The 144,179-nt window shown below is 46.7% G+C and overlaps 2 protein-coding genes across 2 annotated transcripts; one reads left to right on the top strand and one right to left on the bottom strand.

Moving 5' to 3' along the window:
- Nucleotides 1-6,287: 6,287 nt before the first annotated feature.
- Nucleotides 6,288-8,326, top strand: TSPO (translocator protein). The gene is made up of 3 exons (XM_082252860.1): nt 6,288-6,496; nt 6,680-6,818; nt 8,091-8,326. The coding sequence occupies exons 1-3, from the start codon at nt 6,318-6,320 to the stop codon at nt 8,259-8,261; spliced, it is 489 nt and encodes a 162-aa protein (XP_082108986.1). The 5' UTR covers nt 6,288-6,317; the 3' UTR covers nt 8,262-8,326.
- Nucleotides 8,327-60,059: 51,733 nt separating this feature from the next.
- Nucleotides 60,060-134,442, bottom strand: TTLL12 (tubulin tyrosine ligase like 12). The gene is made up of 14 exons (XM_082254270.1): nt 134,272-134,442; nt 114,923-115,095; nt 101,822-102,020; nt 94,674-94,833; nt 86,647-86,780; nt 75,931-76,007; nt 70,155-70,271; nt 69,831-70,025; nt 69,394-69,505; nt 67,161-67,312; nt 62,673-62,754; nt 62,480-62,548; nt 61,898-62,036; nt 60,060-60,592 (listed from the first exon to the last, which is right to left on the bottom strand). The coding sequence occupies exons 1-14, from the start codon at nt 134,401-134,403 to the stop codon at nt 60,441-60,443; spliced, it is 1,893 nt and encodes a 630-aa protein (XP_082110396.1). The 5' UTR covers nt 134,404-134,442; the 3' UTR covers nt 60,060-60,440.
- Nucleotides 134,443-144,179: the final 9,737 nt, after the last annotated feature.

Here is a 144,179-nt window from a genome sequence, read left to right as displayed (position 1 = left end):
CTTTTGGATGTCACTACAAAACAAAATTTGGCTTGGTAAAACATGTAAGGAACAAATAAAATCTCAAATCTATTACAGAATTACAAACCAAATATTATCAAAGATCTAGAATAGAAAAAGATACAAACTATATAAAACAAATAATAGCAAAAAAATATAATCCTATGAAGAGACCGCACCTACTTCGTATTTATTTATTCTAATATAATAGATCTGTTTTTGTTTTTTTTTTACATTCTGGCTATGCTAATCAATTCGTGGTTTCCAACTTGACAACATGGAGCACACGGATCGTACACCCTGGATTTATCTCCATGAGAGCCAATAGAGGGTGAGCAGGTTTGGACATTTAACAAGGGAAACTGGAATTCGAGTTTACGTTTGACTCTGCAACTTACCAAGAACCCCCAACACACACTTTTTAACATATATTCAAAATATAAAGACAAGAGTAGGACATACGAGTCTTCTTCAGAAGAAACTCAAGCATGTGTTGGGGGAACAGGAATTCAATACTCCCAGGGAAGTTGAATGTTTTTTCAGGTCACAATTCCATTTTTTTTTTTTTTTTTTTACTCGACGACCGAGTTGCTTTAAGGGCCCCAACCAGCTAAAACATTTATAAGTTTTAGTTAATATGGAGGTTGGAACCTTTGACCCCTTTCACACTGTCACGCTGTCCGATCAGGTCTGCCTGTCCGTTATTCAGGCCTACCTGAACAGACCCTCCAGTCTGTTCTATGGAGCAGTTGATGTCACCCACCGCCATCCAATTCTGTCCGTAAAAAAAAAAAAAAATAGACTGATGGTGGTCCTATTTCCTACCCGTCCGGCAGATCCGATGGCAACACAGGCAGTCCGTTTTCCATCCGATTGCCCCATAGAGGTGAGCAAGACCTGTCATCTGTCTGCTCATCGGGGGTCAAAGGAGAGATCCCTTCTGCCAAGCGGATTCTGCTTAGCAGAGGATCCCATGTGAAAGGGCCTTTATCAGTTTTATTGCTGCTTTTAACCTGTTGCGGGCACTTTTCCTTTTAATTTCAGACTGCTATTTGGTGTCCCAAGCAGAAAGTAAAGGAGAAATTTTCCCCCCTCCCTTCCTGAATGGAGAGACAGAAAACAATACAAAATTACATTTCCCAGTAAATTGAGGGTGATTTAGAACTTCTGTCAGGGTTTTGTTGCTCTCATAGTGCCCCATAAAATACATATTGTTTTTACTTTCTGTCTAAATCAGGGGTCTTCAAACTATGGCCCTCCAGTTGTTGAGGAACTACAATTCCCATCATGACTAGTCATGTCTGTGAACGTCAGAGTTTTACAATGCCTCATGGGACATGTAGTTCCGCAACAGCTGGAGGGCCATAGTTTGAGGATCCCTGGTCTAAATGATTAGCATCGGACTGATCAGGAAGAAAAAAGAAATCCTATTTAAGGCAATAATATTTTGAATTTTCTCAACCGTGCAGAAACAACATTTAAATCCTGACTCAAGTCCCCAAACCTTCTTCTTCACACTATCAAAAACGAACCACAAAAGGTTTTCCTGGAGTTGGGCTAGAAAATGACTGTAGATTAAAGTAGAGATATGAGTGCCACATCAAACGTTTCACCCTGTTGGTTGGCAATACTTTTCCTGTGATACAGAGATAACGGGTTTGGGATTCTGAGACAGAACTACAAGACAGCAGAATCTAGTAAACGCCCAACATGCTACTGCCAAAGTAAGATAAATGCAGTTAGGAGTGTATTTTTGTGTTTACACCCAACTTTAATGAGACTTGAAGACTCGTATGTACTATTACCTCCACCCTATGTTATATAAGTTTAGAATGTTAATAGAAGAAGAGCAGGTTGTTTTATAAGGTCATTGTGTTACATCCAGAGACACCAGTCAGTTGGGTTGCTTGAAGTACTGTGAGTCAGACAAGATCAGGACTGCTGGGGAAATGTAGAAATACTACTTTCCTCTCGCCAGCATGTGCTGGGTGTTGCCACTAATACCACTTGTAGGGTTGAACATTGAGAAGAAGTTGGCTGTTAGTACTTTAGATGTGGAGTGTGTCTTTTCTACGTGGAGTGTGTCTTTTCTACAAGCTATACAATTCAGAAGCCAGATAAGAAGTAGATCATGGCTAATTTTTTATTTGTAGGAGACAGTAAATGTTCTTGTTTCATTCTTTCTTGACCATCACACCTACCTTATGGCTGAAGGTATGTGGACATTCCTTCTAATGATTGAGTTCAGGTGTTTCCAGTAAATAGTGTTTATTCTACAGTATACAAAGACATTTTAAACAGTTGTGTGCTTCCAACTTTGCTGTAACAGTTTTGAAGAAAGCCATTCTCTATTCCAACATGACTGTGCCAGCTCCATAAAGTCATGGTTTGATGAGATTGCTGCTGAGGAACTTGAGTGGCCCGAGCCATATCCCTGGCCTCAGTACCTTCTGGGGGATAAGTAAGAATGTTGATTGTGAGCCAAAATCAATATGTGACCTCACAAATAGGCTTAAATTTCCCCAGTCACACTTCAAAAGTCTGTGGAAACTCTTTTCAGAAGAGTAGCGGCAGGTATAGCTGCAAAGGGGGCCAGCTCTAGATTCATGATTATGGTTTTGGAATGGAATGTCCAACACATTCCCATAGGTGGGATAGTTGGGTGTCTATAAACCTATAATATAGAGTAAGTTGTGTATATATTGTCTTCCTTTCTGTGTAAAAGCGCTAAAACAAGTGGAAAAAAGTGTAAATATGAATATTTCAGTTTGGATTCAGCAAGGTCTATGTTTCCTCTGCAGGGAGCAGTGTCTTCTGAATCTAGAGACGGCCTCTTTATTTGGTCACACACCCTGTGTAATTTATATATGCATGTATTTAAAGCTCCAGGCACAAATGTATCTTTAAATACAACTCTTAGTTCAACTTGCTAGAATGCTTAAGGCTTTCCTCTGCTGCTTGCCCCAATTTTCAACAATCCTAAGTGAAAAGCAGCATTTCCAATCATATGGAGAGGTAACTTCTTGAATACATGGCCAGTCACCCCAGCCAGCTATGTATGTGCTGGTTGACCATATTCATCAATGCCACCTTATATAAAGTATAGAATTTTTTTTTTTTTTTTTTTCCGTGTTGACTTAACTACACTTACTCAGACAGGGTGAGTTTCTAGTCCCTCCTCTCCCTGCCCAGAACCATCCTACTTCCCTACTTCTGTCCCATTCTATTGCTCTGCACAGCTCAGAACTGCCAAACCTCTGTTAGTTCAATCCCCATTAGAGCTCAGTTCAAGAACGCTCACCTCCACTAGTCCAGTTCCTCTCTAGGGCTCTCTACAGAAGCATCCAGCCCCGATCTACTGCCCTGCACAGCTTGGAACTGCCCACCTCTGCTATTCTAGCTCCACTCTACTGCTCTGCACAGTTAAGAACTGCCCACCTCCACTAGTCCAGCTTCCCTCTACTTTTTTACACAGCTCAGAACTCCAAACCTCTGTTAGTTCAATCCCCATTAGAACTCCGTTCAAGAACGTTCACCTCCACTAGTCCAGTTCCCCTCTAGGGCTCTCTACAGAAGCATCCAGCCCCGATCTACTGCCCTGCACAGCGTGGAACTGCCCACCTCTGCTATTCCAGCTCCACTCTACTGCTCTGCACAGTTAAGGACTGCCCACCTCTACTAGTCCAGCTTCCCTCTACTTTTTTGCACAGCTCAGAACTCCAAACCTCTGTTGGTTCAATCCCCATTAGAGCTCAGTTCAAGAACGCTCACCTCCACTAGTCCAGTTCCTCTCTAGGGCTCCCTACAGAAGCATCCAGCCCCGATCTACTGCCCTGCACAGCGTGGAACTGCCCACCTCTGCTATTCCAGCTCCACTCTACTGCTCTGCACAGTTAAGAACTGCCCACCTCCACTAGTCCAGCTTCCCTCTACTTTTCTGCACAGCTCAACTCGCAACTGCCCACCTCCTCTAGTTCAACCCGCTACTGCTCATATTACCAGTTACCCATTTCCTGAATTCAAAAGGACCTTCTCTTCTGTGTAAACATTGTTTTTAGTCCAGCTGTGCTTTGCTCCACAGCTCAGTGTCTGCTGGCCTTGGACCACTCAAAATCTCAAATGTTTGCTTATTCCTGCTGAATTGGCTTAATAAGCCATAGTTTCCCTGCAAGCACCACCCAGCTAGGCAAGAGATAATCTAACCTTGTATAGCAAGCTTTAATTGCCTTAGTGGGGAGCATGTTGAGGACAGGGATAATATAGCAGGGAGGACATTGTATACAAAAGGTAAAGCATTCCTGCTTGAGAGAAATCGATAATTTGATCAACTTCTGTGGAAGAAGTATGTCTGTAAAACTTTTCTCCATCAGTGGCTGCAGCCACAGCAGCAGGTAAATTTCAACGTACAGCACATGTGCAGAGTATGAGCTAGACACAACTGTAAGAACCATATATTGCCCACCACTAGAGATGAACACGGGGACTATGCTCTGTCCATTTCCCAGTATCCTTAGCTCTGAAGCAACTGACAGCTGTGGGAACACTGAGTCCTTAGCAGGGTTGTCAAACTGCGGCCCTCCAGCTGTTGAAGAACTAGAAGTCCCAACATGCCTCTGCATTTGGGAAGTCATGCTTGTAACTATCAGCCTTGCAATGCTTCATAAGACTTGTAGCTTGGCAACAGCTAGAGGGCCACCAGTTTGACACCTGTGCCGAGATCTGCCCCTTTCTTCTCTGCACTGACACGCCCCAGGCTTCTGATTGGCCACTGGTGGCAGAGACTGGCAGAAATTAGGCTTTTACGTGCACACCCAACATCAGCAGGAAATTATGTAGAACACCCTGTGGATCCCTCCTCCTGGCTCTTGAGAACCGAAGATCTTTTGCAGTCCCTGTGATGATGTCCTAAATAAGGAGGAGGATTACACCGCACAGGGACAAGGCAATTAAAAATGTAATAATGAGAACAACTACATAGGAATAGAGGGAGATTTGAGGGCATGTTAGGTGCTGCCTGGAGTTTAGCTTTAAAGACTACACAAGCAAGCCTAGGCTATGGAATTTTACATGAAAACAAATGCAGGAGGTATGAGACTTGTGTAGTGTGGACATAAAGCACTGAACACCAGCTGCATCTTCAGCTGACCCACAATCTCTACCATTGGTTCAGCAAGCATTCAGGTTAAACAAAATGGATATCCTTATACATACAGTAAGTTCACAAGGAGTAATTTCCTACGGTGGAAGTTCAAGGAGAAGTGCAGCTTTATTTATTCTCAATATACACTATATTAAAAGTATTGGGGCACCTGTCTTTACATGCAGATGAACTTTAATGGCATCCCAGTCTTGTCAGTAGGGTTCAATATTGAGTTGGGCCACCCTTTGCAGCTATAACAGCTTCAACTCTTCTGGAAAGGCTGTCCACAAGGTTTAGGAGTGTGTCTATGGGGATGTTTGACCATTCTTCCAGAAGCGCATTTGTGAGGTCAGACACTGATGTTGGACAAGAAGGCCTGGCTCGCAGTCTCTGCTCTAATTCATCCCAAATATGTTCTATCAGGTTGAGGTGAGGACTCACTCATGTCTTTATGGACCTTGCTTCGTGCACTGGTCCGAATTATTTGGCGGAGGGGTGATTATGGTTTGGGGTTGTTTTTCAGGGGTTGGGCTTGGCCCCTTAGTCCACTTTTAAGGTGTTAGCATACCAAGACGTTTTGGAAAATGCCATGCTCCCAACTTTGTGGGAACAGTTTGTGGGTGGCCCCTTCCTGTTCCAACATGACTGCGCACCATTGTACTAAGCAAGGTCCGTAAAGACATGGATGAGTGAGCTTGGGGTGGAGGAACTAGACTGGCCTGCATAGAGTCCTGACCCAATAGAACACCTTTGGGATGAATTAGAGCACAGACTGCAAGCCAGGCCTTCTCGGCCACATCAGTGCCTGACCTCACAAATGCGCCTTCTGGAAGAATGGTCAAACATTCCCATAGACACACTCCTAAATCTTATGGACAGCCTTCCCAGAAGAGTTAAAGCTGTTCTAGCTGCAAATGGGTCGGCCAATTCAATATTGAACCCTACGGGCTAAGACTGTGATGCCATTAAAGTTCATGTGCGTGTAAAGGCAGTGTCCCAATACTTTTGGTAATATAGTGTGTATAATAGGATTCCAACTGCTATATAACGTTTGGGAAAACAAGCACCTGTCTGAGCTGATTATCTAATGTGCTGAGATGTGCCCAGCCAATATAATGTGAGTATTGACTTCTTTTGATATGTCTGTAACACTCTTGTCTCCCCTCCAGTTGTCACAATGCCTTCCTGGGTTCCTGCCGTTGGCCTCACACTCTTGCCCCATGTGGGCGGCATATTAGGAGGATTAATCACACGGAAGGAAGTCAAAACGTGGTACACGACGCTGGTGAAGCCATCATGGCGCCCCCCTAACTGGATGTTTGGACCTGTCTGGACTGCGTTATATACTTCCATGGGGTATGCAACAGAAGCAGTAGATTATTATTTTTTTTTTTTCCAGCCTATACATTTCCCTCCAGAGTCTTCATGTGCAGTGAATGTTTAAGTTGTTGCTTGGCGACCTGAGCCATACATGGTTACAGGGGTAACACAAACATGCCTGTGTGGAGTATTTGATTTTCTTTTTGTTCTTGTTTGTAGGTATGGTTCATATCTGATATATAAGGAGCTGGGTGGTTTCACCGAAGATGCCTTGGTTCCATTAGGACTCTATGCTGGGCAGTTGGCACTTAACTGGTCCTGGACACCCATCTTCTTTGGTGCCCACAAGCTTGGTTGGGTAGGTAGAACATAATGTCAACTAAAGCTAACCATTCAGGGTCAAATCTCCAGACAACAGCAGGTGGGGACTGGGGAGACTCCTGTCCTTCTGCAGCATCTTTCTACTTTCCAGATAGACAGTTCATGTTCCCTCCTTCTACTTCTTCAAAAGAGTTGTGTTGGATTAGATTTTGCCTAGCAAGCTGAAATTTTCTCTTTATGAAGACAAACTCTTTCATTGGTTGGAAGCTTTTGTTATTGCCCTTTAGTGTAGCTCTAAGGCCTCGTTCACAGTATACATGCATAAAAACAGATGGAAAAAACGGGCAGATTTGACTTGCATAGGCTTGTTTTTATGACATAGATCGCTGCAAGGATAAAAAGAACGCAGTTGTGTGTTTTTTTTTTTTTTTTTAATGTGCCCTGGTCACACTACAACACTGCTGTCACTTGAGTTGTTTTTTTTTTTTTTGCACAGAAATGTGTAACATAATTCTCTGCAAGACCACAAAAAAAAAAAACCAAAAAAACAATTGTTCTGTATGTACCCGGTTCACACCACAATGTTGATGTCATGTGAATTTTTTTTTTTTTTATGTGCAGAAAACTGCATTTACATTGCAGATTCCACATCTGCACATTATACCAGTGTTGTGATGTGAACAGGGCATATAGAGAACAATTTTCTTTGTGCCCTTTCATGAACAGGTGCTGAAAACCTCACGTTTCTGCAGATGGTGTGATCGACACCTAAATGGTCTGAGGACAGCAGGTGAGAAGACATTTGTCTGTCCTCAATTGTGCTGGGTCCCAGTGCCATGTGCCTTTCATCTCAGCCAGATAGAAATGGAGCAAGTAAGGTTAGTTCCTTCAGTAGATAAGAGAATACCAGCCTGCAGAAGTTTTCCAACAAGTGTGCTATGACCACTACCGAGAGGGTGGAGACAGTCAGTATCCAGGCAAATAGCATGTTCCTGGGACCAACATGGCAGCATACATGTGGTAGTATGCTGCTATGGAATGGCTTCAGGAAGGTGAAATTACAGTAAGCGTTTGATGCTATTTTCTGTTTTCTTGGTGCCAACATGGCAGCATACTACCACATGTATGCTACCATAGATTGGCGCCAGGTAAGGAAAATTGTGATTAGTATTTATAAAATTTTCCATTTTAAGACCAAAATGTCAGCAATGGCAGCCTCCATTTTTTTTCTCTTGACAGGTTTCAATGAAAGGGGGGCTTACTGGATAAAAGCACAGATAAATAATCACCTGTTTCCTTCCCCCTGCAGGGCCTTGTGGACTTAGCAGCCCTCACTGGCACAGTTGTGCTTACAACCATCTCTTGGTACCCAATTAACAGAACAGCTGCCTACCTGATGTTACCGTATATAGCCTGGCTGTCCCTGGCCACTTCCTTGAACTATGTCGTATGGCGGGACAACAAGGACAAGTCAGAATAGAAGGAACCCGCTGGAGTGAACTGCACTAGACCAATAAGAAAGACTTCTTTTTTACTGGCCACGTTACCATTTACATTAAAATGAAGGTCTCTTTGGAAGTCAAAAACCAGCACAATGTTAGAAAAGTGATTTGAATGTTTCAAACCAATAAATATTGCCTTATCTTTGTGTGTTCGACAACAATGGAATATTTGAAAAGTGCAGTGATCGTGTCTGATGTCAAATTGGTGATTGAGCTGGCTGTTTGTGGCCTTCAGGGCAGTCAGAGTTTAAGCCCAACTCGAGACAAATCTTTAGTTTCTCTTTCGTTCATAGACAGACACAGCTCCTGTCGTTCTTGACCATTGGGTTATACTGCCCCTACAGGAGTAGAACACTAGGCAGGAAAAAATTCTGGCTACACCCATGGGCAGTCCCAGGGGGTGTTCTCCCTCTCTTTGCCATAGTCACTCAGTTTTTTTTCTGCCTAGTCATGAGTAAGGACCTAGTTCCTTGCTGGGATCTTTGGTCCTGGCAAAATTTTTTAGATAGAAATTTTTTTCTGAGAGATCTATGAATGACTGCCGGACTGGGCGGCAGGCTGGATCTAGATTTAGATCCACCGCTGGCGATCGGCTGATCGATTGTACGAGGGGGGGGGGTTTACCTGATGGGGGCTCCTGCCAGGGCCCCTGTCCTGCCTGGATCTGTTCTGAGGCCTGGTCTCCCAATTCTGGGTCCCTGTAAGCCTCGTGGTGCTGCCATTTTGTTGTAGCCTGTGTGTTTCTATACACGGCGGCCATGTTTGTGTAGTCCTGCAGTCGTTTTCTTGTGGTTTTCCATTGCAAATAGTGGCGGCCATGACGGTGGAGCCCTGTGCTTGTAACAAAAATAAGTGACTACAGCAGAGAGGGGGAGTATACCCCCCTGGGACTGCCCATGGGTGTAACCAGAATTTTTCTTCTGCCTAGTGTCCTACTCCTGTAGGGGGCAGTATAACCCAATAGTCAAGAATGACAGGAGTTGTGTCTGTCAATGAACATCAGAGAAATGGATTTTACGGTAAGTCAAAAATCCCATTTTTGTTTTGGATAAAGAGGTTAGGAGTTAGAGCCTCTGTCAGGATTTTACTGCTGTTTGTATTACTGTTGGAGAGATCTCCCCTTCCTTCCTGTTAAGGCCCGTACACACGTACCGATCGTCGGCCGAAAAGCTTCGGCCGACGACCGATCTGCCGATTGTAGGCTTGTTAGTATGATGCCTCCGATAGCCTACAGCGCACATTCGGCCGAAAAGAATCTGTCATGCAAGCATTAAAATTTTTGTATGCTGACACCAGAGCGCCTGATTGTTCGCCAGTCAGTACAGAATTCGGCCGACAGACAGCAGATTTGCAAGACTGGGCATGCTCAGAAAAGGAAAAACACAGGGAAAGTTAACCATTACATGACATCACTTCTGCAGTCGGCTGTAGTCGGCGGACAAAATTCTTGTGCAGTCTTTTGCACTTTTCAACAGACACTGACAGCCCTGGACAAAAGACGGCCGATCGGTACGTGTGTACGGGGCTTTAGGGCAAGAAATAATGGGAAATCTGCCCAACAAGGACTCATTTAGGCCTTGTAAACACAGTCTTCAGCGTGTATAAAGGCAGTATGTGCAGCCGGAATTTATAGAGCATTTGCAGTGTTTTTGGCAACCTTTGTTTAAGCCTTTTAAAGGTCCTATCCGCTACAGTTTTGTTAGACACAGATTTTGCTGACTCTTACCTTAAAGTGGAGTTCCACCCATTTTTGGAACTTTAGATCTATGTAATCCCCTTTAAAATGGCTTTTACCAATGGAAACTTTTTTTTTTTTGCTAGTAAATACCTTAATTTCGGCTTTATTCCTCCTCTCCTCACTTCCTGGTCCGATTGGCGATGACGTCATTCGGCGATCCGCAGTGTCTGCTGGGATGTATTCTATTCCAGAAATCTCGCAGTAGCTGTATCTGTACTGAGCCGTGCCTGCCCCGCCTCCGCCCCGCCTCCGCCTCGCCTCCTCTAATTGAGTTGCATTGTATGAATGTATTAAGGCTGTTCTCTGCCCCGCCTCCGCCCCGCCTCCTCTCATTGAGTTGCATTGTATGAATGTATTAAGGCTGTTCTCTGCCCCGCCTCCTCTCATTGATTTGTAAGAGGAGGCGGGGCGGAGGTGGGGCAGAGAACGGCCTTAATACATTCATACAATGCAACTCAATGAGAGGAGGCGGGGCGGAGGCGGGGCAGGCACGGCTCAGTACAGATACAGCTACTCCGAGATTTCTGGAATTGAATACATCATCGCCGATCGGACCAGGAAGTGAGGAGAGGAGCAATAATGCCGAAATTAAGGTACTTACTAGCAAAAAAAAAAAAAAAGTTTCCATTGGTAAAAGCCGTTTTAAAGGGGATTACATACAGCTATGTATTCCAACCTATTAAAAATGGGTGGAACTCCGCTTTAACAAACTGCTAGCAGGCTTCAGTAAGTTTCAGCATGGTTAAAGCTTGATGAATACAAACTGAAGCCGGTATGAACAAGACTTTATGGTCAAGCACACATTCAAAAAATATTGACCACTTCCCACCTACCATTTCTATATTCATGTTCCTTGGTATGATGCGCCATACTGCCACTGCAGTAAGCCTGCAGTCAGAAAGCGACAGCGGGCATATTGTTACACCCAGCCCATATAGTGAATGGGCTGGGTGTAACAAAAGGTCTGCTGCCGGCTTCTGACTTAAGGCTTATTGCGGCCGAGTGCAGGGTATCCCAAGATGGGCATCTCGGTGTTCTGACGGAACGCCGCTTCGTTTACTGAACCTGACAGGTGATGGGTCGCCGATTCTGACAGAACACCTGGCAACCCGGCATTTGTCTTGCAAATCAGAACATATGGGATGCGCCCCTGCCACTGCCAGCGTGTTGGTGACTCCCTTCTCCTTGCCCACAGACCTCCAGGAGTGATGCCTCTTCGTTCCTGGGGGTATCGGATTAGGCATCTGAACATTTGCAGGAGTACAAATACTCGTGCAAATGCTTAGTAGTGGCGCTGATACAATATATACATATAGCAAACAAATGATCTGTATATTGACAAGAATACAATAATTTTTCCATAAATGGTCCTTAACTCACTTGAGACTAGGTACCAATTTACAATGCCATTTTAAAGAGGTTCCTGCAGGTCCTGGACAGTTTCTGTATTGGAACCATCTTCTGTCTGAGACAGCCTTGGTCCAACACTAAAGCCCCGTACACACGTACCGATCGTCGGCCGACCAATCGGCCGTCTTTTGTCTGAGGGCTGTCTTGCCTGTTGAAAACTGTAAAAGACTGCACACGAATTTTGTCGGCCAACAACAGCCGACTGCAGAAGTGATGTCATGTGATGGTTCACTTTCCTTGTCTTTTTTCTTTTCTGAGCATGCCCAGTCTTGCAAATCTGCTGTCTGTCGGCCAAATTCTGTACTGACTGGCGAACAATCGGCCGTTCTGGTGTCAGCATACAAAAATTTTAATGCTTGCGCGACAGATTCTGTTCGGCCGAAAGTGCGCTGTCGGAAGCATCATACTAACAAGCCGAAAATCGGCCGATCGTTCGGCGGCCGAATCTTTTCGGCCGACAATCTGCACGTGTGTACGGGCCTTTAGCCCAGCAGCTTAGTTGATCTTCTCCTAAACTTCCGATCTGCTATACAATGAAGCATCTGCATTGTGATTGCAAAGGAAATAATACAATGTCGCTAAAGCAAAGCTGAAGCTCGCTGTCCTTTGTCCCCCTGTAGCTATTAATAAAGCTGCATGGGGAAGAAGGGAGCGGATAGATCAGGTCCCCACCGGAAAAAGAATATATATAGATGATATAAAATATACATATATCGTGTGTGTATATAGACTACCTAAAAATGTAATTTGATGATATGAATGAATATTGCTGCATGATGACAGTGAAATGCTCATAAAAGCAGGCAGAATGTCATTCAAAATGAGTGACTGTAATTTGTGCCCCCGCCAATCTTATCCTAGCATGGTTTTAACGGTAGAAGGTTTTTTTTACCCTAATGCATTCTCTGCATTGAGGTAAAAAAAAAATGTCTTTGTGCAGCTTCTCCCACCCCTGCCCCCATTTTATACATACCTGAGCCCAATCTCTGCACTCTCTCCTCACTGTAGATTGAGGCAGCAGTAGGAGTCATTGGTTCATACTTCCGTCAATCACAGCTAGTCAATGGACACACAAAACATGGCTTGGGAGTGAGCATCTTTATATGGGGGCACTCAGAAGGCAGGAGAGCCAGGTGCACCAGCGAGGGACCCCAGAAGGGGAGGATTGGGGATACACAGATCGGGTAAGTATGAAGTTTAGTGTTAAAAAAAAATATATATATATATATATATATATACAGTGGGTACGGAAAGTATTCAGACCCCCTTAAATATTTCACTCTTTGTTATATTGCAGCCATTTGCTAAAATCATTTAAGTTCATTCTTCTTCCTCATGAATGTACACATAGCACCCCATACTGACAGAAAAACACAGAATTGTTGACATTGTTGCAGATTTATTAAAAAAGAAAAACTGAAATATCACATGGTCCTAAGTATTCAGACCCTTTGCTGTGACACTCATATATTTAACTCAGGTGCTTTCCATTTCTTCTGATCATCCTTGAGATGGTTCTACACCTTCATTTGAGACCAGCTGTGTTTGATTATACTGATTGGACTTGATTAGGAAAGCCACACACCTGTCTATATAAGACCTTCCAGATCACAATGCATGTCAGAGCAAATGAGAATCATGAGGTCAAAGGAACTGCCTGAAGAGCTCAGAGACAGAATTGTGGCAAGGCACAGATCTGGCCAAGGTTACAAAAAGATTTCTGCTGCACTTAAGGTTCCTAAGAGCACAGTGGCCTCCATAATCCTCAAATGGAAGACGTTTGGGACGACCAGAACCCTTCCTAGAGCTGGCCGTCTGGCCAAACTGAGCTATCGGGGGAGAAGAGCCTTGGTGAGAGAGGTAAAGAAGAACCCAAAGATCACTGTGGCTGAGCTCCAGAGATGCAGTCAGGAGATGGGAGAAAGTTGTAGAAAGTCAACCATCACTGCAGCCCTCCACCAGTCGGGGCTTTATGGCAGAGTGGCCCGACGGAAGCCTCTCCTCAGTGTAAGACACATGAAAGCCTGCATGGAGTTTGCTAAAAAACACCTGAAGGACTCCAAGATGGTGAGAAATAAGATTCTTTTTGGCCTTAATTCTAAGCGGTATGTGTGGAGAAAACCAGGCACTGCTCATCACCTGTCCAATACAGTCCCAACAGTGAAGCATGGTGGTGGCAGCATCATGCTGTGGGGGTGTTTTTCAGCTGCAGGGACAGGACGACTGGTTGCAATCGAGGGAAAGATGAATGCGGCCAAGTACAGGGATATCCTGGACAAAAACCTTCTCCAGAGTGCTCTGGACCTCAGACTGGGCCGAAGGTTTACCTTCCAACAAGACAATGACCCTAAGCACACAGCTAAAATAACGAAGGAGTGGCTTCACAACAACTCCGTGACTGTTCTTGAATGGCCCAGCCAGAGCCCTGACTTAAACCCAATTGAGCATCTCTGGAGAGACCTAAAAATGGCCGTCCACCAACGTTTACCATCCAACCTGACAGAACTGGAGAGGATCTGCAAGGAGGAATGGCAGAGGATCCCCAAATCCAGGTGTGAAAGACTTGTTGCATCTTTCCCAAAAAGACTCCTGGCTGTATTAGATCAAAAAGGGGCTTCTACTAAATACTGAGCAAAGGGTCTGAATACTTAGGACCATGTGATATTTCAGTTTTTCTTTTTTAATAAATCTGCAACAATGTCAACAATTCTGTGTTTTTCTGTCAGTATGGGGTGCTATGTGTACATTCATGAGGAAGAAGAATGAACTTAAATGATTTTAGCAAATGGCTGCAATATAACAAAGAGTGAAAAATTTAAGGGGGTCTGAATACTTTCCGTACCCACGGATCGATCCCCCGCTGAGCAGGAGGATGACAGCTGTTCTCCGCGCTGTTTGCGGAGACACAGCTGTCAGGTCCCCATGCATCTGTATGGGGAAATCGGATGGGAATTGACTGTCTGTCCGTTCTCATCCGATCCAATCCGCTGGACGGATGGAACATAGGGTTTCCATCCGTCCAGATTTGACGGATCGGATGTCAGCGGACATGTCTCCGCTGACATCCGATGACCCATAGAGATGCATTGGGTGACCATTCAGATCCGCCAAAAAAAACTGAGAGGCGGATCTGAACGGTCCACCTGTGTGAAAGGGGCCTAACTCTAAACTGATCAGCAGCAAAGGATTTGGAGAAATTTTAGTGCCATCGTTTTTCACTATATCACGGGTGCATGCAATTTTAAGACTTGACATATTTGATTTCTATTTACTTGACGCAACCTCATTTTATATAATTACCAAAAAATTGGGTATTGTGTGTGTTTGCACTAAAATCAATTTTATGATATATTGTTCTGAACAGGGCCACTGATAGGGGGGACCACCAGCCCTCTTGTAGGGGGCCCTAGCACACAGGGGAGGCCCACACAGAGAGGGGGATTAGTGATGGACAACAATTACAGAAATCTTCCTCCAGCGCCTGAATCTTATCTGTCCCTCTCCCTGCTATCAGCTTTTATCTGTCCCTCACTAATCCCCCTCCCTTGTGTGGGCCCCCATCCCAGCTCTTATCTCTGCTCAGGAGTTTATTTGTAAATTGTAACTTTGTTTCTCTCTCTCTGTCTCTCTGATCACTGAGGCTCGGTTCACACTTGTGCGATGCGGGAAGGCTGCGAATTCGCAGCCTGTTCCCGCATCGCATTCGCACATCTGGCAGTTCACACTGCCATATGCGATACGCAGAGGGTGTCAATTAAATGTTAACAACACCCCCAGTTTGATCGCATATCGCAGTGCGATCAGACAGTTCGCATAGAATCGGATCGCACAAGTGTGAACCACTGTGCGATCCGATCCTGATGCGGCTGAAAAAAAGGGTCATGTGGGTGTTTGGTGCGGATACAGTGCGAATTCAGCCATACAAAGTGTATGGCTGAGTTCGCATCCGCACATGAGATCACATGTAATGAAGGAGCAGTGCGCTCCGAATTACATGCGATCTCGCAAGCCGCAATAATGTGAACCGGCACTAAGCTCCAACTGCCCAGCCTGTATATTTTTCTCATCTCATCTTCTTTTTTATTTAACATAGTTTTTTTTTTTTTTTAGATTTAGCAGGAATTATGCGAGTTATGTTATATTTGTGTCTGATAATAGTGATTTTGTTGTCATTTTAGCTAAATATATCTTTAATATTTTCTTGAGGGGGCCCTGCCAGGTAGTCTGTACGGGGCGCCGCGATTTCTAACCGCAACCCTGGTTCTGAATATGAGTTTGATAAACAGTTGTACAAATATCATGCAACATGCAAAATTGCAACTACCGTCTTTTTATTCTACACGCCCTCTGCTTTCAGAAAATATATAAATGTTCTTAGAGTTTTAAGTAATTTTTTGCCCAAAATGCAGATCTTTGCTTGCGTACAAAAAATTGAATAATGCTGTAGAGCAAAACTGGTTCTTTATAACAATACATAAAGGTTTATTAAAAGATAATGAGAGGGCTTTGTAAAATGTACATCATTAGATAAATGTGCAAGTATCTACAGTATGTGCAAATAATGTTTTGTGTCTGTAGGGAGCTGGGAATCTGTTTTATAACCTTCCTCAGTGCTGTCAGTGGCACTCCCACATGTTATACAAGCCAAGACATGGGTGGAGCTGAGATCCATAGAACTGCACGTTGCAGTCACTCATTTATTTCTTGCCTGTTTTTTCTGTTATTAGGATTTTGCATAATGATTTGCTGTTTAGCCAACAATCATGATGATGTTGAAGGAAATCAATAAAATATAGCTAAATGCATGTTCTGTATAACAGACTAAAGCTGGATACACACTATACAACTTTTGTTGTTAGATTTCCTTTAAGCCCCATACACACGCAACAAATTTCCGCCGACCGGTCATCCGTCTTTTAACCAGAGTGGTGTCTGTTGGTTGGAATGTGCTCTAGACTGCACACAAATTTTCCCGCACGACAGAATTCTACTTCATAAGTGATGTCACGTGTTGGATTGCTTTCTTTGTGTTCTTTCATCTATGAGCATGCCTAGTCTTGCTCATAAGATTTTTCCCCATCGAAATCTGTACGAATGAGACAAAAATCGGACGCGTTTTGACGGTCGACAAAAATTATATAGCCTGCACACCAGGATTTTTTCGGCCGAAAGATCGGAGTCGGTTGTCGGAAGCACAAGCACCATACTAAAGGCCCGTACACACGTACCGATCGTCGGCATACAAACATCGGCGGACGAAAGATCTGCCGATTGTACGCGTGTTAGTATGGTGCCTCCGACAGCTGTCTGCGCACAATCCGCGGACAAAAGTCTTTCTTGCAAACATGAAAATTTTTGTCTGCGGACACCAGAACGGACAATTGTTCGCCTGTCAGTACAGAATTCGGCCGACAGACCGCAGATTTGCAAGACTGGGCATGCTCAGAAAATAAAAAACACAGGGAAAGTTAACCATTACATGACATCACTTCTGCAGTCAGCTGAAGTCTGCAGACAAAATTCTTGTGCTGTCCTTGTGCTGTCTTTGCACTTTTCAACAGACACCGACATCCCGGGGAGAAAAGACGAACATTTGTATGACGACGATCTGCGTGTGTGTACGGGGCTTAACAAGCCGAAAATCGGCAGATCGGTCGTCGGACGAAATTTCCCGGCCGAATTTCTACTCGTGTGTGTTTACCTTCAACTATGTAGCAGTGTTAATTTTGTCGACTAAAACGTTTTTGTCGACTAAATTAACACAATTTTAGTCGACTAAAATACGACTAAAACAAAAACAATTCAGATGACTAAAATACGACTAAAACTAAAACGGCATTTTAGTCAAAAGACTATAACTAAAACTAAATCGAAATTTGCTGCCAAAATTAACACTGGTGCATGCTCAAAGTTTAATACCATAAATAATAACATATTAGATTTTTCACTCCAGGACCAGCAGTAGTATATAATGAGTTTGGAAATTGTAGAGAAATGCTTAAATAATGCATTACAAATTACAATTGAACTACACCCATTCGATTATAGATGACTAAAATGAGTTTTAGTCGACTAAAATGTACTGGAGTTTTAGTCGACTAAATACGACTAAAACTAAAACACTTGCAGAAGACTAAAATGGGACTAAAACTAAAATGCCATTTTAGTCCGTAGACTAAGACTAAAACTAAATTGAAATTTGCTGCCAAAATTAACACTGCTATGTAGTGTAAGGGCCTGCCTGATTGCATACAAATTGAAAGTGTTTAGGTTTGACCTCATATATAGCTTTGGTAAATCTAACGGAAAAAGTCTAATGAAAATTGTATAGTGTGCATCCAGCTTAAGGGCCCATTGGAACCAGGTGAGGTGGCACTGCATTCACGGCTATTCCAGCCGTGTCCCACCACAGTCCCACCACAAGGCAAGGTAAAATGCCTTCTCTCCTATGTGCCTGTGTTCATCCCTTTGCAGGCTGTATTTTCTTCCAGCTCAGCGCAGTGCGAGACAATTTTCACACCACGCGGCAGCCAGAAGAACCTTTAGTGGAAGGCAAGTCAAAATCTAACAAAGTTTAAATTTGAAGCTGGCATTGTCATGGGACTGGAGCGGAGGGACTTCACAACAGGTATGTATACACGTCTTTTCCTTTCCAAGGTGTATAGATTAGGCTTACAAAAGGGGTGGGAGAAGATTTAAAAGAGAAGTATGGCATTTGTGTTTTTCTAGATTCATACTTCTCTAGGTGGATGCAGCATTGAACCGATGCTGTATCTGTCCCCCGCCGGCTCTAACACTGAAAACTGAGGGATCAAACGCTGCCGATTGCTCTGTTCTCACAGCTCCGTGAGCAGAGAGCCGGTGACTGACAGTCACTGGCTCTCTGCTCTGCCCTCCTCATGTGCTCACTGGAGCACTGGGCTGTGGAGGGATGCGAGCGGCTGGCTCAGAGACTGGGCCGGGTGCTGATCCAGGCACCTGAGTGGATCCCGACCATATGGTTGCGATCCCTCCTGAGCCTGGACTGGCTCTGTAATGTCAGCTGACAGCGGCTACTGAAAACGGGTCGCAAGAGTGCAGAACAAACTGCACTCCTGTGATCCCCAGGAGAAGTACAGATGAGCTTTGGCTGTACTTCTCCTGTAAGCTTACTTAAGCCCCGTACACACGTACCGATCGTCGGCCGAACGATCGGCTGTCTTTTGTCCAGGGCTGTCATGTCTGTTGAAAACTGCAAAAGACTGCACACAAATTTTGTCGGCCAACAACAGCCGACTGCAGAAGTGATGTCATGTGATGGTTAACTTTCCTTGTCTTTTTTCTTTTCTGAGCATGCCCAGTCTTGCAAATCTGCTCTCTGTCGGCCGAAATCTGTACTGACTGGCGAACAATCGGCCGTTCTGGTGTTGGCCAGCAAAAATTTTAATGCCTGCACGACAGATTCTGTTTGGCCGAAAATGCGCTGTCGGCTGTCGGAAGCATCATACTAACAAGCCTACAATCGGCCGATCGTTCGGCGGCCGAATATTTACGGCCGACAATCGGTACGTGTGTACGGGGCTTTAGGTTTTGATTTGCCTTCCACTTTAATGAAATGTCATTGTGTGAAATTTCAATAGTTAATTTACAAAAAAAAAAAGTTAATATGCAATGTGCCGCAATCAGCACATCAGCACTGCAGTTATCCAGCCAGGTTACAATGCAGCGGCTAGTGTAAATAGACCCTAAAGCAGTGGTTCTCAAATCCTGTCCTTCAGACCCACTAACAGGCCAGATTTTAAGTATTGCCTTGGGGAGATACAGACTAGAATACTGCAATTACTGAGCAGCAAATGATATCACCTGGGATGTATTTCAGTTATCTTGCAAACCTGGCCTGTTAGTGGGTTCTGGGGACAGTGGTTGAGAACCACTGCCATAAAGGTTTTTTTGCAGTTGCAGAAGAATCTCATTTGCCCTTTTATTACACTGTTAAATAACATGGTTCACGAGTGGTTATGCAAACTTTTGAGTTATGCAACATGTTCCATGCTGCCACCTACTGGTAATTTAGGAGACCTACACCATGTTTTTGCTTCTCTAAACCCTAACTAGATAAAGTTTAGTGTGCTATAACACTAAAGCCCCGTACACACGTACCGATGGTCGGCTTACAAATGTTCCTCTTTTCTCCCCGGGATGTCGGTGTCTGCTGAAAAGTGCAAAGACAGCACAAGGACAGCACAAGAATTTTGTCCGCCGACTGCAGAAGTGATGTCATGTAATGGTTAACTTTCCCTGTGTTTTCTATTTTCTGAGCATGCCCAGTCTTGCAAATCTGCGGTCTGTCGGCCGAATTGTGTACTGACAGGCGAACAATCGTCCGTTCTGGTGTCGGCATACAAATATTTTCATGTTTGCACGAAAGACTTTTGTCCGCGGATTGTGCGCAGACATCTGTCGGAGGCACCATACTAACACGCGTACAATCGGCAGATCCTTCGTCCACCGACGTTTGTATGCCGACGATCGGTACGTGTGTACGGGCCTTAAGTGTAATAAACACTGAAGAGAAAGTTGGAGTCATCATTGGTGTCTGTGGCCACAATAATTACCCCTAACATTGGTCTTTGTGACCGAAAAAAAAAGAAAGAAAAATCATTGGTGTCAGTGGCCTAAATATTAACTCCCAGCATTGGTGGCAGTGCAGCAATAATATCCTCCCGCCTGTATTAGTGTCAGTGAATGCAATAATATCCCCCACTATTGGTGTCAGCGACCGCAAACCCCCCCCCCCCAAAAAAAAAACAGTATTAGTGTCAGTGACCGATTACCTGACATTAGTTCCAGTTTACCCAGATGTCAACGGTGCCATTTTCAGACCACAAAAGCATTCAAAAACATTGATCTTGGTGTGATCAAATGCAGAGGAGGGATTTGGGGTCTTATAGACCCCAGATCTTTCCATAAAGAGTACATGTCACATGCTTATTGCTGTCATAAAGGATGTGACATTCCTTGTGACAGCAAAAGATGTCATTTTAAAAGTAACAGTAAAAAAATAAATGATTAAAACATTTTTTTTTAAAGTGCTCGCGTCCCTCCCCGTGCTCACGTGCAAAGGTGAATGCATGCGTGGGTCCCAAACGCATGCAAACAGTGATCGTCCTACACATGTATCACCACGGATGTCAGATCATTGGCAGTAATTCTAGTACCAGACCTCCTGTGTAAATCTAAAGTAGTTACCTGTAAAAGGCTTTTAAAGCGTCGCCTATGGATAGTAACATTTACGTCATTTGTCATTGTTGCACGGGTTTGTGCAATTTTAAAGCACAACATGTTTGGTATCTATTTACTAGCGTAACATCATCTTTTATATCTTACACAAAAAAATGGATTTTTGTAAGAACTTACCGTAAAATCCTTTTCTCTTAAGCTCATTGACAGACGTAGTCTTCTTGATTCTCAAGAGCTGGGTTATGTTGTCTCCGCAGGAGTAGGACTAGGCAGAATGACAAAACGTTCTGGCTCCACCCTAGGGGGCAGTCCCTGAGGGTATATCCTCCCTCTCTCTGCTACAGGGAATCAGTTCTGTTTAAAGCAGTACAGAGAATTTAACCCAACCCAACTCAATGATAGAGGGGCGGGTACTACGTCTGTCAATGAGCTTAAGAGAAAAGGATTTTACGGTAAGTTCTTACAAAAATCCATTTTTCTCTATCGCTCATTGACAGACGTAGTCTTCTTGATTCTCAAGAGCTGGGACATCCAGAAGCAGTGCCACAAATGAGGGGTGGGATTGACAAAATCAAATCCAATCTAGTAGGCCCAACCGGTGCCAAACTAGAAGTTTTAAAGGCTCATTATAAACAAAGAATGAGACTAAAAGAAAAAATTTTCCAACGGAAAAAAAACCCTCGAGGTAGACCACTGGTCTCCTCAAATTGCGGCCTGCAAAACCTTGCGGCCAAATGAGGCATCAGACGATGCCATTACATCAATTTTATAATGTTTAGAGAAGGTATGCACCGACGACCAGGTAGCCGCCCTGCACACCTGGACCACTGACGCCTGATGGCGAAAGGCCCATGACGCACTAAGTGCCCGAGTGGAGTGCGCCTTAACAGGGAACGGGGGCTCCCGACCCTTAATAGAATAAGCCTGCACTACCGTCTGTCTGATCCATCTGGAAATGGTCGCGGCAGATGCAGGCAACCCCTTTTTGGGTCCATCTGGGATCACAAAAAGTGAATCCGTCTTGCGAAACGAGTCTGTCGTTTTCAAGTATACCCTGATCGCCCGGACCACATCCAAGGAGTGCAAAGCAAATTCCCGAGGATGACTGGGCTTAGGACACAGGGAAGGTAATACAATTTCTTCATTCAGATGAAATTCTGAAACCACTTTTGGTAGGAAGGATGGATTCGGACGAAGAACCACCTTATCTCTATGAACCACCAGATATGGTGAACGACAAGATAATGCGGCCAGTTCTGACACCCTGCGTGCAGAAGTAATAGCCACCAAGAAGGCCACCTTCTGGGACAACGTGGGTAGAGGAATCTCCCTAATATCTTCAAAGGGAGGTTTCTGAAGAACCGACAACACTAAATTAAGATCCCAGGGGGGTAACGGCGCGTGCACTGGCGGAGCCAGATGTCGCACCCCCTGGATGAAATTCCGCACCAAGGAATGAGTAGCCAAAGGCTTCTGAAAGAAGATGGCTAATGCTGAGACCTGACCCTTGATAGTACTCAAGGCCAGTTTCTGCTCAACCCCTTGTTGCAGAAAAGCCAATATTCGACTAATCGAATAAGACCGAGGACGGAACCCCAAAGGTTCACACCATGCAATGTAGGACTTCCATGTGCGATGATAAATCTTTCTGGAAGTCGCTTTCCTTGCTTCAACTAGAGTAGGAATAACTGAAGCTGACAAACCTTTGTCCTTCAGCACCTGGGTCTCAATAGCCAGGCCGTTAAAGCCAGCGATCGTAAAGCAGGATGGAAGATCGGTCCCTGAGACAGTAGATCCTCTCTGAGAGGAAGTCTCCATGGGACATCCGCCACCAGTCTGACCATGTCGGCGTACCAAGCTCGACGAGGCCAGTCCGGAGCTACCAGGATTACTGGGATTCCTTCCTCCTCTACCCTGCGAAGAAGTCTTGGCAGTAACGCGAGAGGAGGGAAGGCATATATTAGCTGGTATTGCCCCCACGGGGCGATCAGTGCGTCTGCGGTTTCTGCTAGAGGATCGCGGGAGCGAGCCACGAATCTCTGAACTTTCCTGTTGAATCGTGATGCCAACAGATCCACATCCGGGGTGCCCCACCGTAGGCACAACTGGTGGAAAACGTCTGGATGGAGGGACCATTCCCCCTGATCCAGGGTCTGACGGCTGAGATAATCTGCCTGCCAATTCTCCACCCCCGGAATGAACACCGCAGAGATTGCTGGAACAAATCGTTCCGCCCAGCGAAGAATGCAAGCCACTTCTTTGGCCGCTCGGACACTCTTGGTGCCCCCCTGGTGATTGACATAAGCCACGGCCGTGGCATTGTCCGACTGGATCCGAACCGGGCTGCCCTGGAGCTGCTCGGTCCAGTGAATCAGACAAAGTCTGATCGCTCTCAGTTCCAATACATTTATCGGTAATCTGGATTCTTCCGGGGACCAAAGTCCCTGGGCAGATAATTGACCGAGAATTCCTCCCCATCCGGATAGACTGGCATCCGTGGTCACTATCGTCCAATATATTGGCAGAAATGACTTTCCCTGGCTGAGCATTGGAGACCGAAGCCACCAAACCAGAGACTCTCTGGTCTGTTTGCTCAATCGTATCTGATTGTCCAGGGATTCCGGATTCCGATTCCATCTGAGGAGAATCTCTTGCTGAAGAATTCGGGTATGGGACTGGGCAAATGGGACTGCTTCGAATGAAGCCACCATCAACCCCAGAACCCTCATGCAAGTCCGAAGGGAAGACCAGCTGTTGGACAGTAACAACTGGACTGCTGATTGAATCTTTCGAAGTTTCCCTACCGGAAGAAACACTCTTGTCCTGACTGTGTCTAGAATTAGACCCAGATATTCGAGCCTCTGGGTGGGAACCAGAAAAGACTTTTGCTGGTTCACCAGCCACCCGAATTCCTGTAAAGAAATCATAGTAATTTCTATGTTTTGTAGCAAGGTCTGAGGAGACTCTGCATGAAGCAGAAGATCGTCTAGGTAACCTAGAATCGATATACCTCTTTGGCGCAGAAGTGCCAACATTGGGGCCAACACCTTTGTGAAGACCCGCGGAGCCGTGGCGAGACCGAAAGGTAACGCCACAAACTGATAGTGGTTCTCCTCTACGGAAAAGCGTAGAAAACGCTGATGTCCTGCGAAAATGGGAACGTGAAGATAGGCGTCCTTGATGTCTATGGACGCTAGGACATCCCCTGGATGCAGGAAGGCTGCTACCGTGCGAATGGACTCCATTCTGAATCTTCTTATGTTGACGAAAGAATTGAGTGCTCTTAAGTCCAGAATTGGACGCACTTTGCCCTCTTTCCTGGGTATTGTAAACAGGTTTGAATAAAACCCTTGAAACCGTTCTGTCCAAGGAACGTGGACTACCACTCCTTGTTGTAGTAGATCTGTGACTGCTCTCCGCAGATCTTCTAGACGATCCGGAGATAGTCGGATATTGGAAGGGAAGAATCGCGCCGGTGGGAGAGATCGAAACTCGATCTTGTACCCTGACTTTATGACTTCGCAAACCCATTTGTCCGGGATTCTGGAAAGCCATGGATCCGGGAACCGGCGAAGACGTCCCCCCACCCCAGTTATGGGTGGGGGCGCACCTTCAGGCTTTGGATGGTTTATCTTCAGGTCTGGAGGGGGCGGGCTTTTGCTTGCCCGACCAACGACCCCTGACGCCTCCTGTAGGAACCTTGGAGGACTTAGTTTTTTCACCCGCTGGACGAAAAAACCTCTTGTGAGCAGAAAAAGAAGGCCCTCGTCTTTGACGAGTTCCTCTACCTTTAAAATTTTGCGGTAAAAAGGTGCTTTTTCCACCGGTGAGATCCTTAATGATCTCATCTAAGTTGGCTCCAAATAGACGTTCTCCTGAAAAGGGGATATTAGCCAATGCTTTATTGGAACCTTGGTCGGCTATCCAACCTTTTAGCCACAGTGTACGCCTGAGAACCACTGCTGAGACTGATGCTCGCGCCATTAATGGAGTGGCGTCTAACGCCGCATCACATACAAACTGTAACCCCTGTATCATTTGTTCCAACAAATCTGATACCGCCTGAGGGACCTCTTCTAAGTCCCGGCGTAACCACTTGGTCCATTCAGTTACAGCCTGCGAAACCAGACCAATAGCAATTATTGGCCTGAAAGCTGATCCAATCAAGGAAAACATGGTGCGAGACATAGCTTCTATCTTGCGATCCACTGGATCTTTAAAGGACGGAGCGTCTTCTAAAGGAATAACCGTGGCTTTATTCAATCTAGCAATTGGTGAATCCACCACAGGTGGTTCTGTCCATTTCTTAATAAGGGTTTCCTCAAACGGATAACGCCTGTCAATGCGTTTGGAAATATTAAAAGTGCGTTTTGGCAGACGCCATTCTTCATCGATTGGATTGCCAAAACATTTGGGCAATGGAAAAACCTTTGCCACTTTGATGCGCTTTTTAGTCCCAAAAGGGATCTCAGTTTCAGCTATTTCTGATGGAATACCCTGTAACCTTAAAGTCTCTTGAACAGATACAATGAGTGCGTTTACCAACGCTTCCTCTCGGGCTATGGCAGATGCCGAAACATCCTCCTCACTGTCTGAAGAGACAGGACCCGAGACACCAATACCAGATGAAGTACCTGCAACTGCAGAAATAGGCTCAGAGTCTGAATCCGAGGTTTCAGATAATAAGGGGTTAGGCGGGGGTCGCTTTCTTGCGCCCTGTCCCTGACAAGCCACTTCCACCCGGGACACAAAAGTTCCATAATGGCTGACAAAGATTCAATTGTCAATGGGGTGCTGGAGGATCCCGCAGACCCCTCGAGGGGATCCGGAGGAGATACATGAGTGGCAGGGTCCATGTTAATACAGGACACTTTTGCCAGCAATAAACAAAAAAACTTTTTTTTTTTTTTTTTTTTGTGTGTCTCCCCCTAGCGCAATAGCGCCCCTCAGAGTACCTGCTTCTCGATCCCAGAGAGAGAGAGAGGGACCCCCAAGGCTCACCAACCGATGCAGTGCAGTTTCCAACAAACTGCAGCCAGCGTCTGTCTTACACAGACTGGAAGGAGCTGTTTGCTTTTTCCCGGGCAGAAGGCGTGGCTCCGCCCCCTGTGTACGTCTTCCGGCGTTCCCAGCCCTCCACGAGGAAGCTGGGCTCACAAAACATGGCCGCCCCCATAGAAGAGACATAAGACTCCAAAAACATGGCGGCCGGCGTGACCTGAGGACATACATGCATTCGGTCTACGGCAAAATGGCGGCGGACCGCCGATATCGTTTTCCCAGCACATCCACCTGCACTCTGCTGAGAGGTGACATATGGATCTACAGAGATACACTGCACATAAGGTAGGATTATACCTCCTATGTTTGCTGTAATGTTACAGTCTGCTGGGTAGAGTGTTAGCTCTTGAACCAAGTCCACTTCCCACAAACACATGCTGTATTACAAGGGGGACTTGTAAGTGTCAGATATATACTGACCATATATGGAGGGGCCCATAATATATACTGCCTCATAAATGAGGAAAAAAGGGAACGTTTTACTCACCATACCGAACCGACAGGCACCCTCTCTTCATAATACCCTCTCCACCGAGGTGGGGGTTTGTGGACGCCTCGACTCTCTGGTCCTGGCGTCCAGGCGAGCTTTTAACTCGCAAAGTCAGTCCCTTTACTGGGACTCCGTCGCGGCCGACTCAGCGCACTGGTCTGCACGCGCTTTTAGGCAGAAACCGGGGTGACCACTGGATCTCACATCCAGCCCGTCGCCCGGCCCCGCATACTTACTTGAATATGTCGCGGCCGACCAAGCGCAATGCCTGGTCTGCACGCGCTCGTAGGCCGGCTGGGGTGACCACAAGTGTCGCCCAGTCCGGCATTTTTGCTTGAAGATCTCACAGGAAAAAAACACTGGAGAAAACTACCTAAAAAAAATGTCTTTTTCTTAAAGAAAAAAAGTCTTGCCAGGACCAAAAGATCCCAGCAAGGAACTTAGGTCCTTACTCCTGACTAGACAGAAAAAAACTGATTCCCTGTAGCAGAGAGAGGGAGGATATACCCTCAGGGACTGCCCCCTAGGGTGGAGCCAGAACGTTTTGTCATTCTGCCTAGTCCTACTCCTGCGGAGACAACATAACCCAGCTCTTGAGAATCAAGAAGACTACGTCTGTCAATGAGCGATAGAGAAATGGTTATGCATTGTGGTTTTGTTTTTTTGGATTACAATTTTAAAAAAGTGTATTTTTTAAATTGCGTTTGAAAAACCACTGCGCAAATACTGTGTGACATAAAAAACTGCAAAGCCCACCATTTTATTCTCTAGGGCATCTGCTTTAAACAATAAATATTGTTTAGGGGTTCTAAGAACGTTTCTTGCAAAAAATACAGATTTTTACATATGTAAGAAAAAAGAGGGGGTGTGATCTGGATCAACCATACTGAGTAGTGTGCCTCTATCCCATAAAGTATACATTATACAAACAGAAACAATTTTGCCCTTGGGACTTTAAAATGAGGCTACACACTCACACACATAGTACCATAAAATTCAAATGATTTAATTTGACAATGATAGAAATGGTAAATACATAGAATAAAAACATGTTTGGACTGATCAGTGGTGTCCATTACAACAACATAAACAATATTATAAATTATATGCAATAGCAGTGTGAACCTGCATTCAATGCTTATATGAAACATAAGTTGAACATGATAGATTGTAGTAGCCTTGTACTGTACTGACGCGTTTCGCGAAATGTGATTCGATTTTTCAAAGTAGGTTTCTGCCAAGTATCTACAAAGTAAAAATGTTGTCAATAAAGCCCCGTACACACGTACCGATGGTCGGCTTACAAATGTTCCTCTTTTCTCCCCGGGATGTCGGTGTCTGCTGAAAAGTGCAAAGACAGCACAAGGACAGCACAAGAATTTTGTCCGCCGACTGCAGAAGTGATGTCATGTAATGGTTAACTTTCCCTGTGTTTTCTATTTTCTGAGCATGCCCAGTCTTGCAAATCTGCGGTCTGTCGGCCGAATTGTGTACTGACAGGCGAACAATCGTCCGTTCTGGTGTCGGCATACAAATATTTTCATGTTTGCACGAAAGACTTTTGTCCGCGGATTGTGCGCAGACATCTGTCGGAGGCACCATACTAACACGCGTACAATCGGCAGATCCTTCGTCCACCGACGTTTGTATGCCGACGATCGGTACGTGTGTACGGGCCTTAATAAAGCTTATGTTTGTATGAAATGTTCAATGTAAAAAGGAGCAAGCAAACATCAAGGCTCCATACTCACTACATTAATCTCAACATGAAAGCGCCGGATACGCTGGTCCATAAGAACGTCTGACCCGGGAGCTGAGGGGGAGACCCCAGTGGGCGCGGGGACCACAAGGAAAGCAGGATGAGAGGTGCCATGATGTGTAACCGTATACCTGTATTAGGTTGGAGAGATCAACCCAAAGAACCAATCAACGATGTGTATGTGGGGGTAGTGTATATATATATATATAGAATCTATATATATATATTTGCATATAGTCTAAAAAATATATTAAAATGTATAATGAAAATAGTGATTGGGCATGGGTGATCCTAGTAGTCTAAAGGAGTGCACAAAAATTGGTATAGGTGGGAGCAACACTGGTGTCCACAGCCAAGATGTTGTTGATAAAAATAAGAGGGATTGGATAAAAACGAAAAAAAAAAAAAAAAAAAAAGGTAAAAAAGTAATAGGTAGATAACAGATAAAAAATAAAATGCAGAAAACATTTCAAAAATTAAAAAAGTGAAAAAGATTGGGAAAAGCGTTACCAGAAAGTGTGGATGGTGATGTCCTGCTTGTACCAAGGGATCCCCAGACCGGCATCCGGAGTTTCCCTCAACGCCATGTATGGCCATAGAAAAATGCGGGGAAGCCATAGTGTGAGAACACACTCGGTGTGACCGCCAGGTTTGTGAACAGCCGGCAGTCTCCTCGCTCGTATGGCTGGATGGACTAGTCCCTGCACTGGCGTGCAACGCCCGCAACATATGCGGAAGCTACACCCCAAGCGCGGGAAGACATGGCGCCAATGCACATCGGGACCCCGCCCCCCCAACACCACGTGGGTCAGCACGTCAGCGGGAGGGGCGGGGTCCGAGGTGCATTGCAGCTCCTGGAGACGGATGAACCAGCCATTCCAAGGCTTAGCCAAAGGCTATTGATGAAAAAGTGAAAACTGTATGTATTAGTATGAATGGGTGTTGTCAGCACTATTATATGACATATATAGGTACATTGTAATAATGGTGTGTATGATGGCGATACAGATCACTGGGGGGGGGCGCAGGTGTCTCCCACCTAAATATATTTGTAAGAAAAAAGAGGGGGTGTGATCTGGATCAACCATACTGAGTAGTGTGCCTCCATCCCATAAAGTATACATTATACAAACAGAAACAATTTTGCCCTGGGGACTTTAAAATGAGGCTACACACTCACACACATAGTACCATAAAATTCAAATGATTTAATTTGACAATGATAGAAATAGTAAATGCATAGAATAAAAACATGTTTGGACCGATCAGTGGTGTCCATTACAACAACATAAACAATATTATAAATTATATGCAATAGCAGTGTGAACCTGCATTCAATGCGTATATGAAACATAAGTTGAACATGATAGATTGTAGTAGCCTTGTACTGTACTGACGCGTTTCGCGAAATGTGATTCGCTTTTTCAAAGTAGGTTTCTGCCAAGTATCTACAAAGTAAAAATGTTGTCAATAATAAAGCTTATGTTTGTATGAAATGTTCAATGTAAAAAGGAGCAAACAAAAATAAAGGCTCCATACTCACTACATCAATCTCAACATGAAAGCGCCAGATACGCTGGTCCATGAGAACGTCAGATTTTTACATAGGTGCCGGAAAAAGGACTGTGGGTCAAGTGGATAACAGCCATTTTATGTAGACATGCAAGGGACCATAAATAAAGGGGGGGGGGGGGTTTGTATGTAGATAAGGTTGGGGGGAGTTTGGGGGGAGTTTGGGGGTTGACCCCCCTCCCCCCCCCAGAGCGTCAGTGTACATTTCAGAACTAGTAGTTGATTTAGTGGCGCTAGCCACTAAGAGTTATGATTTCTTTCTGTTGTTTGGCAGAGTGACAATGCCGGAGCAGGGCTGTGGAGTGGGCGCGAGCGGCTGGCTCAGGCTCTCAGCGGCTCGCTGAGAGACTGGGCCGGGTGCTGTTTCAGGCATTTTGGAAGATCCCGACCATATGGTCGCGATCCTTCCTGAGCCTGGACCGGCTCTGTAATGTCAGCTGACAGCGGCTGTGGAAAATGGGTCACAAGAGTGCAGAACGAACTGCACTCCTGTGATCCACATGTAGCACTGCCCCCGTAGAAACTGCTGGATAATGACTTTGCGGGCTCCCGGGTTACCAGCACACGGTTATGATTAAATAAAGTTCCTGAATCCCTCCCTGCTCCTGTTGGCTCCTGATAGAAGTAAACATTCTAGGGGTGTTGGTTTTTGTTGTTTATTTTGTAATTGGGATAGGAGAAGGAAATAGTGGGATACTCCAATTGAACTATTCACATAGTTGAGGACTTCTATCTTCAGAACTTCTTTGCTACTTAGGAACAGCCAGGATGTTAATCCACACTGCCACAAGTGTAGAAAAGTCTCTTGCCTTCTTTAACAAAGATACTTGATGGACGATCCCCTATCTTCAGGACACTGTCCCTAGCACCCTCTTCCTGCTGACACCTGTCCACTGACTATCCTATGAGCAGGGGTGGCCCCCTCAGGTCAGGCCCCTTGACACGAGTTCCTGTACTCACAATACTGCAGAAACAGGACCTCCAGTGTCTCCCCTCTCAGTCAGCTTCCCTGCACCTCTGGGTTCAGCTCCTCTCAACCATTCCTCGGGCCCTCAGTACAACCTTCTGAGACCCCATGGCACCTCTACAGAGGAGGAGGCAGCTGCCCCCTCCCTCTGGGGACTCTGCTCTCCCACGAAAGACCCAGAGCACATGTGCTCCTGGCTTTTATACAATATCCCAACATGCACTGAGGCGACCTGCCTTCTGCCAATCATCAGGACTGTATCAAATGCCTATGCACCCATTCGTCAGGTTTCCTCCCACTGTCCAACAGGCCTCCCTACTGGACCAGCGTGAAACACTTTCTAGACTGAATGAATTGCATACTGAGCACAACGAGCAGACCTCACTAACAGATACTGCTCTCTGGTAGGCAGAGAACAATATAGATTTACCTGCAGCCCCTCTGGTAAGCAGACAGAGCGCAAAACTATACTTTCTCGCTAGCACCTACCTAGGAGGGTGCTACACACAGGAGAAGTACAATCAGACGAGCTTTGGCTGTCCTTCTCCTTTAAGCTTATTTAGGTTTTGATTTGCCTTCCACTTTAATGAAATGTCATTGTGTGAAATTTTAATAGTTCATTGCAAAAAAAAAAAAAGTTAATATGCAATGTCCTGCAATTAGCACATAAGCACTGCAGTTATCCAGCCAGGTTACAATGCAGTGGCTAGTGTAAATAGACCCTTTTGCAGTTGCAGAACACTCTCATTTGCCCTTCTATCACACTGGTAAATAACATGGTTCAAGTGTGGTTATGCAAACTTTTTAAAGTTATGCAACATGTTCCATGCTGCCACCTACTGGTAATTTGAGAGACATACACCATGTTTTTGCTTCTCTAAACCCTAACTACATAAAGTTTAGTGTGTTATAACACTAAGTATAATAAACAATCGCTACGTTTCCATAAAATTTTATTTTTTAACTTCCTTATATATTTTTCTTTCTATCTCAGTTCTGCTGATTCCGTGCAGGCTCTTTTAGCCACTTTTTGTCTGTGTGCACTGCATCCTTTTTGCATCATTTGCCTATCATTGCTCTCTTGCGGCTCCCTGTGGGCCATGCTTGGATAATGTGTTCTGGAATTGCAACTTGTAGTCTCCATCAGAGGCACGTTTGGCAGGGTGACAATGCAGGAGCACAATTTGGAAAAAGTTGTCATTCCATAACAGGAATCGCCTGAACAAGGTCCTTCATGATAGGATTGCCAGGTATTTTATTGAAAGTTAAAGAGACTAAAACATTTGATGTTATTGAACATTGAGGAGGTGTGTTGCGTTGAGTTAGGCAGCACATTCAAAATAATGGGCTGTAAAAATATTGCCCCTGCTGTATTTTTATGCAATGTTCTGCAATGAACACTGAAGAGAAAGCTGAAGTCATCATTGGTGTCCGTGGCTACAATAATTACCCCTAACATTGGTGTCCGCGACCGCAAAAAAACAAAACAAAAAAAAAGAAACAAACAATCATTGGTGTCAGTGGCCTAGATATTAACTCCCAGCATTGGTGGCAGTGCAGCAATAATACCCCCCACCCCTATTGGTGTCAGGGAACGCAATAATAACCCCCACTATTGGTGTCAGCAACCGCACACACACCCCCCCCAATAAAAAAAAAAAAAACAGCATTAGTGTCAGTGACCGACTACCTGACATTACTTCCAGTTTGCCCGGATATCAACGGTGCCATTTTCAAACATCAAACGCATTCAAAAACATCTATGTTGGTGTGATCAAATGCAAGAGCAGAGGGGGAATTTGGGGTCTTTATCCCGAGATCTCTCCATAAAGAGTAGCTGTCACATGCCTATTGCTGTCACAAGGGATGTTTACATTCCTTGTGACAGCAAATAAAATGATTTTAAAAGCAACAATATAAAAATAAACGATTAAAATAAATAAATAAAAAGTGCTCCAGTCCCCTCTGTGCTTGCGGACAAAGGTGAATGCATGCGTCGGTCCCACACGCACACAAACAACGATTGTCCCACACATGTGAGTTATCACCACGAATGTCAGAATATTGGCAGTAATTCTAGTACCAGACCTCCTGTGTAAATCTAAAGTGGTAACCTGTAAAAGGCTTTTAAAGCATTGCCTATGGATAGTAAAATTTACGTCATTTGTCGTCATTGCACGGGTTTGTGCAATTTTAAAGCATGACATGTTTGGTATCGATTTACTAGCGTAACTTCATCTTTTATATCTTACCAAAATATTTGGTTATTTATTGTGTTTTATTTTGTGCTTTATTTTGTTTTTGGATTAAAATTCAAATAAGTGTATTTTTTAAAAAACCGCTGCACAAATACTGTGTGACATAAAAAATTGCAAAGCCCACCATTTATTCTATAGGACATCTGCTTTAAACAATATAAAGTAAACCCCCCTCCATTGCGGGGGTTACGTTCCGGACCCAGCCGCGAAAAGTGAAATTCCGCGAAATAGAAAAACCCTATTAAAATGCATTGTAGGCATGTTTTTTTTACTGTCACTGTACGTGTAGAAGCATTTTAAGGTCTTTAAACACACTTTTAAAACAATAGAAACTCATTTAAACACATAAAAGATACTGAGAGACAGAGCAAGAGCAATGGAAAACACAAAAATATTTCATTTTTAATGATTTATATAGTAAAATAACATTACAAAAAAAAACGAATTACCGGGACCACCGCAAAAACTGAACCGCGATGGAGCGGGGGATTACTGTATAATGTTTGGGGGTTCCAAGAACGTTTCTAGCAAAAAATACTGATCTTTACATAAGTGTTAGATAAAGGCCTGTGGCTAACAGCCATTTTAAGTAGACATGCAAGGGGTCATGAATAGGGGGGGGGGGTGGACATAGATAAGGGGGGAGCTGGGGGGTTGAACCCCCCGCCGATAGCATCAGTGCAGATTTCAGAACTAGTAGTTGCTTTAGTGGCGCTGGCCGTGCTGGTGCCAGTGCCGCATCCGGTACTGACTCTCCCACGCTGCCTGGGCCTGGCTTGCTGTCACACCGCTCGGCCGCCGAGGCATGCCAGCCCGGGTTGACAGGCTCGGCTTGGGCTGAGGGAGGCTCTATCAGCATCGAGGGGGAGGGGGGGGGCATGAGCTCCACTCACTCTGGGACCCTGCCCCATGCAGCCTGTATTCTCGGATCAGAGAAAGTGAGTAGAAGCTCTGAGAGCCTTGGACCTCTGAGAGCGGGAGGTGAGCCCAGCTGGCCAAGTAGGTCTTTCTCCCCATATAGACTGCCTGTAGACTCACTAGTACGCTAAACCCTCACTGACAGTGTTATTTAAAGAGGAAGTAAAGTAAAAAAAAAAAAAACAGAGAAAAAAAAAGCCCTGTAAAGAGAAAGGCATAATGAGCTAGTATGCATCGCATACTAGCTCATTATGTAGTACTTACCTTAAAACGAAGCCCCCGCCGTGCCGCCACCTCAGCGACAGGACGGCGACATGTCCTGCCGTCCCGCTTCCGGGTTCGCGTCCTCCGGCCATCTGATTGGCCGGAGGCGCGATTACATCACTCCCGCGCTTGCGCGCGGGCGCCGCCGTTCACGGCACTGAGCTCTGAAGGAGCGGCACGGGTGGCCGTTCCCTCAGAGCGCCTGCGCCGATGACGTCATCGGCAGTTTGCGCTGTAAATATCTCCTAAACGGTGCAAGTTTGGGAGATATTTATAGCACCTATAGGTAAGCCTTAATATAGGCTTACCTATAGGTAAAAGTTATACAAGAGGGTTTACAACCTCTTTAAAAGAATTGTAAACACAGCCGTCTGTCATTCTCCCTGAAGTGATCACAGAGGCTATGTGATCCTGCTATATAGAATCGCAAGTCTCTGTGATTACTTCACAAGCCATGCCCCCTGACAGTTAGAATCACGCCCCTAGGGACACACTTAACCCACTGATCACCAGTAATGTTAACCCCTTCCCTGCCAGTGTCATTTTTACAGTAACAGTGCATATTTATAGCACTGATTACTGTAGTAATGTCACTGGTACCCCCAAAAGTGTCAAAAATGTCAGTTAGGGGTCCAATCTGTCTGCCGCAATGTCGCAGTCCCGCAAAAAAAAAATTGCAGATTGCCGCCATTACTAGTTAAAAAAAAAAACAATATAAATGACATAAATCTTTCCCGTAGTTAGTAAACGCAATAACTTTTGCACCAACCAATCAAAATACGCTTATTGCGATTTTTTTTTTACCAAAAACATGTAGCAGAAAACAAATTGGCCTAAAATGTTAAAAAATTTTGATCTTTCCTTTTTTTTTTTTGAGAATTTCATATAAAAAAATGTGAAAAATATTGTTATTTTTTCAAAATTGTCGCTCTTTTTTTGTTTATAGCGCAAAAAATAAAAATTGCACAGGTGATCAAATACCACCAAAAGGAAGCTCTGTTTGTAGGAAAAAGAGGATGTCAATTTCGTTTGGGTACAGCTTCGCACGACCGCGCAATTGTCTGTTAAAGTCACCCAGTGCCGAATAGCAAAATAGGGCCTGGTCATTGAGCAGCCAAATCCTCCGGGGCTAAAGTGGTTAATCAACATTGAACCAGTCCACCCCAGGTCACCAGGTGTGTCCCTCTTTCCTTTGTGACCTCCTCAGTCAGGCTAGCCTAAAACTGCAGTGCTGCAGAATTTCTTCCTGTCATTCTACTAGGTATCTGAGATTGTGGCAACTGCTGGCAAAGTGATCGGGTTAAGTGGTGATTGAGGCGCTGGGCTGAGTCTTCCATAATTGCTGTTGCGTTAGCCTGTTAGGCCCTGACTGTTCACAAGTAGCGATTTGGGAAAGTGGGCAGAATATCGCTGTTATTCTGCCCCCCACCGTGCCCCGATTTAGAATCTGGCAATGCTGTCAAAACACAACCCATGTGTTTGTGTTCCATTCATTTTTAGTGGCTTTAAAATGTGGTGTTTTTTTGTTGTGATCGTTGAGCGATTTACAGCACAACAGGCATACAAAACCACACCATGTTTTAGTGCCCCTAAAAATGAATGGAACACAAACACATGTGCTGCGTTTTGCCAGCATTCCAGTGTGATTTGGAATTGCAGGCAGAATCACAGCAATATCCTGCCCACAATCCCAAATTGCTACATTTGAACAGCCAGGGCCTAACAGACTAACACAATAGCAATTATGGAAGACTCAGCATATTTTATAGGTACGAGGAAGCCCAGGTTTTGTATATGTTTCAATATTTTTTTATTGTGAACAACTTTTAGAATAGACAATAAACATCAGCTTTTACACTTTTACAGAAAATAAAGCAGTTATAACATAAGTTTTATGCTCATTCGACAAACACCATCAAACAGTTTAATCACATAACAGAGTCGTCTGTTTCTCAGCAGGTTGGAGCAATTACGTTTGATGCATACACTTATTCGTTTGTCAGAATAGGTTGTGTATTTAGTCCCGGTTCACACTAAGGTGACCTGGTCGCCTCACAGGTCACCGTAGGTCGCCTCCTATAGGGAAGCTGCGGACCCGTTCTAATAGGAGCGACACAAGTCGCTCCGACTTAGAAAAAGGGTCCGGAGCTTCTTTGGGGCGACCAGGAGGCGACCGCCATAGACTTCAATGTTATGAAGTCCGTGGCGGCCGCTCCGAGGTCGTGGCGCGCTGCTCGCACTGCGACCTCGGAGGTCGCGGTGCGAAGTAGCGTCGCCCCTATGTGAACGGGGCCTATGGGTAACTTCATTGAATGTTGGTAAATAGCGTAGCTAAGTATAACGTATTGATACGCATAAACAAACAAACAAACAACATAGGGAAAAGGTGTGGGGGGTGAAATACAGGAAGTAACAGAGTATTACTGCTAAGTGGGTCCTTCTTTTAAGTAGTTATGGGTACTTGGCTCTAAATTAGTGTTAGGTCTGTGAAAAGGAAGTAGCAAACAGTTTTAATAATAATTCTTAAGGCTCTTTATTTTTTTTAAATGTTTGTATCCAGATGGACCACTGGTGGTGGAAAGTACGTAGGGAGCCGTGGTTACGAGCTATTACATATATACAATGGAGATTTACCCTATGTATAACTTCAGAAAGCTCTAGGGCAAAGTTGGTCTTTCATTTTTTTTGTGATAGTTAATCTGGCTGCTATGAGAAGATGGGTCACTACAGTTCTGAATTGTCATGGGAAGCTAGAAATATGAAGGTTCAGTAGTGCCATGCCTGGGGAAGGTTTAGTCAGAATACCGGTGAGTTGTGAGATCATTGTGAATACTCCATTACAGAAACTACGTAAATTAGGACATTCCCACAGGATATTGATAAGGTTCCCTATGCTCCCACAGTGGCGCCAGCAGAGGGGTGAGTAGTCTGGATATATTTTCATTAGTTTATACGGTGTAAAATAGCCCTTATGTAAGATCTTTAGGTAATTATCCCAATGATCTGTGCATCTGGAAGCAGTAAAGATTTGTCAAACTGCAAATAGCCAAGTTCATAAAGGGAAAGATTCACCTAGTTCCTTTTCCCATTAAATAAAATGTGGACTTTTATGGGTTGATTCTGGGTATTGAAGTGTCCGAAAAAACCAAGAAATCCCTCCCTTCACTGGTTGTTTAGCGCCTAAGTAGTCCCAAATCGTCTTGTTTAGTTTCACAGATTTAGCAGGGAACTTAGAGTGGAAGTAATGGATTTGCATTTTTGCAAATGATGTATCCCACTGTTTTTTCAGAATTTCAGACAATTCCTGTACCCCTAGTTTTAACCAATGAATCACATCCAAGCAGGGAATAGGGTCAATAAGCAATAAGCAGGAATAAGCAGGGAATATATCCTTAATGATAAGGGATTTTGAAGAGAGTTAGGGTCGGGAAGGTTTTTTGGTTAATTGGGCCTGCCAGGTGTATGCTAGTGTAGCACCCTCTCCTAGGTAGGTGCAAGAGAGGTAGTATAGTTTTTGACTTGGTCTGCCTATCAGAGGAGCAGCAGGTAAATTCTTTATTGCACTGTGCTTAACAGAGCAGGATCTGTGAGTTAGGTCTGCTCAATGTGCTCACTGTGTGATTCATGTGGTCTGGGGGAGTGTCCCCACTGGTCCAATGGGGAGGCACATTGGACAGTGGAGGAAACCTGACCAATGGGCACACAGGCTTTGATACAGCCCCAGTGATTGGGTGTAGTATAAAAAGCCAGGAGCACATGTTCTCAAGGTCTTTGCCTGGTGAGGCTGCCTCCTCTTCTGCAGTGGTTGGTGTATGGTCACAGGCAGTCCGCCTGATGAGCCAAAAGTGTGGAGCTGAACCCAGAGGTCCAGGAGAGCTGACTAGGAGGAGTTGAGACACTGGAGAACCTGAAAAGCAGAATCGTGAGTACAGGGGATCGTGTCTATGGGCCTAACCAGGAAGGAGGACACTCTGGAGTAGAGTAGTCAGAGGACGGGTGCCAGCTGTTGGATAGAAAGGGGATAGCAGGCGTGTGCCCTGAAGATAACTGCTAAAGAACATTACCTTAGATTCATCTAGTGTCAGGATGAAGCTGTTGCCTTTCCGCATTCTCAGATAGAAGTCCTCAGCATTGTGAATAGTTCAAGTGTTGGAGTCTCCCACTCATCCCTTCTCCCATCCCCATATAAAATAAAACAACAACCCCTAGACTGTTCATTGACTGAGCCGGAAAGTAAAGTGTTAAGATTCTGCATGCAGTTGCTGTTGGTAACCCAGGAGACCTGAAAAGGTGAGAAATCCAGCTGCTCTCAAGGGGGCAGGGCTACACTAGGAATATCAGCAATTTGGAGGTTCGGGTCAAAGGCTGTGGCTTGGAGGAGGAAAGGGAGGTCCCTGTCTTTAAGGAGCGATTTCTCTAAGGAGACCCACATTTTACCCCTCCATTAGATTTATGCTTATTAGAATGTTGAAAGAGATTTGGGCTCTGCCCCCTTTCCATATATATTTTCTGAGTATAATATCGCAATCTCTGAAAAATTTACTAGGTAGAGGGATGGGCATAGTGCGGAAGAGATACAAAATTTTAGGCAATGTCATCATTTTAAACACTGCCACCCGGCCTAGCCAGGACAACTCATGAAGTGATAGGGAATGTAAGTTCTCCCTCACCGTTTCCAGAAGAGGTATGAAATTAAGATCGTATGTTTTAGCGTGGGGTAGGAGAGGGTTATCCCTAGATATTTTAAGTAATGTGTTTCCCACTGGTAGCTGAACTGTGATTTTAAGGTATGGAGAGCAGTTTTATTCACCTGTATCGGGAGTATAGCAGATTTAGTGACATTATTTTATAGTAGGATACCTTACTAGATTTGTGGAGTACTTTTTGGACTTCCCATAGTGACTCTTGAGGTTTTGTAAGGGTTAACAAAACGTCATCCGCAAACCGACCAATTTTATGAGAAATCCCTCCAACTCTTACCGCAGAGATCAGGGGGTTCTTCCTGATTGCAGTGGCTAGTGGTTCCATAATCATAAAAAAAAAAAAAAAATATATGGGTGATAATGGTTACCCTTGGTGGGTGCCATTGGATATTGAGAACCTCTAGGAAAGGAAATTTGAGGTGTATATACACACAGATGGTTTGGAGTATAATGCCATTATCCCAGAATGTACCAACCCCATAAGTCCAAACTTAGTAAGAACTGCTCTCAGAAATCCCCAAGTGAACCCTGTCGAATGCCTTTTCGGCGTCTAAGGTCAAAAAGGTTGATGGTTCACCATGGCTCTCCAGAACTTTTAACAAATTGAGAATATGTCTGGTGCCGTCCAGGGCTTGGCGCCCTATCACGAAACCCACTTGATCTGACTTTGTAAGGGAGGGGGTAACCGTGGCCAATCTGTTTGCTAATATTTTGGCATATATCTTTAAGTCTGTGTTCAGCAGCGATATGGGTCTAAAATTCTTGGGGTGGTCGGGATCTTTTCCTCAATTAGGCAGTGTAATCACAATCCCTTTTAACATTTCCTGCGGAAAGGAACCAGAGGATGTTGCCTTATTGAATACAGAATTTAAATGAGGGGCAATGATATTGCTCAGGGCTTTATAGTATTCTGCGGAGAAGCTTTAAATTAGCTCCTATTGCCTTGTTGTTTTTTCAGTCCCCTAATAACTTTGGTTGTTTCAGCAATAGAAATAGGGGGGTTTAACACTTCTAAGACATCTGATTCTACTTGGGGCAGGTGGATAGAGGATAAGTAAGCCGAAATGGTCACCTCTGTAGGTTGGGATGTAGTGGGGTCCTCGTGTAGATTATATGGGGAACAGTAGAAAAGTTTAAATGCTTTAGCTATATAAACAGGGTGATAAACTACACTGCCCTCTAGTGGATTTTTAATAGATGTCAAGTTAGTTTTTATTTTCTGTCTCTGAAGTTTCCTAGCCAAAAATGTCCCTGCTCTATTACTTTGAGAGTAATATTTAGCTTCTAACGATTTCAAAATCTTTTCCTGTCCTGACATTAATAAGAGGTGCAGTTCCTGTCTAGCTCGTAATAGAGCCTCAATTGTATCCTTCTCGGGAAGCGCTTCTCTCCAAGTTTTGGATTTTATTCAATAGGTCAGTTAAAGCCTGCATCCTCTGTTTCCGCGCTCTAGAAGCCTGCTGAATCAGCTAGCCCCTAGCCATCGCTTTGTGGGCACACCGAGTCATAAAAACATCTGAAGAGGGTAAAGCATTAAATTGAAAGTATTCCTGCAATTGAGCTCTAATTCTTTCTCATGGTTTTTCTTGGGAAAGGAGAAAGGTATTATTCCTCCAAAGTGTTGTTGGGTGGGGTGACTAGTCTTCTCTTAATACAAGAGAAATCAGCGTGATCTGACCATAAATGAAAATTGGCTATCAGTGCTGCTACTTCAATAAAGTGCTACACATATGTGAATCAATTCATAAATAAATAATTGCTATGTACATGTGGATAAATAAATACAAATAAATAAAATTAAAGTGACATGTGCATACATAAAAACAAATAAATAAAAGTGCTCTGTGGAAAGTCCTTCAATAAATTCAATAAGTGTATACTCCTATAGTTCTTCTGTGCATTAAAGTGCTGGTGCTAAATGAGTACAAGTGCTTCGTGAAAAGTCCTTCAAATACAATTTCAATAAATATATATTTAAATAAGTAAATAAATTCTTCTGTGCATCAAAGTGCTAGTGCTTTTGGAATTCAAGGAAAGTATATCACTCTGTGCTCACCTTATGTGTCCCCGCTCACCGGAACAATAAGGAATTTCTGGCATCAAGTGCTATAAAAGCACTATGGGTGATCCTAGTACTCTTATTTCTTCCTGGTGGGGCTGGATATGTATCATTTACCAATGATGGAATGACTTCTCAGCTTTGTACCTTCCCGTGTAGGATATTATAGAATGGAGAGAGAGATATTCATAGTGTAAACTGTTTTTTTATTGAATAGATAAATATAGCACACTTACATTTAAATTTTGGCAGTACAGCATAAAAAATTCTCATGGTGTCACGCCGCCACGGTGTGCGTTCCAACCATCGGAAATGTCGACAGACGTTACTCCCCTGCTTGACGTCATCTGAAGCCATGGCATTCCTTTATATAAAGGTTTCCTATGTACTGCTGATATTTTTTTGTTTTGTAAATTGAGACATTTACCTAGAAAGGTTGTTTATTTGCCATAATGTCTTATCTGTCGGCTTTTTGACTGTAATTGTCATAATATTTAGAAATTGTCCATTTAATGAAAATAAAATTTGAAAAAAAAAAAAAAAGAAAAAAAAAGAATGTGATTGCATACTATGAATAACACATAGCTTTTCCTTTTTCCACTCTTTATGAATTTAATTTTACTTAGTACCTGCACTGAATCCCCCCCCAGAAAAAAAATTATCTACGGCCCTGGCAGCCAGTAACATCACTGGCGCATGCGCTCTGAAGGAGCGGCCACCTGAGCCCTGTGCCATAAATGGCAGCTCCCGCATGCATGCGGGGGAGTGACTTTATTGCGGCCTCGGCCAGTCACAGAGCCAGTCTGCAGACCCGGAAGCTAGACAGGTGAAAATGGGCGCGCCTGCAACTCTAACAACTTGACGCTGGAAGAGCCTCATTTTAAGGTAAGTATAACATAATGTGCTAGTATGTGATGCATACTAGCACATATCATTACCTTGCAGGTTAAGAAAAACGGAATTTTTGTAAAAACTTACCTGTAAAATTCCTTTCTCTGAGTCCTCCGACAGTCGCCGCCTCTTCATATTCGTCACATATGGGGTATTAGACTTTGCTCCGAAGGAGTAGCTAGGCAACAGAATATGTTAACATTAAAGCTTTTAACATATCCCACCCTCAAGGGGTGGTCCCCTCAGTCAATACCCTCCTACTTCCTGCAACCATATCTCAGTTTTAGTGGAATAGCAGTAGAGTATACAACCAAACCCCAAAAGAGGGGCGGGGGCGGCGACTGTCGGAGGACTCAGAGAAAGGAATTTTACAGGTAAGATTTTACAAAAATTCTGTTTTCTCTTACGTCCCAAGACGTACTCAAAGATCTAGTAGAGTGCGCCTTCACAGGCACAGGGGGAACCTTCCCCTGCAAAGCATAGGCCTGTTCAACGGTCTGCCTGATCCATTTGGCGATGGTAGAGGCCGAAGCCGCCATGCCCTTCCGAGGACCCTCCGGAAGAACAAACAAGGAGTCCGTCTTTCGAAAAGACTCAGTCGATTTAAGGTAAACCCTTATCGCCCGAACAACATCCAGAGAATGCAATCTCACCTCCTTTGGATGTTTAGGCTTCGCGCACAGCGAAGGTAAGACAATATCCTCATTAAGATGGAATTCCGAAACTCGTTTCGGAAGAAAAGAAGGATTAGGTCGCAAGACCACCTTAAATGAACAATCAGGTACGGAGACTTGCAGGACAAAGCTGCCAGCTCCGACACTCTGCGAGCCGAAGTGATCGCCACCAAAAAGGCGACCTTTCTGGACAACATAGACAACGAGATCTCCCTGATCTGTTCAAAAGGAGCACGTTGCAACACAGACAGAACGAGATTCAAGTCCCAAGGGGGCAAAGGATCCCTCCTAGGAGGAACCAGGTGCCGCACACCCTGAACAAAAGTGCCAACCAAGGAGTTGGAAGCCACGGGACGTTGAAACAGAACGGCCAGTGCAGACACCTGACCCTTTATCGTAGCCAGCGCCAAACGCTGATCAACACCCGTTTGAAGGAAAGATAGCACACGGGAAACCGAGTACGTGCGGGGTGAAAACCCCCTGGACTCACACCAGGCAAAATAGGCCTTCCAAGTACGGTAATAAACCTTCCCCGAGGAAGACTTCCTCGCGTTGATCAAAGTATGAACGACCTCTGGAGAGAGACCCCTCTCCTTCAGGACCTCGGTCTCAACAGCCAGGCCGTCAAAGCCAGCGACTGTAAAGCAGGATGGTATATCGGTCCTTGAGACAGTAGATCGTCTCGAAGAGGCAGACGCCACGGGGCGTCGACCGCCAGATTCACGAGGTCTGCGTACCAGGACCGGCGAGGCCAGTCCGGTGCCACAAGAATCACCGTGCTGCGTTCCGAGCGCAACCTGCGAAGGAACCTGGACAGCAACTGAATCGGTGGAAACGCGTACATCAGCCTGTACTGATGCCACGGGGCCACTAACGCGTCCGACGCGTCTGCCCGAGGGTCGCGCGTCCTTGCCACGAACCTTTTCACCTTGTTGTTGAGACGAGACGCGAACAGGTCCACATCTGGAAGACCCCACTTCGCGCACAACATCTGGAAGACAGCCGGGTGGAGAGACCATTCCCCCTGATCCAGGGTCTGGCGACTCAGATAGTCCGCCTGCCAGTTCTCCACCCCCGGAATGTGAACCGCCGTTATCGCCGGGACATGAGTCTCGGCCCAAGACAGAATGTCGGCCACTTCTCGAGCCGCTCGGGCACTCCTGGTGCCCCCTTGGTGGTTGATGTAGGCCACCGCCGTGGCATTGTCTGTCTGCACCCGAACCGGGCAGCCCTGCAGCCGGTCCGTCCAGCGATGAAGACAGAGACTTATCGCACGCAATTCCAGAATGTTGATCGGAAGGGAAGACTCCCCCTCCGACCAAGTTCCCTGGGCGGATAGAACGCCCAGAACACCACCCCAGCCCGACAGGCTGGCATCCGTGGTGATCACCGTCCACGAGACAGGACGAAACGACTTGCCCCCGGACACCATCGGGGACTGGAGCCACCACAGAAGGTTTCTTCTGGTGCGATGACTCAACGAGATTTGAAGATCCAGAGATTGAGGTCGCCCGTCCCACCTGGACAGGATCTCCGCTTGGAGACCCCGCGTGTGAAACTGGGCGAAGGGAATCGCCTCCAAGGCCGAGACCATCAATCCCAGACATCTCATGCACGTCCGCAGAGATGAGTGCGGAACGTCCCTGAGGGACCTGACTTCCTCCTGAAGAGTTCTGAGTTTGTCTTCCGGCAGGAAGACCTTCGCCTGCACCGAGTCCAGAATCATTCCCAGGTAGGGAAGACGAACCGACGGACTCAGTGTCGACTTTGGAAAATTTATCGTCCAACCAAACTCCTGCAGAGTTTGCATCGTGACAGACAGGTCCTTCTCCAGAACCTGGCTGGTCGCAGACCGAACCAGAATGTCGTCCAGATACCCCAGGACAGAAATGCCCTGGGCCCTCAATAATGCCAGAACCGGTGCAAGCACCTTGGTGAAGACCCGCGGAGCCGAGACCAAAAGGCAACGCCACGAACTGGTAGTGATCCTCCGCAATGGCAAATCGAAGGAACCTCTGGTGACCCTCGAAAATGGGGATGTGAAGATACGCATCCTTCAAATCGATGGAGGCCATGAATTCCCCCGGAACCAGGGCAGCCACCACCGACCGCAGGGATTCCATGCGGAACTTGCGAACCCGCACAGAGCGGTTCAGAGCCTTCAAGTCCAGAATTGGACGAACCTTGCCCTCCTTTCTGGGCACGGTGAACAGATTGGAATAAAACCCCCGAAATCTGTCCCGATGAGGCACCGGAACCACCACTCCCTGAGCCCTCAGGTCCCGCACCGCCAGGTGCAGGTCCCGCAAACGCTCTGGAGACAGTTGAAGATTTGAGGGAAAAAATCTGCTCTCCGGCCGAGAGAGAAACTCGATCTTGTAACCAGATCGAACGATCTCCTGAACCCATCTGTCCCGCACACGGGCCAACCAGGGTTGAAGAAAACCGAGCAAGCGTCCCCCCACCCCAAAACTGGGTGAGGGCGCCCCTTCAGGCCGAACTGTTATGGGCTGCAGATCCGGATTGGCCGGACTTCTGTTTCCCAGACCAGGGCTTCTTCTGAGAGCCTTGACCTTTGAACGGCTTGCCCTTGTAGTGCGGCCGAAAGGACCCCTGAGGGGGCCGAAAATTAGCATGCTTCTTCCCAGAAGCCCCCTTAGCCTTGGGGAAATGGGGCAAGAGAGTGCTCTTACCCCCGGTGATCCCCTTAATCAACACATCCAAGGACTCCCCAAAAAGGCGAGACCCATCATAAGGCAGATTGGCTAAGGTCTTACGTGAAGATTGGTCCACCGACCAACATTTTAACCAAACCAGGCGGCGAGACAACACCGCCACGCTGTGCACACGTGCAGCCAATGGAACCAGGTCCAGGTCCGCATCACACAGATACATGACACCCTGGTGGATTTGATCCACCATATCCAGGGTCGCCGGCGAGGCCGAGTCGGCCACTAGGACGCGCCTAAGCATCTGCGTCCAACTTGCGATCGCCTGGGCCGCCATGAGAGAAGCAAACAGAGCTTTAAGCATAGAACCCGTAACAGAATAAGTATGACGGGCAAGAGACTCCAATCTCCTATCTGTGGCATCACGGAACACAGGGGAATCCTCTGCAGGAATCGCAGTGGCCTTGTTTAAAACCGCAATTGCGTGATCCACTGGGGGAGGCACACACCACCTTTTATCAGTGGAAGGCGAGAAAGGATAACGCAGCTTGAACCTACTTGGTACAGCAAAAGGTTTGCGCAGATTGCGCCATTGATCCTTAACAGCGGGCTGAAAATCATCATTGCAGGGAAAAACCTGCGGCGTCCTGCGTTTTCTCTGCGTCCCATAGGCCGCCAAGGCAGCGGGGGGACACACTTCATCCTGCAAACGCAGTGTTTGCTTTATGGAAGCAATCAATTCATCCATGATTGCAAGCTCTTCAGGCGAGCCAGGGGGAGAATTATCAACCCCCTCAACTTCAGCCTCCACCTCGGACCCCACTAGATCTAGGGAGGAGCGGGACCCCGATAAGGAGGCCCCCGCCATAACAACCCCATCACCTTCACCCTCAGAATCAGAGGAAAGAGCAATTCTGGGCCTTTTAGTAGATTGAGCAGCCACCAGCATCTGCACCTGAGCAGCAAGGCCAGCCACAATAGTGGCTAAATCCCCCCCTGGGGGGGAAACAGCGGTCCCCTGGCTTTCCACCAAGGCGGTAGGAAATTTGCCCTCCTGAGAATCCATTGCCCCTGTAATGCCAGACACCGCACCACACTCAAGCACAATGAGACCCCCACAGGGAATATGCAAACTGAACACAGGCAATGGATAGCAAGAACAGAAGGATAAAAACCTGAGGAGACCCTCGCCGCTGCTGCTGCCTCGATCAGTGTTCCTGGAAAGAGGAAGTGATGCTGCCAGGGCGCTCTATGAAAGCCTATGGAGGCTACAAGAAAATGGCCGCCATGCATGTAAAACATGCGGCCGGAGCGAGTGTAGGCAAAATGGCGCCGTTTGGCGCCGAAACCGCCGCTCCACAGTGCAGTAATGCACACGTGACATCCCTGTATAGGAATACATGTCCGATCGCCGCAGCGATCGCTGTATATGCCCAAACATGCCAAAAAAAAAAACATGCCCCACAGCACACAGCTTCTCACACTGACCAGGCTGACACACACAGTGTCACACAGCTCCCCCCCCCCCCCTTGCAGCCCACAGCATGCAGCCGAGAGATAGGGAGACAAGCAGTGTGAATAGAGGCAGGTTACACAGTCCCAGACTGACACCCCCCCAGACAGACAGGTCCCCACATAGATACACTTACCTCTCAATGGCGTGGGGGACCCGCACAGGCGAACAAGCCGCTGCACATGAGGCAGGGAGAGTCGCAATTCAAGACGCACAAAATGGGGGTTAAGAAACCGCACAGCGTCCAGTGAGGTAGCCACCTCACCAATCATCCCTGCACCGAACAGGGATGGGTCATTCACTGTGCCAGGAGCGTTACCTGGCTGAACGCTCAATGGCAGGCTGGGAAGCCACTGACCCACGACCTGCGACCAGGGGGGATCAGCCCGAGACCCAGCCCGCATGATCCTCTTCATCAGAAGAACTAACTAACGCTGACAAAAATAACAGCTAAGTAAAGGTAGAGAGAAAACTCAAACAAAATTTCAAAAAGAAGAAAGAGTCTGGGGCAGAAAGCCCCAGCACAGGAAAAGCCAGCCACTCCTGACAAGCTAGACATTAAAACAGATATGGTTGCAGGAAGTAGGAGGGTATTGACTGAGGGGACCACCCCTTGAGGGTGGGATATGTTAAAAGCTTTAATGTTAACATATTCTGTTGCCTAGCTACTCCTTCGGAGCAAAGTCTAATACCCCATATGTGACGAATATGAAGAGGCGGCGACTGTCGGAGGACGTAAGAGAAAAAACCCTTTAAGGGAATGCCTCGGGCCCCCCAGATCACCAGAACTAGAAGATTTCCCCTCTAATACTTTTCTGGTAACAAACCTAAATTTTGGATTTCTCTATCGTCTATTGACAGATGCAGCTCTCATACTTATTATCCATTGGGTTATGCTGCCCCCTGCAGGAGCAGTTCTAGGCAGGAAAAAACAACAATTCTCCACGCCCACGGGGCTGTCCCCATAGGCATAACCCCACACCCTCTGCTCCAGCAAACCAGTTTGTTTCTGCCTAGAGAAGGAGTCCTGCTGGGACTTCTATCTCAGTTTTTCTTTTAAGAATATTTTGTTTTGTTTGTCTTTACTCACTTTGCTAGTTTGTGTTTAGGGGGATTCCTCCTGGTGATCTACAAGCAATGCCGCCCGAGGTTTCGCACTGGATTATCTTGATCCTTAAGGTCTCTTAGCCTGGCCTACGAGCGTGAGCAGGTTATAGTGCCGCAATAGGCCTTGCCACGACTGAGCCCCTTTTTGGATGAGGATGAGCCTGCGAGTGGATGTCTTGCTGGAACGCCGTGAGTCGCAGCGTACCCCTCACCTGGCAGCACCCCCACTTTGGGTGGGAGGTGGTCTGCCCGGAGCGAGCCCACCCACTCCATGGTATGTAAATGTAGCCCCCTTTGTCCCTTGGTGGTCTTGGGGGGGATGTGGGCCCTCTTCTGGGGATAATGGGACCTGGACTTCCTAAAAGATCCCCCTGGCCTTGTGACCTGTCCCCCTCTCCCGCCCCCTGGGGGGCACTGTGGCGCCGGGGTGGGGGTTTGGGGTGTAAATGGTACCTTTTACTGCTGGGTCTGGTTGTAGATCCCTTGAGGCCTTCATATTGGGGGTCCCTGACCGCATGGCACACGCTGGGTGCCGTCATCTTTAGTGTGGCCAATGTAAAATATTTTTCCCATTGACTTGTATGGGGCAGCCATTTTCCCTGTGCTTCCTATTGATTTGCATTGGCAGCCATTTTTGTGTAGCCCTATGGAGCTGCAAAGGCAGCGTGACCTTTCACATACCAGGCTGATGTCATATCCTGTGACTCTCACTTCCTACTGCACAGTCAGATTCAGGAGGGTTTCTCTGAAGGTGGTAAAGCACTGGGGTCTTTGTGGGCATATCCCTGCACACTCTGCTGTCGGTATATATTTAAGGGGGACTCCGCATACCGCGGTAATGGATGGTGGGGACGATCAACGTTTTTAAAGTGACATTACTCCTTTTTTCTGTTGCTTTGAATATGGAGTCCCAAGCAGTGAATTCACGCTCAGACCCCCTTAGTGCGACAACTGGATCTTCCAGATCGCAGTCGCTGGCCCCTCACATTTTTGTAAATTTTTATTATATCTTTCATGTGACAACACTGAAGAAATGATACTTTGCTACAACGTAAAGTAGTGAGCGTACAGCTTGAATAATAGTGTCAATTTGCTGTCCCCTCAAAATAACACACAGCCATTAATGTCTAAACTGCTGGCAACAAAAAAAGAGTACACCCCAAACTGAAAATATCAAAACTGGCCTCGAAGTGTCAATATTTTGTGTGGCCACCATTATTTTTCAGCTCAGCCTTAACCCTCTTGCGCATGGAGTTAACCAGAGCTTCACAGGTTGCCACTGGAGTCCTCATCCATTCCACAATGACGACATCACGGAGCTGGTGGATGTTAGAGACCTTGCACTCCTCTACCTTCCGTTTGAGGATGCCCCACAGATAAGATGCCTAATAGGGTTTAATTCTGGAGCCAGTCCATCACCTTTACCCTCAGTTTCTTTAGTGAGGCAGTGGTCATCCTGGTGGTGTGTTTGAGGTCATTATGTTGGAATACTGCCCTGCAGCCCAGTCTCTGAAGGGAGGGGATCATGCTCTGCTTCAGTATGTCACAGTACATGTTGGCATTTATGGTTTCATTAATGAACTGTAGCTCCCCAGTGCCAGCAGCACTCATGCAGCCCCAGACCATGACACTCCCACCACCATGCTTGACTGTAGGCAAGACATACGTGTCTTTGTTATCCTCATTTGGTTGCTGCCACACACGCTTGACACCATCTGAACCAAATATGTTTATCTTGGTCTCATCAGATCACAGGACATGGTTCCAGTAATCCATGTTCTTAGTCTGCTTATCTTCGGCAAACTGTTTGTGAGCTTTCTTGTGCATCATCTTTAGAAGAGGCTTCCTTCTGGGACAACAGCCATGCAGATCAATTTGATGCGGTGTATGGTCTGAGCACTGACAGGCTGCCCCCCACCCCTTCAATCTCTGCAGCAATGCTGGCAGCATTCATACGTCTATTTCCAAAAGACAACCTCTGGCTACGACGATGGGCACGTGCACTCAAGTTCTTTGGTAGACCATGGCCAGGCCTGCTCTGAGTGGAACCTGTCCTGTTAAACCGCTGTATGGTCTTGGCCACTGTGCTACAGCTCAGTTTCAGGGTCTTGGCAGTGTTCTTATAGTCTAGGCCATCTTTATGTAGAGCAACAATTCTTTTTTTCAGATCCTGAGAGTTCTTAGCCATGAGTTGCCATGTTGAACTTCCAGTGACCAGTAAGAGAGTGAGAGCGATAACACCAAATATAACACACCTGCTCCCCATTTACCCCATGAGACCTTGTAACACTAACGAGTCATATGACACCAGGGAGGGAAAATGGCTAATTGGGCCCAATGTGGATATTTTCACTTAGGGGTGTACTCACTTTTGTTGCCAGCAGTTTAGACATTAACCACTTTAAGACCAGAAGGATTTGTCCCCTTTCTGATCAGGCCATATTTTGCAATTCAGCACTGTGTTACTTTAACGGACAATTGCGTGGTCGTGCGATGCTGTACCTAAATAAAATTGATGTCATTTTTTTCCCCCACAAATAGAGCTTTCTTTTGGTGGTATTTGATCACCTGTGTGATTTTTATTTTTTTTTTTTTTTAAATATATTTCACATTCTGCTATAGAACATTCCCAAAAAAAAAAATTTAAATCAAAATTTTTTAACATTTTAGGCTAATTTGTTTTTTGCTACATATTTTTGCTAAAAAAAATGACAATAAGCGTATTTTGATTGGTTTGCACAAAAGTTATTGCGCCAACAAACTGCGGGAAAGATGTCATTTTTATAGTTTTTTTTTTTACTAGTAATGGCAGCGATCTCGATTTTTTGCGGGACTGCGACATTGCGGCGGATAGATCGGACCCCTAGCGGACATTTTTGACACTTTTGGGGGTACCAGTGAAGTTACTACAGTAATCAGTGCTAAAAATATGCAGTTACTGTAAAAATGGCATTGGAAAGGGTTATCCCTGTGGGTGATCAAGAGGTTAAATGTGAGCCTAGGGGAGTGATTCTTACTGTGGGGGGGGGGGGGGGCATGGCTTCTGAAATGACCATAGAGACATGTGATCCTATATAGTATCATCTTTTGTTTTTGAAGCTTTAGTAATAGATGGTTTCAGGCAGTCTTCATATGGAGTGTTTAGGGCTCTTTCACATGCCCCCTCAATTAATTTATCGGGGTATCCTTTGGCTTTGAACCTTGATCTAAATATCTGTGATTGGGCAAGAAAGTCTTTATCTGTTGTACAATTCCTTCTGAGTCCTTTGAACTGACCGAAGGGTATGTTCTTCAACCATGGCCTGTGATGGCAGCTATTATAGTCCAGATAGCTATTACTGTTTACTTTTTTAAAGAAATTCATCGTAGTGATTGTGCTATCTGTATTGCCATGGTGATGGTGATATCCAAATAGTCTATGGTGGTCGGATTTGTGTGGTGGATAAAGGTGAGCCCCCAGTTGTTTTGATTGAGATAGTTGACAAACTCTGGAAACTTCTCAGGGATGCCACAGCATATGAGTATTAGATCGTCTATGTACCGTCTGTAGAAGCGAATGTGTTAAGTATAGGGGTTTTGGGACAGGATGTATTCCTGTTCAAATTGACCCATATAAAAGGTTTGCGTAACACGGGGCAAATCTTGTTCCCATCACGGTTCCTTTGGTTTGGAGGTAGAAGTCGTCACGGTGGGTGAAATAATTGTGGGTGAGGATGAATTGGATGGCCTCTAGAAGAAAAATAGCTTGGTGTTTAGGCATACGTGGATCAGAGAAAAGGTGCTGTTTAATGCCTGTAATTCCATTGGAATGAGGAATAGGAATATTGGAAAATAGCAAAGCTACATCCAAAGTGAGCCAGTGGAGGTCTGTGGACCAAGTTTAGTCCTTTAAGTTGAGTAGGTCGTCTGTTGTGTCTCTGCGGTAGGATGGTAACCTTTTCACAAATTTTTGGAGGTGTAGTTGATGAATTGGGAAAGATTAGATAGGTAAGAGAATTAATACCTGATGTAATTGGTCTGCCTGGAGGGCTTTTTTGAGATTTGTGGATTTTTGGAAGTTGATTAAAAAACGGAATATTTGGGTTTTTTATGGCGAGGAATTCCTTTCCATTCTTCGTTACTAGGTTCTCCTTTTGCAGAGGCCCGGTTTGAAAATGAGTAAACAGAACCGCCTCAAAGGTGGAGACCATCAAGCCCAGCGCTTGCATGCGCGTTCTGAGAGACGACCAACGGTTGGACAACAGGAGCCGAAAAGGCATGCTGCAACTTCAGCAATTTCACCTCTGGAAGAAACACCCTGGCTGAGGCTGAATCCAAAGTCAGGCCCAGGTGGTCCAGCTTGTTGGACGGAATCAGAGCTGATTTCTGAAAATTCAGCGTTCAGCCAAACTCCAGCATACAGTGTCCAGATCGTCTTTAAAGACAGACAGAGACCCTGGATTTTTGGAAGTTGATTAAAAAACGGAATATTTGGGTTTTTTATGGCGAGGAATTCCTTTCCATTCTTCGTTACTAGGTTCTCCTTTTGCAGAGGCCCGGTTTGAAAATGAGTAAACAGAACCGCCTCAAAGGTGGAGACCATCAAGCCCAGCGCTTGCATGCGCGTTCTGAGAGACGACCAACGGTTGGACAACAGGAGCCGAAAAGGCATGCTGCAACTTCAGCAATTTCACCTCTGGAAGAAACACCCTGGCTGAGGCTGAATCCAAAGTCAAGCCCAGGTGGTCCAGCTTGTTGGACGGAATCAGAGCTGATTTCTGAAAATTCAGCGTTCAGCCAAACTCCAGCATACAGTGTCCAGATCGTCTTTAAAGACAGACAGAGACCCTGCTCGCAGAAGAAGACCGTTCAGGTACCCCAGGACCAAGATCGCCCTCCGCCTGAGCAGGGCTAATACCGGGGTCAACACTTTTGTGAACACCCGAGGAGCTGAGGCGAGACCAAAGGGTAACGCCACACATTGATAATGTTCCTCTCTCACGGTAAAACAAATAAACGCTGATGCCCTACATATATTGGCATATGAAGGTAAGTATCCTTGATATCAAGAGAGCCACAAAAATCCCCTTGATGAAGGGATGCCACCACAGTGCGAATAGACTCCATTTGAAATTTCTGAACCTGCAAAAAAAGCGATTCAGGGCCTTGAGATCCAAGATTGGACAGTTCTTGCCTTCCTTCCTGTGAACAGTAAACAGATTTGAATAAAATCCCTAAAAACGTTCCAACTCTGGTACCGGTACAATTACCGCTCTATAAAGGCCCTGCAGCCGATCCGGGACAGGTGCAAGTTGGAAGAAAAGAAGCTTGGCGGAGGCAAGGACCAAATCTCAATCTTGTAATCGGACCAATCTCAACTTGTGGATCCATTTGTCTTGAATGAGCAAGGTCCACGGGTTTGGAAAAAAAACTAAGTCCCCCCCCCCCCCAGAAAAGGGTAAAGGGCTCCCCTTGAGGCAGAGGAGGACTTGTCTGCGGGACCAGTGGAACCCACTTTTGACTTACCAGCCCAGGGTCTCTTGGAACCTCCCACAAAAAGGTACAAGTGGACTTTTGTCCCTTGTCCTGCGAACCTGCGGGACAAAGGGGCCGTTTGTCAGCCGAGAAGAAAGGACCACATTTACAACGAGGCTCTTTGCTCTTAGCAACCTGTGGAAGCAGAGTACTCTTACCTCCCGTAAGACTTTTAATGATCTTTTCCACAGAAGCACCGAAAAGTCTCCTGCAAACGGTACATCAGTCAGCACCTTTTTAGAAGCCTGGTCAGCCGACCAGTACTTCAACTAATCTTGCGGTGGAGAGTCACTGCAGTCACAGACACTCTGCAAGCCAACAGGGCCACATTCAAGGATGCATCACAGATGTACTGTAGCCCCTGTATCAACTGATCCGCCAGCTCATGAGGATGTTGACCAACTTCAAGATCCTGGCACAAGAGTTTTGCCCATTCCGTTAAGGTCTGGGATACCAAAATGAGAGCACACACAGGCCTCAAAATTGAACCCGCCATGGTGAAAAGATTTCAGACCAGAGCTTCAGCTCTCTTGACCGCAGGGTCCTTAAAAGACGGGCACTCTTCCACCGGAAGTAGCGTGGCCTTATTGAATTAGGAAATCTGTGAGTCCACCCTTGGTGGAACCGTCTGTTTCTTCAAAAGAGACGGCCCAAAAGGATATCTATCGAAATGCTTCGGTATTCCAAACATGCATTTCGGGAAACCCAATGACTAGCGACAAGCTCCTGGAAATAGGCAGGAAAGGGGAACACCTTAGTCAGCTTACATGGCCTAAGGGTGCCAAATTGCACCAGTGCAACTGACGCAGTATCAGCTGCGTCCTATTTTAAAAGTCCCCGTCCTGATACAATCAGTGCCTCCACATGTGCCTTTTCATGCGCGGCTGTAGCAGAAGAGGAACCGTCCTCACTGTCAGAGCACTTAGGGTGCGTGGGCGCAGACCCAGTGGGTTGACTCACATCCGCGGCGGCCAAATCCACCTCAGACTCTGAGGAGGCAGAGGATACAGGTGAGGGCTGTGGGCGCTTCTTGCTAGGCCGCTTTTGAAAGGCCATATCGACCTTTGAAACAAGCGACTGTAGGACTGCCGACATGGCCGCCAGGGCAAACTGAGACCCAGAGGGCTTCTAAGAATAGGTCAGGTGGCGAAACCTACTCCAGGAACTCCATGGTTAAATCGGAGGCAGCCCTTAGTATACAAAGAAAACATTTTATTTTTTTTTACAAACCTCCCCCCACACCGCTACCACTGTGGAACTGCGCGACCCAGCGCACCAGTGGCACTGCTATAGAAGAGGGAGATGTATACCCACTCGCAGGGACTCACCACCACCTATTCAGAGCCCCAAGCTGCTTGCCATGCTGCGATCAGAAAAGGAAGAGGAAGCGCAGTCACTACCACTAAAGGCCCACCGCTGCATCCCCGCTCCACAGGCTACAAGAAAATGGCCGCCGCACTGACTTCAATGGGAGACTCCAAAAACATAGCTACTGGACTACACAAACATGGCCACCGAGGCTGTATACAGCCATCTACAACAAAAAGGTGGCGCCCAGATTCCATACTGGTACTTGTAGTCCACCGGGGGGGTCCTTCCAGGGACTCTTCCCCCCCGCACAGCCATTCGCCGCAGGAGCATAAAAAAAACAATTCGCCGGTAGCGCTCTTCCGCCAGCCCATCACCATGAAACACACCCACAACACTCCGTGCACCCCAAGGGGGGATAAGGGGTAGTTGAGGGCAACCAGTACAGGGGAACCCAGCTAGTGGGGGGCACAAAAGGGGCCTACCAACCCGAGGAAAGGCCCGCGTCCACTCCAGTTATTCCCCAGAGGAGAGTGGGGGACACTACTCGCCACACCTGGTAAGCCGAGCAGGCACCACTCCTACAGTCCACCGCTCCATCTTGGAATGGGGGTGCTGCGGGCCAGAGGTATGCTACGACTCTGGCCTTGACCATTATCGCAACCAGGGCTATGCGTCCTTGCGAGGTGTTTCACTTGCCAGCCAGCCCCGTCCAGTGGGGCTAGTTTTCGGCCAACCTAGCGAGGAGCTAATAGTTGGGTCATGCTCGCTGGCCAGACTGGGAAGACCTTAAGGATCTGATATCCAGCGCGTCGCCGAGTCCAGCAGTTGATTGTAGTTCTCACAGGAACAGAAAATAATAAAGGAAGAAAAAAAATCAATGTAAAAAGGGAAAAAAATGGCAGGACTGCAGATCCCAGCACGGAACCTTCGTCCTGACTAGGCAGAAAAAACTGAAGTCCTATAGCAGGAGGTGAGAAGTATACCCCCTAGGACGGCCCTAGGGGCGTAGTCAAGTTTTGTTTCCACCTAGTCCTACTCCTATGGAGCGCAGCATCACCCCAGAGTCAAAGAACATATGGAGCGGTGTCGGTCAATTAACGAAAAAGAAATATTGTTTTTTTTTTTTCAGAATTGTCATCCTTTTTTTGTTTGGCACAATAAATAAAAACCGCAGAGGTGAACAAATACCACCAAAAGAAAGCTGTATAGTGGGGGGAAAATGGACCTCAATTTTATGTGGGTACAAGATCGCACGTCCGAGCAATTGTCCATTAAAATAACAGTATCGCAAAAACTGGTCTAGTTATTAAGGGGGTAAAACCCCTTTCAGTGCAGAAGTGGTCAGCGTAAAAATAAAAAAGAAAATTGTATGTGTGTTAACAGTACATTTTACTGCACTCAGACTCCTCAAAATTCCTTTTTTTGTTCCAGCTGTATTCCAACCTCTTGAGGGTGGATATGATTCTCCTTCTGTGGATGCACTGTATGCAGGAACTTAGCCACCCTCTCTTGCTTGCTCCAGATAGGGACTCTGGTATTTTTAGTATGTATAAAGAGCAGTGCACAGTGCACACAACTAATATGCACTGCTCATTTCAAACAGAAGTGAGAGGGAAAGAATGAGGGTACAGGGGACATTGCAAGGAGGAAAAAAATGCAGTAAAAAAACAAGAATATATTACAGGGCCATTAAGTAGTATGTGCATGGATTTTGAGAGAATAAAGATACTGTTTAACGTCACTTTAGGTATTACCACTTTACTCCCAAAGAATTAAAAAAAAAAAAAAAAATGAAAGCAGCCATTGTTAGCTTGTTTTTAAAGGTGCAGACCCGCTTTTATCTTGGCTTCACTATTTCAGGCACTGACCTGGAACAAGCATGTAGTCTTTTGAAGCCCTGCCTGTAAGTAGTGGAACCATAGCAACCTAGAATGTTAAAGTGCAAGATTGTTATAAAAATGGGAGTTTGACTTACCGTGAAATCAATTTCTCTGATGTTCATTGACGGACACAGCTCTTGATCTTCTTAACCATGGGGTTATACTGCCCCCCTACAGGAGTAGGCCACTAGGCAGAAAAAAAGTCTGGCTACACCTAGGAGCAGTCCCAGGGGGTATAATCCCTCTCTCTGCTATAGGTACTCAGTTTTGTTACAAGCAGTATCAGAAGAATTACAACTCCACAGAGCAGTGGGTGCTGTGTCCGTCAAAGAAGATCAGAGAAATGGGTTTTACGGTAAGTCAAAAATCCCATTTTCTCTTTCGTTCATTGACAGACACAGCTCCTGATCTTCTTAACCATTGGGACACCCCAAAGCAGTGTTAAACATGAGGGCTGGGAACAGCGAAAAATAAACTCCCAAGGCTAAATATTGCCAACACTTGAACACCCGAGGAGCAGAGACCAAAAGGTAACGCCACAAACTGATAATGCTCCTTTCCCACGGCAAAACGGAGGAAGCGCTGGAGACCGACACATATTGGAATGTGAAGATAAGCGACTTTCAAGTCGATGGAGGCAAGAAAATCCCTCTGATGCAGGGAAGCCCCCACCGTGCGAATGGACTCTTTATTCTGAACTTCTGCACCCTCACAAAGCAGTTCAGCGCCTTGAGGTCCAGAATTGGACGCACCTTGCCTTCCTTCCTGTGTACTGTAAACAGGTTTGAGTAAAACCCCTGAAAACGTTCCAAACTCGGAATCGGGACCATCACCTGTAAACCAAAAGGTCTTGCACCGCCCCAAAAAGAGCGTGTAAGCGGACCGGGGACACTCAAAACTCGAACAAAACTCAATCTTGTAGCGGGACCCAATGACCTTGTGGACCCACTTGTTCTTGTACCGGGGGAGTCCACAGGTCCGGTAACCAGCGAAGATGTCCCCACACCTCAGATACAGGTGAGGGCGCACTTTCAAGGGGTTGTCCGCAGCTCTGGAGAAGCCCGCACTTGACTTGCCAGACCAAGTTCACTTGGATCCTCGAGAGGAAGCCCTGAAGGGCTCCGATCCCTTGTCAGTCGACCCTGAGGGACGAACCAACTTCTTATGAGCCGAGACAGAAAGCCCACGTCTACGTCGAGGGTCCTTGTCCTTAGTGGCCTGCCGAAGAAAGGTACTCTTCCCCCCTGTGAGACCTTTAATGATGTCCTCCAGGGTAGCACCAAATAGGCAATCTCCTTGAAAGGAAAGATCAGTCAAGGCCTTTTTAGAAGTCTGGTCTGCAGACCAGCATTTGTGCCAAAAGACACGCCAAAGGACCACTAGGGGAGCCACATCCAAAGAGGCATCAGAGATAAAACTGCAGCCCCTGACTAGTGTGATCTGTTCTTGCCTTCAAGCAGCCGGGTCCTTAAAAGCTGGGGACTCCAACCGGAATCATGGTTGCCTTGTTTAATCTGGAAACCGGAGGGTCCACCACTGGTGGAACAGTCAACTCCTCATAGGGGTATCGCCTAGCAACTCGCTTAGGGACCCCTAGGGGACGCTTCGGTCGTCCCCACTCTTCAGTGACAATTCTGCCACAATAGAAGGGGAAGGGAACTCCTTTGCCACTCTGGATGGCTTGTGCCAAAGGGAACCTGCGCCTCCGTCGCAGCCACGTCCTCAAACTTTAAGTCTCAAGCACAGATAATAATTAGTGCATCCACTAGCGCCTTTTTGTGCGCGGTTGCAAAAGCAGAGGAATCATCCTCTTTATCCGAGGATTCAGGGCATGTGGTGGCAGACCCAGCAGGGTGACCCCCATCTACGGTGGCCAAATCAGATTCAGCTTCTGAGGAGGCAGATGAGGCAGGGGAAGGCGTGGGGGCACTTTATGACAGCCCTCCGCCGAAAAGCCACCTCCACTCAGGACACAAGGGACTCCAGGACCGCTGTCAGTGCATCGATGGATGAATGGGATCTGGAGGGCCCCGCAGTCCCAGAGAGGGGATCAGGTGGGGAGAGATGTGCTCCAAAGACTCCATGAGTCACCAAGAGGTCCCCACAAAAAAAGTGTAAAACACCGCTAAGGGAGCACCACCCGGTTAACAGTCACAGAGCACCAATCAATCCTCAGCAGAGAGGGAAAGGACTCCACCAGACTCACCACCCCGCAGAAACCAGGTACTGCAGCCACCAGGAGAATCTGCACTGCACGAGCAGCGATCAGGAAATGAAAGGATCCAGGAGTCAGCACCATAAGGAGAGGTTCCTACCGCCGAAATCACTACCCTGAGGGCTCCACTGTCATGGCCGCCGCTATTTTCAATGGCAAACCACTGAAAATGGCCACTGGACTATCACAAACATGGCCGCCGTGCATTGAGCACACAGGGAACAAAAAATGGCAGCCCCACAAGGCTCCCAGGAGGGATCCCTAAGCCTCAAGGACAGGCCCAGGCAGGACAGGGGGCCCTGGTATGATCCCCCCACCAGGTAAACCCCCCCTCACACAGCCGGTGGCGCAACCCCCTAGCCCACATCACCAGCATAGCGCCCTGCCCCAAACCCCCAGTAGGTGGATCATAGTAGGGGTCCAACCGTCCCAAGGAGAGGCCCATGTCCACCCCAAAACCCTCCAGGGGGAGAGGGGGGACAGCTTCTGACCATACCAGGCAGGCATCGCTCCAGACAGAATCCCTCACCATCAAAATGGGGGGGCTGTCGGCGAGGAGGAACGCTGCAACTCATGCCGAAACCCGGTCGTATGCAACCTCAGGAGGCGTTTAACTCGCATGCCAGCTAAGTCGCGGCCTACCTAGTGCGGGGCGGAGGTCTATGCGCGCTCGCTGGCCAGACTGACGTGGCCACTGGATCTAGATTATCCTGCCCGTGGTTGATTGTAGATCTCGCAGGAAAAACCAGGAGAAAAAAAAATCTATCTAAAAAGAAAAAATTGCCAGGACCAGAGATCCCAGCAAGGAACTAGGTCCTTATTTCTGACTATGCAGAAAAAAAAAACTGAGTACCTATAGCAGAGAGAGGGAGTATAGCCCCTGGGACTGCCCATAGGCATAGCCAGACTTTTTTATTGCCTAGTGTCCTACTCCTGTAGGGGGCAGTATAACCCAAGGGGGTAGAAGATTAAGAGCTGTGTCAGTCAATGGACCAAAGAGAAAAAGTAATTTCTATTGATCTAAAATAATAATCAGACCCCAGAACTGGAAGCAGCTGTACATATGACATATATAGTCTCCCTAGAAATGACAGTTCAACTTTAATTTCATGCATGCCCTCTGCAACTCTTTAGTGCATAATCAGTTTCTGTCCACTCCAAAACAAAGAGAAGGGGACACAATTTAGTCTAAGTTCAGGCTGCATAGGACACATTAAAAACAGATTGAGGCTGCACTCCTGTTGCTATGGAAACACAATGGCTGCCTAGTCAAAGCAGCAAGTCGCCCCTGGAGCTGAGGTCTGATTATTTTTACTTCAAAAAGTGAATGGAGGCTGCACAGCTGTTGCTATGAAAACCCAGTGGCGGCCTTGGTCAGATCAGGAAGTTGCCTCTGGATCGGAGGTCTGATTATTTTTACTTCGAGGAAGGACAAGGAGGAGAACCGCTTTCATCATCATACCAATCTTGCCCGTATTATTAAATGGCAAGTTACCAATAGCCTGATCTTATTACCAATCTTTCAAAGAAATTCTATTCTTCCTGCTATGGTTGGCAAACACAAGTGAACGTGCGTGATGTGTAGCGTTTCTGTGATTTCCTTACTTGCGGGCAGATGAGACCACTATCCAAACCCGTAACACCTCACAAATAAACCACTGACCCAGGTAAAAGAGGGGTCATTTACAACTGTTTCAAGACATATGGAGAAGCCAAAAGAAATATTTAGATAAACAAAAAAATCCCTCAGATTTGTACAAAACAGATGATTGAAGTATTACTGAAAGCAGTATAACATACAGGTGATTTCAGATATATACTCAGCCTTAAATCTAGCATTGAACTTGGATTGATATAGTACCATGGCCTACAGAGACAGGGAAGTCTGAATACAGATGCTGCAGGTTGTATAAAGTCAAGTAAGCTCATTTAAAAAAAAAAAAAAAAAAAGCATGTGATTGGGAGTTAAAGAATTTCAGTCACATGACAGTTCTGTGTTTCATCCAGGTACAGGGTGCTGAAGAGATCATTAAAGAAAGTAGGGTGGTATTTGCAGGCCCGGGCACAGTCAGGATTAAAGTTCACTTCCAAAATCTGAGGTTGCATCACTTTTTTCCCTGGAGACGAGAAAGCAGAGTAGTTAAAGAGGACCGTCAAACCAAACCGAATCTTTTACAACAATCTAATCCCCCCTAAATAACTGTATTTTTTTTTTTTTTGCTCTCTGCCCCTGCCCCCACCTCAATTCTCTCTTAGGAAAGAAGGTTCCATTCTCCTCCCTCTGCCTCCTCAGATACCACCATTAACATATCCTATTAGGCATTGCTTCCCCATTCTATAATGTAAACAGAGGTAGCACCAGATATCACACAAGCACTGGCAGTGATTTAGCACCATGTCTGTTTAAACATATTGTTCTATGAATGGGGTACAGTAATACCTCCAGGGATATGTGAGGTTAGTATCCCAAAAGGTATTACAATCATCCATTTATAGAACAATACGTAAAACAAAAACTACACCAGATCTCTAGCTGCACACGTGTGAAATCTAGGGCTGTATCACTGGGGGGGTCGGCTGCAAGAAGCAGGAATAGACAGCTAACTTCTAATGAAGTGATAAGGAAGATGGCGGCACTTAACTAGCAAGAGGGGGCAATAAAAGAGGACACTGGACCGGCTAGGCTTTAAGGTATAGTAATCCAGTATTTATATTAGTACCAAATATAAGTGGGGAAAATGACCGATATTTGCATTGGGGAGGATGAAGTACCATCTATTCTTAGTAATGAGGCACTCGCTTAGAAAACATCATAGAGCAACTTGTCGTAAATATACAAAAATGTTTAAACGTTTAGGCACCCCCGCTGTAATGCCTCTTCTCTGGTGCTGGCTGGCCAATGACAATAAGTGCAATTCATCATTGTAAGTCAGTGCAAAGCGTCCTTGGCAGCAGGTGGATAATGCCTGCACTGACAGAAAGGCAGTCGAAGAGAGCCAGCACTGAACCTCGGAGCAGATAAGTCTGGAGAGAGGCTAAGTATAGCTGGGGGACCATATTTTTTTTTCTTTTTCTGCAAAAACAAAGTTAGCCTAGAGTTGGACTTTAAAGTGGAACTCCAGCCAATGTTTTTTGGTTGTGGATAAATTGGAAAAGGGTGTGGAACCTCAATAGGATTTTTCCTGCTCATTTACCAGCAAGGATTTTTTTCTACATTTCCTTCTCTTTCATCGGGATAGGTTAGAGGGGAAATCTACCCAATGAGGACACAAACAGCAAGGTAAACCTGACAAGTATGTAATACCCTTTCCCCACTGTAAAAAGAAAAGACTTTGGTTGGAGTTGCACTTTAATCCCTAAAAGACATACTCAGTTTCCTCTGTCCTGCTATTATTGGAGCTACATATAATAAAAAGCCATACCTTCCTGGTCAGTTTCCCACTTTAGCATCAAGTCAATGGCATAGATTGCACGAGACAACGGGTAGTCGCAGATGCCAAGTGGAGCGGGTTTGGAGCATGCTACTTGGAAAAGCTCCCTGAAGGTTTTAAATAGTTCATCCTAATGGGTGACAAAATATGTAATTAACAACTAGTAACTAACAATGTCTGCCTTAAACACATATACTTTATAAGAAGCACCTTTGATGACTTCTGCGAGTACATTTAAAAAAGAAAAACCTAGAATCTTCAGTGCTACCTTACTGGAAAAATCTGGCACTGCGGTGAAAGAACGGGTGGAGGATTGGATTGCTTGAAAAATACACATCTAATCTTATTGGAAGACAGGATCTATTTAAATAGTTATACAAAGTGATCATATTTCCCTAGATACATTTTTTCAAAGGGTGAATACATTTCACGAGCAGAGGTCCTCTTTAGTTGCCTTTCCTTGGCACCCTTTCCTGTGTTGTGAACTGCAGCCCAAACTGGACTATGTATTCTAGATCTATGATCTATTTTTTATCTCATGCCTATTGGTACCCCACCTGACTATGTACTCACCTGTATAGATTTCCAGGGATAATTTGGATACTGCTTCTCAAACAAAGTGATGAATTCATCACAATGGACCTAAGACAAAAACAAGCAAAAAAAAAAAAAATAAATCATAAACTGTGATGGCAACTTCATCCAGACGGTCTCCAGCTAGATATAAATTGTAAGGGTGAGTCTTCAGCTACAGCATTCTACGTACCTGCTTTAGCTGTACACTTGGGGCATAATTCATCACTGTGAAATGTTTCTCATAGTCATCTAGATAGTCAAGGGTGAATGGTCTGTTGGAAATGAGGGCAAAAAAAAAAAAATCACAATAAATTCTGTCTGGCGATACTATGACACCCATTATTAGTGTTGTGAGTGGAAGCAAATCATTAAAGCTTGAGGCCCAGATAAGCCAGGGGAATGTCACACACAATGGTCTTTACCCTAGAATCATCAGAAAATTTCTTGCTGTACCTTGGCACAGGACTGGTAGCGTTTGGTGATCGATGCTTGACACCAGATAAGGTATATTAACAAAGTGGAACTCAAACAAATGCAAGCAGGGAGGCACTTTATTTTTTATAAGAGACTTCCCATGTATCTTCTGCAATAAAACAAAAGTATCTGCCTTTTTGTAATTATTTTTTCTTTTTAAGACCCACTGGGAGTCAATACGCGTGAGCCTAGAAGACTGTATGTTGAATTCCCTCAAGCAGAGAAAGTATTACAAAAGCTTCAGAAGGTGTCCTCTATATTCACTCACATCTATATTTACCATGCTTGAACGAATAAATGAACTGGGAGCATGTGTGGGAGTTCTGCCATTTTAGCCAATACAGACAGCCAAACAACCCACCCTTGGAGAAGCCAAGGAGAAGATTTTGGCACTGGCAAGGGAGTATCTGCAGACTTCAGTTCCACAGGCAGTAATTTAAACCATTTCCAAATCTAATGCTGGCCATACACCTGCCGAAAAATCGTTAGAAAATCTGTCATTTGGTCCGATCGTCCGTTTTTCATCCAGTTAAGGGGCACAAATAGAAAATCGTTTTCAACTTTTCAGAGCCGAAAAATCAAAGAAACAGTTTTGAAAATCTGCCGGCGGAACGATAAACGAATGACAAATTAAAAAGGTTAATGTGTTTCTCGGCCAACATGTTTGCACTAGATATATGTGACAAACTGAATGAAAAATGGATTAATTTATGTCCATTGAATGATTTATCTTTCGAAATTCGGTCATTACATGATGGTACGATCGTCTGCTCTCATGGCCGATTTTTCGTTTTTTGAAAATTAGTTCGTCCGATACTTCAGCTAGGGTATGCCCAGCATACAGCCAGTCCTTGGATGTCATAGCTACATTTTACAAGATTTTTTTAATCCTTTATTTTCACCTTGTGATCCTGCCAAGAACACATTCTTGTTCAATGTGACAGCACTCACTCTTCACCCTGTAATAGTAATTTGCCTTCTAAGCCATAATTGCCACCCTGGCTGGAGTTTAAACAGGTCTGCCTTTGTTCTTTTCCATGGGGATGGGGAGGTTAGTAGTGAACAAAAAGGAAGACAAGATTGTTTTAAGCTTCCAGTTCAGCTCACAGGAAGGACACTGCATTTCTGGCAATATCAGCAGGCATGTTCTCTACTTTCTGAAAATTTTCCTAGCCTGAAAGAAAAAAAAAAAAAAAAAAAAAAAAAAAAAAGAAAACGATTGCAGCCACCACATCTAACAACTGGTAAGCTGCCATATACGGTTTTAAATTTTTTTATTGGGTACTTTATCCTTTTTTTTTTTTTTTTAAACCGATTTTGTTTTGCTAAATACTAATGCAGCATAACCGTATAGTTACAGAATACAACGTTTATATTAAAATCAGCATCAGTACTTAATTTATCCATTAAGGTTACGCAGCATCAGGATCAAGGAAATATGAAGGTTAAATGTTAAAAGCCCAATTTTATTACTATATTCTCGTCGAGCTGCATAAATAGTATTAAATGTTGCTTTCTTTTTTAGGATTTCGAATCAGAGCTGTACGATTAACCGTTAAAAAAAAAAATTGAAAAATCACAATCTCGATTCACTGCTCCCCCCCCCTCACGATCTTAAAACGCATGTCCTCGATTCTTACAAAGCTGTTTCCTGCTCACAGCTGTCAAACAAAAAAAAAAAAAAAAAACCCTCCTGCAAATGTTTATTAACATTGTTAGGGCAGCTAGATAACTATACACACAATGCTTTACAATGTATCTTTTCGTTCTTTTAGATCAGAGGTCTCCAAACTATGGCCCTCCAGTTGTTTAGGAACTGCAATTCCCATCATGGCTAGTCAGGTCTGAGAATGTCAGAGTTTAACAATGCCTCATGGGACGTGTAGTTCCGCAACAGCTGGAGGGCCATAGTTTGGAGATCCCCGTTTTAGATCAAGGGAATGAACTTCCGTCTGTAAGTGAAAGCAGTTTAACCTCTTAAAGACTAGGCCTTTTTCTGACACTTGTTGCTTACAAGTTAAAATCAGTATTTTTTGCTAGAAAATTACTTAGAACCCCCAAAAATTATATATACAGTGCCTTGCGAAAGTATTCGGCCCCCTTGAACTTTGCGACCTTTTGCCACATTTCAGGCTTCAAACATAAAGATATAAAACTGTAAATTTTTGTGAAGAATCAACAACAAGTGGCACACAATCATGAAGTGGAACGAAATGTATTGGATATTTCAAACTTTGTTAACAAATAAAAAACTGAAAAATTGGGCGTGCAAAATTATTCAGCCCCTTTACTTTCAGTGCAGCAAACTCTCTCCAGAAGTTCAGTGAGGATCTCTGAATGATCCAATGTTGACCTAAATGACTAATGATGATAAATAGAATCCACCTGTGTGTAATCAAGTGTCCGTATAAATGCACCTGCATTGTGATAGTCTCAGAGATCAATTTAAAGCACAGAGAGCATCATGAAGAACAAGGAACACACCAGGCAGGTCCGAGATACTGTTGTGGAGAAGTTTAAAGCCGGATTTGGATACAAAAAGATTTCCCAAGCTTTAAACATCCCAAGGAGCACTGTGCAAGCGATAATATTGAAATGGAAGGAGTATCAGACCACTGCAAATCTATGAAGACCTGGCCGCCCCTCTAAACTTTCAGCTCCTACAAGGAGAAGACTGATCAGAGATGCAGCCAAGAGGCCCATGATCACTCTGGATGAACTGCAGAGATCTACAGCTGAGGTGGGAGACTCTGTCCATAGGACAACAATCAGCCGTATACTGCACAAATCTGGCCTTTATGGAAGAGTAGCAAGAAGAAAGCCATTTCTTAAAGATATCCATAAAAAAGTATTGTTTAAAGTTTGCCACAAGCCAACTGGGAGACACACCAAACATGTGGAAGAAGGTGCTCTGGTCAGATGAAACCAAAAATCGAACTTTTTGGCAACAATGCAAAACGTTATGTTTGGCGTAAAAGCAACACAGCTCATCACCCTGAACACACCATCCCGACTGTCAAACATGGTGGTGGCAGCATCATGGTTTGCGCCTGCATTTCTTCAGCAGGTACAAGGAAGATGGTTAAAATTGATGGGAAGATGGATGGAGCCAAATACAGGACCATTCTGGAAGAAAACCTGATGGAGTCTGCAAAAGACCTGAGACATATACGGAGATTTGTCTTCCAACAAGACAATGATCCAAAACATAAAGCAAAATCTACAATGGAATGGTTCACAAATAAACATATCCAGGTGTTAGAATGGCCAAGTCAAAGTCCAGAACTGAATCCAATCGAGAATCTGTGTAAAAGAACTGAAAACTGCTGTTCACAAACGCTCTCCATCCAACTTCACTGAGCTCAAGCTGTTTTGCGAGGAGGAATGGGCAAAAATTTCAGTCTCTCGATGTGCAAAACTGAGAGACATACCCCAAGCGACTTACAGCTGTAATTGCAGCAAAAGGTGGCGCTACAAAGTATAAACTTAAGGGGGCTGAATAATTTTGCACGCCCAATTTTTTAGTTTTTTATTTGTTAAAAAAGTTTGAAATATCCAATAAATTTAGTTCCACTTCATGATTGTGTCCCACTTGTTCTTGATTCTTCACAAAAAATTACAGTTTTACATCTTTATGTTTGAAGCCTGAAATGTGGCAAAAGGTTGCAAAGTTCAAGGGGGCCGAATACTTTAGTAAGGCACTGTGTGTATATGTATATATATATTTTTTTTTTTTAGCAGAGACCCTAGAGAATAAAATGGTGATCGTTGCAATCATTTATGTCGCACTGCATTTGCGACAGTCTTTCACACGCAGCTTTTTGGGAAAAAATACACTTTATACAAAAAAAAAAAAAGTTTTTTTTAAAGCTCGTTAATGTAAAAGATGATGTTACGATGAGAATCGTGAGAGATTCATGATCTTTATTCTAAGCAAAAAAAATTGTGATTCCTATTTTATCCATAACCGTGCAGCTCTATTTCTAATGTACTATTATGCTGCCACTAGAGTTAAAATACAGCACTGGAAGCACACTGAAAATGCTGGCTACTGCTCAACAAACTGCACAATGATCCAGATCTTCAGTGGTCCGATAACCCCCTGAACATTGTTCCAATCAACAGCATTCACACTTCCTGAGCCAAAGCCAGGGGCAGATCATCGTGGAAACCTCAAAGTTAAAAGTAGAAACATGAATATTACCGGTTGGCAAAGCGAAGCCAGAAAACATCATAGGCATATAGCTTGAGTGGTCGCACTGAGCGAAGGAGGACCACATAACGGATGTCAAACTTCACCATTCCAACATCATCTCGATGGAAAAGCACAGGATTCTCAATGTACTTGGATACAACCTAAAAAAGTAGAAAATAAAAAACATTTTTAAAGCCATGGTTCAATCACAGTACGACATACTGTATATAAGGTGTTTTTTAGCCTTACGATCTGTTGTCCAGAAGGGGAGAACTAAGCATGTCTGACAACACTGCTTGGGATTTCAATGCAACAGAGGCAGCATTGTCAGCTAAGTACAGAAAGCTACATTGGCCAAGTGGTTAGCCCTTTAGCTTAGCAGCTCTAGGGTCATCTGTTCGAATCCCATCCACGGCAGTACCTGCCTGGAGTTTGCATGTTTTCCCTGTGCAGGTTTCCTTCGGGTACTCCCAAGACATGCTGGTAGGTAATTGTCTCCTGTCTAAATGTTAGACGAAAACTTCGAGATTGTAAGGCCCCATACACACCTGCAGATTATCTGCAGACTTACCTTTTCTATGTAGTGCAAGGGCCTGCCGGATTGCATACAAATTGAAAGTGTTTAGGTTTGACCTCATATTATATGGTTTTGGTAAGTCTGCAGATAATCTGCACGTGTGTATGGGGCTTAAGCTCCTTAAGGGCAGGGATTTATGTGAATGTACAGTATATGTGTAAAGCGCTGCATAAAGTGAAGGCGCTATGCAAGTTCCTGGTAGAAACTAAAGCTAGTAGCTCATTGCATTTCTGACAGAGTAACTGGTATTTCACTGTACTTTTTTAAAAAAAGACAAAACATGGAAAACTGCATGCAAAACAGATTTACTGAATACGAAAGTGCGTGTAAAAGCGATTTTTTTTTTTTTTTAAATACCAAAACAGCTTTTTTTTTTTTACTTACCTGCTCTGTACGATGGAATTGCACAGAGCGGCCACGAACCTCCTCATTTCAGGTCCCCCACCAGCGTTCCTGGCAACTCTTAAGTAACCTCTTCATATAGGGACACTCGTTTGGGCTCACTCCCGAGCCCTGCTGGTTCCGTCTATGGAAACAAACAGTGGGGCTCTTCCCCACCCCCTCGTCACTGCCTCAACAAAGCCTTTGAGACCAGGAAATGAGGGGAGAGGGCCGCTGCAGATGGGCACAGCACTGGATCGAATGAGGGCTTAGGTAAGTGTGAGGGGGATATTACTACCTAAACATTTTTTAATTTAATGGAAGGCGGGCTGATGTCACAATCTCTAAATCAGCCAATCAGAGGAAGCTTTGTATTCATTGATAGAATACAAGTTGCCTATGAATGGCAGAGAGCAGCTCAATCAGACTATTTTGTTCCAGATATGACACAGGAAGGTCTAATCTCACACCTGGAACACAGTGCTGTATACTGTAAGTAGCCTGAGCTACATGCAGTTTATACAGAACACCCAGCGGCTACACGTTAGTGAGAGAAATAGTTGGTTTGGGTCAGCTTGGCCTGAACAAACTATTTAAATTGAAACTAAAGCTAGAGATCAGCTTTAAAGCGAATCTAAACTTAAAAAAAATAAAGATTTGCCATCTTATAGGAAACATTTAGTGCCCAAGCAGTACCTTGTAAATGTACCTAGTATCTTGAATTCTTCTTGAAAAATAGCAGTGTACTTTCTCATAGCTGAGTGAGCGTAGATACTTCTGTACCCACAGCCTCATAGCTGTATATCTGCAGTATAAGATCCAAGGCACTGCTGCCTCTAACTGCTAATCTCATCAGATTTGATGATGTCACTACTATGCTGCTCACTGTTTGCCTTGCTGTAAGCTTTGACATGGGGAAGCAAAGCCCTGCCTCTTGCAAGATGCCGCTGCCACACAGTGCAGAACAAGACATGGCGAGCCAGTAATGGGGAAATTTCAGCTAGCTGCAGGGAGACCAAATGCAATACTGGTGACTAGTCCATTGCCCTTTGCCTGCCTTTTTTTGGGCACAGTGTTCATGTATCAGTACCTCTTTAAACTCAGTTATGCTAACAGTTCGAAAGACAATGCGCAATGATCATGTTACCCCGGACAATTATTTCCCCACAGCAACCAGTTTGATTTTTTCCTTCTACCCTGAAAGAGAACTATTGTTTGCAATGGCGCAAGATGACTAATGGAATCATCTCAGTGTATCCCCGTAATACTTTCTACTGCACCAACCTTAGGTGTGCTCTCTCTCTGCCGTATAATATAAGACAGACTGGTAGTGACGTGGGTATCCAAACTCCTAGCCAGGTTCCATGGCTTACAGATCCAATGGTTGTCTTCCCCACTGTAGGGACAATGACAAACTCTGGTAAATCTAGGTCATACAGTCAAAAATCTAAAATCACTTGAGAATACAATAAAGAGATTGGAGCCTTGGGGCCTTTTTTTTTTTTATTACACAGAACATCTCGCGTGTCAAAAAAAGGGCCCATCAGCCAAGTGGAATGATAAAATGGTACACCATTTCAAGAACAGAAAGGGAAGACAATGAAAAAAGATAAGGGACAAGAGTCATACAAGTAGAGAGCTAGTCCAAGATCAGTTTACATACAGCGTGTTCATTTTGAGCTTTTATCCCTTGCAAAGGTAATAAATATGATGCATCTTACCGCTGCTCACGCTGTTTAAAGTATCCAATAAATTGTGGCAGTTCAGTCTTCAGGTTGAAAGTACGAGGAAGCCATTTTGGGCCCTCGGCACCTCCAACCCTTCGAGAAATGGATGCCAGGCAATCCTTAACCGTCAAAAGGTTTTCACATGGGAACTGGTTCACCAGGACGTGTGGCCTTTCTTTGCTCAATGTTCTGACGGAAACAAAACAAATAAAACTGAAATCACCAACACAGAGAACGGCACAAACATCACAGCAGATGCAGCCCATTGATGACATACAAATAACCAAGTCCCAAGTATAATGGCAACACGGTACTCACTTGTAATCTTTGATATGCGAGAAATTGAAGAGGATGTCTGCTTCCTTCTCCTCGTTTGTGAAAACAAAGCGAGGATGGTCAAGAGCATTCAGAACCTGCTGCATATCTGTGTGGACCCTGAACAGACAAAAGATTTGAACTCCAGACAAACTGCTGAATACATATGGGATTTTATTTTTGTATCTGCCAGAGGATTTGTGTTTTTATCCATCCATTCCCGAGATTCACAAAACTCTGCCACACAGCACAGCCCTGTCTGTGTGACAGAAGACGTGATTTTTCTCTGCTGCAGAGAACAAGGTCTTGCCCCTCCTCCCAGCTTGTCACTGTTCCTCTCCTCCTATCAGCATGCCCCTTGTTAACACATGGGCACTGCAATAAAACTGACTAGCTCCTTGTGTTGCTCCTCCCTCTGCCAATCTCAGCTCGGCTCTACAGGGGATTGCAAAAAAAGGATACCAAGCCAAACTCCGGTATTACATTGCATTAAAAAATGGATTTTTGTAAAATCTTACCGTAAAATCCTTTTCTCTTAGCTCATTGACAGACGTAGTCCTCGGTGATACACCACCTTCGGGTTATGTTGCCTCCACAGGAGCAGGACTAGACAGGAAATTAAAAAGCTCTGGCCACACCCTAGGGGCAGTCCCAGAGGGTATATCCTCTCTCTCTCTGCCTCAGCAAATCAGTTATGTGAAAAAGCAGTCTTTAGAGATTTTAACCCAACCCAACTCAAAAACAGAGGGGCGGGGACTACGTCTGTCAATGAGCTAAGAGAAAAGGATTTTACGGTAAGATTTTACAAAAATCCATTTTTCTCTAGCGCTCATTGACAGACGTAGTCCTCGGTGATACACCACCTTCGGGACGTCCCAGAGCAGTATCACAAATGAGGGGTGGGAAAATGGAAATCAAATCCCAATCTAGAAGGCCCAACCGGTGCCAACTAGAAGTTTACAATGCTCATCCTTAATGATGAGACTCAACAAACAGAAAAAAACCCTTGAGGTAGACCACTGGTCTCCTCAAATTGCGGCCTGCAAAACCTTGCGGCCAAATGAGGCATCCGCCGATGCCGTCACATCAATTTTATAGAATTTTGTAAAGGTATGTACCGACGACCAGGTGGCCGCCTTACATACCTGGACCACTGACGCCTGATGGCGAAAGGCCCAGGAAGTACTGAGCGCTCGAGTGGAGTGCGCCCTAACAGGGAACGGAGGACTCTGACCCTTAATAGAATAAGCCTGTACCACCGTTTGTCTAATCCATTTGGCAATGGTCGCGGCAGATGCAGGCAAACCCTTTCTGGGGCCATCCGTGATCACAAAAAGTGAATCCGTCTTACGGAATGATTCCGTAGCTTTCAGGTATACCCTGATTGCCCGAACCACATCTAAGGAATGCAACGCATGTTCCCGATGATGATTGGGCTGAGGACACAAGGAAGGTAGTACAATATCTTCATTCAGATGAAAATCTGAAACCACCTTAGGAAGAAAAGATGGCTTAGGATGAAGTACTACCTTTTCCCTATGAATCACTAGGTATGGGGACTGGCATGATAATGCAGCCAGTTCGGACACCCTGCGAGCAGAAGTGATAGCCACCAAGAAGGCCACCTTCTGGGATAAAGTAAGCAAGGGAATCTCCCTGATGTTTTCAAAGGGAGGTTTCTGTAGAACCGACAAAACCAAATTAAGATCCCAGGGCGCTAAGGGCGCGCGGACTGGAGGAGCCAGGTGCCGCACCCCCTGGATGAAATTCCGCACCAAGGACTTGGTAGCTAAAGGTTTCTGAAAGAAGATTGCTAATGCTGAAACTTGACCCTTGATGGTGCTCAAGGCTAGCTTCTGCTCAACCCCTTGTTGCAAAAAGGCCAATATTCGAGTCACCGAATAGGTACGTGGAGGAAATCCTAAAGATTCGCACCACGCAATATAAGTCTTCCATGTGTGATAATAGACCTTGCTGGAAGTCGCTTTCCTTGCTTTAATAAGGGTAGGAATGACTGAAGTAGACAAACCTCTGTCCTTCAGTACTTGGGTCTCAATGGCCAGGCCATTAAACCCAGCGACTGTAAAGCATGATGGTAAATTGGTCCTTGAGACCACAGACACTCCCTGAGACGAAGTTCCCACGGAACGTCTGCGACTAGCATGTCCAAGTCGGCCAGGCCGGCTTGAGGAGGCCAGCCTAGAATTTCTAGGACCACTGGCGCTGATAGAATCTGAACCAGGCGTCCCTAGAGGTATCTGGCCCCGACCATCCGATAAAAGTCTGGTCGTTTTCTGTTCCCACACATTTATCAGATACCTGATTGTTATCAGGAAGGGTGATCATTTCTGGTTGAACCTCAGGGACCGAAGTCACCCGACTAGAGGCTACTTGGCCTATCTGGTCAACCAGATCCGATTCCTGTGAGGTATAGGGACTAATCTTAGGAAAAGGTAAAGGAAAAGATCTATTCAGGGAACGGTAACTACCGCTTCCTGTAGTACTTAAATGTTGGAAGGGAAGAATCGCACCGGTAGTGGTGGTTGAAGCTCGATCTAATGTCCTGAATACCGGTGAAAACGTCCCCCCACCCTGAAACCGGGTGGGGGCGCACCTTCAGGCTGTGTACTCCTTTGCTTCGGGTTTGGCTGGGTTGGTCCTCTGCTTGTCCGACCAGCCCTTCTTGAACCCTCCTGGAGGAGTCTTGCCTTTCCCGCTAGTACCAGCCGGGCGCCCTTTATGGGCGGTAAAGAAAGGTCCTCGCTTGTTGCGAGGTCCCTTAGCTTTAGCAGCCTGTGGCAAAAAAGTGCTCTTGCCCCCAGTGGCATCCTTGATGATTTCATCTAGGTTGGCCCCAAATAGACGATTCCCCTGAAAAGGGAGATTTGTCAAGGTCTTTTTGGAACCTAGGTCAGCTGACCAGCATTTTAACCACAGCACACGTCTGAGGATCACCGCTGACATAGATGCATGCCCTAATAAGGGAGTAGTGTCCAAGGCTGCGTCACAGATAAACTGTAGCCCTTGTATAATCTGTTCCATCAAATCAGATGTCTCCTGGGGAATATCTTTTCCCCTAAGGTCTTGGCGTACCATTTTCGCCCATTCCGTAAGTGTCTGGGAAACTAGACCAATAACAATTACTGGTCTAAATGCTGACCCTATCAGAGAGAAGATGGTTCGGGACTCTGCTTCCATCTTCCGATCCACCGGATCCTTAAAGGACGAAGTGTCCTCCACTGGGATAACCGTGGCTTTATTCAGCCTGGAAATAGGTGGATCCACCACTGGTGGTACCGTCCATTTCTTAATGATGGATTCCTCAAACGGATAGCGTCTAGCAATACGCTTGGAAATAGTAAAGGTACGTTTAGAATGCTCCCATTCTCCTTTAATCTGATTACCGAAACATTTGGGTACAGGAAAAACCTTCACCGTTTTGATGGGCTTATTAGTACCAAAAGGAATCTCTGTTTCAGTTGCCTCTGCCGGTAAAGCCTCAAGTTTTAAGGTTTCCTGCACTGCCACAACTAGTGCGTCCACCAATGCTTCTTCCTGAATTATAGCAGGAGAAGAAGCGTCCTCCTCACTGTCTGAGGGAGCTTTACCTGAGGTAACAGCCTTTGCAGAGGAACCTGCAACTGCAGTGACCATCTCTGAATCAGAGTCAGAGGTGTCAGATAGTATAGAGGGAAGGCGGGGGTCGCTTCCTTGACCCCCGTCCCTGACAGGCCGCCTCCACCCGAGCCACCATAGACTCCAAAATTGCTGTAAATGACTCTACACTCTGTGCACCGGCGGGTCCCGTGGCCCCCTCGAGGGAAACAGGTGGGGGAATATGTGTGGCAGGGTCCATGATAATTCCAGTCACTTCCTGGATAATATAATTCAAAAATAAAAAACTTTTTTTTTTTTTTTTTTTTTCCAGACCCCCAGCGCCACAAATAGCCCCTTAGTGTTACCTGCTAGGGATCCCTATCGATCGAGAGAGAGAGAGATAGACCCCCAGGCTCACCACTTGATGCTCAGAGTTTAACTGCAACAGGTTACAGCGCTGTCTTGACAAACAGGAAGTCTTTTGGCTGGCTGCCCAGGAAGAAAGGAGGCGGCTCCGCCCCTCTGCACGCCTTCCGGCGCCTCCCCTAGCTCCACGAGGTGTTTGGATCACCTCAAACATGGCCGCCCCCATGCTGGAGACACGAGGCTACGCCAAAATGGCGGCTCGTGCGATCCAGCAAAAAAAATGGCGGCGGCCTGTACTGAATAGCGGTGTGCTGCAGGGCACACAACACTCTCTCTGCATGGGGATTTGGCGTGGTTGGCGGTACCGGCCCTGGCGGACCGCATGGCCATTCGGGAGGCCTGCTAATAGCTGGAGATCTGATTAGGAAGGCAGTCTACATGTCCGTGGCTTCTGACTGGTAGGTAGCTTATTCTTATCACCGTAAGATTCCCAGAATGCCACAGATTATAATCTTTTTAACATGTATACAATTAGATAGTTAGCTCCCAAACCAAGCCTCCTGGCTTTTTGCACATAAAATCACACTCAAAGTAGGAGGATCTGTGTCATTTATAGGATAGAGAGGGACTCTATCTTACCATACAGAGAGGGGCCCGCGTTCACCACAAGACCCGTCAGGGGAAAAGGGGGAACATACTACTCACCATACCGGAACCAGGCGGGCACCAACTCCTGACAGTACCCCTCTCCACCGGGGCGGGAGGGCTGTCGACCGATATGGACGCCGTGACTCATGGTCTTTGGCGTTTCAGCGAGACGTTTAACTCGCGGGGTCAGTCCTTTGATGGGACTTTGTCGCGGCCGACCCAGCGCGGAGCTATGGCCTGCACGCGCTCGTAGGCTGAACTGGGGTGACCACCGGATCTCAACATCCAGCCCGTCGCCCAGTTCAGCTTTCTTGCTTGAAGATCTCACAGGAACACTGGAGAAAAAAAGCTGTCTAAAAAATCCTTTAAGAAAAAAATCTTGCCAGGACCTAAGATCCCAGCAAGGTATCTAGGTCCTTACTCCTAACTAGACAGAAAATAACTGATTTGCTGAGGCAGAGAGAGAGAGAGGATATACCCTCTGGGACTGCCCCTAGGGTGTGGCCAGAGCTTTTTAATTTCCTGTCTAGTCCTGCTCCTGTGGAGGCAACATAACCCGAAGGTGGTGTATCACCGAGGACTACGTCTGTCAATGAGCGCTAGAGAAAATACATTTTAGTGAATACCACAATTTCGCAACCCTTAACGGTTGCACTTCATTTTTGTACTGGTAAACACATCTTTGTAATGTTTTTAGAGATACCCACTGTTTTGTATAAATGAGAGTTTGTATTACATACTTTTGCAAAATAATAAAAAATTATTGGAAAAGAAAAACATTTTTTGATGTATTAAATGATTACAGCTTTATATATTCCTAGAGTTCAGCATTAAAGTAAAAAATCCACCCTTTTACCCTCAAAAATGTACAATTAGCTCAAACTTTAATCATTTTTTTTCTTATCTGAAAAGAAGCTGTCTGGTAAAGATCTAGCTCTTACAGTAGGCATTCTGTAGGCATGTGTGCTCCTGCCAAGTGGGCACCACATTGGAGAAGACACAAGCTATCACTTGGCAGCTCTTCCTATTCCAGGGTTCTACACCTGATGACCCCATCAACTTAACCCAGTGTCAGAAAGCAGATAGTGTGCAGGCTACGCCTATCAAGCACCTGATATGGTTCTAGGAGGGTTAGCCCTGCAAGAACCTTTAGAAAGCCATTACATACTTGAAGACTTTACTCTTGTCATGAAGTGGAGGCTCCACGGGGTGAGGCAGGGTCTCTTTATTCTCCTCAAAAATAGACTAAAATAGAACAGATATAAATTATTTAGCCCAATTCAATTTAATTAAACAGTAACTGAACCATACAAAAACATTCAGCTATTGTAAAGGCAAACACAACAAAGGGGGACTTGTCAGAAAAGATGACTTGGTTTGGCAAGTAGGCTAAGACAGCTCCCATATCAATAGGAAGATCACCTTAAGAGCCCATTCAGACTGGCGCGATCCGACTTCCAGGGGCAACTTCGGCACAACTTGCACGGACTTCATATAATTGAAGTCAATGCAAGTCGCCTCCAGGTCGCCCCAAAGTAGTACAGGACCCTTGTGTCGCTCCTATTAGAACGGGTCCTGTGCTAATCAATGGCGAGCGACCGACCGCGACTTGGTCGCCTGACAAGTCGCGCTAGTGTGAATGGACCCTTAAAGTAAAGCTATTTTTGTTTAGTATGTTTGCCATTTTGTTTCATTGTAGACAGTTTTCTGAAGCAAATCATTTCTTGGGAATCTGAAAAAGAGTTCTATTCCCGTGCTACCATCTAATAAACGACAATATTATTGTGCGGGTGGCTGCAAACAGTATAATGCGTTCCCACATCCATAAACGAAATAAAGCAATTCCTGTTGCGCCTCCCCAAACGTGTATGAATAATTAGCCTAATATAATGCACTCACAGTCCTCAATTATAAATATGTGCAAATCACAGAAAATTTTATAAAGTGCATACCATGTGCAAAAAAATGTAAATACTACAGAATTCATAAATAGCAAGCTTAAAAATTATATATATTATATATATATATTATATATATACACATATACACACACATACATACATATATATATATATAAATAACACACATACATATATACACACACACACACACACAATGCCTTGAAAGAGTATTCATACCCCTTCAAATTTTCCACATTTTGTCATGTTACAACCAAGAATGTAAATGTATTTTATTAGGATTTTATGTGATAGCCCAACACAAAATGGCACATAATTGTGAAGTTGAAGGAAAATGATAAATGGTTTTCAAAAATGTTTGCAAATAAAATATCTGAAAAGTGTGGCATGCATTTGTATTCAGCCCCCTTTACTCTGATACCCCTAACTATAATCTAGTGGAACCAACTGTCTTTACAAGTCATGTAATTACTAAATAAGAGTCCACCTGTGTGTAATTTAATCTCAGTATGATTATAGCTGTTCTGTGAAGACCTCAGAGGTTTGTTAGAGAACCTTAGTGAACAAACAGCATTGTGAAGGCCAAGGAACACAGCGGACAGGTCAGGGATAAAGATGTGGAGAAGTTTAAAGCAGGGTTAGGATATAAAAAAACAACATCTCAAGCTTTGAACATCTCACAGAGTACTGTTCAATCCATCATCCGAAAATGGAAAGAGTATGGCACAACTACAAACCTACTAAGACATGGTCGTCCACCTAAACTAATAGGCCAGGCAAGGAGAGCATTAATCAGAGAAGCAGCCAAGAGGCCCATGGTAACTCTGGAGAAGCTGCAGAGATCCACAGTTAAGGGCAAGAATCTGGCCACAGGACAACTATTAGTCGTGCACTCCACAAATCTGGCCTCTATGAAAGAGTGGCAAGAAGAAAGCCATTGTTGAAAGAAAGCCATAAGAAGTCCCGTTTGCGAGAAGTTATAGGACACAGCAAACATGTGGAAGAAGGTGCGCTGGTCAGATGAAACCAAAATTAAAGTTTTTTGGTCTAAAAGCAAAAAGCTATGTGTGGTTGAATACGAACACTGCACATCACCCTGAACACACCATCCCCACCCTGAAACATGATGGTGGCAGCATCATGTTGTGGGGATGCTTTTTTTCAACAGGGAAGCTGATCAGGGTTAAAGGGAAGATGGATGGAGCCTAATAAAAGGGCAATACTGTGGACGAAAACCTGTTAAGAATCTGCAAAAGACTTGAGACTGGATCGGAGGTTCACCTTCCAGCAGGACAACGACCCTAAACATACAGCCAGAGCTAAAATGAAATGGTTTAGATCAAAGCATACTCGTGTTTACACTGACCCAGTCAAAATCCAGATCCAAATCCAATTGAGAATCTGGAGCAAGAGTTGATAATTGACGTTCACGGACGCTCTCCATCCAATCTGGCAGAGTTTGAGCTATTTTGCAAAGAAGAATGGGCAAAAATGTCACTCTCTAGATGTGCAAAGCTGGTAGAGACATAACCAAAAAAAACTTAGCAGTAATTGCAGGGAAAGGTGGTTCTACTAAAGTATTGACTAAGGGGGTCTAAATAAAAATGCAGGGCACGCTTTTCAGATATTTGTAAAATAATTTTGAAAACCATTTACCATTCTCCTTTCACTTCACAATTATGTGCCACTTTGTGTTGGTCTATCACATAAAATCCCACTAAAATACATTTACGTTTTTGGTTGCAAGTTGACAAAATGTGGAAAATTTCAAGAGATATAAATACTTTTTCAAGGAGATAGATAGATAGATAGATGGATAGATCTCCACAGTGTAAAAAAGTGATGCATAAAAGTCTCTTTAGTATGATGGAAGTCTTGCAAAACCAACTGTGCACGAATCCAGTGATGAGCTATTTCTTCCAGTATAATCATATTTAATGAATGAGGTCTGTGAGTGTATTATACTAGGTTAATTATTTATATACGTTTTGGGGGGGGGGGGGGGGGGCGCAACAGGAATTACTTTATTTTATTTCTTGTGCATCTGTTGAAGTTTCTTATCTAGAAATCCTGCTAATTGTGAGGCAGTGGCTTAGTGTTTTCAGCCTGTAAAAGGAAGAACAGTAAAACCTTGGATTGCAAGTAACTTGGTCTGCGAGTGTTTGACAAGATGAGCAAAGTTTTTTTTTATACATTTTAACTTTAAAGGTCTTGCAATACATGTAGTGTCATGTCACAACGGAGTATAAAAAAAGGAAGAAAAATCCCATTTTGGTCAATGAGAGCGGTCTTAATTAGCACTACTGAAGTTGCTCTGACTTTAGGAAAGTTTCCTGTATTACTTCAAGGCGACTTCTATCTGTCTTGTACCCATAGACGTTAACCACTTTACGTCCGCTCACATTGCTGCTACTGCAGCAATGTGGCTCGTTATCGTCCAGCGACGTAGACCTACGTCGCTGGACTCCTCCCCTTGTGGGCGGCGCGGAGGCTCGCTCCCGCTGTATTCAGTCACAGCGGGAGTCGGGCTAGGGGAGGAGCAGCGGCGATTGCCGCTGCTCTTCCCCGATCGTCGGGGAATCAAGTGTGGAGATCCGCCTGCTTGTGTAAACAAAGTGGGCGGATCTCCTAAGTGACAGGTAGGGTCAGATTGCAGGGTTCAGCATAGCTGAACCCGCAATCTGTCCCTGTGTCACTCAGTCACCTCCCCCCACACATGTCAGTAAACACCAGGCATACATTAACCCCTCCCTCTCCAATAAAATTAACCCCTTCCCTGCCAGTGTCATTTTTACAGTAACAGTGCATATTTATAGCACTGATTATTGTAGTAATGTCACTGGTACCCCAAAAAGTGTCAAAAATGTCAGTCAAGGGTCCGATCTGTCCGCCGCAATGTCACAGGCTGATATGATCCGCAGGATCTCCGGATATGAAACGTTTTAAACAATTTGTTTAACCACTTGCCGACTGCCCACACCAATATTACTGCGGCAGTGCGGCTCCCCTGGGTCCAGTCACGTAGTACTACGTGACTGGAGGGGAAGGGGTTTCAGAGGCGCGATTGCCGCTTGCCTCCCCCGATCATCCGGTAAACGGAGAAAAGACCCGCCTGCTTATGTAAACAAAGCAGGCGGATCTTCTGTGAGACAGTCAGGGACATATCTGAAGTTTCAGCCAAGCAGACACATCTGTCTGTGTCTGTCACAGAACCCCCCCCCCCCCAGTTAGTAAGCATATAGGCATGCATTAACCCCTTTGATCACCCCCCAGGGTTAACCCGTTCAGTGCCAATGGCATTATTACAGTAACAGTGCATATTTTTAGCACTGATTACTGTAGTAATGTCACTGGTACCCCCAAAAGTGTCAAAAATGTCAGTTAGGGGTCCGATCTGTCCGCCGCAATGTCGCAGTCCCGCTAAAAATCGCAGATCGCTGCCATTACTAGTAAAAAAAGACAAAAACATAAAAAGGACATAAATCTTTCCCGTAGTTAGTAGACGCTATAACTTTTGCGCAAACCAATCAAAATACGCTTATGATTTTTTTTACCAAAAATATGTAGCAGAAAACATTTAGCCTAAAATGTTAAAAAAATTAGATTTTTCCTTTTTTTTTTTTTTTGGGAATGTTCTATAGCAGAATGTGAAAAAACGGAATTTTTGTAAAATCTTACCTGTAAAATTCCTTTCTCTGAGTCCTCCGACAGTCGCCGCCTCTTCATATTCGTCACATATGGGGTATTAGACTTTGCTCCGAAGGAGTAGCTAGGCAACAGAATATGTTAACAATAAAGCTTTAACATATCCCACCCTCAAGGGGTGGTCCCCTCAGTCAATACCCTCCTACTTCCTGCAACCATATCTCAGTTTTAGTGGAATAGCAGTAGAGTATACATTCAAACCCCAAAAGAGGGGCGGGGGCGGCGACTGTCGGAGGACTCAGAGAAAGGAATTTTACAGGTAAGATTTTACAAAAATTCCGTTTTCTCTTACGTCCTCCGACAGTCGCCGCCTCTTCATATTCGTCACATATGGGGACGTCCCAAAGCAGTGCAAACATGAGGGGTGGGAAACGCATCCGCGCCGAAAGGCAACGCAGTCTCCACATCAAAGAAAGGAACCTTACCAAAGGAAGGAAACCAGCTGGGCAACAGCAAAAATAAGTGCTCAACAGGAGCAACAACCCAGGAAAAGACAAAAAACCAGGGGATACAAAACTTATCCCAACAGCCAGGAGTCCCCAACAAGGGACCCTAGGGAACAGCCGCACTAAGAACCTTGCGGCCAAAGGAAGCATCCGCCGATGCCTGAACATCTACTTTGTAGAATTTTGTGAAAGTGTGCACGGTCGACCAAGTCGCCGCCTTACACACCTGGGCTACAGAAGCCCCATGACGACAGGCCCAAGACGTACTCAGAGATCTAGTAGAGTGCGCCTTCACAGGCACAGGGGGAACCTTCCCCTGCAAGGCATAAGCCTGTTCAATGGTCTGCCTGATCCATTTGGCAATGGTAGAGGCGGAAGCCGCCATGCCCTTCCGAGGACCCTCTGGAAGAACAAACAAGGAGTCCGTCTTTCGAAAAGACTCAGTCGATTTAAGGTAAACCCTAATCGCTCGAACAACATCCAGAGAATGCAATCTCACCTCCTTAGGATGTTTAGGCTTCGTGCACAACGAAGGCAAAACAATATCCTCGTTAAGATGGAATTCCGAAACTCGTTTCGGCAGAAAAGAAGGATTAGGTCGCAAGACCACCTTATCCAAATGAACAACCAGGTACGGAGACTTGCAGGACAAAGCCGCCAGTTCCGACACTCTGCGAGCCGAAGTGATCGCCACCAAAAAGGCGACCTTTTTGGACAACATAGACAACGAGATCTCCCTGATCTGTTCAAAAGGAACACGTTGTAACACAGACAGGACTAGATTCAAGTCCCAAGGGGGCAAGGGATCCCTCCTAGGAGGAACCAGATGCCGCACACCCTGAATAAAAGTGCCAACCAAGGAGTTGGAAGCTACGGGACGTTGAAACAGAACGGCCAGCGCAGACACCTGACCCTTTATCGTAGCCAGCGCCAAACGCTGATCGACACCCGTCTGAAGGAAAGACAGCACACGGGAAACCGAGTACGTGCGGGGTGAAAACCCCCTGGACTCACACCAGGCAAAATAGGCCTTCCAAGTACGGTAATAAACCTTTCCCGAGGAAGACTTCCTCGCGTTGATCAAGGTATGAACAACCTCTGGAGAGAGACCCTTCTCCTTCAGGACCTCGGTCTCAACAGCCAGGCCGTCAAAGCCAGCGACTGTAAAGCAGGATGGTAAATCGGTCCTTGAGACAGTAGATCGTCCCGAAGAGGCAGACGCCAGGGGGCGTCGACCGCCAGATTCACAAGGTCTGCGTACCAGGACCGGCGAGGCCAGTCCGGTGCCACAAGAATCACCGTGCTGCGTTCCGAGTGTAACCTGCGAAGGAACCGGGACAGCAACTGAATCGGTGGAAACGCGTACATCAGCCTGTACTGATGCCACGGGGCCACTAACGCGTCCGACGCGTCCGCCCGAGGGTCGCGCGTCCTTGCCACGAACCTCTTCACCTTGTAGTTGAGGCGAGACGCGAACAGGTCCACATCTGGAAGACCCCACTTCGCGCACAACATCTGGAAGACAGCCGGGTGGAGAGACCATTCCCCCTGATCCAGGGTCTGGCGACTCAGATAGTCCGCCTGCCAGTTCTCCACTCCCGGAATGTGAACCGCCGTTATCGCCGGGACATGAGTCTCGGCCCAAGACAGAATGTCGGCCACTTCTCGAGCCGCTCGGGCACTCCTGGTGCCCCCTTGGTGGTTGATGTAGGCCACCGCCGTGGCATTGTCCGTCTGCACCCGAACCGGGCAGCCCTGCAGCCGGTCCGTCCAGCGATGAAGACAGAGCCTTATCGCACGCAATTCCAGAATGTTGATCGGGAGGGAAGACTCCCCCTCCGACCAGGTCCCCTGGGCGGACAGAACGCCCAGAACACCACCCCAGCCCGACAGGCTGGCATCCGTGGTGATTATCGTCCACGAGATCGGACGAAACGACTTGCCCCCGGACACCAACGGGGACTGGAGCCACCACAGGAGGTTTTCCCTGGTGCGATGACTCAACGAGATCTGAAGATCCAGAGATTGAGGTCGCCCGTCCCACTTGGACAAGATCTCCGCTTGGAGACCCCGCGTGTGAAACTGCGCGAAAGGAATCGCCTCGAAAGCCGAGACCATCAATCCCAGACATCTCATACACGTCCGCAGAGACGAGTTCGGAACGTCCCTGAGGGACCTGACTTCCTCCTGAAGAGTCCTGAGTTTGTCTTCCGGCAGGAAGACCTTCGCCTGCACCGAGTCCAGTATCATTCCCAGATAGGGAAGACGAACCGACGGACTCAGAGTCGACTTTGGAACATTTATCGTCCAACCGAACTCCTGCAGAGTTTGCATCGTGACAGACAGGTCCTTCTCCAGACCCTGACTGGTCGCAGACCGAATCAGAATGTCGTCCAGATACCCCAGGACAGAAATGCCCTGGGCTCTCAATAATGCCAGAACCGGTGCAAGCACCTTGGTGAAGACCCGCGGAGCCGAGGCGAGCCCAAAGGGCAACGCCACGAACTGGTAGTGATCCTCCGCAAAGGCAAATCGAAGGTATCTCTGATGACCCTCGAATATGGGGATGTGAAGATACGCATCCTTCAAATCGATGGAGGCCATGAATTCCCCCGGAACCAGGGCAGCCACCACCGACCGCAGGGATTCCATGCGGAACTTGCGAACCCGCACAGAGCGGTTCAGAGCTTTCAAGTCCAGAATTGGACGAACCTTGCCCTCCTTTCTGGGCACAGTGAACAGATTGGAATAAAACCCCCGAAATCTGTCCCGATGAGGCACCGGAACCACCACTCCCTGAGCCCTCAGGTCCCGCACCGCCAGGTGCAGATCCCGCAGGCGCTCTGGAGACAGTTGTAGATTTGAGGGAAAAAATCTGCTCTCTGGCCGAGAGAGAAACTCGATCTTGTAACCAGATCGAACGATTTCCAGAACCCATCTGTCCCGCACACGGGCCAACCAGGGCTGAAGAAAACCGAGCAAGCGTCCCCCCACCCCAAAACTGGGTGAGGGCGCCCCTTCAGGCCGAACTGTTATGGGCCGCAGGTCCGGATTGGCCGGACTTCTGTTTTCCAGACCAGGGCTTCTTCTGAGAGCCCTGGCCCTTGAACGGTTTGCCCTTGTAGTGCGGCCGAAAGGCACGAAAGGACCCCTGAGGGGGCCGAAAATTAGCATGCTTCTTCCCAGAAGCCCCCTTAGCCTTGGGGAAATGGGGCAAGAGAGTGCTCTTACCCCCAGTAATCCCCTTAATCAACACATCCAGGGACTCCCCAAAAAGGCGAGACCCATCATAAGGCAGATTGGCTAAGGTTTTACGTGAAGATTGGTCCACCGACCAACATTTCAACCAAACCAGGCGGCGAGACAACACCGCCACGCTGTGCACACGCGCGGCCAACGGAATCAGGTCCAGGTCCGCATCACACAGATACATGACACCCTGGTGGATCTGATCCACCATATCCAGGGTCGCCGCTGAGGCCGAATCGGCCACTAGGACGCGCCTAAGCATCTGCGTCCAACTTGCGATCGCCTGGGCCGCCATGAGAGAAGCAAACAGAGCCTTAAGCATAGAACCCGTAACAGAATAAGTATGACGGGCAAGAGACTCCAGTCTCCTATCCGTGGCATCACGGAAAATAGGGGATCCCTCTGCAGGGATCGCAGTGGCTTTGTTCAAAACCGCAATAGCATGATCTACTGGCGGAGGCACACACCACCGTTCATCAGTGGCAGGCGAGAAAGGATAACGCAGCTTAAATTTACTTGGTACCGCAAAAGGCTTGCGCAAATCGCGCCATTGGTCCTTAACAGCGCGCTGAAAATCAGCATTGCAGGGAAAGACCTGCGGCGTCCTGCGTTTTCTCTGCGTCCCATAAGCCGCCAAGGCAGCTGGGGGACACACCTCGTCCTGCAAACGTAGCGTCTGCTTAATGGAAGCAATCAACTCATCCATGATTGCAAGCTCTTCAGGCGAGCCAGGGGGAGAATTATCAACCCCCTCAACTTCAGCCTCTACCTCAGACCCCACTAGATCCAGAGAGGAGCGGGACCCCGATAGGGGGGTCCCCGCCAGAACAGCCCCATCACCTTCACCCTCAGAATCAGAGGACAGAGCAACTCTGGGCCGTTTAGTAGATTGAGCAGCCACCAGCATTTGCACCTGTGCAGCAAGGCCAGCCACAATAGTGGCCAAATCCCCCCCTGGGGGGGAAACAGCGGTCCCCTGGCTTTCCACCAAGACTGTGGGAAATTTGCCCTCCTGAGAATCCATTGCCCCTGTATGCCAGACAACCAAGGGTTAACTGCCCCCTTACAGCAAGCGCGGCAAGCGCAGCCCACCGCACCACACTCAGGCACAATGAGACCCCCACAGGGAATATACAGACTGAATACAGGCAATGGAACACAGGAATAGAAGGATAAAACCTGAGGAGACTCCGCTGCTGCTGCTGCCTCGATCGGTGCTTCCAGGAGAGAGGAAGTGATGCTGCCAGGGCGCTCTATGTAAGCCTATGGAGGCTACAAGAAAATGGCCGCCGTGCATGTAAACCATGCGGCCGGAGCGGGCGCCGGTAAAATGGCGCCGTTTGGCGCCGAAATCGCCGCTCCACAGTGCATAAAATCACACACAATATCATCCCATAATATGGATACATGTTAGATCGCCGCAGCGATCGCTGTATATGCCCCAACATGCCATTAAAAACATGCCCCACAGCACACAGCTCCTCACACTGCCCAGCCTGACATACTCAGTGTCATACAGCTCCCCCCCCCCCCCTTGCAGCCCACAGCATGCAGCCGAGAGATAGGGAGACAAGCAGTGTGATTAAAGGCAGGTTACACAGTCCCAGACTGAGACCCCCCCAGACAGACAGGTCCCCACATAGATACACTTACCTCACATGGCGTGGGGAACCCGCACAGGCGAACAAGCCGCTGCACATGAGGCAGGGAGAGTCGCTACTCAAGACGCACACAATGGCGGTTCAGAAACCGCACAGCGTCCGGTGAGGTAGCCACCTCACCAATCATCCCTGCACCGAACAGGGATGGGTCGTTCACCGTGCCAGGAGCGTTACCTGGCTGAACGCTCGATGGCAGACTGGGAAGCCACTGACCCACGACCTGCGACCAGGGGGATCAGCCCGAGACCCAGTCCGCATGATCCTCTTCGTCCGAAGAACTAACTAATGCTGACAAAAATAACAGCTAAGTAAAGGTAGAGAGAAAACTCAAACAAAATATCAAAAAGAAGAAAGAGTCTGGGACAAAAAGTCCCAGCACAGAGAGAGCCAGCCACTCCTGACAAGCTAGACATTAAAACTGAGATATGGTTGCAGGAAGTAGGAGGGTATTGACTGAGGGGACCACCCCTTGAGGGTGGGATATGTTAAAGCTTTATTGTTAACATATTCTGTTGCCTAGCTACTCCTTCGGAGCAAAGTCTAATACCCCATATGTGACGAATATGAAGAGGCGGCGACTGTCGGAGGACGTAAGAGAAATATTGTTTTTTTTTTGTTTTTATTTCAAAATTGTCGCTCTTTTTTGTTTATAGCGCAAAAAAAAAAAAAAAAAAAAAAAAAAAAAAAAAATCGCACAGGTGATCAAATACCACCAAATTTCGTTTGGGTACAGCATTGCATGACCGCGCAGTTAAAGTCACGCAGTGCCAAGTTGAAAAAAGTGGCCTGGTCAGAAAGGGGGCAAATCCTTCCGGAGCTAAAGTGGGTAAAGAAACAATGAGGTTTAGAAAACTGTATCCAGAGGGATATGTTGCCAGAAGTGAAAGCAGGACTACAAGCTCACCTGATAATGACTTTCCGTTGGTTCTGGTGTCTGGCAGTCAACGTGAGAAAGATCCACAGATTGCCATGGGAAGAGCAGACAGTTTCGTATTAAGGGATCTGTCTCTCCGTAAGTGAAGTCACGGGAAACTTCCTCTGTATAAAGAAATGAATAGCAGTTTTGTATTTTTCCACAGATTGCCATGGGAAGAGCAGACAGTTTCGTATTAAGGGATCTGTCTCTCCGTAAGTGAAGTCACGGGAAACTTCCTCTGTATAAAGAAATGAATAGCAGTTTTGTATTTTTTCCTACCCCCGATTATATTCAGGAATACAAATATAAAAAACATATTTCATTTATTTATTTTTACTTTTAAGAGCCGGTTCACACTAGCGCGACTTGTCGGGCGACTTGTCAGCCTGACAAGTCGCGCTCCTTCGCGGTCCATTGACTGCTACAGGACCCGTTCTAATAGGAGCGACACAAGTCGCTCCGACTTAGAAAAAGTGTCCTGTACTATTTCGGGGGGACCTCGGAGCGACTTGCATAGACTTCCATTATGTGAAGTCTCTGCAAGTCGCTCCGAATTCGTGGTGCAATGTAATGCACAAGTCGCCCCAGTGTGAACCGCTCTCAGTCAAGCAGATACATTTTTGCGTTTTCATATGTAGTCAGGAGTCTGAGCGCTTGTCCAGTTTTCTCAGGTTTCCAAGCTCTTCTACATCTTTTGAAGAAAAGATATGTACAGAGCTCAGAAGGGAGATAAAATATGCAATAGGGACACTGACAGAAACGTGACAGGAGCTCTAGCCTTCCAATACTAATTTCCTATTGCTCTTGAAGAGTTCCCCTCACCTCCTGTCTGGTAAAACATTGTCACCATGACAGAAAGTGAGGGGAAATCTCTCTAACAAAATCCCAGATAGCAGTAATTACCTGACAGGATTTTTACCTTTCCCTGCTCTACCGTAAACGTTTATTGAATATTCTTAGGGACATTGGATGTGCTAAACCTTCACGTTACACTGCCTCACAGAGGAGTACGGGACATGGCCAAAAATCTGTAAACCAACCCAGCATAATCCCCCCTACCAGCATGCCTAAGGCAGCACATAGATGGATCTGTTTTTTCATTCAACCAGAAGCTTGAACAAGTGACCCAATTCCCCCATCCACACATTCAAGGTGGATGGGAGAATGCTGCCCACTGAGCTTTTGAATTCTGACAGCAGGGAGACCCATCACAATACAGTGTCTTAGACTATAGCCTGCAGCACTGATCGACCAGGGAAAATCTGAATGAGCGCTTGTACAGAGGTCACTTGATGGATCAAATTCTGTACTTCTGCTCATACATGGATCAAAATTTGGTTGGTCCCTGCTGAATCGGACAAATTTCGATCCATGTATGAACAGGTAGGTTGTAGTGAAAGAATGATTATTATTATAATAATACAGGATATATATAGCGCCAACAGTTTGCATAGCACTTTACTACATGGGGGCAGACAGTACAGTTACAATACAATTTAATATAGGAGGAATCAGAGGGGCCTGCTTGTTAGAGATTACAATTTAAGAGAGAATGATGACAAAACACAATGGTGTGCGACCTGTGTCCCTCAATGGACCGCAATAAAATAATTTTATTGTAAATAAAAAAAAAAAATCTGATTTTCTTTCTTATCCTTTGGGAAGTCCAAAAACAGCCTAAAAAGGTGAGCAACACAGAAAAGGCCAATGAAAACAACAGAACTGGGAACTGCCAGTTCAATCACAGCACAAACCAATGTAATTGCATGTAACTTTTGAAAGCAGGTTTCCCAGTGGTCACAACAGTAGAACATTTATATGTGTTATGTGTTGGCATTGACGCTTGTAATCTTTATTGGAAGAACATGTGACAGAATGACAACTCGATGATTAAGGTGGATATCAGGGGACTGTAACTGTATGATTGGCTTAAGCTAGGAATGGGCAGTGGTGGAGGTGGTAGTGGAGGGCCCTCCACAGTGGATTGAGAACTCTCTCCATCTGGACTGTGTAGAGAGTGAGGCTTGGAAGGTAAAAAAGCCCAAACCATGGAGAGTTTGACAGTTGCGGATGTTTATACTGCGTGATGTGGAATTATCCATGGACTATAGCCATAATATAAGCGGGACATAAAAACTGCAGTATGCTTGGATCCCTGTCTTATCATATAGGGGAAGACTAGCTGGTTATTGTAGTCCACCTAGCCCTAGACTACTAGTTCAGCTACACAAAGAGAATAGAAGTAGAAGACTTTACTTATGGTGAAAGACAGAATGAGAATTGTTATAGTGTCCAGCAAAAGAGACAGAAGTTAAAAAATCTTGATTAGACATTTTGGAAACGATTCTGATACATTCTTACAAGTATTAAAAATGATTCTGTAAGAAATATTTAACTGTAAATTAGATTGCGGAATTCTGTGAACCAAAAGGAGGTACTACATGAAGGCAGTCGTGGATGTCACGTTTAGTAGAGCTTCATATATTTTGAAAAATGGTTTGTTTGAGCCTCCTGGTGGAAGGTGGTGGAAAGACAATCTGGTGCATCCTTGTGGGGACCATCCAGAATGGCTTCTGAAGGAAGCAGTGACAGAGACTCCCACAGCGCAAACAACATCCAAGCAATGAAGAAAATCTCCTTAAGATAAACTGGAGCTAAGCAGAGGGACATAAGAATGATGCCAATTGAGGTAATAGGCAGAAACTACCTTCTGTAGCAAGGAAAGTCTGGGCCTCATCACCACCTTGTCCAAGACCAGAAAGGGTTCTTTACAGGACAAGGACATCAGCTCAGAAATTAGTTTTGTAGAGATGATGGCTACAAGAAACACGATCTTGTAAGAGTGGAAAATAGAAGGTCTCTGATAGATTCAAAGGGTGGGTTTTAATATGCAGAAAGAATCAGATTTAGATCCCATAGTGTAACTGGAGTGCGAAGAGAGAGCCACATGAGAGACACACACTGAACAAATATCCTAATAAAATAAATGAGAGGCCAACAGTCTCAAACAAAAACATAGCAAAAGAAGATACTCAACCCTGAATAGTGCTGACTTTCCTACAGCTGGTCAAGACACAGCTGTAGGAAGGAAATATATGTCCCACTAAGAATATCCAAAAGCGGAAGCCGCAAGGCTCACACCAAGTGAAGAATGCCTTCCACGTACAATGACAGACTTCACACGTAGACTTCCTAGCTTTTAACATTGTTGGAATAACCAATTTAGAAATGCCCCATCTCTCAGAGCCTAGGTTTCAAACAGCCATGCCATGGAACTCAGCAACTGTGAAGCAGGATGGTAAATTGGTCCATGAGTTAGTAGATCTGGAAAAGCCCAGAGTGTCTGAAGTCTTATCACATCAGCCTGGGCCAATTTGAAGCTATGAGGATCACTGGAGTGCCCACCATCTTGATCCTGTGAAGCATAGATGGAAGAAGATTCAAGGCAGGAATAGTATAGATCAGGATATACCGATCCCACAGAGAAAGAGCATCTACTGCTTCTTTAGCGGATCCCTGAACCTGAAGGCAAACCTATCCAATTTGTTAAACCTGGAGGCCAGGAGGTCCACATCTGGCATTCCCCATCTGTGGCACAGGCTGTGGAAAATGCTGGGTGTAGGGACCCCTCCCCTGACATTTATTCCAGGACAACAAAATGTTGTGTTGTAGGGGTGTCTAGAGTTAAAGTGTTACTAAACCCAGGACCCTGCAGTCACTATATCTGATCTCCCACAGTACACAGAACATGGAAATGCATAAACTGCTAAATACCTTTTCTCATCAGCAGTATATAGCAGTCTTGTGACTTCTATTAGTATCTGGTTAAAGCTTGTAATAGGGTCTGATTGGCCCTGTGCTTATCACATGCACCCTTCCAAGAAAAAAAAAAAACTCTATAGCAATATACACCAAAATGAGCATGTGCAGCCTGTCCCCTGGCTCTGTATTATCAGGAAATATATTTGGGACAGTGGAAGGAGGAGAGGATCAGAGGAAAGAAGATCAAACAGCCTTTTTTACACAATGCAGAGTATTAACCCCCTAGGTTCCACTGTGAGCATAACAAGCATGCTTTACTGCATATACATACTGATTTTATTGTTGTGGGTTTTGTTAACACTTTAAACTGGACAAATGGGACTGCCTCAAAGAGGGCTACCATCAGACCTAGGACTTATGAAAATGCAGAGTCGAATGACTTCTAGACTGAAGAGAACAAGTTTGAGATCAGAGAGTCTGAAACTTCTCCTGGGGATAAGAAAAAAAAAATACTGCTTGGTTTCTAGGGCTAGACCTATAGTAGATACTCCAAGTAATGAGTCAGTTCCAGCACTGATTTCAGATCCATCTAAACTCCTGGAATGTCTGGACAGTCAAGACTGCATTGTCCAACAGAATCTCTGCCAAAATGTTCCTTCAGCAGGTGGTCATCTAGGTACTCCACAATGGGAGGGCCAGCACTGGTGTCAACCCTCTCAGCCCTTTTTGGTGAAAACCCGAGGTGCAGGAGACAGGATGAATGGCTGGGCCACAAACTGAACAGGCAGGGGACCCACCATTGATTTCAATAGAAACCAGAAAGGCTCCCTGATGGAAAAAGGCTATGATAGACTAGGTGGATTCCTAAAAACCACCTCCTACATCTAAGCATCTGAAATGCAAGCTGTCCAAGTGTCAGCAAAGGCCAAAAGACTTAAGTTAAATGCAGAGAATATCTACAGGACCCTATTACCATAAAGGGGTCTGGAAATCTGCTAAATGTGGGACACAGTACCCAAGGGTCACTCTAAAGGCTAGCCCCTAAACAAAGCCTAGCAGAAGTACTCCAAAAGCCAAGCAGAGGATAAGCCACACCAGATGGCTGCAATTGGGGGACCAGCTCTAACAGTGAAGAACTCATGACTAAAAAAGAAATAAAGTGCTAACAAAAACTAGGCTAAAGGCTAAGTACAACTGAAAAAAAAAAAAAAAATATTATATTATATTACACACACAGTATCTCACAAAAGTGAGTACACCCCTCACATTTTTGTAAATATTTTATTATATCTTTTCATGTGAAAACACTGAAGAAATGAAACTTTGCTACAATATAAAGTAGTGAGTGTACAGCTTGTATAACAGTGTAAATTTGCTCTCCCCTCAAAATAACTCAATACACGGCCATTAATGTCTAAACCGCTGGCAACAAAGGGATTACACCCCTAAGTGAAAATGTCCAAATTGGGCCCAAAGTGTCAATATTTTAACTGGCCACTATTATTTTCCAGCACTGCCTTAACCCTCTTGGGCATGAGTTCACCAGAGCTTCACGGGTTGCCACTGGAGTCCTCTTCCACTCCTTCATGACAAAATCACTGAGCTGGTGGATGTTAGAGACCTTGCACTCCTCCCATCTTCCATTAAGGATGCCCCACAGATGCTCAATAGGGTTTAGGTCTGGAGACATGCTTAGCAAGTCTATCACCTTAACCCTCAGTGGTCGTCTTGGAGGTGTGGTTTGGGGCCATTATGTTGGAATACTGTCCTGTGGTCCAGTCTCCGAAGGGTGGGGATCATGCTCTGCTTCACTATGTCACAGTACATGTTGGCATTCATTGTTCCCTCAATCAACTAAGGCTCCCCAGTGCTGGAAGCACTCATGCAATCCCAGACTATGACATTCCCTCCCCCATGCTTGCTGGTAGGCAAGACACACTTGTCTTTGTACTCCTCACCTGGTTGCCGCCACACACGCTTGACACCATTTGAACCAAATAAATTTATCTTCGTCTCATCAGACCACAGGACATGGTTCCAGTAATCCATGTCCTCAGTTGCTTGTCTTCAGCAAACGGTTTTCTTGTGCATCATCTTTAGAAGAGGCTTCCTTCTGGGATGACAGCCATGCAGACCAATTTGATGCAGTGTGCAGTGTATGGTCTGAGCACTGACAAGCTGACCCCCCACCCCTTCAACCTCTGCAGCAATGCTGGCAGCACACATATGTCTATTTCCCAAAGTCAACCTCTGGATATGACGCGGAGAACATGCACTCAACTTCGTTGGTCGACCATGGTGAGGCCTGTTCTGAGTGGAACTTGTCCTGTTAAACCGCTGTATAGTCTTGGCCACTGCGTTGCAGCTCAGTTTCAGGGTCTTGCCAATTTTATAGCCTAGGCCATCTTTATGTAGAGCAACAATTCTTTTTTTCAGATCCTCAGAGAGTTCTTTGCCATGAGGTGCCATGTTGAACTTACAGCGACCAGTATGAGAGAGTGAGAGCGATAACACCAAATTTAGCACACCCGCTTCCTATTCACACCTGAGACCTTGCAACACTAACGAGTCACATGACACCAGGGAGGGAAAATGGCTAATTGGGCCTCATTTGGACATTTTCACTTAGGGGTGTACTCACTTTTGTTGCCAGCGGTTTAGAAAATAATGGCTGTGTGTTGAGTTATTTTGAGGGGCCAACAAATGTATACTGTTATACAAGCTGTAAACTCACTACTTTATATTGTAGCAAAGTGTAATTTCTTCAGTGTTATCACATGAACAGATATAAAATATTTACAAAAATATGAGGGGTGTACTCACTTTTGTGAGATACTGTAATATAAATATATATTTAAATTTTTTTTTTTTTTTTTTATATACACTGAACAAAATTATAAAAACGCAACACTTTTGTTTTTGCCCCCATTTTTCATGAGCTGAACTCAAAGATCTAAGACTTTTTCTATGTACACAAAAAGGCCTATTTCTCTCAAATATTGTTCATAAATCGGTCTAAATATGTGTTAGTGAACACTTCTCCTTTGCTGAGATAATCCATCCAACTCACAGGTGTGGCATATTAAGATGCTGATTAGACAGCATGAATATTGCACAGGTGTGACTCAGGCTGGCCACAATAAAAGGCCACTCTAAAATGTGCAGGTTTTATCAAACAGCACAATGCCACAGACATCGCAAGTATTAAGGGAGCGTGCAATTGGCATGCTGACTGCAGGAATGTCCACCAGAGCTGTTGCCCGTGAATTTAATGCCCATTTCTCTACCATAAGCAGTTTCCAAAGGCGTTTTAGAGAATTTGGCAGTACATCCAACGTAACCACACCAGCCCAAAACCTCCACATCCAGCATCTTCATCCCCAAGATCGTCTGAGACCAGCCACCCGGACAGCTGCTGCAACAATCGGTTTGCATAAACAAAGAATTTCTGCACAATCTGTCAGAAACCATCTCAGGGAAGCTCATCTGCATGCTCGTCGTCCTCATCGGGGTCTCGACCTGACTGCAGTTGGTCGTCATCGTAACCGGCTTGAGTGGGCCTTTAGGCAGCAGTAAAAACTGAAGGTTTAACACTCGTTGAAGAGAAAGTTTTGGCTGGGCATTCACTATAAAATTAAACTGACCCAAAATCATTAACTTTTACTTTTTAGAAAATGCACACTGTTTGGGCATGGAGATTCTAAATATTCATAGGGTACACAGGAATATGAAGCCTTAAAAGTGGTTCTAACAGCAGAAAGTTTTTTTTTTTTTATCTTAATGCATTCTATGCATTAAGATAAAAAAAACTTCTGTGTGCAGGAGCCTACCTCAGACCCCCTAATACTTACCTGAGCTCCATCTTGACCCAGCGATGTGCACGAGTGCCTCAGCTGTCCAGGACTCACCCTCCTGATTGGCCGAAACACAGCAGTGGGCGCTATTGGCTTCCACTGCTGTCAAAGTCAGTGAGCCAATTGGGGGGGGGGGGGGGGGTGAACCACAGAACCATGTCTGAATAGACACGCAGAGCAGCGGCATGGCTCAGGTGCCCCCATAGCAAGCTGGTTGCTGTGGGGGCACTCAGCAGAAGGGAGGGGCCAGGATATTTAAACAAAAAAACTAGACTTTAATATAACTTTAACTGTCTATGCATCATATGTAACGCCTGACAGCTGATCTTCTCAAAAAATCTCACATTACTTCCAATAACCTACACTTAGCATAGGACTTGTGAGCTTATGTGCACATACCTCCATTGCTTATATCTCGGAGGGGCCACAGTATGGTGTAAGCCAACTGGTGGGGGACGTAGTAGAAAGGCGCCGTCACAAATGTAGGCTCATCTGAATGCTGAATTCTAGATCCAAACTCATCCATGATGTACCAGACAGGAACTTTCTCTTCTGCAGACTGAAAATTGAATATGTGAATGAGTGAAAGAGTGAATGCAATTACAAAAACATTGAATTCATAAAATCTACAATCTGAGCACAATAAATAAAAGCTATTTAGGAAATTTAAAACTATAAAATATATTATTTTGTTTTATATCCAGTAGGAAAGGGTCATGATCCTCATCATGCTTTTTTTTTTGCTTTGTGTCCTGATGGGGAGATTTCCCTTCACTTGCTGGCCCAGAGACATACAAGGAAGTAAGAGGAAATCTGTCCAAAGCAATGGGAAACCCCCTTTTAAGTTGCCAAGCCCGAAAGGGCTTTAATTTTATGTAGCGCCGCCCCGTAGGAGCCGCTTGATAATTTTGGGTTCTTTATTCTGTGCCACGACTCCAAGAACAGTCTCCATCCTTTTGGCACACCTGGTTAAATTGAGAAAAGCTTTAGGTAAGGTCAAACAAATACCATTTGATAATGATATTTGATAATAAACTAAAAACACAATACTATGTATTTTGAACTACACTGGCTTAGAGCGCACTCCAAGCAAAGGGGCCCAAAGTGTGGTCCTTCTCCAAGCAAGTAAACAGATGAGAGGAGAGCAGATGAGAGCAGTCTTTTATTCTGACTCTTTAGCTGGAGCTCTTATCGTTGGCGCACCTTATGTCAGTCTAAAACAGTGGTTCTCAATTCCGGTCCTCGGGACCCACTAACAGGCCAGATTTTAAGTATTACCTTGGGGGATGCAGACTAGAATACTGCAATCACTGAGCAGCAAATGAGATCACCTGTGATGTAATTTAGTTATCTTGCAAACCTGGCCTGTTGGTGGGTCCCGAGGACCGGAGTTGAGAACCACTGGTCTAAAAGGCCTGCAGGCAGTGCGATTCTTAGTAACTCAGCCTCTGAGGGAGCAGTAGATAGAGACAGCAAAAGATAATGGCTGCAGAGGCCTCTCACCACTTCCTACGATACAGCAACCAGGGTTCCAGGGATCAGATAGCTGCTCACTCTCATCCGCCTCTGATGAGAGGCGTTTACAGTTTGACAGTTTACAGTGCGGTGCTCTGGTCTACCACTTTTCAGGATTGCACTCCCACTCTCTCGCTCTGGGAAGAAGTAGGTCTCTCCCTTCTCCCTCTGGTCACCTTGTGGTTCCCCTCGCTCTCTCAGCCATGCATCTTGGGGACTGGTTTTCCACCCCATGTTCCTTAGTGGAGCCGCTGGCAGTGGCGTACCAATGGGGGGGGGCGGGGGTGCGGCCCGCCCCGGGTGCCACTCACTGGGGGGTGTCTGCCGGTGTCCTGCCCGGTGTGTTCAGAGTCAGCCAGATTCCGCAGTGTGAAGGCAGCTGCAGTGGCTGGCAGCTCCTTCAGTCCGTGCTGCTAGTGGGGGGCGGAGCCACGGCGGGAATAAGGGGGCGGAGCCGCGGCGGGAATAAGGGGGCGGAGCAGCGGCTGGAATAAGGGGCGGAGCCTCGGCGGGAAGAAGGTGAGTGCCCATTGCAAAAGTGTGTGCTGGATAGGAGGGGGATGGGGCTGCTACATATAGAGGAATTCATCTTTCTCTATTCTTCCTGCAGCTTCCTGCTGAATAACTGATTCCCCTCCTGTCCCCCCAGTGCAATCCACCCCCTGCACCTTCCAACCCCCCTACAATGCTTTCCAAACCCCCTCTTAATTCTCTCCAGCCCCCCCCCCCCCCCCCACCGTGCCCTTCAGCACCTCCAGTGCTCTCTGCTTCCCCTGTGCTCTCTGGCCCCCCTAGTGCTCTTCTATCTTCTATCATGTCTGCAGTCTCTGACCATCTCTTGTACTATGTCTGCAGTCTCTGACCATCTCTTGTACTATGTCTGCAGTCTCTGACCATCTCTTGTACCATGTCTGCAGTCTCTGACCATCTCCTGTATCATGTCTGCAGTCTCTGACCATCTCCTGTATCATGTCTGCAGTCTCTGACCATCTCCTGTATCATGTCTGCAGTCTCTGACCATCTCCTGTATCATGTCTGCAGTCTCTGACCATCTCCTGTATCATGTCCTCAGTCTCTGACCATCTCCTGTACTAGGTCTGCAGTCTCTGACCATCTCCTGTATCATGTCTGCAGTCTCTGACCATCTCCTGTATCATGTCCTCAGTCTCTGACCATCTCCTGTACTATGTCTGCAGTCTCTGACCATCTCCTGTATCATGTCTGCAGTCTCTGACCATCTCCTGTATCATGTCTGCAGTCTCTGACCATCTCCTGTATCATGTCTGCAGTCTCTGACCATCTCCTGTATCATGTCCTCAGTCTCTGACCATCTCCTGTACTATGTCTGCAGTCTCTGACCATCTCCTGTATCATGTCTGCAGTCTCTGACCATCTCCTGTATCATGTCTGCAGTCTCTGACCATCTCCTGTATCATATCTGCAGTCTCTGACCATCTCCTGTATCATGTCCTCAGTCTCTGACCATCTCCTGTATCATGTCCTCAGTCTCTGACCATCTCCTGTACTATGTCTGCAGTCTCTGACCATCTCCTGTATCATGTCTGCAGTCTCTGACCATCTCCTGTATCATGTCCTCAGTCTCTGACCATCTCCTGTACTATGTCTGCAGTCTCTGACCATCTCCTGTATCATGTCTGCAGTCTCTGACCATCTCCTGTATCATGTCTGCAGTCTCTGACCATCTCCTGTATCATGTCCTCAGTCTATGACCATCTCCTGTACTATGTCTGCAGTCTCTGACCATCTCCTGTATCATGTCTGCAGTCTCTGACCATCTCCTGTATCATGTCTGCAGTCTCTGACCATCTCCTGTACTATGTCTGTAGTCTCTGACCATCTCCTGTACTATGTCTGTAGTCTCTGACCATCTCCTGTATCATGTCTGCAGTCTCTGACCATCTCCTGTATCATGTCTGCAGTCTCTGACCATCTCCTGTATCATGTCTGCAGTCTCTGAATATCTCCTTTAGCAAGTCTCCAATCTCTTACTCAAACTTAAACACATTGCTAATATTAGCTATCTATTTATGCTGAAGGCAGGACTGTGCAGTGGAGGCAGAGAGTGCAAAAGGGGGAACTGTGATTAGAGAGACGGAGGGCAGACTGCAAGGGGCACTGTGATGGGGGGCTGTGAAATTTGTGCAAAAAATATTCTTGAAAACATTACATTTTTTTGTGGGTGTTTTTACATTTTAAAGTCGGGGGGGGGTGCCAGATATAGGATCCGCCCCGGGTGCCAAATGCTCTAGGTACGCCACTGGTCCTTGGGACTACATGACCCACAATCCTTTGCTCCCTCTCCAGGATTGGTCCCCCCCCTGCTGCAGCCAATCGGGAGTGGGCCTTGGCTTCACACAGCCTCCCGCCTATCTCTGATCCCCCACTGCTGACAGGGAAAAGGGGGGTGAGTGGGGGAAGGAGACCCTGTTAGACGCTCTGTCCCCCATGAAGCAGCTGCTCTGCAGACTGGACAGCAGGAATGCTAGGCTTAGCAGCGCTTGCTACATTTAGATTTCCCACCACTTTCTGTAACATACATAATAAGCAAGAAAATATAGAGGGCATATCTCCCCAGCAGGGACACAGACAGCAGTAAAAACCTACATACAAAATTGCCAGCACACCAGGTTCCAGTACAAGGATCAGCAAATGTGATTACATAACTTAAGTAAAACCCTAGTGAAACCTTGTGTGCTGCCAATTCTTTTGTATTCAGTTTAGCACCATGAAACCACACCTACCTTTCTCGTTCCAGCACTGCATCAGCTTCTATAGTGCGTGGCAGTGCACACCTCCGGGTTTTACCTGGAGTGTTGTGGCCGCATCCCATCAGCATGGCTTCTGGGTTCTAACAGCAGTGTCAGCTGCAACCAATAACAGTGGCCTTTCTTCTTCCGGTTATGGCTACAACCACTGCAAGCAGCCTTTCCCTCTTCCTGGTTCATTTAAACTTGGCGCAGCTTCAAAATTTCTAAGATTTACTACTATCTGACTGGTTATTTTTGTCTGCTGTCTGCCCTCACCTCTGAATTTATCCTGGTTATTCATGTCTTCTGCTGCCCTGACCTATGGTTTGTATTCTGGCTATCTATTCCACTACACGTTTACACACAGTTCACTCATTTACTTCAGACTTACTTCCTGGTGTCTTCATTAAAGTGGTTGTAAAGGCTGAAGGTTGTTTTACCTTAATGAATTCTATGAAGGTAAAAAACCTTCAGTGTGCAGCTCCCCCCCTCAGCGCTCCTAATACTTACCTGAGCCCGAGCTGGCCTTTTGCATGACAGCAGCCACTCTCCCAGGTCTCTCGCTCCTCACTGGCTAAGATGCAGCAGCAGGAGCCATTGGCTCCCGCTGCTGTAAATCACAGCCAGTAAAGAGGGAGCAGAAAAAGAGTTGAGCTTATGGCTGTCTTATGATCACAGAGAGCAGGGCTCAGGTGTGAGCATGCACGAGTGCCCCCATATCAAGCGTACTATGGGGGCATTTGGTGGGTGTGGGACCAGGAGCACGGAAAGGGAGACCCAAGAAGAGGAGGATCGGGGCTGCTCTGGGCAAAACCATTGCACAAGGAGCGGGTAAGTATAACATGTTTGTTGTTTAAAAAAAAAAAAACTAAAAAAATTTTACTTTACAAACCCTTTACTTTGTGTTGTCTGTGGTACATAGAGAGCAGGGTGAACCGAGCAGGGACGTAGATGACGTAGAGCGTCAGTGCAGATTTCAGAAGACATAGTAAAGTTATGTGTGCTTTAACTAGTGGCGCTGGCCACGCTGCCATCGGCGCACTTGGCACAGACTTACACACGCTGTTGTGTGCTGCCTGAGTATGGCCTGCATTCACACCGCCCAACCCCTGGGGCACATCGACCCTGGCTGTCCAACTCAGCTCGGGGAGGCTATGTCAGCAAGGAGGAGCGAGGCTGGGAGCTTTACTGATGCTCAGACCCTGCCCTGCCCCGCCCCCTGCAGCCGTATGTGTTCGGAGGCTCAGAGCAGAGAAACCAAGTGGAAGCAGTGGGAGCCCTGGACTACCAAAAGCCCTGCATTCAAAAACATTGATCTTGGTGCAATCAAATGCAGAAGAGGCACTTGGGGTCTTATAGACCCCAGATCTCTCCATAAAGAGTACATGTCACATGCCTATTGCTGTCACAAGGCATGTTTACATTTTTTTTTTTTTAATCATTTATTTTTATACTGTAAAGTGCCCCCCCCCCCACCAGTCACATGACACCGGCGAGGGAAAATGGCTAATTGGGCACAATTTGGACATTTTGACTTAGAGGTGTACTCACTTTTATTGCCAGCGGTTTAGACATTAATGGCTGTGTGTTCAATTATTTTGAGGGGACAATAAAGTTACACTGTTATACAAGATGTACACTCACTACTTTACGTTGTAGCAAAGTGTCATTTCTTCAGTGTTGCCACATGAAAAGATATAATAAAATATTTACAAAAATGTGAGGGGTGTACTCACTTTTGTGAGATACTGTATAATGTAGGGGGTGCTGTTAGTCGCCAGCCTGCCACGTGGACATGGATGATGTTCTATACATATACATATAACATGTTCTGTTACTGCTCTCTGTTGACACAGTCCACCAGGTTGATCCCTTTTTTCCCTTGTGTCCTCCTCAGTCAGGCTGGCTTAAAACTGCATTGCTGCAGATTTTTTCCCTGTCATTCTAAGTTGATGATTGAGGCGCTGGGATGAGCCTTCCATAATTGCTGCTGTGTTAGCCTGTTAGGCACATGTAGATATTTGGGATGGTGGGTAGAATATTGCCATAATTCTACCTGCCACTGTGCCCCAATTCCAAATCACACTGCAATGCTGACAAAACACAGCACCTGTTACGGGCACCAAAATGTGGTGTCTTATTGTTGTGATTGTTGAGTGATTTATTTGGCACAACAAGCGTCCAAAACCACACCGTGTTTTGGTGCCACTAAAAAAGAATGAAACACAAACACGTGCTGCATTTTTCCAGCATTGCAGTGCGATTTGAAATTGCAGGCAGAATCATGGCGATATTCTGCCCACGATCCCAAATTGTTATATATGAACTCTGCACAGTACCACTTCTCTTGCCTAGTATGCCAGGTTAACAAAAAAAAAAAAATCAGTGAGCGCTGCCTTCCACACAATCAATAGCACAGCTGGGGAGATGGTTGTACTAACACTGTGTTTTAGTACAGTTATCTGTCAGTTTTTTTTGTTCAGCCAGTACCTGGCTTTAGACTGGACAATAGCCACCAAAATGGGGGAAATGTTCATAGGGAACTGGAAGAAGGCAAAACTGAATTCAGACTAAATTTTCAAGAGGATCTGAGAAAATAGAATTTAGAATGTGATTTCTTACTATGAGCAACACATAGTTTTTCCCTTTTCCAGCTTTTTGGAATTTGGCGCAATTTTTTTTTTTTTTTTTAAAGACAGGGGCCACGACCCTTGTGAGGGGGTCCTTGGTGAATACTGGTCGGCTCCACAAAATGATTTTAATGCTTTATATATATATATATATATATTATACAAACTGTTCAAATAAGAGAAGCACGTTTTTAGGTTTACATACCCTTTGACATGACATTATAAAAAAGAAACACAACACCTAGAGCAGTATATCTCCCTGATCCATTATTTGTATACATCTTCCCCAAACATAGCTGGGGTAGGTCAGATAATTAAAAACGTGTTGGCTTATCCTTCATGTATGCTACTGGGCATGAATGCTGCAACACAATCAACTCTCCTGGCTTTCTTACACATGGTATGCTACCATTGTTTGTGTTTCTTTGTAAACTCAAAATTCTGACTGAAAAAAAATATATACTGGTATATATTAATGTTTGCCATGTCTCCAAGGTTGTTATCTACAGTGTATGGGAGACAGGTACACTGCAGACAAGGTGCAAGCACTGCAATGTAATGGTAACAAAACTTAACAAACCCATTCTTTCTTTAGAGACTTCAAGGACACAAAAGACTATGGCGTGTCTCTTACCCCTTGTGAGCGCTGATATGTCTGGTTATACTTCCACATCTCTGTTAGGACCTCTTCCACTACCCCTTCATCTGGGATCTCTCCATGGAACTCAATCCCCATTAGGTTGGCCATACGGTGCAGAAGGCCAGGAACCTCCATTAGTTGGTGTCGAGCATGCTCCACACGGTAGGTCCATGCATGGTCAATGAGGAAAATGCTGAAAGGTCAAAAACCTGTATTAGGAGCAAAACACTGCAGCAGAGCATATTCTAAGTCCAAAAGGGTAGCTCTATAAAGACTAACATCTATAAACAATGCATTTTTTTGAATGTGTAATCCCTTTAAAAGCATCAAAACAAAAGGCTGTATAAGTCCAATAAGCCAAAAAAAGCAAATTGTATGACCAGTAATATAGGATGCTAAATGGTCCAGGCCTCTTCAACATGGCAATCCCTCATAAAAAAAAAAAAACACTTAAAAAATGCATTCAAAATAAGAAAAAAAAAAAAAAAACGTAATTTTTGTAAAATCTTACCGTAAAATTCCTTTCTCCGAGTCCTCCGACAGTCGCCGCCCCTCATAAGTCATCACTATTGGGTATTGACTTCCGCTCCGCAGGAGTAGCTAGGCATAAGACTTAGTCAAAAGAACAAAAGCATTTAGCATAGACACACCCATGGGGGCTGTCCCACCGGTCAATACCCCCCTGCAGTAATCCCTCCCAACTCAGTTTGGTAGAATAGCAGTAGGTGTACAAGAAAAAACCCCAAAAGAGGGGCGGGGGACGGTGACTGTCGGAGGACTCAGAGAAAGGAATTTTACGGTAAGATTTTACAAAAATTCAGTTTTCTCTTACGTCCTCCGACAGTTGCCACCCCTCATAAGTCATCACTATTGGGATGTCCCAAAGCAGTGTAGACATGAGGGGTGGGAGACGCAACCATAGAAAAGGCAACGCAGTACCCACATCAGAGAAAGGAACCTTACACGCACAGTAAGAGAACCTTCTGGGCAACAGCAAAGGCTCAACAGGAGCAACAACCAAGGAAAACAAATTACCCAGGGGATAAACACCCCAACAGCCAGGGACCCACAAAAAAACAAGGGTCCCCTATGGCACTGCCGCACTGAGAACTTTGCGGCCAAAGGAGGCATTAGCTGATGCCAGAACATCCACCTTATAGAATTTGGAAAAGGTGTGCACCGACGACCAAGTGGCAGCCTTGCACACCTGAGCCACCGAGGCCTGATGCTGGTAGGCCCAGGACGTACTCAATGATCTGGTAGAGTGCGCCTTAACAGGAAAGGGTGGAACCCATTCCCTCAAAGTATAGGCCTGTACAATGGTCTGTCTGATCCATTTGGCAATGGTCGCCGCAGACGCAGCCATGCCCTTCCGAGGTCCCTCAGGAAGGACAAAGAGGGAATCCGATTTCCGAAAGGATTTAGTGGACGACAGGTATACCCTGATCGCCCTGACAACATCCAAGGAGTGTAATGCAACCTCCTTAGGATGCTTAGGCTTCACACAGAGCGAAGGCAAAACAATGTCCTCATTAAGGTGAAAATCAGACACCACCTTAGGGAGAAAATACGAATGAGGTCGCAAGACCACCTTATCCTTGTGAACCACCAAATAAGGAGAGCGGCAAGACAACGCCGCCAACTCTGACACCCTGCGAGCCGAAGTGATCGCCACTAGAAAGGCAACCTTTTTAGACAGCAGAGGTAACGATATCTCCTGGATGTTTTCAAAGGGAGGACGCTGCAATACGGACAGAACCATGTTCAAGTCCCATGGAGGTAGAGGCTCTCTCTGGGGAGGAGCCAAATGTTGCACACCTTGAATAAAAGGTGCGAATTAAGGAATGAGACGCCACAGGGCATTGAAAAAGTACAGCCAGTGCAGAAACCTGGCCCTTGATCGTGGCCAGCGCCAGGCGCTGGTCCACACCTGTCTGAAGGAAAGCCAACACTCTCGTCACCGAGTATAAGCGAGGAGAAAAATGCCCCTGGACTCACACCAGGCAAAATAGGCTTTCCACGTGCGGTAATAAATTTTACCAGACGAGGCTTTCCTAGCCTTGATCAAAGTAGGAATGACCTCTGGAGAGAGACCCCTGTCTCTCGGGACCTGGCTTTCAAAAGCCAGGCCGTTAAAGCCAGCGACTGTAAAGCAGGATGGAAGATCGGTCCCTGAGACAGTAGATCTTCCCGCAGTGGCAGCCGCCAAGGTGGCTCGACCGCCAGGTGAACAGCGTCGGCGTACCAGGACCGGCGTGGCCAGTCCGGCGCCACCAGGATCGCCAAGTGCGGTTCCGAGGCTAGCCTGCGAAGGAACCTGGACAACAACTGAATCGGAGGAAATGCATACATCAGACGATACTGATGCCAAGGGGCCACCAACGCATCCGAGACGTCCGCCCGCGTATCGCGCGTTCTTGCCACGAACCTTTCCACCTTGTGGTTTTTAGCCGAGACGTGAACAGATCCACGTCTGGGGATCCCCACTTCGCACACAGCATTTGAAAGACCTCCGGGTGTAGGGACCATTCCCCCTGGTCCAGGGTCTGGCGGCTCAGATAGTTGGCCTGCCAATTCTCCACACCCGGAATATGAACTGCTGATATTGCCGGGACATGAGTCTCGGCCCAAGACAGAATGTCGGTCACCTCCCGGGCACTCCTGGTGCCCCCTTGGTGGTTGATGTAAGCCACCGCGGTAGCATTGTCCGTCTGTACTCGAACAGGACAGCCCCGAAGTCGATTTGACCACTGGAAGAGAGACAGAGCTTGATCGCTCTCAATTCCAATATGTTGATCGGGAAAGGGAGGATTCCTCCTCCGACCAAGTGCCCTGGGCAGACAGGTTGCCCAGGACTCCACCCCAGCCCGACAGGATGGCATCCGTGGTAATCACCGTCCACAGCAACGGATGGAAGGATTTTCTTTCCGACACAGCCGGGGACTGAAGCCACCACAGAAGATCCATTATGGTCTGGCGACTCAACGAAACCCTCAGATCCAAGGACTGAGGAAGCCTGTCCCACCTGGCCAAGATCTCGCTTTGGAGAGACCGAGTGTGAAACTGAGCAAATGGTATCGCCTCGAAGGCCGATACCATCAACCCCAGGCACCGCATACAGGTCCTGAGCGATGAGGACTGGTTGTCCCTGACCTAGTTTTGAAGGGTCCAGAGCTTGTCCTCCGGCAGAAAAACCTTCGCTTGAGCAGAGTCCAGAACCATTCCCAGATAGGGAAGACGAACCGAAGGAGACAAAGTCGACTTCTGAACGTTGATGGTCCAACCAAACTCATGTAGCGTCTGTACCGTAGTCGACAGATCGCACGTCAGGCTCTGACTGGCACTCGATCTTAACAGAGGATCGTCTAGATAGACCAAGACCGCAATGCCCTGTGCCCTCAACAGGCCTAGAACAGGCGCCAGCACTTTGGTAAAGACCCTTGGAGCCGAAGCGAGACCGAAAGGTAACGCTACAAACTGATAATGGTCCTCCGCAATGGCGAACTAAAGGTACCTCTGATGACCCTCGAAAATGGGGACGTGCAGATACGCATCCTTCAGGTTGATAGAGGCCAGGAATTCCACTGGACTCAGGGAGGCCACCACCGAGCGGAGGGATTCCATGCGGAACTTCCGAACGCTCACAAAGCGGTTCAGAGCTTTCAAGTCCAGGATAGGACGCACCTTGCCCTCATTTCTGGGCACAGTGAACAGAATCGAGTAAAACCCCCGAAACCTGTGCCGATGAGGCACCGGGACAATTACCCCCTGGACCAAGAGGTCCTGCACCGCTTGATGCAGGTCCTGTAAACGCCCTGGGGTCAAATGAAGATTGGAGGGAAAGAATCTGTCCGCCGGCCGTGAAAGGAATTCGATCTTGTATCCTAAATCGAATGATCTCCTGAACCCACCTGTCCGGAATTCAGAGCAGCCAAGGTTGGAGGAAACCGCGCAAACTTCCCCCCCCACCCCTGAAACGGGTGAGGGCGTCCCTTCAGGCAGAGGCGGGCAGAGCCGCCGTGCCGGCATGGCCGGACTTTTGCTTACCCGCCCAGGGCTTCTTCTGGCCACCTTGGCCCTTGAATTGTGACTTAAAGGCACGAAAGGACCCCTGAGTGGGTCTAAAGGCGGGACCCCGCCTGCCGCGAAAGGACTTGTTCTTCGGATTCTGGGGCAGCAGAGTGCTCTTGCCCCCAGTGACTCCTTTCACCAAAGTATCCAAGGCCTCGCCAAAAAGGCGAGACCCAGCATAAGGAAAGTCAGCCACCGTCTTCCGTGACGTCTGGTCAGCCGACCAGCTCTTCAGCCAGATCAGTCGACGGTTAAGCACCGCGACACTAGACAGGCGTGCAGCCAAAGGGGCCTCATTTAAGGCAGCATCGCACAAAAACATGACCCCTTGATGAATTTGGTCCACCATTTCCAGCGTAGCAGGTGGGGCAGAATCAGACACTAGTGTGCGTCTAAGCACCTTAGTCCAGTCCGCCACCGCCTGAGCCACCATGACAGAAGCGAAAATAGGTTTGAGCATGGAACCCGCCACCGTATAGGCATGGCGGGCAAGAGACTCCAATCTCCTGTCCGTAGGATCCCGGAACACCGGGATATCCTCAGTGGGAACCAGAGTAGCCTTGTTCAACACGGCCACAGCGTGATCCACCTTGGGGGCCACGCACCAGCACGCATCCGTAGAAGGCGCAAAGGGGTACAGCAGTTTAAACCGACTAGGCACCGTGAAGAGGCGTTTTAAACTGCGCCATTGTTCATTCACTGTGTGATGAAACTCAGCGGGGCAGGGAAAAACCTGCGCCAACTTGCGGGCCCTATGTGTACCAAATGAGGACACAACGGCCGGAGGAGTGGGCTCATCCTCCAAATGTAGTGTTTCTTTCACAGAAGAAATCAAATCATCCATGTGTGCGCCTTCTTCAGGCGACCCCGGGGAAGATTCATCAACCCCCTCCACCTCTGCCTCCCCCTCAGACCCCAGAGGGTCCAGGGACGAGCGAGACCCTGAAAAGGGCACGCCAGCAACAGCAGCCACATCACCATCTGAATCAGAGGAGAAAGATAATCTGGGCTTCTTCCTAGCAGCACGTTCAGCCATCAGCACCTCCATTTTTGACACCAAAGACGCCACCACAGCGGCCAAATTAGGTATAACGGGGGTTCAGCAGAACTGGGGTCCCCCACCAAGGCTGGGGGGAATTTGCTGTCCTGAGAATCCATTGCAAAAAAATAACAGTGAAAGTACTGGCCCTTTAAAAGCGCTGCGGATAGCGCAGCCCACAGCTATAAACACAGTGTACACAGACCCCCCAAAAGGGACAAAACTTAGCCAGGAAGGATAGAACAGAGAGATATGGAAGAGACAGTGTGCAGAGCCCCACAGAGTGTTACCACACCGATCGCTGCTCCAGAGGAAAAGAAAGTGAGGTCACCAGAAGCTGAACTATAAGCTGCAAGGCCCAGGGAAAATGGCTGCCCATAGGAATGAATGGAAGGCTTCGGCAAGATGGCCGCCGACATGTGCTCGGAACGACCGTTCTGCCACACACAAGATGGCGCCGGATGGCGCCAAAATCACTACATAACAAGCAATAGCAACAGCCCACAGTGAAGCCAGACATGCTGCCCACATCCAAAATGGCGGATCGCGCGTTTTTTAGCCGCAGCAGTCGCCTCACATACAGTCTGCACCTCCCAAACACCAAAAGTGACCCAGGAGAGGGGCCCCCACACCACACAGTGCCAGCAGTGTATTAAAGAAGACCCCGCATCAGGGAGCCCCACAAACGCACAGACATGAGGGGACACACAGCAACACAGGACTGCCACCCCAGACAGAGGTCCCCACACAAAGAGTACTTACCTGTACCGGATGGCGTTGGGTACCTCTATGAACGGAAAGCCTCTGTCCTCAGATGACAGGGAATGCCGTCAGCCAAAAACGCAGGACACTGCAGCACAGAACTGCAGATGTGTCCAGTGAGGTAGCCACCTCACAGGCTGCATCCCTGCTGCGAGCAGGGATGGGTCGTTCATAGCGCCAGGGCGAACCATAGCCGAACACTCGATGGCGGGCTGGGGATCCATCTGACCCTCTGCCCTGGAGAGCCAGGGCGGCCAGTTCGATTCCCAGCTCCGCATGATCCATCTTCATCCGAAGATCCGGCTAAACTAAAGCTGACAAAATAAACAGCTAGTATAGCAAAGAAAAAAAAAACTGACATTTTGCAAATAAAAATCAAAGAAAAGATTAGAAAGGCTGAGACTGAAGCCCCAGCACAGGGAAGCCTGACTACTCCTGACGCTAGGCAGAGACAAACTGAGTTGGGAGGGATTACTGCAGGGGGGTATTGACCAGTGGGACAGCCCCCATGGGTGTGTCTATGCTAAATGCTTTTGACTAAGTCTTATGCCTAGCTACTCCTGCGGAGCGGAAGTCAATACCCAATAGTGATGACTTATGAGAGGCGGCGACTGTCGGAGGACGTAAGAGAAAATGGATTTTTGACTTACCGTAAAATCCTTTTCTCTGATGTTCATTGGCAGCTTCATATCTTCTTATCCATTGGGTTATGCTCCTCCCATCAGGAATAGGACACTAGGCAGGGAAAAGCTTTTACCACGCCTATGGGGCTGTCCCTGCAGGCATGACCCCACACACTCTGCAACAGCCCTCAGTTTAGTTGCAAGCAGTGTTAAGAAGACAACAACGTCCCGGAGCTATCCCACTCTACCAGCATTTCCCATGTTCCTTGATACGTCAAACTCCAGCCGGTGTATGTTAACTGCTTATGCCCGGGAGCTCTGCTCTCCCCGCACTATACTGAGTTCACAGGACCACTTGTTTAATACTTACTCAATTACCTTGTTTGTTCACGTGTTCTGAAATTTTTCTGTATCAATAGTCATAAAAGTCTGTTTTACACAATGTATGCCTTATTCCTCTAATATAAATAAATAATTTACAAAGAAGACAACAACCCCATTCCACTCATAAATAGAGGGGTGTGTGCTGCGTCTGTCAACGAACTTCATAGAAAAGGATTTTACGGTAAGTCAAAAATCCAGTTTTCTCTATCGTTCATTGACTGACGAAGCTTCATATCTTCTTAGCCATTGGGATGTCCCCAAAGCAGTATTATCATGAGGGGGTGGAAAAAACAACACAAAGAACAACGTAATTCCCCAAAGGCTAAACATAGCCAACCAGGTAACAGGGAGCTCAACCAGGAACAATTGAAGCTCACCCAGAAAAAACATACACCCTCAAAGAGAAAAAAAAAAAGGATCTCTTTTTAACAGCAGCCTGCAAAACTTTGTGGCCAAAGAGGCATCCGAAGATGCCACCACATCTACCTTGTTGAATTTTGTGAACGTGTGCACTGATGACCAAGTTGCCGCCTTATGGTGTAAAGCCCAAGAGGCACTCAGCGCTCTAGTAGAATGCACCTTCACCAGGAAAGGAGGAACCTGACCCTTCAGCGAATAGGCTTGAACCAATTGCCTGATCCATCTGGATATGGTCGCAGCAGACGCAGCCAATCCTTTTTGAGGTAGAAACCACCTTAGGAAGAAACGACTGATTAGGTCGAAGTACCATTTTATCTCTGTGGACCACCAGATGTGAACAGCAAGACAACGGCCGCCAGTTCAGACACCCTGCGGGAAGAAATGATAGCCACCAAAAAGGAAACATTCTGAGATAATGCAAGCAGGGGAATCTCACTAGTGTTCTTAAAAAGGAGGTTTTTGAAGAGCCAAATTCCAAAAACACCAAATTCAGATCCCACGGAGGTAACAGGGATCGCCTCGGAGGCGCCATGACACACTCCCTGAATAAAAGTGCGAATCAGGGCATGTGTAGCTAAGGGACATTGGAAAAACACAGCCAAAGCCGACACTTTGATAGTGCCCAAAGTCAAACGCTGTTCAACCCCTTTTTGAAGAAAAGTCAAAACCCTAGCTACTGAAAAGAAGCGAGGGTGCACTTTCAACAATTCAAACCATGAAATGCAAGATTTCAACAAACGATGATAGATCTTTCTGAAAGTAGACTTCCTGGTCTTCAATAGTGTAGGAATCACAGAATCAGAAAGATCTCTATCCTTCAATACCTGGCTTTCAACAGCCACATCGTTAAAGCCAGCGACCGTAAAGCAGGATGGAAGATCGGCTCTTGAGATAGCAGATCTTCCCTGAGAGGAAACCTCAAAGGAGCATCGGCGAATAACCTTACCATGTCTGCGTACCAAGACCGAGGAGGCCAGTCTGGGGCCACTAGAATGACCAGAATCCCTTCCACTTCTATTCTGCGCAGCAGCTTCGGCAGGAGTTTCAGCGGAGGGAACACCTAGATCAGCTGATACTGACCCCAAGGAGCCACCAGTACGTCTGTGGCCTCAGCCACAGGATCCCTTGACCTGGCCACAAACCTCTGAACCTTCTTGTTGATTTGAGAAGCAAACAGGTCGACATTGGGTGTCACCCACCGGACACACAGGAGGTGAAACCCCTCCAGGTGCAGGGGCCACTCCCCCTAAACCAACCCGACGACTCAGGCAATCCGCCTGCCAGTTCTCCCCATTCCAGGATCTGATTGAATCCGGACCGTGCAAATCCGCAGAGAGGACAGATTGTTTGCTAACAACAACCGGATCGCCCCCTGCAGATCTCGCATTGCCTCTCGGAGATCCCTTAAACGGTCTGGAGATAGGCACAGATTGGATGGGAAGAACCTGTCCGACTGTCGAGACAGGAATTCCATCTTGTACCCTGTTTGGATCAGTTTGTGAACCCATTTATCCTGAAACAAGAAAGTTCATGGTTTCGGAAAGAAGCGAAGACGTCCCCCCACCCCAGAATCGGTGAGGGTGCCCCATCATGCAGACAAGGATTCGTCTGACTACTCCTGACGCTAGGCAGAGACAAACTGAGTTGGGAGGGATTACTGCAGGGGGGTATTGAATGCCCCAGTCTAGCATGTGGTGCCTTGCCCTTAGAGGATTGACGGAAGAGTACTCTTCCCATTCGTAAGGCCTTTGATCAACTCATCCAGGGAGGATCCAAACAACCTCTCCCCCATAAAGGGAAGGTCAGAAAGAGCCTTTTCGGAAGCCTGGTCCGCAGACCAGCTTTTAAGCCACACCATGTGTCTAATAGCAATCCCCACCGCGGACACTCTGGCTACCAGTGGAGCCGCATCCAGCGACTCATCATATATATAAAGAAGGGCTTGAGCCATTTGATCCAACAGCTCAATCAGCCCCGGGGAGAGCTGTTCCATTTCCAAGACACCTTTTAGAAACTTCACCCATTCAGTGACGGTCTGCGTCACCTGGGTGGTCACTAAAAATGGTTTCAATATGGAGCTCGCTATAACCATGGCGGGACAGAGACTGAATCAGTCTATCAACAGGGTCCGTAAAGGCTGGGGATTCTTCCACCGGGACCACAGTAGACTTATTCAGTCTGGAAACTGGATGATCCACCTTTGGTGGCTCAGTCTACCGAGTGGAGACCTTATCCGCGAAGGGATAACAGTGTTTTAAATGCTTGGGCGACACTAATGTGCTTGATGCGCCCCCACTGTTCATTGACAATATTGTCAAAAAGTTCCAGACAGGGGAACACTTTGCCCGATTTCTGTGATATGCAGGTGCCAAAAGACACCTGCGTTCCTGACACTGTAGTTTCATCCACCATTTTTAACCACTTAAGCCCCGGAGGATTTGGCTGCTAAAGGACCAGGGGTTTTTTTGCGATTTTTTACTGCGTGACTTTAACGGACAATTGCGCGGTCGTGCGACACTGTACCTAAACGAATTTGACGTCCTTTTTTTCCCACAAACAGAGCTTTCTTTTGGTGGTATTTGATCACCTGTGCGATTTTTTGATCACGCGCTATAAACAAAAAAAGAGCGTAAATTTTGCAAAAATAACAATATTTTTCACATTTTTTTATATGAAATTCCCCCCAAAAAAAAGTAAAAATCAAAATTTTTTAACATTTTTCGGCCAATTTGTTTTATGCTACCTATGTTTGGTAAAAAAAAAAAAAATCGCAAAAAGCGTATTTTGATTGGTTTGCGCAAAAGTTATCGCGTTTACTAACAAAGGGAAAGATTTTTGTCATTTTTGGTGTTTTTTTTTTTTAACGCGTAATGGCGGCGATCTGCGATTTTTTTTTCGGTACTGCGACATTGCGGTGGACAGATCGGACCCTTGACTGACATTTTTGACACTTTTGGGGGTACCAGTGACATTACTGCAGTAATCAGTGCTATATATATGCACTGTTACTGCAAAAATGACACTGGCAGGGAAGGGGTTAACTTTATTGGACAGGGAGGGGTCAAGTGTGTCCTAGGGGCGTGATTCTAACTGTGTAGGGACATTCCTATTGGTGTAAAAGCAAAGATCAACCGTTCTACATAGTAGAACGGACAGATCTTCACTTTTACACAGGGAGAACTGACAGGCAGCTTGTTTACACAAGCTGCTCTGTCTTTCTCCCTTCACAGGAGCGATCGCAGTGTGACTGGCGGACATCGAGTCCGCCGGTCACACGCACTGACTTGCCTGTGAATGAGCCGCGGCGGGCGCGCGCCTCGGCGGGCGCGCCCCCGCCCGCGATAGGCTCGCAAGTCAGTGACAGGCGAGTGACGTACCGATACGTCACTCTGCCTGGCCGGGGCTGACCGCCGCAGTATATAGTCGTGCGGCGGTCGGCAACCGGTTAAAGTTTCTCGCAATGAAACTATAAGTGCTTCCACCAATGCGCTTTCCCACGCAGTGGCTGACGAGGTCCTCTTGGCCATCTGAATGACACAGAGCCACCAGGGTGGGGGTGCGTCTGCGGCAGCCACATCTGCCTCTGAATCTGAAGATACAACAGAGGGGGGCGAAGGCAAAAGGCACTTATGGCTAGTGTTACTTTTTAACACTAAATCGACTTTTGACAAAAGGTCCAGAACTGCTGTAGGAACTGACAGGGGCTGCGACCCAGAAGGTTCCGCAGTTGCACTGACGGGGTCTGTAGGTGAAATTTTGTCCTGTTCACTAAATTAAAAAACAATGTTTGTACATATATATATATATATATATATATATATATATATATATATATATATATATATATATATATATATATGGAAGGGGGGGCCTGGTATATCCGAGATGGCCAAACAGAGAGGGGAAACAGAGGGATACCCGGGGGTCTGACTATTCCATGGAGGGGGCCCACACCCACCCCGAGACCGCCAGAGAAATATGGGGGGGGGGACTCTTACTCACCATACCACAGATCAGGTGGGCGCCACTCCGAGCAGACTACCTCCCACCCGGGATGGGGGTGCTGCCTGCCAAGGTGTACGCTACGACTCAGGGCGTTCACGTCCCAGCGAAACGGTCCACTCGCAGGCTCGTCCCTGTCCATTGGGGCTTTGTCCTGGCGAGGCCTAGTGTTGGACTATAACCTGCTCATGCTCGCTAGCCAGGCTGGGAGACCTTAAGGATCTAGAATATCCAGTGCGAAACCCAGCCAACTGTTGCTTGTAGCTCTCCAGGAACACTACTTAAAGAATAAAGTACAAAAAAAGGTTCCCAAAAAAATAACAGCTAAGACCGAAGTCCCAGCAGGGAACTAGGCCCTACTCCTGAACTAGGCAGAAACAAACTGAGGGCTGTAGCAGAGTGTGTGAGGTTATTCCTGCAGGGACAGCCCTATAGGCGTGGTGAAAACGTTGTCCTGCCTAGTGTCCTATTCCTGATGGGAGGAGCATAACCCAATGGCTAAGAAGATATGAAGCTGTCAATGAACAATAAAGAAATAGATTTTTATTCCACCAATACTATAGTTACATACACCAGCCCCTGTCTATCAGTGATATGACTTCCACTAATATGGTTGTAAACCTTTGAAATGAAAAATGAACCGAGCATAGACTTCTATAGTGTGCACTAGCTTCAATCCAAAGCACAGAGTGTGATTTCTGTCTTCTCTCTCTTCTTTCCCTCTGCTATCTGCATTGGTCACTTCTGACAGGTTATCCCCACACCACAGCAATTCCACAGACCGTCCCACCCACCTTCCAGCACACAGAAGGTGACTGCCTAATCCTATGTGATTGTTCTATGAAAGAGAGAAAGAGAGAAAGAGAGAAAGAGAGAGAGAGACAGACAGCTTTATAGGTAAACACACCTCTATCCCTATTCGTACATAAAGAGAGAGGGAGAGAGAAAAGGGGGAAGAGAGAGAAAAGGGGAAGAGAGAGGGGGAGAGAGAGAAAAGGGGAAGAGAGAGGGGGAGAGAGAGAAAAGGGGAAGAGAGAGGGGGAGAGAGAGAAAAGGGGAAGAGAGAGGGGGAGAGAGAGAGAAAAGGGGAAGAGAGAGGGGGAGAGAGAGAGAAAAGGGGAAGAGAGAGGGGGAGAGAGAGAGAAAAGGGGAAGAGAGAGGGGGAGAGAGAGAGAAAAGGGGAAGAGAGAGGGGGAGAGAGAGAGAAAAGGGGAAGAGAGAGGGGGAGAGAGAGAGAAAAGGGGAAGAGAGAGGGGGAGAGAGAGAGAAAAGGGGAAGAGAGAGGGGGAGAGAGAGAGAAAAGGGGAAGAGAGAGGGGGAGAGAGAGAGAAAAGGGGAAGAGAGAGGGGGAGAGAGAGAGAAAAGGGGAAGAGAGAGGGGGAGAGAGAGAGAAAAGGGGAAGAGAGAGGGGGAGAGAGAGAGAAAAGGGGAAGAGAGAGGGGGAGAGAGAGAGAAAAGGGGAAGAGAGAGGGGGAGAGAGAGAGAAAAGGGGAAGAGAGAGGGGGAGAGAGAGAGAAAAGGGGAAGAGAGAGGGAGAGAGAGAGAGAAAAGGGGAAGAGAGAGGGAGAGAGAGAAAAGGGGAAGAGAGAGGGAGAGAGAGAAAAGGGGAAGAGAGAGGGAGAGAGAGAAAAGGGGAAGAGAGAGGGAGAGAGAAAAGGGGAAGAGAGAGGGAGAGAGAAAAGGGGAAGAGAGAGGGTGAAAGGAAGGAAAAGAGGAGCGAGAAAAGGAAAAGGGAGGAGACAGAAAAAAAGGAATAGGTTTGAAATATCACTGTATAATCTTGCCAACGTCAACCTGTTGGGATCTGAAGCTTGTAGCCCATTCTCATTTGTGACAATCACTTTGTAGGTTGCCTCATTGCCCGGGTTGGGCCTCTTTTTTTGTTCTCTCTCGATTTCTATTGGGTCTTCTTCTTCATCCATTTCCTCCACTTGCATTATACCGAACCATTCCCCAGCATCAAAGATCTAGGAGACAGACAGACATTGGGGGTAAAGGTCCACCAACCACAAAACCATTGATGTCAAAATTTGGACGCCTTGGGAGATTCTGAGTAGATAAAAGAAAAGTTCAGATACTGCCATGTTGGGACGTGGTAAAGCACTGTGCAAAAACTGACTTTTAAAGACTTGAAAGGACTCCTGAGGCTGACTAGGTGTTGAGAGATGGCTGAACAGGTAAAATAATACATTGGTGCACCCTGTACTCTTTAGGCTCCATGCACACAGGGCGTCATAAATACGAGCTCCAAAGCCGTTTCTTGACGCCAGGAAAAAGCTGCTGTAAAAACGTGCTTTCAGTAGCTTTTTCCATTAGCGTTATTGCACGTTTGGCCACATAGCTTTTAGCAGCGTTTTTTCTGCCTCCATTCAAAGTCAATGGTTCCCTATGAAAGCCTATTGATTTGAATGGAAGGCGCACCCCGCAAGTCGGATCAAGCCCGCAGACCCCCGCAACCACCGGCCAGGGTTGTGGGGATGAGGCCCTTGTCCTCATCAACATGGGGGCAAGGTGCTTTGAGGTGGGGGGGGTGCAGAGCACCCCCCCTGCCCCAAAGCACCCACTCCCCCCCATGTTGAGGGTGTGTGGCCTGGTATGGTCCAGGGGGGGTGGGGCCGCTCGCTCGTCCCCTTTCCTGGACTGCCGGGCTGCATGCTCGGATAAGGGTCTGGTATGGATTCTGAGGGGGACCCCACGCCGTTTTTTCGGCGTGGGGCTACCCTCAAATTCCATACCAGACCCGAAGGGCCTGGTTTGGAACCTGGGGAGGAACCCCGTGCCGTTTTTTCCCCATTTTGGCGTGGAGTTCCCCCTCAAGATTCTCACAGCGCAAGTCGCGCCGCAAGTCGGATCATCCTGATCCGACTTGCGGTGCGACTTCCATTCAAATCAATAGGCTCCCATAGGGAACCATTGGTTTTGAATGGAAGAAAAAAAACGTATAACGTGGCTTAACGCACGTTAAGCAACGTTATTCAGCCTTTAGCAGCGTCAGACGTTTTTACAGCTTGACGCTGCAGCTCCAGAACGCACAGTTCCTGGGTTTTTTTTGGAGCTGTAAAACGCCTATGCCACTTGGAGCTCCTAAAAGCTCTGTGTGTGCATGAGGCCATAGAATAACATGGATGGGCGTTCTGCAGCTGCAAAAAAAAAAACGTCTGACGCTGCTAACAGCAGCTCCAAAAACGTCCAGTGTGCATGAGGCCTTATCCTTTACGTTGTTTTTTTATTTTTTTTATTCAGTATGAGTCACTTTAGGAAACTAAAGGGAACAGGTGATACATTAGTATGCTGATCTCTGAGCTGGAACTTAGCAGGGTAACCTGTGCCAAGGGTGAGGGCTTGCGTAACATGCCAGGACATGGCTGTAAGCTTACAGAAAACATACCCGGGGTGATGGAAGTTTACTAGTCTATTATTTCCATAGGGAGTTCACTATGCAACATAAAACATGCCCAACCTCCAAATCCACACACCCTGTACGGCTTGGAAGTTGGCCAAATGCCTCTACTGAAAGGAAACATGTTGAGAAATATATATATAAAAGTTTGCCATTGCTCACCTCTCCTTCTGAGAAGGCCATTTGCCTGGTTGTAATAAATGCATTTACCCGATTTTAGCTTTTGAGCCAAACATTCTCCTTCAACTGTCGTATACTTGTTTCAGGTGTTAGGGTGGTGCAGAAATGCGACTGTGCAATAGGTGTGGATGTGACTCACTAGACACCATCTTTTCTAGGAGACAAAACCCTTCATCATAACTGTAAGCCATTCCTACAGCACCCACCTATAAAGGCCAAGAGGTTGCTAACAAAGCATAATGTTCTAGCAAGGAGGGAAAAAAATTTCAAGATGTATTTATCATTCATAACGACTGGAATCAGATGTGAAAGAAAACGTCCCCAATTTTCTGCCAACAATTCAAGGACTCCACCAGCATTTTAAAGGACACACATTTTAATTAATCTATTTGCTCCTAAACGACTACAACATAATTCTGGCATGAGGCACACACTTCTTTATGTCACTAACTCCTAGGAAAGGTACAAATATCAGTCTAAAAATGATTGATCTGTGCGGGTGATTGCATGGCATTCCACTGACCAGCTTCATCCTTCAATCGATCTGGCTATAGACTGGACAGTTTTAATGCTTAGGGCTCATTCACACTATGATGTTGTGTTACTGCACACTTTACCACAAATGTCTGTTTAAGCAGTTTTTAATATTTCCTGTCACTTTAAATAGTTTGTTTGGACCAGCTCCTTCACTGCCACTAAAACAGTTGTGCTCATAAGTTATTCTGGCAGAATGTATTATTTCTTGGCCATTTTTCTGAGAATATGAATAACACAAAAACTTTTCTTTCACTCATGGTTAGTGTTTGGCTGAAGCCATTTATTATCAATCAACTGTGTTTACTCTTTTTAAATCATAATGACAACAGAAACTACCCAAATGACCCTGATCAAAAGTTTACATACCCTGGTGATTTTGGCCTGATAACATGCACACAAGCTGACACAAAGGGTTTTGAATGGCTATTAACCACTTGCCGACCGCCGCAAGTACATATACTGCGGCGGTCAGCCCTGGCCAGGCAAAGTGACGTACCGGTACGTCACTAGCCTGTCACCGGCTTGTGAGCCAATAGCGGGCGAGCGCGCGCCCGCCCGCCCCGGCTTGTCCCCTAAGAAGTCAGTGCCTGTGACCGGCGGACCCGATGTCCGCCGGTCACTCGCGATCGTTCGCCGGGAAGGGAGAAAGGCAGGCGGCTAATGTAAACAAAGCCGCTTGTCATTCTCCCCTGTGTAAAAATGGAGATCAGACGGTTCTACTATGTAGGACCGTTGATCTCTGTTTTTACACTAGTAGCCATGTCCCATCACAGTTAGAAACACGCCCCTAGGACACACTTAGCCCTTCCCTCTCCAATACAGTTAAAGAGGTTGTAAACTCGCATTTTTTTTTCACCCTGCAAGAGCATCGCATACTAGCTCATTATGCAATACTTACCTTAGAACGAGCCCCGCCATGCCGCTCACTCACCTCTATGACGGGCAACATGTACAGTCGCCCGTCTTCCGGGATCGCGGCATCCGGCCATCTGATTGGCCGGAGCCGCGGTGACATCACTCCCGCGGCACGGGACTCTGAAGGAACGGTACGAGTGGCCGTTCCTTCAGAGCGCATGCGCCAGTGACGTCACTGGCTGCATGTAAGGTAAATATCTCCTAAACGGTACATGTTTAGGAGATATTTACAGTACCTGTAGGTAAGCCTTATCATAGGCTTACCTATAGGTACAAGTTGTAGAGGAGGGTTTATTTCCTCTTTAACCCCTTCCCTGCCAGTGTAATTTTTACAGTAACAGTGCATATGTATAGCACTGATTACTGCAGTAATGTCACTGGTAACCCCAAAAGTGTCAAAAATGTCAGTCAAGGGTCCGATCTGTCCGTCGCAATCCCGCAAAAAAAAAAAAATCGCACAGGTGATGAAATACCACCAAAAGAAAAAAAGGACGTCAAATTAGTTTAGGTACAGTGTCGCACGACCGCACAATTGTCCATTAAAGTCACGCAGTAAAAAAAAAAAAAAAAAAAAAGATTCTGAGTCATGGGGAAAGAAAAAGAATGGTCAAAGGATCTGCGGGAAAAGGTAGTTGAGTTGTGAGTTGTATAAAACAGGATATAAAAACTGAATTTTTGTAAAATCTTACCTGTAAAATTCCTTTCTCTGAGTCCTCCGACAGTCGCCGCCATCTTCATATTCGTCACAATGGGGGTATTAGACTTTGCTCCGAAGGAGTAGCTAGGCAACAGAATATGTTAACATTAAAGCTTTTAACATATCCCACCCACAGGGGGTGGTCCCCTCAGTCAATACCCTCCTACTTCCTGCAACCATATCTCAGTTTCAGTGGAATAGCAGTAGAGTATACAACCAAACCCCAAAAGAGGGGCGGGGGCAGCGACTGTCGGAGGACTCAGAGAAAGGAATTTTACAGGTAAGATTTTACAAAAAATCCGTTTTCTCTTACGTCCTCCGACAGTCGCCGCCATCTTCATATTCGTCACAATGGGGACGTCCCAAAGCAGTGCAAACATGAGGGGTGGGAAACGCAGCCGCGCCATAAGGCAACGCAGTCTCCACATCAAAGAAAGGAACCTTACCAAAGGAAGGACACCAGCTGGGCAACATGAAAAAAACTTGCTCAACAGGAGCAACAACCCAGGAAAAACAAATAACCCAGGGATAAAAACGTATCCCAAACAGCCAGGGGTCCAAAACAAAGGACCCTAAGGAACTGCCGCACTAAGAACCTTGCGGCCAAAGGAAGCATCCGCCGATGCCTGAACATCTACTCTGTAGAATTTTGTGAAAGTGTGCACGGTCGACCAGGTCGACGCCTTACACACCTGGGCCACAGAAGCCCCATGACGACAGGCCCAAGACGTACTCAGACATCTAGTAGAGTGCGCCTTCACAGGCACAGGAGGAACTTTTCCCTGCAAAGCATATGCCTGTTCAATGGTCTGTCTGATCCATTTGGCGATGGTAGAAGCCGACGCCGCCATACCCTTCCGAGGACCCTCTGGAAGGACAAACAAAGAATCCGTCTTGCGAAAAGACTCAGTCGATTTAAGGTAAACCCTTATCGCCCTAACAACATCCAAAGAGTGCAACCTCACCTCCTTCGGATGTTTAGGCTTCGCGCACAGCGAAGGTAAGACAATATCCTCATTGAGATGGAATTCCGAAACTCGCTTCGGAAGAAAAGAAGGATTAGGTCGCAAGACCACCTTATCCAAGTGAATGACCAGATACGGAGACTTGCAGGACAAAGACGCCAGCTCCGACACTCTGCGAGCCGAAGTGATCGCCACCAAAAAGGCGACCTTTTTGGACAACATAGGCAACGAGATCTCCCTAATCTGTTCAAAAGCAGCACGTTGTAACACAGATAGAACGAGATTCAAGTCCCAAGGAGGCAGAGGTTCCCTCCTAGGAGGGACCAGATGCCGCACTCCTTGAACAAAAGTGGCAACCAAGGAGTTAGAAGCCACAGGACGTTGAAAAAGAACGGCCAGCGCAGACACCTGACCCTTGACCGTAGCCAGCGCCAAACGCTGGTCGACACCCGTTTGAAGGAAAGACAACACTCGAGAAACCGAGTACGTGCGAGGTGAAAACCCCCTGGACTCACACCAGGCAAAATAGGCCTTCCAAGTACGGTAATAGACCTTCCCTGAGGAAGGTTTTCTCGCGTTGACCAAAGTGTGAATGACCTCAGGGGAGAGACCCCTATCCTTCAGGACCTCGGTCTCAACAGCCAGGCCGTCAAAGCCAGCGACTGTAAAGCAGGATGGAATATCGGGCCCTGAGACAGGAGATCGTCTCGAAGAGGTAGACGCCATGGGGCGTCGACTGCCAGATTCACGAGGTCTGCGTACCAGGACCGGCGAGGCCAGTCCGGGGCCACAAGAATCACCATGTTGCGTTCCGAGTGCAACCTGCGAAGGAACCTGGACAGCAATTGAATCGGTGGAAACGCATACATCAGCTTGTACTGATGCCACGGGACCACCAACGCGTCCGCCCGAGGGTCGCGCGTCCTTGCCACGAACCTTCTCACCTTGTTGTTCAGACGAGACGCAAACAGGTCCACATCTGGCAGACCCCACTTCGCGCACAACATTCGGAAGACAGCCGGGTGGAGAGACCACTCCCCCTGATCCAGGGTCTGGCGACTCAGATAGTCCGCCTGCCAGTTCTCCACCCCCGGAATGTGAACCGCCGTTATCGTCGGGACATGAGTCTTGGCCCAAGACAGAATGTCGGCCACTTCCCGAGCCGCTCGGGCACTCCTGGTGCCCCCTTGGTGGTTGATGTAGGCCACCGCCGTGGCATTGTCCGTCTGCACCCGAACCGGACAGCCCTGCAGCCGGTCCGTCCAACGGCGAAGGCAGAGATTTATCGCACGCAATTCCAGAATGTTGATCGGAAGGGAGGACTCCTCCTCCGACCAAGTTCCCTGGGCGGACAGAACGCCCAGAACACCACCCCAGCCCGACAGGCTGGCATCCGTGGTGATCACTGTCCATGAGATAGGACGAAAGGACTTGCCCCCCGATACCATCGGGGCCTGGAGCCACCACAGAAGATCCCTTCTGGTGCGAAGGCTCAACGAAATCAGAAGATCCAGAGATTGAGGTCGCCCGTCCCACTTGGACAGGATCTCCGCTTGGAGACCCCGCGTGTGAAACTGGGCGAAGGGAATCGCCTCGAAAGCCGAGACCATCAATCCCAGACATCTCATGCACGTCCGGAGGGACGAGCACGGACTGTCCCTGAGGGACCTGACTTCCTCCTGAAGAGTCCTGAGCTTGTCTTCCGGCAGGAAGACCTTCGCCTGGATCGAGTCCAGGATCATTCCCAGGTAAGGAAGACGAACCGACGGACTCAGCGTCGACTTTGGAAAATTTATCGTCCAACCAAACTCCTGCAGAGTTTGCATCGTGACGGACAGGTCCTTTTCCAGACCCTGGCTGGACGCAGACCGAACCAGAATGTCGTCCAGATACCCAGGACAGAGATGCCCTGAGCTCTCAACAAAGCCAGAACGGGTGCAAGCACCTTGGTGAAAACCCGAGGAGCCGAGGCGAGACCAAAAGGCAACGCCACGAATTGGTAATGATCCTCCGCAATGGCGAATCGAAGGTACCTCTGATGACCCTCGAAAATCGGGATGTGAAGGTACGCATCCTTCAGATCGATGGAGGCCATGAATTCCCCCGGAACCAGGACAGCCACCACCGACCGCAGGGATTCCCTGCGGAACTTGCGAACCCACACAAATCGGTTCAAAGCCTTTAAGTCCAGAATTGGACGAACCTTGCCCCCCTTTCTGGGCACAGTGAACAGATTGGAATAAAACCCCCGAAATCTGTCCCGATGAGGCACCGGAACCACCACTCCCTGAGCCCTCAGGTCCCGCACCGCTAGGTGCAGGTCTCGCAAACGCTCCGGAGACAGTTGAAGATTTGAGGGAAAGAATCTGCTCTCCGGCCGAGAGAGAAACTCGATCTTGTAGCCAGATCAAACGATTTCCTGAACCCACCGGTCCCGCACGCGGGCCAGCCAGGGTTGAAGAAAAAAGAGCAAGCGTCCCCCCACCCCAGAACTGGGTGAGGGCGCCCCTTCAGGCCGCACTGTTATGGGCAGAGGGTCCGGACTGACCGGACTTCTGTTTACCAGACCACGGCTTCTTTTGGGAGCCTTGACCCTTGAACGGTTTGCCCTTGTAGTGCGACCGAAAGGCACGAAAGGACCCCTGAGGAGGCCGAAAATTAGTATGCTTCTTACCAGGAGCCCCCTTAGCCTTGGGGAAGTGGGGCAAGAGCGTGCTCTTACCGCCCGTGATCCCCTTTATCAACGTATCCAAGGACTCCCCAAAAAGGCAAGATCCATCATAAGGCAGATTGGCTAAGGTCTTGCGCGAAGATTGGTCCACCGACCAACACTTCAACCAAACCAGGCGGCGAGACAACACCGCCACGCTTTGCACACATGCAGCCAACGGCACCAAGTCCAAGTCCGCATCACACAGGTACATGACACCCTGATGGATTTGATCCACCATATCCAATGTCGCCGGCGAGGCCGAATCAGCCACTAGGACGCGCCTAAGCACCTGCGTCCAACTTGCGACAGCCTGGGCTGCCATAAGAGAGGCAAACAGAGCTTTAAGCATCGAACCCGTAACAGAATAAGTATGACGGGCAAGAGACTCCATTCTCCTATCCGTGGCATCTCGGAACACCGGAGTATCCTCTGCAGGAATCGCAGTGGATTTGTTCAAAACCGCAATTGCGTGATCCACCGGGGGTGGCACACACCACCGTTCATCAGTGGCAGGCGTGAAAGGATAACGCAGTCTGAACCTACTTGGCACAGCAAAAGGTTTGCGTAAATTGCGCCATTGTTCCTTAACAGCGCGCTGAAAATCATCAGTGCAGGGAAAGACCTGCGATGTCTTGCGTCTTTTCTGCGTCCCATAAGCCGCCAAGGCAGCGGGAGGACACAGTTCATCCTGCAAACGTAGCGTTTGTTTTATAGAAGCAACCAATTCATCCATGATTGCAAGCTCTTCAGGCGAGCCAGGGGGAGAATTATCAACCCCTTCAACCTCAGCCTCCACCTCGGACCCCACGAGATCCAGGGAGGAACGGGACCCTGATAAGGAGACCCCAGCCATAGCAGCCCCATCAACTTCACCCTCAGAATCAGAGGAAATAGAAACTCTGGGTCTTTTAGTGGATTGAGCAGCCACCAGCATCTGCACCTGAGCAGCAAGGTTAGCCACCACTTCGGCTAAATCCCGAAACAGCAGTCCCCTGGCTTCCCACCAAGGTGGCAGGAAATTTGCCCTCCTGAGAATCCATTTGCCCCAAAAAAAAAATATGCCGGAGAATAAAGGGTTAACTGCCCCTTTAACAAGCGCGGCGAGCGCAGCCCACCGCACACACACACAAGCACAATGAGACCCCCACAGGGATAAAACTGAACACAGGCAATGGATATAGGAAGGAACACAAGGATAAAACCTGAGGAGACCCCTGCTGCTGCTGCCGCCTCGATCGGTGCACCCGGGAAAGAGGAAGTGACGTAATCAGGGCGCTCTATTAAAGCCTATGGAAGGCAACAAGAAAATGGCCGCCCGCAGTGAAAACATGCGGCTGGAGCAAGCGCAGGCAAAATGGGGCCGTTTGGCGCCGAAACTGCCGCTCCCCCACTACTGTGATGCATAGAACACCACCCATGTAAAAAAACATGGCGGATCGCCGCAGCGATCGCTGCATCGTGCCCCAAACATGGCAAAAACATGCCCCACAGCACACAGCCCTTCACACTGTACACAGGCTGACACAGACAGCCCCCCCCCCCCCTGCAGCCCACAGCATGCAGCCAGAGCGATAGGGAGACAAACAGTGTGAACAGAGGCAGGTTACACAGTCCCAGACTGACACCCCCCCCGATAGACAGGTCCCCACATAGATACACTTACCTCATAACGGCGTGGGGAACCCGCACAGGCGAACAAGCCGCTGCACATGAGGCAGGGAGAGTCGCATCCAGGACGCATAAAATCTGGGTTAAGAAACCACACAGCGCCCAGTGAGGTAGCCACCTCACCAATCATCCCTGCACCGAACAGGGATGGGTCGTTCACTGCGCCAGGAGCGTTACCTGGCTGAACGCTCGATGGCAGGCTGGGAAGCCACTGACCCACGACCTGCGAGCAGGGGGATCAGCCCGAGACCCAGCCCGCACGAATCCTCTTCATCAGAAGAACTAACGCTGACAAAAAGAACAGCTAAGTAAAGAGAGAGAAAAAACTCAAACAAAAAATCAAAAAAGAAGAGAAAGGCTGAGGCAAAAAGCCCCAGCATAGAGAGACCCAGCTACTCCTGACAAGCTAGACATTGAAACTGACATATGGTTGCAGGAAGTAGGAGGGTATTGACTGAGGGGACCACCCCCTGTGGGTGGGATATGTTAAAAGCTTTAATGTTAACATATTCTGTTGCCTAGCTACTCCTTCGGAGCAAAGTCTAATACCCCCATTGTGACGAATATGAAGATGGCGGCGACTGTCGGAGGAGGTAAGAGAAAAGATATCCAAGGATTTAAGAATGCCAAATCAGCAGTGTTAAAATTCTAAACAAGAAGTGGAAAATGAGGGTTCTGTTGAAACCAAACCATGGTCAGGTAGACCAACTAAAATTTCAGACACAATTGCCAAGGAACATTGTTTGGGATGCAAAGAAATACCCACAAATAACTTCAGGTGAAATACAGGACTCTCTGAAAACATGTGGTGTGGCTGTTTCACAATGCACAATAAGGAGCCACTTGAAAAAAAGAGGTGGATCGCTAATGTTTTGGGGAAGTGTGAGCTACAAAGGCACAGGAAATTTGGTCAGAATCGACAGCAAGATGAATGCAGCACGTTATCAAAAAATACTGGAGGACAATTTGCATTCATCAGCCCGGAAGCTGCGCATGGGATGTACTTGGACATTCCAACATGACAATGATCCTAAACACAAGGCCAAATCGATTTGTCATTGGCTACAACAGAATAAAGTGAAGGTTCTGGAGTGGCCATGTCAGTCTCCTGACCTTAATATCATTGAGCCACACTGGAGAGATCTCAAACGTGCAGTTCATTGAAGACAGCCCAAGAATTTACAGGAACTGGAGGCTTTTTGCCAGGAAGAATGGGCAGCTTTACCATCAGAGAAGATAAAGAGCCTCATCCACAAATACCACAAAAGACTTACAAGCTGTGTGCAGCAGCCTCCCCTCAACTTCTTTAACACTTACCTGAGGTCCCTCTGTCCACGAGTGTCTCAGCCATCCGAGATTCTCCTTCCTGATTGACTGAGACAGCAGTGGCACCATTGGCTCCCGCTGCTGTCAATCAAAATCAGCTAGCCAATCAGGGGAGAGCGGTGACGGGGGATCCTTGTCTGAATGGACACAGGGAGCTGTGACTCCGTTCCGGTGCCCCCATAGCAAGCTGCTTGCTGTGGGGGCACTAAACTGTGAGCCAGGATCACAGAAGAGGGACCCAAGAAGGAGGAGGATCAAGGCTGCCTTCAACATTGTGGGAATCATGGAAGCTGACAACCCCCTGTTCCTCAGCACCTGCCTTTCAATAGCCAAGCTTTCAAAGCCAGAGACTGTAAAAACAGAGTGGAATAGCGATCCCTTCAGACAGGAGGTTCTCGCGCAACATCCGCCGGCAAGAGCGTCCACGACTCAGGGGTGCCGATGCCAATCCAGAGCTATTAAAATAACCAGTATCCCCTCGGCCTCCATTCTGCGCAGTAGATGAGGTTTGAGAGGGAGGGGGGGGGGGGGGGGGAGGCATAAATGAGCCAATATTGACTCCACAGTGGCAACAGAGCGTCCATTGCATCCGCCATGAATTTCTACACCTTCTGATTGAGGCGGGAGGCCAGCATATCCATGTCCAGCGTGTCCCACCGCAGGCAAATGAGATGAAACACCTTTGGGTGCACAGACCACTCTCCCTGACCTAGCAACTGGCGGCTGAGATAGCCTGCTTGCTCCTCCAGCCTGGCGTGATCACTATCCAATGGAGAAAAACAAACAATTACCTGACCAGAAGACCTGGAGACAGTAGCCAACAGTGGAGAGAAGCCTTGGTCAGACGACCACTTGCGGGACAATAGCAACCGTACACCAGAGAGGTTTGTCTAGCCACCCAGAGTCAAGAATCAGTCCCAAGTATTCCAAGCGTTGGGTCGGGAGTAACAGACCTCTGGAGGTTTAACACCCAGCCGAACTCCTGCAGGGTGCGCATGGTAATCGCCACATTGTACCTGCAGGAGGAGATCATCCAGGTAACCTTTGAGCGAATAAGTAACGCCAGGACTGGAGTCAGCACCTTGGTGAACACCTGGGGTGCTGGGGCCAGGCCAAAGGGCAGCGCCACAAACTAATAGCGTGTGTCCCTGATCCCGAAGTGCAGATGCCCGACACAGATGGGAACATGCAAGTATGTGTCCTTGATGTCTAAGGAGGACAGTAAATCCCCTTGATGAAGGGTGGCCACCACAGAACGAATGGACTATCTTGAACATCCGTACTTTCACAAAGTAATTGAGGGCCTTGAGGTCCAGGATCAAAACAGACACCTTCCTTCTTCAGAACTGTGAACAGAATGGAGTAGATCCCGCAAACCTTTCTGAAGCTGGCACTGGGTATCACACCCTGAAGAAGCAAGTCCTGCACTGTCCCATACAGAGCCTGCAGCCAGAGCCTGGAGAGATGCAGGTTGGAAATAAATTGTCTGGCGAACAGTAAAGAAACCATTTTGTTGCCGAACAAAATCAGTTTGCGAACCCAGTTTTCAGAAAGTAGGAAGTTCGGACAAGAACGGGACGAAGGCGACCCCCATCCAGAAGGCAGGTGGGGGCAAATCTTTATGCAGAGGAGGAGCTTGTTGGTCTTGTGAAACTAGGAGTACTTTGTTCCACCTGCGGGAGCTTTGGAAGACTGGGATTCCTTGTCCGCAGGACTTGGCGAGCAGAAAAGATGGGGCCCTGTTTGCGGTGAGGCTCCTTGCCCTTTTTGGAATGCAGGAGAAAAGTATTCTTTCCTCCTGTAAGATCCCTAATAATGTCATCCAGAGTGGCTTCAAATAGCCGCTAGCCCTGGAAGGGTAAACAGGCCGGGGCTTTCTTGTACATTTGGGCCGCCGGCCAGAACTTAAGTACCCGCCTAAGAACTGAAGCTGAAACTGACAACTTCGAAAGCAGAGGGGCCACATCACAAATGTACTTGAGGTCCTGTTCTGGTTGGTCCATCAGTTCCATATAGGAAGGGGGGTACCTACTTATTACCCAAATCGTGGTGTAATAGATTAGCCTGCTCAGTAAGCGTCTGAGACACCAGAGCAGTGGCCAGCACTGGGCGAAGGGCCGAGCTCGCAATCGTAACATTAGAATGGGTGATCGATTCAGTCTTCCTGTCTGCAGGGTCCTTGAAAAAATTAGCCCCCTCCACCGGAATCATGGTTGCCTTGTTCAACCTAGAGACTGGAGGATCAACGACTCTTCTTCAGAATTTTTTAAGTATCTCGCACCGCAGTAAATAACGCAGCCACCAGCGCTTTTTAATGCGCGGCAGCGGCTACTGAGGATTCTTCCTCACTGTTAGACAGATTGGGAACTGCATCATTCGAGCACACAGGAAAGGTCAGACCTGCTACAGCGGAGCCTGACGCTGCTTAAGAGTCCTCCCCTGAGGAGGGAGAGGGTAGGGGGGCGTTTTACCTGCCTTACGCCACTTCAACACGGGAGACGAGGGATCCAGCACTGCCCACAGAGCGTCCAGGGAAATTGCAGAACCAGAGGAGCTAGCAGCAGCCGGGGGGAGGGGGGTTGGGGGACGGGCACTAGCTTCAGATGACATTAAAGCTGCTGTACAGGCCCTCAGGCAGAGGAGGAGGCCCGGCTAGGAGAGAAGCCCAAGTAAGGGGGGGCAAAGAAATAGAAGGCCTGGAAGGGAGGGGGCACTGGCCAGGAGAATTTGGCAGGGGGCTACTAAATGAACACTGTGCAAGAGGAGGAGGAGATCCCACAGGACCTACTGCTGCAAGGGGTACCCGCACCTCACCCAGGACGGGAGGGGGAGGCATGTACTTATTGATCCAGCAGGAGTTACAGGTTACACCCCTAAGACAGTGAAAATGGACCTGGAGTGGGTACGTTACATAGTAGGTAAGGTTAAATAAAGACATTAGTCCATCCAGTTCAACCTGTGTAGGTGTATGTGTGTCCGTGTTGATAATCATTTCCCATGTCCCTGTATATTGTGTTCAGTAAGATACACATCCAAGGGTCTTTTGAAAATATCAATACTCCTTGCTGACACCACCAATTGTGGAAGAGAGTGCCACGTCCTTATCGCCCTGACAGTGAAAACCCCATTGCGCAGCTTTAGGTTAAACTGCTTCTCCTCCAATCTCATTGTGTGGCCCATGTCCTCTTACACTCCCTAAAACTGAATAGTTTTTTCCTATGTTGGGAGCACCATTGAGGGATTTGTAATTAACCATTAAACTCCCCCCCCCACCCCCCAAGCAAGTGAGAATACATTTAGTGCTTGTAGGCATTCCTCGTAATTGAGGTCCTACAATCCCCATATTCATTTTGTTGCCCTTCTTTGGACTCTCTCCAGCGCATCCCTTCTGAAGACTGGTGTCCAGAACTGGACAGAATACCAGAGTTTTATAAAGTGGCAGGATTATAGTTTAATCTCTGGAGTATATCTCCTTTTTTTATGCATGCTAAAATTCTGTCAGCTTTGGTAGCTGCAGCTTGACATTGCATGCTATTGCTTAGTCTGTCTTCATTTAGGACCCCAAGATCTTTCTCCATCCTTGGTTCCCCCAGATTCTCCACCCCCCCCCCCCCCCACACACACAGTGAGTGGTTTGTGTTTTTAGCTCCCAAGTGTTATTACCCTACATTTCTCCATATTAAACCTCATTTGCCATGTAGTTGCCAGCTTATTTCGTTCAGGTCTTTCTGTAATATTTCTATATCCTGATGTGAAGTTATTGCCCTGCTTATTTGTGTGCCGCAAAAAAACTGAGATTGAGCTATGTATCCCATTCTCTTTATCATTGATGAATAAATTAAACAGAATTGGTCCCAAGACGGAGCCTTGGGGTACGCCACTTACCATATCAATCACATCCACAGGCCTCCCCCTATCAAGATGGCAGCTCACTTCCTCGTAGAATGTTAACAGATTGGTCTGGCAAGAACAGCCCTTCATAAACCCATGCTGATTACTACTAATGATATTGTTATTTTCAGCAAATTCTAGGAAATAGTCCCTTATCATTCCCTCAAATAATTTACCAACTATTGATGTTAGGCTGCCTGGCCTGTAGTTTCCAGGAATATGTTCTCATCCAAACATCAGGGTGAAGGTGCGTGCATGCAGGATTTTTCAATGATACTGGGGATGTCCCAATATTCTTCTTGAATTATTGTAAAGTGACTCTCATATGTTGGCACCTCCCACCACGCACTGCCGTTCCATCTGCCAGCAATGTCACTACAGAACACAGTACTTACATAGCTGGTTGGAGGTACCACAATCCAAAGTAAAGCAAGGAGGGGGCAGTCATCTACATATATGGCAGTATCAGACACTAGGTCTGGAAGAAGAGAGTGGAATGAAACCTGTCCACCCATTCCGAGTATTAAAGTATAACTAAAAATGTAGTTTTGGATAGACTGGAGAGGGATTAGAACCAGTCAGGTTTTTATTGCTGTCTGTGCCCCCATTAGAGTGATTCACACTCTATGTGTGTCCTGTTTAGGGTTATCACTTAAAGTAATATAACATTTCTAATCATTGGTTGTCACCAGAACAGTAAGAGGGGAAATCTTCCAGTGGGGACACCATTTCTGGTGACACTCATGGATATTCTCACTTTGGAGGGATTTCCGCTCACTTCCTGTTTTGGCTATAGAACAGGAAGTGAAGAGAAATCTCCCTAAGGGGAAACAGATATCAACAAAAAAAAAAAAAAAACTGACCGGGATTATATTCTTCCCTGATTCAATCTAAAATGGAAATAAAAAAAAAAAGTTTTCCCTTTAGCACTACTTTTATCATCTTCTTTAACAGGCAACTTTTTTTTCAAGTGACAGTAACTCTTCTATCCATTAAGCTAAAAAACCTTCTGTGTGCAGCAGCCCCTCTAATACTTACCTGAGCCACATCTTGATCCAGCGATGTTGGACGAGAGTCATGGCAGTCTGGGACTCTCCCCCTAATTGGCTCCCGCTGCTGTCAAAGTCAGGGAGCCAATGAGGAGAGGAAGGGGGGGGGGGGATGGAGCTGAGCCACGGCTCCATGTCTAAATAGACACACAGAGCCACGTCTCGGGTGCCCCCATGTTTGCTCTGGGGGCACTGGGCAGGAGAGAGGGACCAGGAGTGCCCGAAAGGGACCCAGGCTGCTCTGTGCAAAACCAACTGCACAGAGCAGGTAAGTGTGACAGGTTTGTTGTTTTTTTTTTTCAAAAAGTAACAAGACTTTAATATCACTTTAGGGCCTCATGCAGAGAGCAATAGAAATGCTGCTTTTAGAGGCATCTGGCTGTTTTTTTTTCTGCCTCTAAACGCCCCTCCGCATTCACCTTCGTGTTCATGCAAATATAGGTATTTAGAAGCAGAAAAAAAAACCCACTGAAAGCCCGTCAAAGAGCAGCGGCTTTTTTGCAGAAAAAACGCTTGACTTGACTGTGTAAACATCTCTAAATGCATGTGAGCCCTAGGCAGGTCAAGCACTCGAGCGTTAATTTCAATGGCTAGAATAGGTTATTATTGGGCCAATGACACGACCGCCCAAGCACTTGACACGCCTAAATGCATCAAGTGTTTATTCTTCCAAAACACTGCTGCCAGGAAAAGGGTTTAGAAAAGATGGGCAAACGCCCTGTGTGCATGAGGCCTACAACTATCCAAAAATCACAGCAACTGAAACACTGAATTGTAACAAATATCAAAAGTATGAAATAACTGAGTGATTCCAGAGCTAGCAGATAATCTGCTGTATGGACTGCAGCCACACACACGGATAAGATGATGGGATGCATGGCACAGGCCAATCACTTACCCCATCATACCCATGGCTGTCAGAGCAATCAGGCCATCTCATTGTACATCATCACATCAATCCGTCAGCCTCCTCTCTGCTCTAACACTTGTTCTGATTGGTGGATCGTTCAACCTAACCGTGGCAAGCTGCAGAATGACAATCACCCCATCCTAAGTTGGCCATACACTATACAATCAGATCATTTTTAGATCTACCACCCACTTTGTAGTAGCAGCAGAGGCATAACTAGAACCTTCAGGGCCCCGGTGAAAGAAACCATGAAGGGCCCCTGATCCTAGCAGGGGCCCTTTCTTCTGAATCCAGAGCCCTCAATCTCCATCTCTGCAGCCTGAGCAGCACAGAAGGAATGGACAAGAACAGCTTCGTACAGAGCTTCCCATTCATTCACAAACTGAAGCACAGTAAACAGTTACTATGCTTCAGATATGAATGTACACAGTGAGTGTGGTACCGATCAATCACTGTGCCCATTAAGAAAAAAAAAAGGGCCAAAGGAGGGACACTGTGAAAAGAAGGGGTTAGTGTAACAAGAAGGGGGCAGTACGATAGGGGTGGTAGTGTGACGGATAAGCAGTATGATGGGGGATATTGTGTCAAGAGGGGGCAGTGTAACAAGGTGGCAGTGTGACAGGGGCAGTATGATTGGGGAAGTGTGATAGGAGGGGGCAGTATGATGTGGGGATTGTGACAGGAGAGAGGCAGTATGACAGGTGGAGAGGGGGGGCTGTGTGAAAGATGGGGGGGCAGTGTGACAGGAGAAGAGTATCTGAGAAGTATGACAGAAAGGGTGGGGTGTAATAAGAGAGGGCACTGTGAACAAAGGGGGGCAGTGTAACAGAAGAGGCAGTCTAATGGGGGGGCAGTGTTTTAAGAGGGGGCAGTATGACAGGGGAATATTGTCAGAAGAGGGGGAATATTGTCAGAAAAGGGTACCTGAGAAGTATGACAGGAAGGGGGGTGTAATATGAGAGAGCACTGTGAACGAAGGGGGGCAGTGTGACAGAAGAGGCAGTCTAATGGGGGGGCAGTGTGTTAAGAGGGGGCAGTATGACAGGGGAATATTGTCACAAGAGGGGGCAGAGTGACAGGAAAAGCGTACCTGAGAAGTAAGACAGGAAGGGGGGTGTAATAAGAGAGGGCACTGTGCAGTGTTAATTTTGGCAGCAAATTTCAATTTAGTTTTAGTCTTAGGACTAAAATGTAATTTTAGTTTTAGTCCCATTTTAGTCTTCTGCAAGTGTTTTAGTCGTATTTAGTCGACTAAAACTCCAGTACATTTTAGTCGACTAAAACGTCCTACATTTTAGTCGACTAAAATTAATTTTAGTCATCAATAATCGAATGGGTGTAGTTCAATTGTAATTTGTAATGCATTATTTAAGCATTTCTCTACAATTTACAAACTCATTATATACTACTGCTGGCCCTGGAGTGAAAAATATAATATGTTATTATTTATGGTATTCAGCTTTGAGCATGCACCAGTGTTAAATTTGGCAGCAAATTTTGATTTCGTTTTAGTTAGTTAAAGTCTTTTGACTAAAATGCCATTTTAGTTTTAGTCGTATTTTAGTCATCTGAATTGTTTTAGTTTTAGTCGTATTTTAGTTGACTAAAATTGTGTTAATTTAGTCGACGAAAACGTTTTAGTCGACGAAATTAACACTAGCATTGTGAACGAAGGGGGCAGTGTGACAGAAGAGGCAGTCTAACTGGGGGGGGGGGGGGCAGCGTGTAAAGAGGGGGCAGTATGACAGGGGAATATTGTCACAAGAGGGGGCAGTGTGACAGGAAAAGGGTACCTGGGAAGTATGACAGGAGGGGGGCAGTGTGATAAGAGGTGGCAGTGTAACCAAGGAGCACTGTGAAAGGAGGAAGCCGTTTAACACAAGGGGGGCAGTGTGACAGAAGGGGGTAAATGTGACAGAAGGGGGGCAGTGTGACAGAAGGGGGGCAGAATGATGAAGGCAGTGTGACAGGGGGGTATTGTGACAAAGGGGCAATGTGCTAAGAGGGAGGCAGTCTGACAAATGGGGGGCAGTGTAACAAGAGGGGCGCAGTGTGACAGGAGGGGGGGGGGGGGAGTGTTACAGTAAGACACACAGCATGCTCAGGTGCCGGGCTTACCTTACAGGAAAGAAGTTTAGAAGCAGCAGCCCTTGTTACATACTGCTTCCCTGTGATGTCCCTCTGGCTAGCAGTTGACTTCCTGAGTGTACCCGGGCATGTATCTGTAAGAGCGTACAACCAGAGCGACTCACTTGTGCCTGCCCGAGTCCGAGGCCACTCCGCTGTATACACTGACACTCGGGAAGTAAACTGCTAGTCGGAGAGAGATCACAGCGCTGCCGATCGCCCCCTCCACTGTATAGTTAGCTGCCATCTGGAGGTACAGTGGGAGATGCTGGGTCTTGGGGCCCCCCAACAGTGGCGGAACGCCAGGGCCCAGTCGTAGGTGCGACTGCTGCGACCCTGGTAGTCCTGCTACTGAGTAACATCCCGCACCTGATCTGATAAATTACTGGCTAGAATGCTTTGATTAAAGAATAAATGCAAACTTTACATTATATATATATGTGTGTATGTATAAATAGAGTGGAGTTAGATAAGAACATCGCTCAGGTTTTAATTGCTGCCTCTCCTGCTAAGGAGATTGATCCGATTTCTCCTGTTGGGCATTATTATTGAAAGTCAAAGGAAATCCCAATGAGCTCATAGTTCTACTTTAATGCACATATTACATTGTATAGGAGGAGATCGTACGATCAGACTGTATAGCGTATGGCAGTGTCAGCTACAGAAAGCCAATATCAGGGCACTCTTCCTGCCAACAGCACACCATTCACCAACTTCAACAGCTGAGGAGAAAGCACCCCCCGACCACTGCCCAGCTCCCCGTACCTCCCCCTCCAGCTTGTGGTAAAGGCGCTTCCAGTACAGAGGCGGAACCCCGGAGGCGCTGAGAGGGGCCTGGTGCAGAGCCACGAACTGCAAATATCCCTCATCCTGCTGATCGGAACCCGGTTCGGCCATGCTGCCCGGACTGCGGATCTGAGCATGCGAAGGGGCAGGGGGCGGTAGTGGGAGTGTCTGCGGATAACACCGCCCATTACGCTACATTCAGGCCTTCCTAGTTCTGACGCGCCCACTACTTTTCTACCGCCCCGCCTACAAGTCCCATATTGCCGTGCTATGCCCCCGCCTGCTACATTCCCACTGCCCTGCTATGCCCTGCCCATGGGAAGCTCACTTCCTAGTTTCATAAGAAACACATCACCCCGCCTTCATACACAGTGCCCTGACCCGCCCCGCCTACTATACTCAGGTTACCCTGCCCACTGTACTGACCGCACCTGTCACTGCTATAGAGGCAGAGAACAGCTGGTGTGTGCATGTGGTTATCTGGCCGATCAGTTTCCGGCAACTCTCTCATTTCTCTATCAGCTCTGGGTGTGTGATAGGGAGCTTCCCATATTGTAGGCTGGGATCTATGTGCAGAGCTGTGTATACTAACCTCACACCCCTAATGTCTGCACTGTATACTGTCACCTCCTGTCCTGTCTGCACTGTATACTGACATCTCCTGTCCTGTCTGCACTGTATACTGACATCTCCTGTCCTGTCTGCACTGTATACTGACATCTCCTGTCCTGTCTGCACTGTATACTGACATCTCCTGTCCTGTCTGCACTGTATACTGACATCTCCTGTCCTGTCTGCACTGTATACTGACACCTCCTGTCCTGTCTGCACTGTATACTGACACCTCCTGTCCTGTCTGCACTGTATACTGACACCTCCTGTCCTGTCTGCACTGTATACTGACATCTCCTGTCCTGTCTGCACTGTATACTGACACCTCCTGTCCTGTCTGCACTGTATACTGACACCTCCCTGTCTGCACTGTATACTGACACCTCCTGTCCTGTCTGCACTGTATACTGACACCTCCTGTCTGCACTGTATACTGACACCTCCTGTCCTGTCTGCACTGTATACTGACACCTCCTGTCCTGTCTGCACTGTATACTGACACCTCCTGTCTGCACTGTATACTGACACCTCCTGTCCTGTCTGCACTGTATACTGACACCTCCTGTCTGCACTGTATACTGACACCTCCTGTCTGCACTGTATACTGACACCTCCTGTCCTGTCTGCACTGTATACTGACATCTCCTGTCTGCACTGTATACTGACACCTCCTGTCTACACTGTATACTGACACCTCCTGTCCTGTCTGCACTGTATACTGACACCTCCTGTCTGCACTGTATACTATCACCTCCTCTCCTGTCTGCACTGTATACTGACACCTCCTGTCCTGTCTGCACTGTATACTGACACCTCCTGTCCTGTCTGCACTGTATACTGACACCTCCTGTCCTGTCTGCACTGTATACTGACACCTCCTGTCCTATCTGCACTGTATACTGACACCTCCTGTCCTGTCTGCACTGTATACTGACACCTCCCTGTCCTGTCTGCACTGTATACTGACATCTCCTGTCTGCACTGTATACTGACACCTCCTGTCCTGTCTGCACTGTATACTGACACCTCCTGTCCTGTCTGCACTGTATACTGACACCTCCTGTCTGCACTGTATACTGACACCTCCTGTCCTGTCTGCACTGTATACTGACATCTCCTGTCCTGTCTGCACTGTATACTGACACCTCCTGTCTGCACTGTATACTGACACCTCCTGTCCTGTCTGCACTGTATACTGACATCTCCTGTCCTGTCTGCACTGTATACTGACATCTCCTGTCCTGTCTGCACTGTATACTGACACCTCCTGTCCTGTCTGCACTGTATACTGACATCTCCTATCCTGTCTGCACTGTATACTGACATCTCCTGTCCTGTCTGCACTGTATACTGACACCTCCCTGTCCTGTCTGCACTGTATACTGACACCTCCTGTCCTGTCTGCACTGTATACTGACACCTCCTGTCTGCACTGTATACTGTCACCTCCTGTCCTGTCTGCACTGTATACTGACACCTCCTGTCTGCACTGTATACTGACACCTCCTGTCTGCACTGTATACTGACACCTCCTGTCTGCACTGTATACTGACACCTCCTGTCCTGTCTTCACTGTATACTGACACCTCCTGTCCTGTCTGCACTGTATACTGTCACCTCCTCTCCTGTCTGCACTGTATACTGACATCTCCTGTCCTGTCTGCACTGTATACTGACACCTCCTGTCCTGTCTGCACTGTATACTGTCACCTCCTCTCCTGTCTGCACTGTATACTGACATCTCCTGTCTGCACTGTATACTGACACCTCCTGTCCTGTCTGCACTGTATACTGACACCTCCTGTCCTGTCTGCACTGTATACTGTCACCTCCTGTCCTGTCTGCACTGTATACTGACACCTCCTGTCCTGTCTGCACTGTATACTGACACCTCCTGTCCTGTCTGCACTGTATACTGACACCTCCTGTCTGCACTGTATACTGACACCTCCTGTCCTGTCTGCACTGTATACTGACACCTCCTGTCTGCACTGTATACTGACACCTCCTGTCCTGTCTGCACTGTATACTGACACCTCCTGTCCTGTCTGCACTGTATACTGACACCTCCCTGTCCTGTCTGCACTGTATACTGACATCTCCTGTCTGCACTGTATACTGACACCTCCTGTCCTGTCTGCACTGTATACTGACACCTCCTGTCCTGTCTGCACTGTATACTGACATCTCCTGTCTGCACTGTATACTGACACCTCCCTGTCCTGTCTGCACTGTATACTGACAGCTCCTGTCCTGTCTGCACTGTATACTGACACCTCCTGTCCTGTCTGCACTGTATACTGACACCTCCTGTCCTGTCTGCACTGTATACTGACACCTCCTGTCCTGTCTGCACTGTATACTGACACCTCCTGTCCTGTCTGCACTGTATACTGACACCTCCTGTCTGCACTGTATACTGACACCTCCTGTCCTGTCTGCACTGTATACTGACAGCTCCTGTCCTGTCTGCACTGTATACTGACACCTCCTGTCTGCACTGTATACTGACACCTCCTGTCCTGTCTGCACTGTATACTGACATCTCCTGTCCTGTCTGCACTGTATACTGACACCTCCTGTCTGCACTGTATACTGACACCTCCTGTCCTGTCTGCACTGTATACTGACAGCTCCTGTCCTGTCTGCACTGTATACTGACACCTCCTGTCTGCACTGTATACTGACACCTCCTGTCCTGTCTGCACTGTATACTGACACCTCCTGTCCTGTCTGCACTGTATACTGACACCTCCTGTCCTGTCTGCACTGTATACTGACATCTCCTGTCCTGTCTGCACTGTATACTGACACCTCCTGTCCTGTCTGCACTGTATACTGACACCTCCTGTCTGCACTGTATACTGACACCTCCTGTCCTGTCTGCACTGTATACTGACACCTCCTGTCCTGTCTGCACTGTATACTGACACCTCCTGTCTGCACTGTATACTGACACCTCCTGTCCTGTCTGCACTGTATACTGACACCTCCTGTCTGCACTGTATACTGACACCTCCTGTCCTGTCTGCACTGTATACTGTCACCTCCTCTCCTGTCTGCACTGTATACTGACATCTCCTGTCCTGTCTGCACTGTATACTGACACCTCCTGTCCTGTCTGCACTGTATACTGACACCTCCTGTCTGCACTGTATACTGACACCTCCTGTCCTGTCTGCACTGTATACTGTCACCTCCTCTCCTGTCTGCACTGTATACTGACATCTCCTGTCCTGTCTGCACTGTATACTGACACCTCCTGTCTGCACTGTATACTGTCACCTCCTCTCCTGTCTGCACTGTATACTGACACCTCCTGTCCTGTCTGCACTGTATACTGACACCTCCTGTCCTGTCTGCACTGTATACTGACACCTCCTGTCCTGTCTGCACTGTATACTGACACCTCCTGTCCTGTCTGCACTGTATACTGACACCTCCTGTCCTATCTGCACTGTATACTGACACCTCCTGTCCTGTCTGCACTGTATACTGACACCTCCCTGTCCTGTCTGCACTGTATACTGACATCTCCTGTCTGCACTGTATACTGACACCTCCTGTCCTGTCTGCACTGTATACTGACACCTCCTGTCCTGTCTGCACTGTATACTGACACCTCCTGTCTGCACTGTATACTGACACCTCCTGTCCTGTCTGCACTGTATACTGACACCTCCTGTCCTGTCTGCACTGTATACTGACATCTCCTATCCTGTCTGCACTGTATACTGACATCTCCTGTCCTGTCTGCACTGTATACTGACACCTCCCTGTCCTGTCTGCACTGTATACTGACACCTCCTGTCCTGTCTGCACTGTATACTGACACCTCCTGTCTGCACTGTATACTGTCACCTCCTGTCCTGTCTGCACTGTATACTGACACCTCCTGTCTGCACTGTATACTGACACCTCCTGTCTGCACTGTATACTGACACCTCCTGTCTGCACTGTATACTGACACCTCCTGTCCTGTCTTCACTGTATACTGACACCTCCTGTCCTGTCTGCACTGTATACTGTCACCTCCTCTCCTGTCTGCACTGTATACTGACACCTCCTGTCCTGTCTGCACTGTATACTGTCACCTCCTCTCCTGTCTGCACTGTATACTGACATCTCCTGTCTGCACTGTATACTGACACCTCCTGTCCTGTCTGCACTGTATACTGACACCTCCTGTCCTGTCTGCACTGTATACTGTCACCTCCTGTCCTGTCTGCACTGTATACTGACACCTCCTGTCCTGTCTGCACTGTATACTGACACCTCCTGTCCTGTCTGCACTGTATACTGACACCTCCTGTCTGCACTGTATACTGACACCTCCTGTCCTGTCTGCACTGTATACTGACACCTCCTGTCTGCACTGTATACTGACACCTCCTGTCCTGTCTGCACTGTATACTGACATCTCCTGTCTGCACTGTATACTGACACCTCCTGTCCTGTCTGCACTGTATACTGACACCTCCTGTCCTGTCTGCACTGTATACTGACACCTCCCTGTCCTGTCTGCACTGTATACTGACATCTCCTGTCTGCACTGTATACTGACACCTCCTGTCCTGTCTGCACTGTATACTGACACCTCCTGTCCTGTCTGCACTGTATACTGACATCTCCTGTCTGCACTGTATACTGACACCTCCCTGTCCTGTCTGCACTGTATACTGACAGCTCCTGTCCTGTCTGCACTGTATACTGACACCTCCTGTCTGCACTGTATACTGACACCTCCTGTCCTGTCTGCACTGTATACTGACATCTCCTGTCCTGTTTGCACTGTATACTGACACCTCCTGTCCTGTCTGCACTGTATACTGACATCTCATGTCCTGTCTGCACTGTATACTGACACCTCCTGTCCTGTCTGCACTGTATACTGACATCTCCTGTCCTGTTTGCACTGTATACTGACACCTCCTGTCCTGTCTGCACTGTATACTGACATCTCCTGTCCTGTCTGCACTGTATACTGACACCTCCTGTCCTGTCTGCACTGTATACTGACATCTCCCTGTCCTGTTTGCACTGTATACTGACACCTCCTGTCCTGTCTGCACTGTATACTGACATCTCCTGTCTGCACTGTATACTGACACCTCCTGTCCTGTCTGCACTGTATACTGACATCTCCCTGTCCTGTCTGCACTGTATACTGACATCTCCTGTCCTGTCTGCACTGTATACTGACATCTCCTGTCTGCACTGTATACTGACACCTCCTGTCCTGTCTGCACTGTATACTGACATCTCCCTGTCCTGTCTGCACTGTATACTGACATCTCCTGTCCTGTCTGCACTGTATACTGACATCTCCTGTCCTGTCTGCACTGTATACTGACACCTCCTGTCCTGTCTGCACTGTATACTGACATCTCCTGTCCTGTCTGCACTGTATACTGACATCTCCTATCCTGTCTGCACTGTATACTGACACCTCCTGTCCTGTCTGCACTGTATACTGACATCTCCTATCCTGTCTGCACTGTATACTGACACCTCCTGTCTGCACTGTATACTGACACCTCCTGTCCTGTCTGCACTGTATACTGACACCTCCTGTCCTGTCTGCACTGTATACTGACATCTCCTGTCCTGTCTGCACTGTATACTGACACCTCCTGTCCTGTCTGCACTGTATACTGACATCTCCTGTCCTGTCTGCACTGTATACTGACACCTCCTGTCCTGTCTGCACTGTATACTGACACCTCCTGTCTGCACTGTATACTGACACCTCCTGTCCTGTCTGCACTGTATACTGACATCTCCTGTCCTGTCTGCACTGTATACTGACACCTCCTGTCCTGTCTGCACTGTATACTGACATCTCCTGTCCTGTCTGCACTGTATACTGACACCTCCTGTCTGCACTGTATACTGACACCTCCTGTCTGCACTGTATACTGACACCTCCTGTCCTGTCTGCACTGTATACTGACACCTCCTGTCCTGTCTGCACTGTATACTGACACCTCCTGTCCTGTCTGCACTGTATACTGACATCTCCCTGTCCTGTCTGCACTGTATACTGACATCTCCTGTCCTGTCTGCACTGTATACTGTCACCTCCTGTCCTGTCTGCACTGTATACTGACACCTCCTGTCCTGTCTGCACTGTATACTGACATCTCCCTCTCCTGTCTGCACTGTATACTGACAGCTCCTGTCCTGTCTGCACTGTATACTGACACCTCCTGTCCTGTCTGCACTGTATACTGACATCTCCTGTCTGCACTGTATACTGACACCTCCTGTCCTGTCTGCACTGTATACTGACACCTCCCTGTCCTGTCTGCATTGTATACTGACATCTCCTGTCCTGTCTGCACTGTATACTGACATCTCCTGTCCTGTCTGCACTGTATACTGACAGCTCCTGTCCTGTCGGCACTGTATACTGACACCTCCCTCTCCTGTCTGCACTGTATACTGACAGCTCCTGTCCTGTCTGCACTGTATACTGACACCTCCCTGTCCTGTCTGCACTGTATACTGACATCTCCTGTCCTGTCTGCATTGTATACTGACATCTCCTGTCTGCACTGTATACTGACATCTCCTGTCCTGTCTGCACTGTATACTGACACCTCCCTGTCCTGTCTGCACTGTATACTGACACCTCCCTGTCCTGTCTGCACTGTATACTGACACCTCCCTCTCCTGTCTGCACTGTATACTGACACCTCCTGTCCTGTCTGCACTGTATACTGACACCTCCTGTCCTTATAAACTACCATTTCTCACTATGAGAGAAAAATACATCTCTTTTTTCTAAGATGAGCAGAATTTTAGAGTTTGGATAACTTGGAGGCCTATTGTACACTGAGGAGAGATGGATGATGGATCATGGATCAGCATGCAGCAGGTGCGCTCCAGTGGCGCAATCGGTCAGCGCGCGGTACTTATATGGCAGTATCTGTTGAACAATGCCGAGGTTGTGAGTTCGAGCCTCACCTGGAGCATGCTTTTTCTTGCTTTTGGCCTTTTTTGATTGGAAAATGTCATCTGCACTTACACCCTATGCCCTCGGAACTTCACCACAATGCTGTAAGAAACTCAAGGTTGTTTTCACCACTGGTGCTTGAATGACCTCTCTTTCAGTTACACTGATCACATTTTTTTAAATTGTGGACCAATCTGCGGCTTCTACTTGTTGAAAAGAGGTGTGGAGAGATTTCCTGTATGAGCAAACTCATTCTTCTGACTTTGTAGCTCAAACTGCTTGGAATTCTCTAGGAAGTTTGCAAGGGAAAATAAAAACAAAGACCTTGCCACCCCTACCTTTTAAAGTGAGAGAATGGATGACCTCCAAATGATAAAAACAACGGTCAGCCATCAACTGAAACAAGCCCCAGTGGCCTAATGGATAAGGCACTGGCCTCCTAAGCCAGGGATTGTGGGTTCGAGTCCCATCTGGGGTGTTTGATATCTTGCTTGTCTCTTTCAACCAGAGACTCTTTACAAGCGCTTGCCAAGGCGAGTATGAAAAAAAAAACCCTTAGAAATTCCCTTTCCTCATGCCTTAACTAATGTGTGGCAATCACTATCTCACATAACTTAAATTAGTTGAGCATCACTCTAGCAGCCTAAAATCTTCTAGAAGATGCTTACAAGCCTTCTTGTCCAAAACCGAATCTCCTGTAATCTTTCTGCCAAACAATGTCTTAAACTGCACAAAAACGAAATGCTACTTTTCTCAAAGGACTTTTGCATTTTGTCCGACGTTCTCCTGACATTCCGTTGTGCCATGCAAATCCGGTGGCCTAAAATCTTGAAGGAAAACGGCAATCCTGACAAGTATCTCTGGTAAGGAAGTCATGAAGGCATTTCCGCCCTTTTCCTCTCGGTCCCATAAGTGTCTTTCCTTATGTATCAACATATATGAATAGCAGTCAGAATCACTCCTTGGAGGTGTGCCTCCTTTGCTTTCGATGACACAGTGTTATTGCCTTTCTTAAGAATCGTACTGTTAGCCGCTGCTCAGGAACACGTTCACAAGTCTTCTTGCCGCAAGCAGTCAGAAATCAAATCTCGTGGATTGGCAGCTTTTCTGCCAAACAGAGCATCAAAATGCTCAACACAGTCACTGGATGGTGGCCTTTCATACGTGTTAAGAATTCTTGAGCTTTATCTGGGTTTACCCACAAATTGACCTTGGCATGCTGCTTTTCAATGGTACTTGGTATTACCTGCCACTTCTTGGGTTACAGTGGAACTTTCAATAACTTTTCAAGCGTGCATTAATATTTTCCTAACATGTCACGATAGCAGTTGCAATATCATTTTTTATTTCAAAAAAGCTCTACCTTTTATCTTTATAAAACCTGTCCTTGAGCTCCAGTCAAATTACTTTGGCAGTGTTTTTTTTTCTAGGAGTACTTATAAACTACCATTTCTCACTATGAGAGAAAAATACATCACTTTTTTCTAAGATGAGCAGAATTTTAGAGTTTGGATAACTTGGAGGCCTATTGTACACTGAGGAGAGATGGATGATGGATCATGGATCTACATGCAGCAGGTGCGCTCCAGTGGCACAATCGGTCAGCGCGCGGTACTTATATGGCAGTATCTGTTGAGCAATGCCTAGGTTGTGAGTTCGAGCCTCACCAGGAGCATGCTTTTTCTTGCTTTTGGCCTTTTTTGATTGGAAAATGTCATCTGCACTTACACCCTATGCCCTCGGAACTTCACCACAATGCTGTAAGCGGCCAAAGAAACTCAAGGTTGTTTTCACTACTGGTGCTTGAATGACCTCTCTTTCAGTTACACTGATCACATTTTTTAAATTGTGGACCAAAACTCATAATGACAATCTGCGGCTTCTACTTGTTGAAAAGAGGTGTGGAGAGATTTCCTGTATGAGCAAACTCATTCTTCTGACTTTGTAGCTCAAACTGCTTGGAATTCTCTAGGAAGTTTGCAAGGGAAAATAAAAACAAAGACCTTGCCACCCCTACCTTTTAAAGTGAGAGAATGGATGACCTCCAAATGATAAAAACAACGGTCAGCTATCAACTGAAACAAGCCCCAGTGGCCTAATGGATAAGGCACTGGCCTCCTAAGCCAGGGATTGTGGGTTCGAGTCCCATCTGGGGTGTTTGATATCTTGCTTGTCTCTTTCAACCAGAGACTATTTTCAAGCGCCTGCTAAGGCGAGTATGAAAAAAAAAACCCTTAGAAATTCCTTTTCCTCATGCCTTAACTAATGTGTGGCAATCACTATCTCACATAACTTAAATTAGTTGAGCATCACTCTA

This window comes from Pelophylax lessonae, assembly GCF_965119305.1.
Source record: "Pelophylax lessonae genome assembly, chromosome: 4".
NCBI lineage: Eukaryota > Metazoa > Chordata > Amphibia > Anura > Ranidae > Pelophylax > Pelophylax lessonae.
This window is presented reverse-complemented; position numbering and strand designations above follow the sequence as displayed.

What these genes read in the sequence shown, in the direction of transcription:
- TSPO (XM_082252860.1), top strand. Translation starts at nt 6,318, where the DNA reads ATGCCTTCCTGGGTTCCTGCCGTTGGCCTCACACTCTTGCCCCATGTG. An exon ending in GCGTTATATACTTCCATGGG is followed by an intron (nt 6,497 to 6,679) that starts GTATGCAACAGA and finishes TCTTGTTTGTAG; the next exon opens with GTATGGTTCATATCTGATAT. An exon ending in GTGCCCACAAGCTTGGTTGG is followed by an intron (nt 6,819 to 8,090) that starts GTAGGTAGAACA and finishes TTCCCCCTGCAG; the next exon opens with GGCCTTGTGGACTTAGCAGC.
- TTLL12 (XM_082254270.1), bottom strand. Translation starts at nt 134,403, where the DNA reads ATGGCCGAACCGGGTTCCGATCAGCAGGATGAGGGATATTTGCAGTTC. An exon ending in CAACGGAAAGTCATTATCAG is followed by an intron (nt 76,008 to 86,646) that starts GTGAGCTTGTAG and finishes GTTCTATTTTAG; the next exon opens with TCTATTTTTGAGGAGAATAA. An exon ending in GTGGGAAACTGACCAGGAAG is followed by an intron (nt 60,593 to 61,897) that starts GTATGGCTTTTT and finishes TCTCGTCTCCAG; the next exon opens with GGAAAAAAGTGATGCAACCT.